The sequence below is a fragment of the Oxyura jamaicensis genome, chromosome 11 (genome assembly GCF_011077185.1).
Source record: "Oxyura jamaicensis isolate SHBP4307 breed ruddy duck chromosome 11, BPBGC_Ojam_1.0, whole genome shotgun sequence".
NCBI lineage: Eukaryota > Metazoa > Chordata > Aves > Anseriformes > Anatidae > Oxyura > Oxyura jamaicensis.
This window is the reverse complement of record NC_048903.1, coordinates 2,954,157-3,060,919: the sequence shown is the minus strand read 5'-3', so window position 1 is coordinate 3,060,919 and position 106,763 is coordinate 2,954,157. Positions and strand designations below refer to the sequence as shown.

At 39.8% G+C, this 106,763-nt stretch overlaps 5 protein-coding genes and 1 long non-coding RNA gene across 13 annotated transcripts in view; 3 read left to right on the top strand and 3 right to left on the bottom strand.

Moving 5' to 3' along the window:
* Window positions 1-2,103: 2,103 nt before the first annotated feature.
* LOC118172554 (dipeptidase 2-like) lies at window positions 2,104-19,151 on the bottom strand. 3 transcript variants are annotated; one of them, XR_004753753.1, is made up of 12 exons: window positions 18,920-19,149; window positions 11,257-11,401; window positions 10,376-10,502; window positions 9,765-9,894; window positions 9,305-9,446; window positions 8,369-8,438; window positions 7,884-8,060; window positions 7,362-7,449; window positions 6,638-6,713; window positions 5,564-5,699; window positions 3,834-4,433; window positions 2,104-2,534 (listed from the first exon to the last, which is right to left on the bottom strand). XR_004753753.1 is itself a non-coding variant. In XM_035336539.1 (11 exons), exons 2-11 carry the CDS (start codon window positions 11,388-11,390, stop codon window positions 4,245-4,247), a joined length of 1,269 nt encoding a protein of 422 aa, XP_035192430.1. In that variant the 5' UTR covers window positions 11,391-11,401; window positions 18,958-19,151; the 3' UTR covers window positions 3,973-4,244. The 3 variants fall into 3 exon arrangements, 2 of the variants coding, with proteins under 2 accessions (XP_035192430.1, XP_035192431.1); XM_035336539.1 differs by lacking the exon at window positions 2,104-2,534 and having other exon boundaries at window positions 3,973-4,433; window positions 18,958-19,151; XM_035336540.1 differs by lacking the exons at window positions 2,104-2,534; window positions 18,920-19,149 and adding an exon at window positions 12,946-13,263 and having other exon boundaries at window positions 3,973-4,433.
* Window positions 19,152-32,858: 13,707 nt separating this feature from the next.
* LOC118172903 (galanin receptor type 1-like) lies at window positions 32,859-52,100 on the top strand. 3 transcript variants are annotated; one of them, XM_035337108.1, is made up of 4 exons: window positions 32,859-33,249; window positions 34,317-35,306; window positions 36,925-36,990; window positions 51,475-52,100. In XM_035337108.1, exons 2-4 carry the CDS (start codon window positions 34,383-34,385, stop codon window positions 51,790-51,792), a joined length of 1,308 nt encoding a protein of 435 aa, XP_035192999.1. In that variant the 5' UTR covers window positions 32,859-33,249; window positions 34,317-34,382; the 3' UTR covers window positions 51,793-52,100. The 3 variants fall into 3 exon arrangements, with proteins under 3 accessions (XP_035192999.1, XP_035192998.1, XP_035193001.1); XM_035337107.1 differs by having other exon boundaries at window positions 32,859-35,306; XM_035337110.1 differs by lacking the exon at window positions 51,475-52,100 and adding an exon at window positions 41,861-42,128 and having other exon boundaries at window positions 32,859-35,306.
* Window positions 52,101-55,106: 3,006 nt separating this feature from the next.
* DDX28 (DEAD-box helicase 28) lies at window positions 55,107-57,014 on the bottom strand. The gene has a single exon (XM_035337104.1). The coding sequence runs from the start codon at window positions 56,938-56,940 to the stop codon at window positions 55,357-55,359; it is 1,584 nt and encodes a 527-aa protein (XP_035192995.1). The 5' UTR covers window positions 56,941-57,014; the 3' UTR covers window positions 55,107-55,356.
* DUS2 (dihydrouridine synthase 2) lies at window positions 56,307-85,698 on the top strand. 2 transcript variants are annotated; one of them, XM_035337106.1, is made up of 16 exons: window positions 56,307-56,436; window positions 57,321-57,460; window positions 59,443-59,488; window positions 61,685-61,776; window positions 62,686-62,729; window positions 63,497-63,557; window positions 65,097-65,144; window positions 67,140-67,205; window positions 69,290-69,360; window positions 69,846-69,932; window positions 70,918-71,086; window positions 72,050-72,171; window positions 74,587-74,730; window positions 75,693-75,780; window positions 76,424-76,497; window positions 77,722-85,698. In XM_035337106.1, the coding sequence occupies exons 2-16, from the start codon at window positions 57,338-57,340 to the stop codon at window positions 77,957-77,959; spliced, it is 1,473 nt and encodes a 490-aa protein (XP_035192997.1). In that variant the 5' UTR covers window positions 56,307-56,436; window positions 57,321-57,337; the 3' UTR covers window positions 77,960-85,698. The 2 variants fall into 2 exon arrangements, with proteins under 2 accessions (XP_035192997.1, XP_035192996.1); XM_035337105.1 differs by lacking the exon at window positions 56,307-56,436 and adding an exon at window positions 57,003-57,066.
* An 18,263-nt stretch (window positions 85,699-103,961) lies between these two features.
* LOC118172904 lies at window positions 103,962-104,927 on the bottom strand. Its single transcript, XR_004753892.1, has 3 exons — window positions 104,748-104,927; window positions 104,409-104,605; window positions 103,962-104,309 (listed from the first exon to the last, which is right to left on the bottom strand). It is a non-coding gene; the product is annotated as an uncharacterized LOC118172904 (long non-coding RNA).
* Window positions 104,928-106,480: 1,553 nt separating this feature from the next.
* NFATC3 (nuclear factor of activated T cells 3) overlaps window positions 106,481-106,763 on the top strand; it is a 65,936-nt gene continuing 65,653 nt past the window's right edge. For 2 of the 3 annotated variants that reach the window (XM_035337102.1, XM_035337103.1), the window contains exon 1: window positions 106,481-106,725. In XM_035337102.1, the coding sequence (XP_035192993.1) occupies window positions 106,626-106,725 (100 nt within the window). In that variant the 5' untranslated portion in view covers window positions 106,481-106,625. The remainder of the gene's footprint in view (window positions 106,726-106,763) is intronic. The other variant, XM_035337101.1, reaches the window with a different exon arrangement.

Here is a 106,763-nt window from a genome sequence, read left to right as displayed (position 1 = left end):
AAAAAAAAAAAAAAAAAAAAAAAAAAAAAAAAAAAAAAAAGCCTCAGTCGCTGCAGTTTTGCTCTGCTTTTCTGCTTCTCCTCTCCTCTAACACTGAACATGGGTAACCTTGAGAGAGCTGATCAGCAGAAAACCTATCACTTGAGGGAGGAAAAGAGTTTTCAGCTAGATCAGCCCCCTAAAACAGATTACAATGTAGTTACACAAGCACCAGTGTTGTCACAAGGGACAGGGGAGACAACATGCAGACCAGAGGCAGTGTAGCACTGAACCAAAGTTGACACTGGCATGAACTGTTATAGCATTGTGGCACTGCACCTTACTCCAGAAGATGATCAAGATGCAATGATACCCAGCTCTTCAAAGTTGACTCTGTGGTGCAGATGCCCATTCAATCTGAAAGTCAAACAGAAGCTAATGGACTTAATATAGGTGGCTAGAGTAAATGTATGAAGTTTACTGACCTTGAAAAATGCTGACATATTGTTTGAGCAGCTCAGTGATATGCAAGAAGAAATGCACATGTTGAGCACATGAATGTAAAACTTGTGAAAGTCCTTTCATGGCCCATAAAAGTCACCCACTGAGTGAGAGTTAGATGCATGAACTGGACAACTCAGATCTTACACAACAGGTCAGCTCTGTGTGTAAGAACAGCAACAGATTTTTTAGGCCTGGTTTCTAGCATCACCACATACCCAGATGAGACAAATGAGAATTGCAGTTATTTATTTCTGTGGATGCTACAGCCCATTAGTCCAAAAAGGAATATGGGAAAGGGTGCTGGCACAAACCCTTTAGAATCAAATCAATAGCCTGCATTATTTTGTCTGGAGTTTATGGCTGTGCATATATCACATGTGAAAGCACGAGCCTTAGGTTTTTAAAGAAGTCTTGAAGTTTGGCTCTTATTTACAACACCAGCCTAAGGTTCCTTGTAGTACTTAAAGTTTGATACCTACAGAAACAGTAATAATTGTTTTCAGAATTCTCATTAGCACAAGTCATTATTTAGAAAAGGTAAACAATGAATTCTTCCATTTGGCAACCAACAAAATCTATTACAAAGTTGCTATCTTAATTATAACTGATATTTCACTGATACCACCAGCTGTAACGGAATCCGTCAGTTTAGCTACCATCCATTGCAAATTACCTTTGAAAACTGCTCTTATTAATCGGTGCAGGGCAAAGGCATTCAGTTTCTGGATGAATCATCCTATCCATTGGGAGACAAAAATCAGAGTGCAATCATTTTGTGCTTGAGCTGTTGGAAATGCAGTGTTGTGACTACTTCTACAAGCTGCTGTCAATGGGACCAGAGACACTAGCACTCAGACTAAAGGGACACTACAGTTTTTCTAACAGCAATCACAGTTGTCATGTCACAGTTGACATAATTTCACCTTTAAAATGCACTTGTAATGAGGTGCCTTTCTAACGTGTTTCAGTCCACATCTGTGTGATTTTAATTGTTTAAGAAAAAATAATTGATCACTTCTATTAGATAAGCTAAATAGCACATGCATATCTTTGCAAGATGCTTAAGATTCCATTTCTTGTTTGATGATTTTGCAGTTTGATGTTGGTCTCACACAAGCAGCTTATTTGAAATTTTGTCAATTAACTTTGTAACAAGTAATGGAAAGGGGGACTTCAGATCATTATGCATCTTTGAGAAATGTTGTGAAGTAGTTAGCCTACCTTGGTGCAGACAGTCTGTCTAGTTCCCCATAAGCCTTGTTGTCTACGACTTCACTTGTTTGACCAAGTGATTTGCTACAGGAAACACTGTCATCATGGACTTGCTGCAATGATTTGGAGTCATCCTCGTTCTCTTTTCCTAAGTACCTGCTCAGACTTCTCTCCAGGTTAGGCTGCATTTGAACAAAGATGAAGCTGACTGCCTACATCTGGGATGCTTCAGGGCTGAACCTACCTGTCTTTCTCCTGCCTACCATGGGAGAGCTATCTTCCAATGTGGAGCACACCTCAGAGGCCTCACAATACCGTGGCCTTCCTTTTGCAGCAAAGTCGCATGGTTATTTCAGGGATTCCTGCAGTTATGAACATTACATTATTTTGTGAGGTTACACCAGTATCTAGACATTTTAAAACAATATTTTATTTAAATTTCATGGATATGTTTTGCTACAAGGTTACAAATTATACATTACACAAAGCAATCCAGAAAAAGTGCAATACACTACAAATAAAACAAGGAAGTAAACTACAAATTTGTAGTAAACTACAAATAGCATAGTAAAAATAGTGATGTAAAAATATTATCCATGTCTTAAAGGAGATGAATGTATATTAAATCCATGCTACAATATCAAAGAAAAGTACAAATTAAGCAGGAATGTGGAAACTGAGTAAAAAATAAAAGGCTGAAAGGAAAAAGAAGCATCTTACATTTTAAATATGCATTAAACTTAATATAACAGTACTAATTTTGTGAAAAGAGACCATGGATGGCAGTTTTCTAACAGCTTATGAAGCTATTAGCAGAAGAACTGATGAGAAGTAAATATCTGCAAATATCTATTTCATTCATCATTATACCAGTATCATGCGCTTTAAAAACAAGTTCTGATGCCAGTTAGGCAGTATCAGGAAGGCAAGACTAGTGCTGTAATTCTCCACTGTATCTCTATAACTGGGCTCAATATTTGTTGAGAAACTGCTTCTAAAAACTTGGCTTGTATGCTCTAGAGTATTCAACATGGCTTATAAAGAATTCTTTATATGACTTTAGCATATTAAGAATATACTTATGAAGGTTTACCACCTTCTCAGAAGAACTAATGAAGCTTCACTTTGAAGCAATAAAGGGAACTGCCTTCCTCCAGAAACACAACTTTTAGATGAAAAGCAGGAATGGATGGCAGGAGCAATCTCAGGTGTCTCTGGAGAACAACTGACTTGTTTTCATACTGTTTCTGCTTGGCATTATCATTCAGTTGCTAAATAACTTGTGTGTTAAAATAAAGGGCTTTTCTTTAGTTTATATTAAGGTTATATTATACAGATGTTCCATCGGTAAATAAAAACATGTATCACGAGATAAAAGTAACAAGAACAAGTATGATGAGATGGTATTTACCAGCAAGAGCTGGGAAATAACCCTACAGAGATTTAGTGCTGCCATTTTACAATTTCATGATGAATCTCAGGCTATTTGATTAAAATGCCAGCTTTGAGCCATGAGAACCTGCCAAGAATAGGCCTTTGGCAATATATTCTCTTCTGTAAAATAGTAGCTTCTAACCTCACATACCTTGTGGACTTGAAAACAAGTTCCAAAGATTTCTTTCGAATCTCATGGTTTTTAATCTTTTGATGATGGTCTGATTTTAGCATGGATAAAATTTTATTTAAATACTTCTTTGCTCTTCATACTGCAATAACAATAACAGAACAATATCTTACAGAATTCCTGCTTTGGCCTGGCTTACTCATGTTCTAACTCCATGAACATGCAGCAAACAGCAGTTCCCAAATATACGAGAATATCTACAGCACTATCTGGACATCTGTTCCTTTATTTTGCTGACACCTGAATACAAGACACCTACCTTCTCCCTTCAGAAACTCTCCAGTTGCCCATTGTCTTGGTCAACTCTTACTCAAAAATAAGAGTTTAGTATTGCAAAATGGATGCCTAGAGCTAGTGGCAGGCATGAGAAATTTATTCAAATAGTCTTATCATCCAGTTTGTTGTCTAAAACACACACACACACACAAATCACACACAACCACTACTCTACACTTACCAGAGTGGGGGTGTCTTCTCTGACCAAGCCACTGACTGCTGATGAAAGCTGCATCACATGAAAAGAAGTAATATCTGAAAACATCCCAGTACAGATGTCTTAATGTCTTAGTCACACTCTCTCGTTCCTGTGTAGATCTGCTGATTCTGGACCCTGGTATTTACATCAACTGCCACAACATGGTACCAAAACCATGTGTCATGTATTAGAGGGTTTATTCATTAAGTGTGAATACTTTTCATTTACAGTGCTGGTCGTGACTTGGCCAAGATGACAAAGAATTTACCACTTCAAATACTAAATGCTTTTGCCACAACACTTAAAATCTACATTTTCAAGTATGTAGGTGAAAGTATAGAACTTATATACAATATTTTAGCAGAGCTCTACATTAACAACCCCCAAAAAAGATACTAGTGGTATTGCAGGTTATTCCATCTCTCTCTCTCTCTCCAGACTCCACAGATTTTATGATTCATAATACAGTATTAAATATGGTACAAGTGTCAGACTAAAAGACTGTGCCACAGGAGAAAATCCAAAAGAACTGATCGTCTCAATCCGATAATTATGTAGGTCTAGGCGACAGGAATTTTGTACTTCTTTGTGCAGGATTTCACTCTCGCCTACATCCATTAGTCCACTAGAGTTCCGCACCTAGAAAAATGCAAAAGGTTTCACCTGAAAGCAAGACTGGCACAACAGCAAAAAGCTTTACATAGCTGGTAAATTCAATGCCATGTCAAGTGAACAGAGTCAAACTGTATTGCAAAAAAAAAAAACACAAATGAACTTGGGGAAAGCAACATGTTTGCATTCCAGGGAAGTTTTTCCCAGAATTAGTTACAGATAAATTATAGCACACGTCACAGGATGTTCTTTGTCTCGGCTCCTGCTACGTTTGAATGCATTAACTGGAAAACTTAAAAAAAAAAAAAACTCATGGGCATTCTTCCCTGAAGTCAGCTCACAATCTCAAGACAGAGCTCAAACCTCTTTAATTTAGAAGAAAGATAATTACTAAATCTCGCGGTTTGATTGATTAGGTGTGATGAATGTCAGCTTCTTTATAATGTCAGTCTCCCATGTGTGCAACTCAGCATTAGGCAGATATGTTGGCAGAATAACCGAAACAAAATTTCCCGATTTCTATTCCTCTAACATATCCTAAAAAGGCAACTGGAAATATATTTGTATATATGACATATATACATATGCTGCCTATAAGGTTCTGTTTAGGGTATCCTTACTGTCATACAGTCTCTCTTTGTCTCTTCTCTCCACCCTCATCCTTCTCCACTACTTTTTGTCATTCACACATAAAGTTTGCTGCGATCTAGATGTTATGTTTACAAATTCTTAGTGTTCTAGTCATGGCAAGAGCCCTTTGGATAGGAGTCTGATCCCATGACAAGAATTCAATTGATTTGCAGGCGTCAGCATTCCTTACTGCACCAGCGAACACAGCTGGGGCAAGGGCTGTGACGCTGGAACATCCGCAGTTTATCTAAACCGTGAAGTGATTCCATTGAGAAGTCAACGATGTGTATTTATCAGATTACTGTGGAGAGAAAAAAACCCACAGAGTTCTGTCCACTTTCTCTCACTTTCTTTTATTTTGCTAATACTCCCTTGACTTCTTTGTTTCTTTCCTGGCATTTGGAATTATTGCATTAAGTGCTTAAGCTCCCTCATAGCTCTCTCATTGAGCATAAAAAAGCAAGGTACCAGCAGTTTCTCTCTCCCCTTTAGTAAGAATCAAGATCCAGTTTAGTTTTTAATCTTACCTTTTCCACTTCCCTGAAGACACGCAGGAAGTTCTCCCTTAAGACTGCTTTTAGTTCAATTTCATTCCATCCTCTTCTAAGAAGTTCCTCAATCAAAGAAGGGTATTTAGAAACGTCTTCCAGTCCCTCAGGGAAACTGTTGGCAAGAACATTCAGCACAGGTCACTGAAAATATGTAGAAAAATATATTTTTTTTTAATCAGTCTTTTGCACACATTCACTTTTAGAATGATCTCATTTGGGACCCACTTCTTCCCCTGAGAAGTCAAAAAAATGATGAATCCAACTGACATAATCAGAAGGAATGGGACACGATGCAAGGCTTTTTCTGCACAGAGGATCTCATTAGCAAAACTAAACTATGTATTCGGGAATGAAGATGCACTTGCGTGCAGGAAGGACAACAGCATGGAGCAAACAAAACAAAAAAAAAAAATGGAAATGAAGATTCAAAATAAATAAAAAGCAAAAAAAGGTTAAGGGTTATACTAGTAAATGCCAGTCAGTAACACAATATGCATTTATTTTCTGTGCTGTAATGTAACATTTGCCCAGGATTGAATAGGAGAGTTTATGTTGTAGGCTGTTCACCATGATCTGCTTTCCTCAAACACTTGCCAAGGATAGCTGTCCAAGCCCAGAAAGCAGGAGTGGTTTCACAGCCCCAAAGCACTTCAAGGTTTCCCCACTAGGAAGTAACAGCAGAGGAAAGAGTTTTTCAGCAGTCCTGGGCTAACACATTTACCATCTGAAGACTGAAGCAGCTTTACTGTAATTCATCATTGGTTTCTGGAGGAAGGTACCCTCCCATCATCATTTCTGTATGCAGAAACCACTGCCTAGAGACACATTTGCAGAGTTCACAGAATGTTAGGACTAGTTTCCACATTTGGAGTACTCCATCACAGAGTTCTAAAAATGAATGATGCCAATCCTTCCCAAAGCCTTAGAGCACTCATCACAAAACAACTTCCTACAACTCTCTTAGTCTGCCTTCTTCTGCCCCAAAGAATGTCAAACCCCTTACACCTTAATCTAGGGGTCAAATGTCAATGTACATATGATGTTACCAACCGTTCCACTCCATCGTAGTCACCACCAATTCCTATCGATTCTGGACCTGCAATTTTCTTTATGTAGTCAAAATGATCTAAAGAAAATATCAAAGAAGACAACATCTAAGCATATGACAAGAAGGAATAATCCAGTTCAGACCATATTGGTTCCAGACTACTGTTCTCAACCATGGATTCATAATAAAATCAAATTTTAAAAAAATAAGTCAAAAGGCATCCTGGTAATACAAGTTAAATTTTAATAATGCAATTGATGTATTCAGGATAATTACAGGTGGTTATCTGGATATTTTCTGCCACTGAGTGCATCAGGTAGCAATCTTCAAAATAACATCTACACCAATGAGATGTAAACAAGGAAAAAGACGTGATCATTACAGCACATTAATTTCCAACAAATAACCCACATATGCCAACAGAATTTTCTTTACTATTAAATAGCAATGTTTTGCACTCTTAATTAGAAAATTTTAAGGTATTTTCTAGAAATGAACAATTACTTTGGGATTAATTGTTCTTTATTTAGGTGCATCAGTTTCTCAAGCTATGCACTTTGTCCTCTTGTTATTGTGTAATGAATATTAGCTCCAAAATGACTCAGAGCTGGGTTAATGTGGATAAGGAAATAAGCAAGCAGTATAATTTACAGTCTGAAAAATGATGCAGACAACAGCAAATTCTTAGAAGCCACCCACAAAAATCAGAATATATTAACTTCAAACCTGCGAGGGTAGAAATATTAACAACTTTTCTGCCACAGGCCAGTACATCTGCATTGAAAGTCACCATGATAATTCCCCTGTTCCTTTTCTGAAAGACAGGAAAAGACAAGTGATGAGTGTGCCCTGCAAACTTCATGGGTATCTCATATAGATCTTTCCCTGTCCATCCATCAGTGAGCACAACAGCACTATATGTCAAAGTTCAGATGGCAACACAAGGCTTTGCCTTTGTGCTTTACCCTGGATTCATTACATCCTCGTGTGGCCTGCATCAGCAGAAGCCCAATGGCTACATCAAGGAAATCCAACCAGAATTCCAAAGCGTTTGTAATCACTTTTTTTTTTTTTTTGAAGCCAAAGACAAAACACAACCAAAAGAAAATATCTCAGAAGTGATCGTGTAACTTGCTGCTCAGGGATCTGCTTATAAATCCAATTCAGAGATGAGAGGGTCAAAAGTAAACACTGTGATGTGCATACAGAAATTTGCTTCAGACTAGCAAGTTTTTAAACAACACTCACCAGTTGTTGGAGGATATCATCAGGAACATTTCTCGAATGATTACAAACAGAAAATGCAGCAGAATGGCTGAAAATTACTGGTGCTTTTGAGATATGTAGTGCAGCTTTTGCTGTGGAATATGAAGTATGCGATAAATCTATCAGCATACCCAGGCGATTCATTTCCTTTACCACTTCCTAAAACAGATTTACAGACAACAGTGTCAGTATTACATTTCCTTAAAGGAAACTGTTTAGCTGATGTATGTAAGCAGATAAATAAATTCTGCAGCTGTCAGCTAATTATAATCACGCTGTGTCTTTATGGATTTCTATTTACCTATTAAATTAATAGTGATTTATTCACTCATAATTAGCTAGCATACCATCACATGCTCAAACCTTTGACATCTTTGTTCTTAGAAAATCTTTGAAAAAAGATAAGGTCAGAAGTTGTTAGTTGCATAAAAGATTGCTTAAATTACAACTCAAAAAGAGATCCTTACTTGGCCAAAAGCAGTCAGACCAGTAACACTAGGATAAAAGTTGTGTATTCCTTTAGATGAAGATTCAGACCTTAAAAAGGGAAGTGAGAGAAGAAACATTGTATCATTCTGGAGACTACGATATCAGCACCTGAAACGTCTTATGCTATACACAATAAAAGTCATATCACTTAGCCAAATTTAGGGACAATGAACTACATAATAAGTATCTTGTTCACACAGTGCTCTGTATAATCATAACTATTTTCTGGATCATATGCCTTCAGGTTTAGGACTGCTGCATATTTGTGAAGCAATGCAAGACAAGCAAAGAGACACTTGTTAAAAATTTTCCAATTAAACACACCCTCATCAGAAAACAAAGATAAACTGAAATGTTCTTTACCTGTCAGACAGAGAGCCAGATTTTTAGTCCTCTCTGCATACAATTCTATTTTGCCTTAGTCAGTACAAAGGAAGTTTGTCAATCCAACAAAGAGTAGGTGCTGATACTCTGAGAGAGGAACCAATTTCTCCTCTCTGTAGCCACATGTGGGACCTGTACTTCTGAGCTAGCCAGAGAGGACAGTGTTAAAGGCTTCTGACTGCCCAGTTCTTAGATAGCATTTACCGTCTTTGAGCCACATCATAACATCTTCTGTTGTTTGTTGTTGCCTGTCTTGACCTATGCAGCCTCTCTAGCAAAGCAAAGTGGTAGCCAATTTTCCAATCTTTATGTTGCTAACAAAGTTTAAAAGTTCCCAAACTGTCAGTGTAACAAGCACTACATAACAGATCCTTCAGTCTCCCAAGTGATTTACCCCCAAAACCTGTCACTGTTGACTTGGTTTGGACTGAGTACAGCACAGGTGAACTGTCTGAATCCATACTTTCCCCATCCTGGGATTGCCACCGCTTTGTATGATATGGTCACACAAACACAGGCACATCAGTTACCACGGTGTATTGCAGGAATGTGTTAAGGTCATGTAACGAACGCCCAGGTCATAATACATCCTCAGTGTGGCCAAACTGCTGTCAATGGAGTGACCGCCTTCGATTCCAATCAAACACGCAATTTTCTTGCTGTCAGAGATACCTGGAAACATGAAAGTATGATAACTCCAAAACAATTTCATGACAGATAAGAAGCCAGCACCACTGAGCAACAACAGTTATTGCAAATTGCAAGCAGTAATACTGACATTTTTCTAAGATGAAAGGTGTGTTTATATGGCAAATTATCTCATGGCTGCAGCAGGCCATGACTGTGCACAGTCAGATATTGTAGTTCAGTAGAAAAACTGAAGTTACTTTTTAAACCAGGATACTGGTTGCTTGCTTCCAGTTTCCTCTCTTTCGCACATAATTCCAGAAACCCCAGTAAAAAATATTCTGTTACAAGAAAGAGTATCACCTTGGGAAGTCGTCACAAGTTCAAGCTCTTCATAGCTGTTACACATCCTCTTGACAACATCAATTTGCTCTAACGTCAGACGCACAGCATCCTTGTTCTGAGCGCTGCAAAGAACATACACTGACCAAAACTGAAAGAGACATTGACAAGTAAACTAGATAACTTCTGTTCCAACTTGGAAGCTGCAATTTGCTAATAGTGAAGTTTCTGAGTACTACCAAAGTTATTTCCTACAGTTTACAAGGGAGTTACCACTGCAGTTCCCCCCTCCCCAAAGGAAGAGTTATGCAATTGCCTTAAATCATCTCCTCCAGACACAATTAAGGCCTCTTGACACATTCAAGACTACTCCAAGGCAGAAGTACAGGCAGGAAAGAAGATGTATGTTTACTTTAATTCATTTATCACAAAACAACAACTGCTGCTTTGGTTAAGGGTACCTGGCTTATAAAACACAAATATTTGCAACACAAATGTCCTGGAAAAGTGTCTGTGACTTTTCCGTTTTATTTCAATAGCAAAAGCCAAAACCAAGGCCAGTAATACCTCTGTGATTGGAAAGGGCAAATGTAAAATTGTCTTCTCAGTCTCACTGCCATGACAGTACGTACCTGAGCTCCCACGTAACCAGCCTCAAGTTTTGCAAGGTTTGTATGGGTCTTGTTGATCTCTCTTAAGTTGACTTTGCTGAGTCTATTTTGGTAAAATATTCTCAGCCGTAGTACAAAGTCATTGTGGCTAGAAGAGAAAACAAGTAAGGCTTGTGATAGAAATATGCTGATACCTTCTAACACAAATGTCATTTCTTTAACTATTCTTAGTCTCTCAAACAATTGACTGCCAATAATCTTTGCTGTAACATATACTTAAATGTCTCCTTCTTCTCACAAAGTATCTTTCTTTCTTAAAGCTCTGTCTAATCAGGACAGCAAGAATCCCTTTTGCTTTTCCCACTCTTATAGCTGTTGTGATTCTGTATCTATTTTTCTCCCTATTATTTTTGAAGGAATGGAAGAACTAACCACCATGCTCCTTAGAAGCAAATACTCATGGTAGAATAATCAGTACTGCCTGTGTTTCTGTACTGTCAGTGTTTCTGCTCCCAGGTCAAAACACATTCAGCACAGACAGCATTCCTTCAGGTTGCAAGGGTAACCTTTCAAAGCATGGTGTCTGGCTTCTAGCTCTGAAACAAGTCATGGCTGCCAAAGATGCCATTAAATTACGGGAAAGAGAGAAGGACACCATGTAAAGGGAAACAATAATTAATTGGTGAAACCTGACCAGAAAATCACAAAGGCATTTAGAGTAACCTAGTCCTACAGTATGCACCCAGTGAACTGAAATTCCTTCTCACTGACAAATCTCTACAACGGTAACTAACTGCTGTGTGCTAGGAACAGTCTGCACCCCTACTCATCCAAACACACTGTGGCATCTCCTCACGTATCAAGATTCGCTGAGAGGGTTTAATCAAACATATTTTATATACCCATCGATTAAACGAGTATCTTGCATCAGCTTGATAGCTTGCTCTCTCATTGATTTCTCGTAGGTGAATGGCACAGTATCGGTGAGGAACATCAGCCATAGCAACAGCTTTGTTGGATTTCTCTTCATTTCCATTTTCAAGTTTGCTAAAGCAAAGAGATACAACAATTATTTGCTGAACACCATGAAACAGGTAAGTTTCCAGTCTGCAGACATTGTAGATTTAATAACATAAGCAGAAGCAAAACACCCTTTTTTCTGTTAAGGCTGGGGTGAGTTTTGTAGGAAGAAAGAAAGACCAATGAACAGAAGGGAAGGTAGCCGTTGGAAGTGTAAGACTGCTACCTTTCCTGAAAGATTTGAAGACCTCTGGCTAGTGTGGTTCTGCACCTATAACAACTCCATGAACACTGCTGCTGCCACCAACTGACTGCTGAAGGGAACCATCTTATTCAGAGCTGGCAGGATGAGGCTGACAGATCCTGGACTCACACCTCCCAAAATACTGCAACAAGATTGTTTTCTCCATTAGAACAGCTTCAACTGGTTTGTTCCCATTATTGGGGAAACCTCAGGCTGAAAAGAACACTGATACATTTTTTGAGAAATTCTAAAAATCTTTCTAAGTAAACTCTCTATTGTTAAAACACAGCACCCCTGAGCATTTGCCAGGGAAAGCTAGGGAAACCCCACACTTTTTTCGTATCTTAACAAATACAGAATGTGCCGAATTTCAAAGAGTCACTTTCTTTTCATGAGAACATAGGTATGACAACAACTTCAAGAGTAATCAAAGCACCCTCTGTTCTTTTTTAAATATAGCACTCAAGCACTTCAGCCTTCTATGTGTTGGACAAAAAGTATTTTACAAACAGGTTAGAATTACCAACTGTTCTATGTAAGGTAAATAGAAGATCTGCTAGGAGGTGAAAGTACCTTTGCAGGGAAGAGACTCGTTTTTTCCCACATTTGGAGTTACTGGCAATATTACCTATAAAGTTGAGAAGCAGTCACCTCCTTTGCTTATTCGAGTGACATCCTAATCTACAGGCACGTGTGCTATTAATTCTTTCAAATCAAAGGAGTTCAGCAAGTGTATATTGTTCAGCTCCTGTTGTACAGCCAGTACTCAAGTTTTTCCAAAGGACAACAGAAGAAGAAAAATAATGTTGACTTTTCATTGTCCACTGTAAGTCAGTGGAGTTCATGTTTATAAACCTTCTGGCAGCAGAAAAGTGTTTTTATTCTTATTGATATAATGGAGGTTGTTTTTGTGAATTTCTTGTTCCTAGAGGCAAAAACAATTAGCAAATATCCAAGATACGATAAAATGATAAGGCAAAAGAGATTTTGTAACCAGGGCACTAAGAAACAGCATAGTGAAAAAAACACGTTCTTGAGATTCTTACATTTCCAGACCATACATTACACTGCCTGCCTGTCACCTGCAATACACAAAGTGTAAATCAAAGAAAGGTTTAACTGGATTATTTGCCCTGCCTATGCCTGAGAGAATGTAAATATGTTTTTAAAGGAATTTTAATTTAATAAGCCAGTATAAGTTTAATTATGTTGCATAATTAAGAAGTTTTAAAATGACAAGTCATTCATTTTGCACGTATTTTCTCTCTAAATCAACATTATGTAAAAACTTCAAAAATAAAAGTAAGATTAAGAAATGATCTCTCACCTTGGGTTCAGCAAGGCATAAACTGCTATTCTAAAAAGTCCTTTAATTGAGGAAATTTCCTGAGGTTCCTCTTTGGAGAAACTGGCTAAGGCCTTTTCTGTTCCACAGGATTTGGGAACGTGCTAACTTGTGGGACTATCTGTCAGGAAGTGATACTTCAGAACAGCAGGAGCATAAAAACTTAGGCAAAAGGCAGCGTAGAAGGGGAAGCTGGTTTAAAATCAATGCCGAAGTTGTCTAGGAAAGAAGCACTAGCACAGCTGAATAAACACAGTAGTACGCAGGCAGAAGTGAAGATCCAGTATAAACATGACACAGGGTGAGCTGTGTTCCTAAGGATAAAAAAAAAAAAAAAAAAGTAGTACCACCCACCCCTTAGTGTTTCTTCTGAGAAAACCATTATGTAAGGAATGGCCCAGGGAGTACCTGTGATGTAAAGAGGTCTGTCTAACTCTGCACAGAGAAGAATGCTCTAGAAACTGATTCATCCCTTTGAGGATGCTTAGCAGTCTTCATTCATCAACAAACATAGCAGAAGCATGATTGACTCCATCAAGTGTCTTCTCATGTACAAAACTTAAGAGGTTTTGGCTAGGCCCTTAGGACAATGTAGAAATCAATTTACATCATAGTCTGTGCATCTGGATTTTCTCATGGTAATAGTTTCCTTCAGGCCCAGGTACTTCCCCTGACATCAGAATAAGGAGCAGACCTCTCAAGACTGGGACAATCCTTTTGGGCTTCCCCTTGACAGAGCACAGCTGACTCCCTTGCAACACTTTGGTTTGTCCAGGATTTGTACCATAGCTGATGGAAGAAGCTTTTTTTTCCTCTTATGTCTGCAGAATAACCAAGGGAAGTGTTCCTCCCACACTGAGTAGAAGGGAGCTTTTCTACATTTATTCATTGTCACAGGTTAATGCTTGTATACAGGGAAAAAATATTGGAAAAGTAATTTTCTCTCTTGTGTGTGTGTAACACAGCCTTTGCAAGACAAATATTTGAATTGCCATTGGTGTTACTAAGATGTGTCAGTTCTGAACAAGTTGATCTCTGTTTTTACTTTTACTAGAGGAAACTGAATATTTATGTATTTGGCCAAAAAATGAGGCAGTGCAAAGATACGTGGCCTTACACATTACATTTAGCACCAGTGAAATCCTTGTCCAGAATATGAGCCCTGCTGTGATACTAGGATCTGCTGTTTGGTTTCTTTCTCTCATTTATTTTCAATAAAATCCATTTATGGAAGAGGGCAGTTTCCAAAAATAAAAGATAAACATGACCATAATGGAGTCTTAGATGCCTTTAAAACTGCTGTGGTTCTCATAAGTTGACTTATTATAATTAAGCTGGTGCAGGAAGCTGGAAGGTGCCATGCAGTGCGGAGGTAAGGTAAAACAGGCCCTACAGTGTGCTGCTTTCCCTTACCAGGCTCCTCTCTCTGAACCCTGGGGCAGGTAAAGCAAGCACCATTAGTTCCCCTGGGACAAACCCAGAGGCAGCCTCCTGATGCTGCCCCAAGGACTGAAATAGGGCCGTACATCTCTCCAGTTACGAGTTTGGCCCCGCAGCTGAATCTCCCCCAGACCAGGGTCTGTCCCGGAGAAATACATGTACCTCTGCAAGGGACAACGAGCACAGAGGAAATTTTCTGCTGACTTCCAGCTCCACTACAGCTACTCAAAATAACACAGGCTTGCAACACAGACACGCTGGGGAACAGATAAGGAGGGTGGTGCAAAATGCAGCATTATCTGTTCCTCCACATTACACTTCAGAGCTAAAATGCCTCGATCCCCATCTGCCTTTGCACCTCCCATTAAAAGCATAACGGCTTTCCATCCCTGCTATTCTTGCATGCAGGGTAGGCACAGCAATTCTGGGGAATCAAGCTTAGAAAAGCCACCGGCACAAAGCCCAGAAGAAACTAAATGACAGTCCCAGAAGAGCTGGACTGGGCACAGAGTCTTTGCAGACACTTGCTACAGAAATGAAGCTTTGCTACTTTACTGCAGTTTGCTTTTACAACTGCTTTATATTCTCTGAGCTATTTACAATCATCTAGGAAGTTACTATCAATAAAGCACGAGTGCTGAGAAAGCAGACTTTACAGTGGAGTGTCCCACGTCAGGGAGGACATCCCGTAACAGCAGGATGGCCAGATCTGCCTTATAAGGCTGTGATGAGGGAGGGGGGTGTTGCTCTTTTAAAATAGATGCATTTCAATGAGAAGTTTCACTGTAAAAAAGGAAAGCTTTTCTGCATGCTTCTGTTATTTACCATCTTCGGAAGTTAAAGACAAGCACTGCCCGGACTCTCTTCTCCTTTTCAGCAGCAGGACAGACCTCAGTGCAGGACGTTCAGTAAACAGCTGCTATTTAAGTGCAGCAAATCTCAGTTAGGAATGGCATTCCTTTCACCCATTTGATGTTCTTATTTTCCATCTTAATCTTTATTAAAACATTTCATGACAGCCTTGACATTAATGCCAGAGTTCATTAAATTATTATGCCTGATCAAGTGTAAAAAGTGCAATAAAACAGGGCTCGCAGCTCAAGGTGAAGAAGGCTCATGCCTTGCACAGCCCAGTTATGCTGGGAGCTCATGTAGATAATACCAGGGTAGCTCTGAATTAACTACCTCAGATCACGGTAGCAACTTCTTTGCAGACAGCACAGACAACAAAAGATGATTGGGACCCTTGGTAAAAACTTCTTTGCTGATTTCCAGCAAAAGCTTGGATTTTCCCTATCCCTTAAATAATAATTAAGCATGATTAGCCATACGTAAACATTGAGCGTGCTTCTGGGAGAAGAACACATGCATCAGACTGTGTAGTATGTTTTTTAAAAAGGGTACGGATCCCTTTGAAATTCCTCTTGTCACCAAGTCAGTCTTTCAAATCTTTCCATATTTTTTCTTAAAAGTCCTTCTGCTGTCACCAGCTCAGAGCCATGTCAGGTTTACCTGTTCATCTGCTTAGAAACCTCCTCAGTGCTGTCCCAGTACAATGATTACAATTTATGATTTCCATGTGCTGTTCCTTCCCTCTGTGTGTGGAGGTACAATGAAACGCCCCCAAGCACTGAGAGAACAGGGTGTTGTTTCACTTACTGCTCAGAAAAAAGGGGGAATAAATATTGTAATGGTTTGAATGCATTTCAGGTTCCCTAGGGAAGAGGAAGCAACAAGCAGGATAGTACGTCCCAGACTTTCTGGGAAAGAGGAACCCCGTAGAGTAATTACTGTACTTGTATTTATCAAGTCATGCTTAGCTGTCAGCCTGGAACATGAATGCATCCTTGGATATTTCACGTGATACCCACTATGCAGGTAGACTGCAGGTTTTTCAGAAGCAACATAACCTCAGTGTGCAACACTTCTTTGCCCCTGAAGTCCAGGAGATTGATTGCTTTCTCCTTTAAAACAACTACTTAACTAGTTTTATTATGAAAGATAATGATGTTTTAACTAAAACAATTGCTTCTAACTTCCCTCAAGAAAAGGACAACTACTGAATGTCTTTCCTGTTAGGTTTCCAACCTTTACTTGTTGTTTGTTCCTTTCCACAGTTTTCCAAACTTTCAGTTTTCTGAAAAATTCCCATTCTGAATCATGTAATTCAGAAGCAAGCAAAGCTCTACAAATGCCACACATCTTACTACCCAGTGATTAGCAATGCAGACTATTTTCTCAGAAATCCAAGTTACTGAAATTCTTCTAACTGCAGGACAGATGTGCTTTATGATGTAACTTCCTAAATGCATAACTAGTCAGAACAGCCTCCCATCTCCTATAGCACTGTATCAACAGCGCACATTATCAGGCAGACCTTCCTTCCGTTTAAGAGTGCTGACTGACCTCAGAGGAAGGGTAAGCTGGGAGCGTTGCACCAAGGGAGTAGCCTCATGACAACTTCTCTGTTGACACACAGTCTCCCCTTGCTTGAATCCAGCAATGCTGCTTTCGTAGAATGCAAATCAGAACCCGCACATGTACTCGAGCAAACAGCTCCTCCAGGGTTTCCCTCTGCAGCCACATTCCCAACTGCTGGCACTATAACAGGCTCCAAAGCTACAGAGAGCAGACTGCAGCTGAAAGGGATGGTTTGCCTCACAGTCATCCCCTTTGGGCCCTCTGCCTCATGCTCCTGTCCCTTGGTTAACCAGCGTCTCTGGCCCTGTGCTTCTCCATGCCAGAAGCAGTGCAAGCCAAGTCCCCTCCAGACTTCACTGCTGACAGAATCACTCTTTTTGGCAGGGTTTTGTCAAGATCTAAAATATTCCTAATATTTCTTAAATGTTTGGATCCAGCATTCAAAAAATAATGTTACAAAGTAGTGAGAGACAAAAAGGCCATGAGGATGAGCATTAATGAGATTTAACAACTGAGTTTTACCCTAATGGATGTAAATACTGGGGAAATAGTGCTCTCATAGGAGGTAATGACCTTGCTTCAGTACAAGAACACCCATTTGAGTATTTGTGCTGCCGTGGAGTTTATCCTCACAACTGTGCTAAGCAGCGCACTCAATTATGAACCTGCAGCAGAGATGACAATGGACAGTTTTTCCAAGGAGAGTGTTCTCAAACACACGACAAGTTGGTTTGTTGGGTTTTTGTTTTGTTTTGTTTTTTGTTCTGCCCACATTTTTGAAGCCTAAGAGAGAACACACTTCTGTTATCTTCTGATGGTGACACACAGAGGAAAGATTCGGAAGAACAGCAATTACTGGAAACACAACTGTTGCTGAAATCCTTCTTAAATGGGTGTGCAGCCTTTGAGAAGCTTTTCTTCCTCACAATAGCAGAAATCTATACACACTGTAAGATCCAAAAAGCTCTGGTGAAACAGCACTTCTGCAGAACTGAAAAGGACAGAGAGCCGTTCGAAGTGGCTTCTTTTCTGCTTTGTGACAACCACAAACATTGTCCTCAAATGTAAAAAGCATAAATATAGACTTGGTTACCACAGAAAAAAAATATTTCTCTCTCTCATCTAGAAAATGCTATATTTGTTCTTAACAGCTAAGCGGGTAAGATGCTAAGCAATAAAATGTCAAAACATTGGCCAAGCATCAGAGAGTTCTGGCAAGCTGGCATCACAAAGGCCATTTAGGTTTTGAAGGCGACTTTCAGCTTCAGATTCCACAAATCAAAATAAAGCTCCTATCTGCAATCTCTTTCTCTAGAACTCCACGAGTTCCTGACAAAATGACTCATAAGGGAACACTACGGTTTTACAGTTTATTATGACTCTGTGGCATAGTCCAATAGAACTGCTATTCCAGAAATTCACGTAATTTGTTGCTTCAAAATGTTTAATGGAATGTAGCAAGCCTTTTTCACACAATAACGCTGTTCTGATGCTACATAAATCTGTTACATGCTAAATGTTGATCCAAATATTTACTCTTTTGTCCATCAATATACGTCCATAGTGATTTTCAGGAAGATTTTTAAGCAGAAAACGTAACTATATGTTCCTCAAGCTGTTCAACTACTAACAGCAATTATTTATACATAACCAAATCTCCATTCTGTGTATTTGTACAAAAATAAATATTCTTGGTAGCTATGAAAACCTCCTCCTTAAAATTAATCTGAAGTCACTGTGCCCCAAGAACATAGAATATAAGTACCTTCTAGGTTTCATCCTGTTACAACCGATGCAAAATATTCTTTACACTTTGACACTAAGACTTATTTGCCTTTGAAACAATTCCAGTAAATAAGACACTCGCTTGTATCATCATTCAGTAACCTGTTCTTGAAAACTGAAGGATTATAGCAAGCAGTAGATAGAATTAATAACATGGCATACTAGGCACTTCTATTTAAATGGCATTTAACATAAAATACAAAAACCATACAGCTTTTTCCACGCTGTATGAGCAGAGCTGAGAAGTGGAAGTAAACATGAGATTTATAGCTTTTTCTTGTTTATCTAAAGGCTCCTTGGAGCAGGTTACCTTCTTAGGGAAATGCAGCAGAGCCGAAATCCATATACCACTGCAACAGCTAAAGCTTGGCACCAGGTCCTCCTGGCATCAGGACAGCAGCCAAGAAACGTCCTCTATTGCTTTAGCTCACACATCTCAGGCTTCAAACTCAACAGGCATTCGGAGATTGCCCCTTGCACAGGAAAAAAGTCAGTGAGAGAACTTCCAGCTCAGCTACCGCCCACCCAGCAACCCGCAAGCCTTGTGCTGTGCAATGTTCAAAATCCAGCGTCTCCTCCCTCTTGTGGCAGACTTTTTGTGCAGTCCATCGTGCATCTGCTCACTAACAAATGATGAGTTTAACACCGCTCTGTTTATGTGGGTTTAGAAACAGGTGCCTCTCATCGCAGAATAATTTAGGTTGCAGGGGATTTCTGGAGGGATGTCACCTAATCCAGTCTCCTGATTCCAGCTAAGCTAAATTCAAAGTCAGATCAGGATGCTCAGGCCCTTGTCCCATCAAGGTTTTGATGTCTTCAAGGAAAAAAATTGTACAACCTTTCCAGGCCTCTGTTCCAGTGCTTGGTTATTCACATTGTGATTTTTTTTTCCCCTTAAATCCACTGGAATCTCCCTTTCTGCACTTTGTGATGGTTGCATCTCTGCCTCTTGCTGACCCACGCTGAGAAGAGTCTCCTAAGTGCTGAATTCTCAGGAGAACCAGCTACAGGTACGCACCGTACCGCTGACCGAATTTAGCCATACTGACTACATCTAGCCCTTGTTACCATACCTGCCAGGTTTTACCCAGGACTTACATCACCACTCTGTGATATTTGTAAAAGCCAAAAGGCTCACAAGTTACAGGCAACCTTTTCAAATATACTTATCTTTCTGAACCTACAGGGGCTTTCCATTCCCTTTCTGGGAGATGACAATTCGGATATAGACAAAGAAATATGTGCAAAAACATTATCCTGGAGTTTTGCAGGAAATAAACTTTGCCTTATCATCATTTTGATTTTACTTCATGCTTTGAAAAATGCAAATTTAATTTTACTTCGCTTTAAATTTAATTTTACTCCATGCTTTGAAAAAAGCAAAAGGCCTTCATGCTTTTGGTCACGATTCCACTTGCAGAGAAAAAAACAAGCCTCCCAATCCAAACACTCACAGGGCTGTTGCATAAGGCACATCTTAACTGGAATATGCATCTTTCCTCAACCCACTAGCTCTCAGTATAGGAAAATTTAAACAGAGACCCTTACATCACTTGAAATTCTGCTGCACATCAATAATTTGACGACCTTCACGTACAAACATTTACCATCAACTCAAGTGGACTAAAGCATACTACATGAAACAACTATTTTCTTTACGAAATAGCTGCTTCTTCATCTGAAGCCTAATCTAGGCCAGGTCCACTTTTATGCCTATGGCAGGAAACTATCTCCCAAATTTAGTTTAGACCAGTAACAGGCTCAGGTTCATTTCTCTACACACGCTCTAGTTCTAGCTCAAGTTTCCTTGTTAATTCTCAGCCTTTCAAATTCTCATCTCCTTCTTCCAAAGTGATTAATAACCATCACTGCTTGTATTTTGTCACCCTATTTTCTCAGTTTTCTCTCCTAGTAAAGCCAAGTTTTACCTCCAAACTGATTTCTATCTAAAAGTGTTTCCACATGCCTCCAAAAAATTAAGCTCACCAACTTCTTGTTGAAGAACAATTTTTGCCGAGTGACTCAGCTCCTACTCTGACTTTTAATAGTTCAGCCCTGTAGGTTCTGAATGCAAACTGATTTTTAAAGCTGCTACAGGCCAACTTCTTCCTTTGGCTCACAGTCAGCTATCTTCTATCATTTTACTTCAATAGCCCTGGATGAGCCTTAGCGGCTGTTTGTGTTTAATAATTCTTATAACATGGCACTTGGGATGTATGCCTTTCCTGCAGAGTCCATCTGGCAGGACTGTTCTCTTAATAAATATCCTGCGAGCTTTCTTTATTGTCCAGAATGGAGTTACACAGCTGTCCCTGATAATAGCTATTGCTATGTTTATATCATGTTATATTCATCTCAGACATATTTTGGAGCAAGCTGAGAAGCTATAAACTAACTGCAGCACTTACGCTTGTACCAGCTGCTGTCAGGACACAAAGGGGAACATTATGTGGGGGAACTATTATTCACAGTAGAAAGGCATGTTGCAGGCACAGAGCAGCTTCACTGATTTCAGTGCTCACCAAAGTGCTAGGATTTTCACTGCCAGCACAGATTAAATACAGACTACCACTGTGCCGAAAGTAAGGATGTGCAAATGCAGACACCTATTGTGGCAGCCATTTTTTAAGGGAGATGTGGTTTCTCTAAAATCCTTAGACTCCACCAGCTCATGGCACCATCTTCCCTGCATACCAGCTATCCCAACTAGCATTTGGCATGGATGTATTTCTGTGAATGAATCAGCTTTGAAACCTCACCACTGCAAAATGGCTAAGGGCAAGGCCAGACTGGATGGAGCTTTGAGCAACCTGATGGGACAGGGAGGTGTCTCTGCCCCTGGCAGGGGGTTGGAACTGGATGACCTTTGAGGTCCCTTCCAACCCAACCCGCTATATGATTTTATGATGACGAGCCACACTGACATAGTACTATAGGTGCTGCTTACCATGTATTTGAACTTGGTGTTTTGAACTTGGTGTCTGTCTTCCAAGTAAAGATTGCAATCTCAAAGACTGTCCCTTTGGCATCTCTTGGGCACAGCCATCAGTATTTTACTTAGAAACTGTTATAACGTGTTAGGAAGAGGAAGTCCTAGGTATGGAAAATTTTCTTTGCATAAAAATAGCAATATTGGCAGTCTTAACTGCTGCAATGAAATTCTGTTTCTTCTACCGATCTCAGGATTGTTTTCAGGTCCTAAAATGGAGTGAGTTCATACTTGGAGCGGGGGAGGTTCATTATCTGATTTAATCTATTTAATCAGCATAGTTGCAACATATTTCTCAGATAAAACCTAACAAGAAATATTAATCTAAGGTTGGGAATCAAATGGGTTGTGAACCATGTCAGTAAATAGTTTATTTTTCCCCCATTTTATTCTGTCTTGGTTTTGTGGTCAGTTGAAGCTGCTAGAGTTTCATGACCCTAATTTGATCATCATCAGTGAAAACATCAAATGATGGCATTTATTCTCAGGATCTGTAAATGCGGAACCCCTGTAGTTGCCACTAATACCAAATACAAAAGAAACAGGAAGGAGTACAAAGATGAACGTTTCTTACCACAGATACTGGTTTTATTTTCTCATGTTCTGAACAGAAAAAAAGGTTTTGAGAAGCACGCTAAGGTAGCACAAAAGTTTTGTAGTCACTGGAGAGGAACCTACAGCTGTATGTTTCCTTCAGTTGGATGTAAATAGTGCAATGAGACCAAGTATGTGATAGAATGGACACAGATGTGCAATTACACTGACACCCATCAAAGACTTCATCAACAACTTTTTATACAAATACCAAAGTTGTTGGAGGTTCTCCTGGATAAACACTGTACTTCAGCAGAATTTATAGTGTGTTGGAAAGAAAGATGGAGCAAGCAGCTGCAGGGGAAAAAAAAAAAAAAAAAACCATGAAAATCGTTTAATAAGTCATAGTCCAGCCATTTAAATTTTCCTTGTTTTAAAATACTACTCAGATTTATAAACTTAATGTCCAAATGCTGAAGCAAAACAACCAAAGCATCTGGTCTCCCTGCTTTCTGTTTGTTTAGCTATACGTTTGTGCTACAAAGTTAATAATTATCCATTTTTCTTCTTGGTTGAAGAAAAGTGAATGTTCTTACCACAAGGTGGCAGGAGCTTTCCAATTAAAGCCTAATCTAATCTGTGCTCTAGTGACAGATCGCTGGTTGTCAGGACTAAAGGCCATTTCTATGAAGGTCTCAGAAGGCTTGTGGACAACAGTTGTTGTTGTCTCCTTGTTCTGGGAACTAAAACTAGAGAGGCATCCTGAAACACTTTAAAACAAAACAAAACAAAAAAGTACTTGGAAAATTTGTTTTCAATTCTGGATTGATTCCGATATAAACACTCTTCCTGTTCAAAAGCAGAATCCTGAAAGCTCTATTATTGTCACTTCCCAGTCCAATTTTCCACTAGGAACAAAGCCATCCATATCTATTTAGAGTAGCAGCTGCCCCTCCTGACATCAGGCACCCACAGCCATGCGGGGCAGCAAGCTCTGCTGAGCACCACGCTTCCAGCTTGGCACAGATTTCTGAGTAAAGCCAATCCTCCTGGTATCTATAACCAACATAGGGTGAGTCTACTTAGATTCATTTCTGCCACCTAATAGAGGGTGTTTTTTTCTCTGAGTATCAAAGACTTGGTTTTACATTTTGGGGGGGTGCCTAGAAGTTGTCGTTGTTTTCTCTGATCTGCAAAAGAGGTCAAGGTCACCCTTGATCCAAGCCAAAGTCTTCCTTCCTTATTCCTTCCTCTCCTTCCTTGACTGGAAGCATATGCCCTGAAATAGAGCAGCTACACTGTTCTTGGAGGTCTTTTTCACCTGCAGTTCCCACTGACACCTGTGCTGCTGTAATTCATAGAAGAGTTTGGGGTGGAAGGGACCTTAAAGATCACCCAACGCCAACCCCTTGTCATAAGCAGGGATGCCACCCTCCAGATTAGGTTGGCCAAGGCTCCATCCAGCCTGGCCTTGAGCACCTCCAGCGATGGGGCATCCACAGCTTCTCTGGGCAGCCTGTTCTAGTGTCTCATCACCCTTACGGTAAAGAATTTCCTCCTCATGTCTAGTCTGAATCTATCCTCTTTTAGTTTGAGACCATTCCCCCTTGTCCTATCATTATCTACCCGAGTACTGAGTCCTTCTGTCTTTTTTATAAGGTCCCTTTAAGTATTGAAAGGCTGCAATGAGGTCTCCCTGGAGCCTTCTCTTTTCCAGGTTGAACAGCCCCAGCTCTCTCAGCCTTTCTTCATAGGAGAGGTCACAAGGGCAGAGCAGAGGGGCACAATCCCTTCCCATCCCTGCTTCCCACTCCTCTTGATGCAGCCCAGGATGCAGCTGGCCTTCTGGGCTGCAAGCACACACTGCTGGCTCATGTCGAGCTTTTCATCCAGCAGAACCCCCAAGTCCTTCTCTGCAGGGCTGCCCTCAGTGAGTTCTTCCCCCAGTCTGTGCTCATGTCTGGGATTGCCCCCACCCAGGTGCAGCACCTTGCACTTGGAATTATTGAACCTCATGAAGTATATAATAATTATATATATATGATTCTGAAATATAGACCTAGCCTAAAGCTTTCAGAGTTGCAAATTGGCCTATATTCATGAAAGCAGCACTGAAAATTATATTTCTTTGCCTTGGCCCATGCAATAGTTATATTTTACTGGTGCATATATATATTTACTTTTGCTTACTTTCAGGATAATTCTGGGGAAATGGAAGATTATGCAGCTCAGGAAGGGCACAAGTGTTTTGTCTGCTGGAGCAGCTCACATCGTGCCATCAGCAGCAAGGAAGTTCCTGGATGTGACCTTTGTGTCAAAGTGTTCGCTGCTGCTCATGACCGTCTCCACAGAGTACTTCAAATCTATTGTCACATAACCATGGATGGACTGCGGCAGCAGAGAGCGTGGCACACCCTGTTTTTGTTTGGTTTTCTTTTTTAAAAAAATTATGGTAGAATAGTAAGAGAAACATTTCAAGCATTCTGTTTTCCACTGACTAACATTTTTCCTTTCATATCACTGTTTTTAAGCTTGTATTGTTTGATACTTGTTCTGCTAAATTTTTATTATAAATTGTGCTCCCAAGCCAGAACAAAATCCAGAAGATATTTCTGCATAAAAATCACTAAAGTTGGACATAGTAAAAATTGTAGATTATTTTATTAACAAGAAAAAATATATTTTTCTTGTTAATATATATTTTATATATATTTAAAATTTTACATTTTAAGTTAGAACTAACATTTTAAGTTAGAACTGGGGCTATTGCCCTTCTCACTCCCCTTGTGTCCTTAACAGCTAGCCAGGTACCTTCAGCAAAACAATTCAGTTTTGGGAAACAGGCATTTCCACCAAAAAAAAAAAAAAAAAAATTGATCAAAAGCTCCTAGCAAGCTTTAACTGCAAGCTTGTCAGCGTATTTGAGGATATTGGAAGAGTCTAGGTAGTACTGATTTATTGATTTTAATTTTAGTGTTCTTTCCTCTGTTTAACACTTAACACTTTGTGTGTGTGTTTCATTAACTCAGTGCAAAAATCAATTCCATAGAGAAAGCCAAGCCAGTTATTCTGTAAAATGCTGGTGAGCATGACAGTAAGTCAAGAAACTTGGTTCCTTTTTTTTTTTTTTTTTTTTTTTTTTTTTTTTTCCCCTGGGTGAGGTGGTGCTGGTTTTGGTTTGGTTTGGTTTTCTTCTGTTTAAACCCAATGTATTGAGACAGTCAAGATTTTCTAAAAATCTTTCCAGTTTCAGTTCCCTGAAATTAGCATTCCCAGCAAAAAAATAGCTTTTGTATTTATACACACATATACACACACAGAGTAAAGACAAACTAATTATTTGGAGAAAAATTCTCACTAAGTGAATCCTCATCCACTCCTTCTGTCCACCCCACCCACACCAAACCACTTCAAGTCAGCCCCAGCTTGCTTTTTTGGAAGACAGCAAGAACACACCAGCTCAGACACCAGCCTTCCTGCCCTCCTCTTCCTCCCAGGAGGTCCCTCAAACCATCTCCCAATCTGCGGTCCCACGTGGGCATGGGACAAGCAAGAACTGCCCTCAAACAACTTGGGGGGCTCATCTACCAGAAAGAGCTCAAATACTTGAGAGCCATTACAGAGGTCTCACTTTCGTCTCTTTTCTCTATGCTTTCTGAAGTGCCCCCAATCCAAACTGAGACATTTGGATTCTGCCGTAACAACATATCTACCCTGACACTTGCCTAAGCCTAAAAGTTGCAGGACAAAGGAGAACAGTAAGCTAAATATAAGCAGGGCTACAGAAGGCCTAATACTGATTGCTGTACGTCACTGTACCACAGCATGGCTACAAACACCGCAAATGTCTGTTAGATGGTAGGTTTCTACTGTGTGTACACTGAAACAGTCATGTTCTGATACCAGGTCCCTAAATCAGCACATCCTTGTCAAGTCATTAGCAATTCCTAAAGGCTTGTGCAATGACTTTTATTTGCTGGGTGTCTGCAGCCACCTGTACTGGGTACACACACAAGTGGATGGTATTTTCCTATTTTAGGAGTATTAGGAAACTAAATGCAGCATAAAAATAAATTGACTAGTTGTGCCATTTTGTCAAGACTACAGCGAACAAACTGGAAACTAAATAAATTTCCTTATTCAGTCTCTGTCAAAGGTTTTCAGAGAAATCATGATTAAATCAAATCTAAAAAAAAAAATCTAAAATTGGCTGCAAGTATTTGAAGTCAGCTGCTTTAGAATCTGACATGAAGCATAAACGTGCTCTTAAACATTCGTGGCTATGTGCAAAAAAAAGAAATCCTATATACAATGTGTGTATATATATATTCAAAATAATTTTAAGAAACTTCAAAGCACAATTGTCTTAGGGTGCCTTTGTTAGGTCAGAAAACTTGCCAACTGAAGATCGACTGTTTTGGAAATACTTCGTCACCCATACAACATATTGTGATGCGTAAGAGCAAGTTTCTTTAATTAAGGAGTTTGTCAGCAGTATGAATAAGGCTGTAGATAGAAAACTGCCTTGGTTCTATTGGAAAGAAAGCTTTCTTGCAGCAATGAGATAAAATCACCATGGAAACGTTTTTGCTAAGATGACATTAAAACGCAGCATGGACACTTATATCTCTCCTTTTTAAGAAGCTGCATTTTGTGGTGCAGTCTGGAGTGACTGAGCAAAAGGGCTATTCGCACAGCAGGAGACCAGGACTTATTCAGGACAATTATTGCTGAATTTTGCCATGCTCCAGAGCAGCCAGTTGACAGTGTATCTTGTTACAGAAATGGGCGTACTGGGAGATTACCCAGAAGCAAGTTACCTTAACCAGCCAGCTAGGTAAGACAAGTTAATAGGCACACATGAAAAGCAGGTTTGTGAACTGGCCTTAGCCTAGACTATCAACTCAGGAAGCTACTTGAATGTATTCATTAAAGGATCTACTTTTTAAATCAGGATGGACCAAGCTCACAAACTCCACTGAAATCATCTTAGCTTCTCACCTTTTGTCATCAAAACACTGGTAAGTCCTCTATTTAACAAGGGGAGCATCACTGCTCCCTGAGGATGCTCTCCTTCTAGCTTCCAATGCACCAAAACAGCTCCTCAGACGCTGCACTGGGATTCAACTACACTTTGCATTGAGTCACAAATGCATTTACAGATAGTTCACATATGAGGACCCGTATCAAGACATCTTTTTCTTTTGTGAGAGGCCAGAATGTGAGACATCCCTCACGTCACTTTGACCACACTCAGTTGACTAAAGGGCTGTGTACAAAACCACAGGAACACACAGGAAGAAACATGTCTTGAATCTGATGACACAAATCAAGACACTTTCCTTATTCTCTACTGAATAAGCACAAAGTCTCAACATGCATCCTGTTTTGAAGTTTAATATGGTTTTGACATCTTCTGTTCTAGTTTAGCATACATTTGCCAACACTGTAGGCCCCATAATGTTCTTGTTTCATAGCTTTATTCCAATATGAGTTCTATTAGAGCCAAAATCATAATTTGATACTCAGTTGCTCAGTCAGAAACAAATAGCAAGCTTAGTTAAACAAATCTACCTGCCCCATCAAAATTAAACTGCAGAAGGAAGGCTGCAAACAAAGCATGGACAGCTTTTGACTGTTTAAATGCAGTTATCTTATTTTTATTGTAAACTCGAAGAGAGGCAAAAGTAACTTGTATTTGCAATCAGCAAAAGCTTTCATGCGTCCATCTGACCAGCAAGGAAGACGTGAAACAGTCAGGTGAAGGATTTACCAAGGAGCACCTACATTGCTGGGTGTTCAACCAGACCTGCCTTGTCATGCTCCTGATAGAGCCAGTTTAGGAGAGAGGGAACTCACTGGTTCTTACTCCAGATAACTGCTTCCAAAGGGGTTACCAAAGTGCCTAGAGCAAAATCAATGTCATCACGTTTCAATTTACACAGAGGGTTAAATATCTCTACATTGTTGCTTATAGTCATGCGTAGCCGTGATGCCTACTACAAGGAGAAAAGTCATTGTCTGAATTCTGATTTGTTGCAGTTTTCAAGTTGCCATTGCCTTGACAGAGGAGCTGATGGGACTTAGACTGTTCACTGAGTACCAGCTAAAGCTGAATAATGTTCACTGAAGCACTAATTTCATTTCTAATGTATGTCATCAGCATAGTAAATGTTTTTCACAGATATTTTGAGCATCAGCGTATTCCCAAGTAATTGAAAACTACTGTTACTGATTCTTTACCAAGAGGAAAGAATTACTAAAAGTTTCAGTCAATAAATCAAAGACAGCCAAACAGTTCAACTGCATCTCACTCGTCAGTTACTCAGCTTGGACATATTTCTGCCAACAGGGCTGAGTTAGATCTCACATTGAAAAGACTCTGCCCAAGATTCACAGAAAAATTAACCCAGAGTTCATGTCACAGGGGTATAGTCAATGTAGGTAATCTCTAATTTAAATGTAAAAATGAGATCTTGGATTACGGGGTCATACACAGTGGGAGTTGGAAGATTTCAAACAGGTAAAGGTAAAACTGAATTTTGAGAAATTGTCATATTAGCTAGATCTCCTGCAATGGAGAGAAAAGGATGCAGATTATGTTATTTCCCATCAGCTTTTAATTACAAGATTGTCTGTATGGAACAACATGGAGCTTAAACAAAAACATGCTCACACAAATCTAATTACACAAGACTGAATCAGCTTAGACGTATTACTATTATTACTCAACCTTCCCTGACATGAGCATATACTGCCCACTGAATTGAAAACCTATATAATAAATCAGTATAAGTTTTGCCTTTCTCCTGGTACTGAAGAACTTGAAGTAGGACACAGCATGAAACTATACGGCACAACTGTAAAAAGAAAACAAAAAAACAACACGATGTTTTGAACATTGAACATTCAAGTCACAAAAGACGGAACAAAAGGCATTCTATGTTGTTGTTTTTTTGTTTGTTTTCAAAAATTAAAGCGTCTGCCCAATGTACAATAGAGATTTAGAAAAAAAATAGCAGATAATGTATATTAACATAGCATATGCAGTGTGCAAGTGTTATTGGGACTCTTAAGCCTTTTACCACAACGTGTATTTAATTTTCCCTCTTTAGCAAACTGTAGGCTCTAGCATTTAGACAGAAAATTGTCTCAGTGTACAACATGAAAAAAACACCTCAAGAGATAAGAGAACTTGGCAAAGAGATTACTGTAAGTTGTTTTAATAACTATATGGCAGACTACTCAGAGGAAGATTGGACAAAATATTTCTGCTCCCTTTATCTGCATCAGGTTGAGTGTGAGCTGTTTATTACTATCATCATTTTCTACTAACTTTACAAGTCATTATAAAACAGCTCTTCAAGCATGAGAAAGGCAAAGCTCTGATTTGTTTTGAAGCTTTCTACAGACACAGTCTTAAAGAGAACTGTTTGAACACAGCCATGTATGTCTGCGGTTTAGGTGACTGAACTTTGTACACGCTGAAGTAGTAATTATTTAGAAGGTTTTAGTTTTAACCTGTTCCATAAGTTTTTGAACACCTACCTGTACTCAGCAACTGTGTCCAAGCAAGTCAGGCAGTAAGCACACAGATCACACATTCAGTCCTGTGAATCTCCTAAGAAAGCTCCTAAGAGCTTTTTACATATACCTCCTATCCTAAGGAGAAGAGTTATCACCAGAAAATATTTTTTTCAGCCTAATAACATGTTCATATCAAGTTAAAACTCTTCAAAAGGGACCAAGTGATTTATAATCAGTACCTGTAACTCTATTTGCCTGTGTGCAGCAGAGTACCCTTTTGGTCAGCTGTCTGACTGCATCCCTTCTGTATGCGAGGGTTCTCTTTCATGCACGTATGCAGGCTTGTGCCAACCAGGCAGCTATTTACCAAACTCCTGCCCAGCCCTCCACAACAGAAAAGTGAGAGAGAAAGGCTCTTTGTTACCTCTGAGGTTCCAGTTTAATTCACGCATTTAGACATAGGGCATTAACAGTTTCAAAGACCTCATAAAAGATGTTTTTTTCTTCTCCTGTAACACAATTTTCATCGTTTTCATTGTTAGAGAGACACACAGGTTCAATTCCAGTCTTCCACCTGCGAGACTTAAACCTTACCACTCAGAAAAGGTGAAAGGATTCAGTTATTAGTTATATTGACTTTTTAACCATAGAATTCATGAAGCAGAGAAGTCACATTCCAGAAACCCCTCTTCTTCCACTAAGTGCCCTAGCTAGGTCAGTTAAATTCTCTAGTTCTGTGATGTTTGTACTCACCGCAGTACTTCAGCATAGCTCCCACATGAGCCCAACTACCCCATACAGCTTGGCCGAGGGTCTGGTAAAAAAAAAAAAAAAAAAAAAAAAGTAACTTAGCATCTAGAGGATGTAGGCTTCAGTTCCTTTATGAAAGGGATCATGCAGGGTTGGAAAGGAATTGTATCTGGGCTCCCATCTCCTGAGCCAATACAGAGCAGGCAGCAGGACCTCCTGCCCCTCCTGGGGTCATACTTCAGGAGATAAGGGCACTGCACCTTCTCACCCCAGGGTACAACCAGGCTTGGAACCACAAGTGGAGAGTGGGCCGTTGCAATCTCCAAGTACAGACACTTCAGACCTACCATCGCTCGTTTCCTAGGAGCTGCATCTACATTGCTCATCAGCCTAAAGGGCCTTTTGGCCCCAGTTAGCCTTCTGAAGAGCACAGCACATAAAGACAGATGCCAAACTCAGGGCTATAGAGTGGACTTCTCGGGCTGGATGCCTGCTTGTTTTCCCTTAAACGGATCTGGGTCTGAGATGTAATCCACTTTCTCCAGAGAGAGAAAGAGAAGTGTGACAATAAGACTACTGCTCGCTGTGAGGCCTGAGTGACCTCCTTCTACTCAAAAGTTGAGAGCCATAGAGAGCTAATGCAGAGGTATCAAAAAGCTGAGCCATGATTATCAAAACAGTAAGTGATTTTTGCAACATGCCTGGTATTCAGTATAATTAGGAGCTGAAGCACCCATTAGCAATCAGAAAATGGACAAATTGGTTTGTACCTACACAGGCTAAAAAAGTTACCATTTAAACATTAGCATCTGATGTTTTGTTCCCCCCCACCCTTACCCTTGTTTCCAGAGCTGGCTTCTCCCTCTATTCTCCTTGCTGTGGCTGTGCCAATCTATCCACAGAGATCTACTGCTGTCCTCCATCTACAACACCTCTGATGCCTGATAACCTCTGATAACCAGGGACTCAGCACTTGAGGCCAATGCTTTCATTTACCCCAGCATCAACTCAGACAAATGGCAACAGCATCTGGCTTCCATTTGTCTTGATCTCAGTGATGTCTGCCAGACTTCTATTTTTTCCTTACTCCTACAGAGAATATTCATTTTCCACTTAGTTGTGTTTAAATGTTTGTGTCTTTGTTCAGGAAGCAACACACTGTTTTTAAAGAACTGCAGAAGCTGCAGTTCACATAGCTCAATCCACACTGAATTCTTTATTCTGGATTTCAGGCACACCACCTTGGATTTTATTATACCACACACCATGTGGATGCTGCAAGTCAGACATGACAGCTCCCATGCTACATGTGCTCCTGCACTCAGTAAAGTGACTTGATTTCCTCCACCTACCTGGACTAAAGGATCTGGCTTATGGCTAGTCCTTTGTCTGAGAAGGGTCAGTGCCCAACCCACAGCATTTGGGCTGTGAGTTCTCAAGGACAGAGGATTTCTCACTGTCAGAAACAGACTATTTAAAGCAGTTAGGAAACTGCAGAAAGAGGGAATTGGAAGAAAGAGCCTTTACCCTTTCAGGAACTTTTGAATGTCACAGTAAGCACAGGGTAAGTTTTTGACAAAGCCTGTAAATTACCACTGAAAATTGTTTCCTCCCAAGTAAGACGAGCCAGGAATACTCCCATAGCAGCCAGCTTCTGAAGTCACATTTGCAGCATCTCAGTTCCCAGCAGAAAGCAAGCTGAGTTTTTGCACCTAATTTACTGGATGTCTAATTCAGCATGTCAGTAACACTTTCCACCCAGAATATTCACCCTCCTTCCCAATCCCCTGGTCACAACACTCTTGTTGAAATATACAAATTCTAGCAGGCTAGGGTGGTTTTTTTGGTTTTAGTTTTTAATTTTAATTGTATTCCTAAGATAGAAAAGCTAGGAACGTTCATTCTGCAAGAATTCAAGAGATCTTTGACAAAAAGGCATTCAAATCTGAACAACCCTTAAATTCCTCCTGACTAGCAGAACTGTGCCTTCTTCTGCCTATTTTCTGTGTAGCATACCACACAAGCTTTCAGATCTGCAAAGATGTGTTTGTTCTGCAGGTGACACACATGCAGTTCTCAAATTCCTGCATGCATGGTCTCACATCCCCTGCAGAAGAAACCACTCCTGTTGTAGTCATTTACTATTCTGCTCAAATGCACTATAAGGAGAAAAAAAAAATGCATACTCGTTTACTGTGATTGCTGCGGGTTCGTCTTAAATAATACTTTCTGGCATGACTGTCCACTTAAAAACAAACAAACAAGAAACCACAGATCTAAAATACACAGATAACTACTGATACAACCTTCACTAGCTTTCTCTGAAAAGTTTTATGAAGTTACATGAATAGTATTACAGAAGGGACCCTACTAGCAACATATTAACAAAAGGAAAAGCAAACATATTTATGTATCCTGATTTAAGGATGTATGCATACTCAAGGATGAGGGGAAAATGCCAGCAGTTAAAACTAGTTACTGAATGATGGGACCGTATGTTCGAGAGGGAGGGAGGACAGAACCGACAGAGCTGTCTGCCAGCAGTGAAGGAGATGAAATACCAGTAGATGGCACTCAAGTCTTCATTATAACGCCAGGCTTCGCAGGGTCCCTGAAACCTGTGCACTGAAAGCAGCTGTCTGCGAGCGGAGGGCATAGATCCCAGCAGGCAGACAGAAGATTTGGGGAACTGGAAGGTTTAACGGTGTCTGAGATGCTGTGCCACAGTGCGCAAAGCAGCCGGGCTGTGGAAGACCAACAGAGGCGCAGGTGGCATCCAGAGCGGGCTGCAGAGAGGGGACCTTGTCCAGAGGTGATCTGCTCATTGGCACACAACAAAGGTAGATGCGTTTTCCTTTACAGCTCAGACATCCTTCACGCTGTCTGCTTTCCATCTCACCCCATACCCAGCCTCAGAAATATATTGTGTGTGTGTGTGTATGTGTGTGCACTCTTCCATGCAAGAAGCTGTCCTGCTGGAACAGATCACTCCGTGCAAGTACCGTTCATCTTTGCCTAAAAACTTTTTTCTTCCTTACTGCTTGCACAGTTCACAGAATCCCTTCAGATACACGAGGAAACAGACCAAAAAGAAGTCGCTTAGTGCCTTATAGAACATGCATGCTGTTTCTAGAAGTAAGCATCAAGAACATAACTAAGCCATTAATCCTTAATAAAATTTCTAAAATTAAAAAAAAAAAAAAAAAAAAAAAAAAAAGCCATTTCTCTTCCCTGGCATGGAATAGTACAGCTGCTCACAGCTACCAGGACTGAGGCTTTCCTTTTCCAGTGCAGATGCTCTTGGCACTGCTGGGCTGAACCCAGAACTTCTTTACAGCTAGATCAACAAGAACCACGAATATTCAGGCACTAGCAAATTTGGAAAGATACAAAAGAAGTGGCAGTAGCCAGCTGCTGAGACTAAAAAGTGTCTCCAGGCTTTTGTGCTGAAAACATCACTCTCCAGATTTTGTGCTCTAGTGTGAACACATTAGAGAATGAAACAAAACAACAAAATACTATTCTGTTGATTTAAAAAAAAAAAAAATAGATTTTCTCCTGTTTCTGTGGCCAGCCCCAATGATGCTCCTCATACCATTGCACAGGATATCATTCAACATTTGCTGCTCAATCCATCTCTTTGGGTTAAAACTCACTTTCACTTTGTTCTTCCCCTCCTTGTGAGCAGTAATGTATGGAGACAGGTAACATATGGAGACAGAGCCAACCAGGGTTACTCTCTGAAGGGCTCTGATCATGGACAGCACTTGTTCTTGCTGCCACAGCTCCGAGCAGAGCTGGAGAGCAGGTACAGCTGCAGCTCCGGGGACTGGTGTGGGAGGGAAACTGAAGAGGAGGGGCGTGAGGAAGCCAGGCTGCAGCTTCTTTGCCTCTGCTTCATCCTCAGCCCTTCTGGCACAGACTTTTCCTGTACCACAAGAGCTCCTCCAACAGCAGCTACCAAACCCCTCGGATGAGAGCAATTTCCCAGACCTCTTTTTGCCAGTTCCTGGAAGAGACAGACAAGACTTGGAAGAATCATCCGAAGAAAACTGCTCCCCAAAGCAAAGGCACAGAGCATTGGAAAACCCAAGCACCCAGCTTCTGGCCACCATTAACAAACACAAAGCTGCCCCACAGCAGTCAGGGCTGCAGCGACTACTCCCCGGTTTCCAACTGGCCTGGCTCCATGGAGGAGCAGGAAGACAACCTCGTGCTTTCCTTTGGAGCCAACACCAGCAAGTGCAGCCTTGAGACTAACCAGACAGGGGCCCCACCATGCTGGTCAGGAGCAACCAGAGGTGGCCCTGAGGTGGTGATTGTACCAGTGCTTTTTGGCTTGATTTTTCTCCTGGGAATGGTGGGGAATACCCTCGTGCTGGTTGTTCTGGGGCGTCTCCGGCCTGGGGGACGTCCATCGCGCAGCGCCACCAACATCTTCATCCTGAACTTGAGCATTGCAGACTTCTCCTTCTTGCTTTTCTGCGTCCCTTTCCAGGCCACCATCTACTCCCTGCCAGAATGGATCTTTGGTGCCTTCTTTTGCAAGTGGGTTCACTACTTGGCCATGACGACAATGCTGGTCAGCATCTTTACCCTGGTGGCCATGTCTGTGGACAGGTATATCGCAGTGGTCCATGCCAAGCGTTCATCCGGCATCCGCAGCAAACGCAACGCTGCCCTCGGTGTGGGTGTAATTTGGCTGCTGTCTCTACTCATTGCAATCCCCGTGGCCCAGCACCAGGCTCTTGTGAGTGGTCACCAGCAAGCACCCAACAGCTCCTTCTGCTGGGAGAACTGGGCGGACGGATCAACGGCCAAGCAGACGTACAAGGTTACCATCCTGCTGGTGGGATACCTCCTGCCCCTGGTGCTCATCACCTGCTGCTATGCCAAGGTGGGTAAGAGGGATGTGAGTAATATTCAGATAGAGGAAAGGATCAGTCCCAGCCTCTTGGTGGCTTAGATTCACACATGCAAGCTACCCAGCCAAGAAACAATGCATTCAGTGCTTCCTATATTCCTCCTTGGATAGGATGCTTCTCTGGGACGGGGGAGGGAAACAAGAATGAAATTACACCATCTCATAAAGAGGAATGAAAAACATTTCCATTTAGGGACAAAGCGAATACATGAAAGTTCAATCTCAGCCTGACGCCCTAATCTACTAAAGATTCACGCTGATTTTTGTAGTTTTCAGTTTGTCCTCTCTTGATAACAAATGTTTGCTCCATGCAAGAGAAAAACACCATGGAGGATGAAGCTGTGCAGAGAGTGTACAGAATTAGTATCACAGACATTGCTGCCTTTTTTTTTTTTTTTTTTTTTTTTTTGACACAAATCTCAGACTTCATGTCTTGCAAAGATTTCTAGAAAGATACCTTAGCATTTGAGTTTTCTTCAGCAGGGAGTCTCTTCCTTTCTTCTTGGGAATTGCCATTGTTCAAATTTTTTGTCTCCTCTTACTGATCTTCAGCATGTTTGAGACAGACAGTAAGTCTAGCAGTTGTGATGGACTTTCAGAACCAAGTTTCTGTGACTTTTGAATTAATCTCCTATTGTGTAGTGCCTGGTGACTGCTAGGGAGTAAACTTCCTTGTCACTAGTCAGTTGCATGTCAACTCTCCTGAACAAAAATATATTTTCCTGGAATTTAAGCCCATGTCTGTTTCACAGTCAAAGTTGTGATACCTTCAACACTGATTTATTTTAGTATTGTCAGTGCTAAGGACAGGACAAGGCACTTAGATTTAAGCTAAAAATCTTTACATCTCAGGCCTTGTTTGTCACAAGAGGAAAAACCCACTAGACTTCACAAATCCTGTCCCTTTGGCTCCTGTTGTTTTTCCTCTCACTGGCCTTGGTGAGCACAGCAACAAATGGAAGGGGAGCTGCATTTAATAGAGGCTTTATTTTGTTCATTAACTGCTTTAGAAAACTTAGCCTTCTACCTGCAAAGGCCAAAGTATAAATATTGCCAGGTTACAGCTGTGCTATAATCAGGTTCCTAAAGGTTAATCTAAATGTTGTTAACTGAGAATTTCCTGACAGGGCTCCAACATTTCTTATGATTCTCCCTGTGAAAGGGGAACCCACTCCGACTGCCCCAGCTGCTGGTGCTGCAGTCAGGAGTGGCAAAGCAGTCACACAGGGGTACAGCAGTGGCAGCCTGTTCTCTGTCCTTCTACGTAATCAGCCCAGAGAGTAAATGTGGATAATTTAAACACAATCTAAAAATCAAAAATCCATGGAAAGTCTCCTGTCGATTTCAGCATAGTGTCAGCTGAGCTCTTAAATAATGCTGAACTAAGTCTTCTTAAAGCTTGGCATTTTCTCCTTCAAGAAATAAGCTTTGAGAAGAAAACTGGGGAGGGCTTAGAACTAAAAATCTCAGTGTATCACACCTCTGAAGTCATGCTAGAGCAATTTTTTTAATGTCCGGTGCTCATTCAAGAGGTTCAGTACTAATATATACAATTCAGTTTCATATTCAATGTATTGCTCCTTTTTTCAAGGTTTTGTATCACCTCCATACGAAAGTAAAGAACATTTCTAAGAAGTCAGAAAGATCTAAGAAGAAGGTAAGCATCTTTTATTTGTACGCTGATATGTCAGGTTTATAAGATAACTAGTAGTCTTCTCAAGCTCCATTCACATATAAGTGTCATTTGTGTCTTTCAGCTCGAGTTCAAATTCATGTTGACAAGTCGTTATATCTTTATAGACACAGTACAAAGTGAGGCCATTATTGAATTGCTCTATTGATCTCTACACACATGCCTGCTGGACTGCCTTTTGACTTACTGTGCTATAACACAAGTCTCACAAGTACAATATTTTTACATTGACAGGCAGAAAGATATTCAGACTATTAGAAGACCTAGGCATTTGAGTACACTTCAGCAAGCTAAAAGGAAAACACGAAGAACCCTGAAACTGCAGTACCTCAGTTTTGCTGTAGTTTGTGTTTAAGATCTCAAAGGTTTGCATCTAGTATGTGGTTGATTTAGACCTTGGTTGGCACTTTGACCTCTCTGCAAGTCAAATATCAGCCTATCCCTGCTCAAGCCATATGAAATAAGCAGAATTGCAAGAATTAACTGAGGAAAATACTAAGGATAGATTTTTTTTTCCCCAGTGTAAGAATCTTTCAGTGAATAAGCCATAACTAGCAGACATTTTTAGGTAACAAAAGTCATCAAGAGCAGTGTTGCAACATGAAATTTACCTGTCATGAAAAGAAAAAACGCTATTTCAGTCAGAAGAGTTATAATTGTGTGTGCAGTGGTGACTGAAACTATAGGTTGTCTGGCTGGTCAAAGGCAGGAGGTAGCAGGGCCCTACCATTACCTGCTGACAGGACAGTCACAGTCCATGCCAGTGGCACAGCAACCATACAATCCAGATGAGCAGCATGCATGCCACCAAGCTGATGTGACAGCCAGTGAAGATGATGAGGTAGCGCTTTGATTTTCTCTCAGCCAATGCACTGGACAGTTTCAGCTGCCACCTGCCACTCTGGAGGGCCCTACAAGATTTTTCCATCACCCTGTGTATGACCAAAATAAGGGTTATTACAGAAAACACAGACATTTGATTGAAAAGGGTGCAAGACACAGAAATCAAAGCTTTCACATGACTCCAGGTGAGGGGTGGCTGGAGCACAGACGCCGGGACCATAGCTGCATGAAGCTACAGCAGTGTTAAAACCCATACCTGTTTCTGGGCATAACAAACTGCATCCAATGAGTTCTTCACTGGTGTTACCAGACCCCCCACACCCCTCCACACCTCACCCCCCCAGAACTAGATCACTCACAAGATGAGGAATTCAAGGTACCAGATTTGCCAGCATACTGCTGTCGTACAACAACATAACCCAATCCTGTACCTCTATTGATTTCTTTTTCCACCAAAGGGACTTATTATATTGGAAACCAAAAGGTCTCTCTCTAAACATAACAGAACCACCTGTTGCCTACCTCAGAGAAACTCATCTGAGTAAGATAATATTTGCATGCAGCCAAGGTGTCAAAAGAATGTACAGTGCTGATCAGCATATATACCTTCATGAACATCCTATTAGGAAAAAGCAGATGTACTTGAGGATGCAAACCGTGCAATCTGGGTGCTGTGGTAGCATCTCAAACAGAAGTCAAGGGTTTTCAAAAGAAAAATATACTTCAGCTGTATCCTACATAATATTAGGCTACAGTTTTTCTGGTCTGCTCTATGCTGTTTTTAGTTGATTTAGAGCTGTTACAGAGATTTTGCCAGTCTTTTATGACTATGAATCCTAAACAGATTTAACTACAGATTATATTTAGTTTCTATGACTTCATTACATACACTCAGTTTTGTTGGTACTACACATTTAAGTATCAATCCATAATCATCAGTCTTGCACCCACATTGCCTGTAAGGTTAGAACTCAGCTGATATTCCTGTGCTGTGGGACAATATTGCAAAGACCACAGAAGTTATAATACGCAACACACACAATATTTTACTGATATTTTCTGCCTTCCCTTAGGGTGTTTTTGATCCTGTTTTCTGTGTTCAGATGCTGAGTTCACATAGTAAACATACAAAGTCCTACAAATAGTTTGCTCATCTGCTTGTTTTGCTTGTTTCTGAGCCTTACTGGGATTAATTTTGTTAGTCCAGCTCATCTAATTTCAGGCAGGTTTTGACAAATATTCTTTCAATCACATTTTCTAAGGCAATAAATTATGCAATAATCATCTGCTGTGTATTGCCTGCTACAGAAAACCACCAAAACTGCATGAGGCAGGCTACACTGAAGAACACCATGCCTTATTTTGCCTACTGAATTTCTGTTGAATGCTGACACTGCTACAGATACACCATGAATTAAAACTTGAGGACCAGGAGTGTCATTTCTGGGCAGACTGACTGCTTTCTGCTTGTTATCTGCAGAGTCTTATGGGCTTAACAAAGATATGAACAAAGCCTACCCAGCACCTACCATGACAAAAGGCAACTAAGATCATGTTGATGGTTATGTTCACTTCAGCTATAGCAAATGAAGTGTTAAAAAGCACTGTTCTTTGCATAGAATAATCTCATAGCTCAGGAAAATTACCAACAAATCCCTAATCCCTAAATCTGGAGAAAAGATGGCTCCAGGGACACCTCTTTGCAGCCCTCCAGTACCTAAAGTGGCCTACAGGAAAGCTGGGGAGGGACTCTGTCAGGGAATGTGGTAAGAGGACAAGGGGGAATGGCTTTAAACTGAAAAATAGTAGATTTAGATTAGATACCAGAAAGAAATTCTTTACTCTGAAGGTGGTGAGGAACTGGAACAGGCTGCCCAGAGAAGCTGTGGATGCCCCATCCCTGGAGGTGTTCAGTGCCAGTCTGGATGGGGCTCGGAGCAACCTGGGCTGGTGGGAGGTGTCCCTGCCTATGGGAGGGGATTGGAACTACAAGGTCCCTTCCAATCCAAACCTTTCTATGATTCTATGAAACACTTTGGATGGTGTAAATTCCACTTCTGTCTTTTCCTTACCTACATAAAAATGGTCCAATACCTATTTCTCTCCTATATCTGAACAGAATGCTACCAACAGTAAAAACTGGTCTCATCTTCATGTGAAGCACTGAAGTTACAGATGTTTTTTTCATATTAATTTCTTCAAATATCTCTGCTTGCATCATCTCCAGATTTGAACTGTAGAGTTAGATGAAAAACAGATCTACAGTTTCTTCAACTTTCAGTTTCCTGACTAGATATAACTGAGAGGACTGATCATAAAAAATACCTGTGACTTTGCCTGTTCAGACAAGTTAATGGCAGAGGCATTTCTTCCTCCCTCCCCTTAAGTATTTCTATAGCCATAATTCTGGAACACCTGGTTGCAATTGTTGTTCCTCACGGCAGTTAGACCTAGTTATATAGGTGATCCCAAGATAAAGGGAAAAAAAGGAATCAAATACATCCCTCCACATACACACATCTTCCACAATTTGTCTCCTACCAGCGCCTTCTGTTGAGAAATTTCTCATTTATTTTTTTTTGCAGGCCAAACAGAATCTTTGACATCTCTACTGCAATTACTTTTTGTTTCACCTACTTCTCTTCTTTATAAGGAATCCTTCTTGTGCAGTCTGCAGACTCACTCTATTCCCAGATGTACTTTCACAGTATCCTTGAAACACATTGCCTGTCAATCATTTAAAGCAGATTTTCTTAAGGACACTTCACATTAGAGCCTAATAGAAAATTCATATGTGCATGGCAGTTCTGTTAAATTAGCTTCCTTCGTATGTACTTAATTGGTCTATTAGGGACAAGTAGTTTTGTTTGGTCTTAGTTCATAAACTTTAACAATAAAGCAAGCAGCTTTTGCTTATTTCACTCAGATGTTTGACAAGTGAATCTTGCTCCATGTTTCAAAAATTAATTTAGCAAATACAAAACATTCAACTTTATGAAACGTGCAATTTCAACGGCCAAACCCTTATCACCCTGGATCCATCAAAACAAAGTGTAACATGAAAACAAGATCTTTCAACACTAGGTGATAATAATCAGATGTGAATCAGGTAATTTTCAGTGTGCATCTTGACCACACTGATACAGTAAACAAAGTGTCATATGGGTACACAAAAGAAATCAGTCTGGAACTATGACCATTCAACACTTAACTCCTTTAATTTCAATAAAACAGGACAAAAAAAAACACCAGTTCTTATCCTCCTTCCACTCCTGAGGGAATGGCTTTGGAGCATGGTCTATTTTTCCTTTTCTAAAGAGATTAGCAGTAATTTTTGCAAACAGCTATTTGTACAGACCTCACTACCTTCATCTAGGCTATATACGTGAGTAAAAATGTTCAGAGAATCAAATTGCAGACTTCAAATCCACGTTGAACAAGAGTTGCCAGTGAAATGGATGCTGGCATTGCCATTGCAAACAAATTGCTTTGCCATGAGCTCCAGAAACTGTAATACCTTTTCTTTGGGCTACACAGACTCTTCAAGTAGAATACTTCCAAGATAAAACAGTTTAGAAACAATGTGAATGCCACAGAGTGAGTGCCAAATCACCTTGTGAATCTGGATAAGGCCAACATTTACAGAACAGGTGAGAGAGACCACTAGATGCAAACCTAGGCTAGCTGCTAAAAAGATGATGATCACAGGGGTTGGACAGTTCCAGCATTGTGACGGTATATACCTGACTTTCCTAGTTTGCTGCAGCAAAGAAGGCAACATAAAACTCAATTTAATTCTATCCAAGCATACAGAGTACATTAACAGAACACATACTTAGTACTGTAGTTCAATCTCTCCCTTTAAAGTTTTTTTTTTTCCTACATAAGGATACAGAAATCAAACAATGAACTGCATTACTAAAAATTTGCCGTTTTAAGAACTCTCTTGCTTATTTCCTCCACTGCTTTGTTCTGCATTTTTCAAGCACAGCATGGCTTTCCTATGCCTGCCGCTGCAGCAGCACTCTCAGCCTTCCCTACAGGCTTCTTTGGTACGTGGTGCCTGCACCCAGCAGAGGATCACCAGCTGCGCTGGGACAGAGCAGAGCTGCACATGCAGATGCACATGCCTACTGTCAGTTAGCTGAGGAAAGAAACAAAACCTCCTCAAAAGTTAAAATGAATGTTACAGTTTCTAGCTACCTGCCCAATTAAGAGAAGCTCTGACACATATACTTGAATTAGGGTGGCACTACCACTCCATTTGTCCTCATGGGAGCCGGCCAAGAAGTTCCCTGTGCACAATGGTTTATTAAGCCTCTTCTCTAAGTAAGTCATAAATGCCAAGCTTCTTTCCAGCAGTATTGCATCTCCCAGATAACATTGCTAGAAGACATACCTGGGGATCCAGAGTGGTTTTCATTCTGTTCCTGGCATTTGCAAAGTCATTTTCCTTTCCCTTCAAAGGCTCCTGATCATTGTCCCATTTGCCACTATATTGTACTAAAAGTTTACGATATTCAAAGATATCTAGCGGTTAGAAGGACAGATAGGAGGGCTCTGTTTTCTAAGCCAAGCTACTTGTGGGAAACATTTAGACACAACTTTAAGGAATTACAAGCACATTTTGTTTGAACAAGCCCAGTTTATGAACAACCCAGAGAGGTCAGTCAGCCTGCCCACCAGCCCTCACCCCTGCACCAAAAGTCAGTGTTCAAACACTTGCTGCAAATAACAAGTCTGCCTTTAACAGAAGCTAAGGATGATATACAAACCTCCAAGTATATATATCACAAAGTAAATAAAAACATTTGTGCTTGGGTTGCAGTTTGTAAGCTTTTGAGTTACAGCATGCTAATCGTTCAAACTACTACAGCTTCTCCAATTTATACATGCTTGCAACTGCAAAAAAACGCACTTGCACAAAGTTTGGTGCATCCTGACATCACAATCCATTTTCAAAAGAGTTTGACCTTTAATTCAGACTTCTACTTCACACTTTTTTTTTTTTATTTATTTTTTTTATTTTTATTAAATGCAGGTTTGTCATCTAAGTGTCAGTGTTGGGCATGCTCCATCTGATACGCTTTTCCATTTATATGTAATATTAGTACATTAGGTCATGGGAGAAATTTAACAATTTTTGCAAACTGGTGCTGAAATTCTGCATATTGAACTCAGCTAGATTGTGCATGCAAAAAAAGCATGTGCCAGTTTCCCCATTTAACTTCGTGCTAGCTGCACAAGCTTGCCAACATTACAATCGAGATAGTGTGATGCTGTAGGAGTCCCCTTTGTAATTTTGGATAACCTTTTGTTGAGACAGGACAGCAAGACCATGTGCTAGGAAATCCTGTGCACCTCTCAATGAGAAATAAAATATATTTCAGTCCTGTTACTTCCTTTATGCATAATGCAGAGCACAGTAAGTCTTTGGCTCCAAGGAAAGTTAACGATTTCCTATCTGACTGTTGAAAAAGTGTTTCATTAGAGCCCTACCCTAGGAACTCTGAATATACATTTGCAGTAAATAACATATTTTAATAATGGAAATGAATGCAAACCAAGGTCTATTCGGATCATGAAACGGCCCTGTGGTGTCTTACTGGCTTTTGCAGCACCTCAGGGTTCCTCAATGTTTACTTAGTTTTGTCCTATAACATCTTTAAAGAACAATCTGAAATGCTTTGTCAAGTTTTAAAATGATTCTGAGGCTGTGAATTTCACAGCTATTTTGCAAGCTCCCTTGAAAGGAAGGTAGGAGCTGTGGAATCTTTAGAGGCAAAAAAAGGCAAAAGCTCCAATTAACAGGCCCACTGAAACATCTAAACCTAACAAATTAGTACTATTTCATTTTTAGCTACAATAGAAAGGTGAACCAATCTTACCACACTCTTTTGTTCTCTGTTCTTCTCATAATAACTCCTATTTTTTTTGTTTGTTTGTTTCTCCCTCTTATAGTCACTACTTGACAACGGAGCTAATGTGTTCACAAAACACATAAACCCAAGATCTTTCTCAAAAACTGTAATAGTCAATTTGAAACACATCTCCCTCTATGAAGCTAAGATTATTTTCTTCCTCAGCTCATACATTCACAACCCTATATTTACCTACACACAAGTTTATTGTTTTTTGAAGGTCATACCATATTTTGAAGCACAACGTACAGAATTCTTTCAAGGCAGATGGGTACTCCTAAGCATTTTGGTCAAGAGAGGCAGACAAAAGTTGCACTGCAACTCTTTCCTATATGCTGAACTATTTGTTTGACTTCTATTCACACAGCTAGAGGGTTTTCATATAGACTTAATGAATGTGACGTTCAATGCTTAACCATGACCAACGCTAAGAACAGCAAAGTAGCATGGGAGATCTTGGGATCCATCTAATAAAAAAATATTAACCAAAAGTGAAATCCTGCAAGCTGTTCTGCTAACAAGAACCTAGGGCAGCAAGAATAGAGAGCTTCATTACCAATTAGTAGATAATAAGAATATCATAATGCTTATAAGCATTTCTGAATACAAAGTGAGTCAGCATTAGGAGCATCAACAGAGGGGATTAGCGGCATTATCACAGAATCAGAGATGTGCAGGGGAGTAGTCAGACCAGCGCAAACAAGCTAGTGGGAAAATGAAGAGTTCACCACTTAGCAAATAGCCAAAATGGGCTGATTACAACTGAAAGTTTATATGTTTCAATCCCTCCTCTTCTTCATGACAACCAACTGTGATTTCTGACCACAAGGAAAAAAAAATAAACGAACAATGGGGAGGAAAAAAAATGAACACTTTCAGTGCAGTTTTTAGACCAACTACGCTCAAGAGTAATGAAAGACCAGAGGGCAGTGAGAAGTGCTTCATAAGCAAGTAACAGATGAGTTTGCTCTGAAGCAGGGGAAGCTGCCCAAAATTTAAGCTGGTTAGGACTAGATATGGATTTTTCTGAAACACCCATTTGAAACCTTGTGTTTTTATCTAAAAGCTCTAAGCATATTTCCGGAGTCCAAATTGTGCTTTGGTACCTTTCTGGTGTTACAACTTGACAGGCAGAAAAGGATGCTTACAAATGCATCAGTGGGTGTCAGATTTGTGAACAGAGTACAGAAGAACCTGACACCAGGAGAGAAAAAACTGACAGCTTTCACTTCTTCACATTGGCTTAGAGAGACTGAGCAAAGAAATGTTCAATTATCTCTGTCTTCTGAAAACAGAGGATAACACCGTCTAGGGCTGCAAAAATTGTTCTCCTCAGGAGAAGCTGGTAAGTACCTCCAGCAGCACAGCAGGAGATTGTGCTGAGCCATGCATCCCTCCTGGGTACTGACACAGTGTGGTATCTAAAAGTAAAAGCTTAGAGCACCATGGGTCACTATGGCCAAGCCTTCCCTGGAGGTCTTTAAAAGACGTTTAGAGCTTAGTGATACGGTTTATGTTAGTGTTAGGTCAGAGGTTGGACTAGGTGATCTTGGAGGTCTCTTCCAACCTAGATGATTCTGTGAAGTATAATATATATACACATATATAAATAGCCATGGCTGACACCCAGTAGCTTACCCAAATCAAATGTTGGGCAATCAAAACATGTACCAACTGTCTCTCAAACATCAGGGGAAAAGAAGATGCAAGTTAGAGATAAGCATAATAAAAAAATTCAGAGAAAATACAATCAGACTTTTTAATACACGTCAGAAGTACTGACCCCCACATAAAGGCTGAGGAAGTATGGTATGGTGTGAAGAAGCAGCACTAGCTAGAGTAAGGCTGCCTTTGGCATCACAGCAGTATATTATTAATTGAAACTAGTTTGGAGGAGTGAAGGGAAGCAAGACCCAGAGTCCAGAACAAATTCATTTTACGCCCAGTCCTCCTGCAAAGCAGTAATAAAAGAAGAGTTATTATTTGTTAATGAGACAGCACAGAAAAAGAGGCATAGGTTTTATGCTTCTTCCTTCAAAATCGTGGAAAAGGAGGAAAAAACCTCCACCATATTCAGAAAACAGTAACTGTCCCACTAATGAAGCCCAGTTTTTCTGCAAGCTAGTGAGAACATACTGTTCAATAAAAGCCTCATTGAATGTTCTTTCCCTTTTCTGTTTGGCTGAGGTACAAATGGGTAGTCTGATCAGCTCTGAAAAAAATATCTGTGTCTAGACTTGATGAGGGAAGTGACAGGCTCTCTACCTTTAGACTGTTCTGTCCATTGTATATTTTATCTCAAGACTGTTTATTAACCTAATACATCAGGTAGTTCTGCAAAAAAAAATAAAACAATAGATAAGCTCATAGAATACTTGCCATGTAATGAACCATATGTTTCAATTTTAATTTTGCCTTTGACAAGTTGAGATAGCTTCATTAGAAGCTTATCAAGAATGACAACTCCAAAATCAAAATTAAATGCTAAAGACTTCATCATCCTGCAAAAATTAGGTACTTCCCTAAAAAAGGGTATTTAAACATGTTTTGACATTGCTTTCTGAAGGACAGGGAAAGACTAAAAACAAGATACAGCTCGTTCAGGGCTGAAGAAAATCAAAGGAAAAAGAAAACTGGGAAATCTATAAATGAGGGTCAGATCACATATGAATATAACAGAAGAGTGACTGAGTAAATTCTAGGCAATACTGCATGGCAGAAACATTAAGGGGGGAAACGAGAAGTTTATCTGTTTGACAAACAAACATTTATGATTTCCCCCGGTCTCTATTTCCCCACTCTGCCATTGATTCACTGTATAGCTTAAACAATCACTTTGTACAACAAATAATGCACTAAGCTGTTTTGTGGAGCTTCTCAAAAGACTTGTAGGAGTGAAGAATATTAATAAGAGTCAGTTCAATAATCCCGTCATGGCCATTGTACGTGCTTACTACGGACCCACTGAGACTTCAGAAACAAACTATATGGTTAGCATTAACTGGGCACAGCCAGACCAACAGTAACCCATTAATGTTGCAAATTATCACAGCTCACTGAATAAACTCAAACTGTACACAAGCAATTTGGATCTGTCATCTGCAGCTGTTCACAGTCTATGTTAGCACTAGTTTTAGAGTGTTACCATCTTAAAACTGTTTTTTTTTTTCAGTTTCCTCTCTTGGCCACATATCCCCTAATATGAGGGAAAAGAAATAGACAAAAGTTCCATTTCAAAAACAGGTTCTTTGAGTCCTAAATTATGTAGGTTATCGATATACTATTGTCTATATTATCATCTGTAAAATCCCATATAGCTGGATCTCAAAAACAGCTTTGTGCTAACACATAGCAACTGCAAATCTGTTTTTAATATCTATCCCTATGCTGAAAGCATGGTTGCCATTTCACAGTAAAAAGAAAAAAGAATCCAGGTCTATATCCCCTATTCAAAAGAATCTTTCAGTGCTTGTAGCCCCCTAATTTAAGCAGAAGGATGCTATGAAAGGTTGCCTTGGTAACATGCCTAAGCTGTTTAACGCTGTTAGAAGGTAAAAAAAGTAGCACCATTAATGCTGGTGAGAGTTAAGAATGGGACCTGTTATTCATCATTTCTTTAGCACCCATAGCACAAGACCACCACTTCTGTGTCTTTCAGTTCCAATCATACCAGCACCTTACCAAGGATAGCATCTGATTTCCAGTGGTCATTTTTAGGAGTTTTGGAGCAAAGGTTGTACACTCACGTGGGAACACACTTTGTCACCTAACATGTTAGACAGAGCATTTTGATATGCAAAACAAGGAAGCATCCAAAATACACCAGGTACTGGGTAAACCCACAAGCCTTTCAAAATTAATACAAACTTAGTTGATACATCTATTTGGCAGAAAACGCCCTGCTCCCCATATTTTTTAAAACTTGTTTCATAAGCAAATGTTTTATCTGCACAGAAATCTTGATCTGATACAATAACATCTTCTCAGAGTTTAACAGATTTTAACCGGCTTGTTAATGCAGTTAAGGCAAGCAAAGGTGACACTGTTGGCTCTCATCCAAACACATTTTTCTACTTCAATGATTGTCTGGTTTTATTGCAGGAGATCATTGCTGCAGGCCCTATGTAAACAGAGGAAAGATGTTGCCTATCCAATATAGGAAAAAACCCTCCTTATCATGCAGTTGACTTTTCTGCAGGGTTAAACAAATAGGAGGGAAAACAAACAAACAACAAAAAAAAACCACACCACAGTTCCCAAGAAAGCACCTTTAGCCTTCACCCACTTTATTACTGTCAGAGCAAGTAGAATATACTTGAAACATTTTAGTGCGATTCATTCAAGTATAAAACGTGATTAAATATATGTTATAAACAGCATTATAATTCTAGTGTCCTCTCATGTTCTGCAGGTTTTAATGCTACTATTTAGGAAGGTCAGAACAACATGAAAGTCCTGATCTAACTCCATTTGACTAGATGACATAAGACCTAGCCAGAGATTTAATAAAGGCCTATATCTGAAAACATGAACACATACACTTAACAGTTTCTTAGAGCTGCAAGAGGCTTTTGAAGTATTTTAATGTTAAAAAAAAAAAAAAAAAAAAAAAAAAAAAAAAAGGATTTTAAAGTTCCAAACAATCTTATGACATTTCAAGAGCATCATAGGGCTGTTACTAAAGTGAAACAAGAATCTGGAAGACAAGTTGATTTTCTGTAATTTTGCCCCATATCTCCAACCCCTTCCAACAAGCCAGTTTATTAACATTTAATGCTTGTTTATAAATATTTTAGCACTGCCTCCCATAGGTTCTTATGTATAGAACTGCAGTCAGTTGTTATAATCCCAGACTTTACACACCAAGATCTAATCACCTTACCTTCTTTCTTTGATGGAGTAACACCACTCCGCTCTTCACTGGAGCATGCTGTCATCAACTCCAGAAAAATGATCTTTGTAGTTAGTCTGCAACACACGAGTCTCCTGTTAGCCAATAAACATTCATGAACACTATACCTAACTCATTGATATAGGAAACTAAAAAAAAAAAAAACAAAAAAAAAAAAAAAAAAACTCTCTGAAGTAGACTCCAGAGGAGAGAAGTTTTATTATGTTTTTATTGAAGTGCCACTGACAAGGGAAATACTGCAAATACTCTGAGGAGAAATATTTAATTTGTACCACCAGTGTCTGTTAGGGCATCAGAGAAATCAACATAATCCTTTAAGAAATCCAGCTTCATTAGTTCTGTGAGTCTTTGAATAATTTCCTTGTTTTCCTCATATTATATTACTCTTCACACAGGGTCAAGCGTGTGCCTTAGATAGTTACTAAAACAAGCTGCACTTTCCCTCTCACCCAAAGTACACAGCCAGAGAGAATCAAGAGAGGAACAAGCAAGTAATGAAATGTTCTCCCATTTAAACAGAAGTCCAAAAAATCATCTTCCTCAGCCCAGCTCTATCCTGCCACCTTAGTCACCACTGAAATATTGCCAAGGAGAATGGACTTAATTTGGCAGGTCATGCCAACCATTGTAGTGCTACAGAAAAGTCAGAGAGAATATGGAGTTTTTGCAGCAGCTATTTTGTTTGCTGTATTGTGGGGGAGATTTCCCTTCTAGAAGAGTTTCCAGTTTAGGTGTTTTATATATGTTACCCTGACTCTTGATAGCTTCTATTTATAAATTTTAGCATAGTGATTAAATAAGTTTTTGTTCACTAGTAAATTATCTCTCTTGTAGAGAAGTAATTGCATCCAGTTCGCTTGAAATTATGGAAGGGAGTTACTGACTGAAGCGTCAGCTTAGACCTGTAAGACTGTAAACCCTAAATCGAAACGAAGCCTAACTTTTCAGTTTACTTCAACGCTTTTCTGTTACTTATACAACAACTCACATTCTCCTTAGGAGAAGGATAATATGTGCATATTCCCAAAATGTTGTATTTAAGTGACAAAATACAAATGATAAACACTAAAGTTGAAAATCACACCTTTTGCTGAGAATTAGGCAAGGGAAGAGTATGGAAGAATGGAAGTCACCTGCTATGCATCTGCTACAATGCTCCAAAAAGAAGGAATTAAATGGGTAAAAAAAAAATAAATAATAATAATAAAATAATAAAAAAATCAAACAAAAACAATATTAATGGCCCTCTGGGCCTTGCTCAGTGTTCCCTGCATGTGCTACAAGTAGAAAGTGAGAGAAAAGCAACCCGCAACCCCTTCATGATGCTTAAACTTGAGAAGTGGGGTACTGTTCACACAGGCCTCAGGGACCTGCAGGAAGGTGAGTTATAGTTTGATTCAATTCATTATAACTTACAGCCAGTGAGTCATACTTCTTCAACAATTTCTGAAAGGAAAAAAATAATAAAAAAGTAGGTACTTTTATTATCAGACAGACCCTTAACTATACCAGCTTGAGGAGGCTTTGTTCAAGAGGGGATATGCCTTTTCAGTAAAAGCTGAGTTACTTCTTAGCATACATCTGGCAGGTCCCCTCAACTTTAGCTTTACAACATGTATAGGGAAAGGGACTTTGCCTACATTGGTATGGATCTCCTCTTCTGGACGAGTAGACAGCCTTGGCCCCCTGCCCCAAAATACAGACACCCTAGTCTTTACCTTCAACCTTCTCACCATCTGGGCTCCTCACAGCCCAAGCCCTTCTCCCCAGACTACCATTTCCCATCAACAAGAACAAAACCCCAAGAAAGAGCCTGCTAAACTGCACACCAAAATAACTCAAGCAGCTCCCATTACTTACCTTTGCTCCTGTCTGCCTCCCCCTAGCCCTCCTACTCAGGTAGCCAAGCCCTCACCCTGCTCCGCCATTTTGTGCAGCCTTCCTGAGGCCTCAGCTCTCTTTCCTCTTCCTCAGCCACAGCTGTGAGGGGCCACCACAGCTGCAGTGAACAGTTCACCTCTCTTTAACCTCCCTTTTGGATTATGACTTTCAGGAATGTTTTTCCGGAAAATTTTACCTCAGTTTAAAGTTGATATGGTGCTGACAATGGCTTGTGAGAGTGATGGCCTAGCTGGAGAGCTGGCGCTGCAGGGTTACATCCCCAGCGCACAGCCCACGGGCAAGCTGGGATCCTAGAGGCATATTGTCTAGCTAGGAGTATATCCTAGGAATATTAATAACAAAAGAGAACTGTATATTTTTTAAAAAGCCTCTCTACTTTGGTTGGTGGTTTTTGTTCTGTTTGTTTCCCCCATAAGAGAGAAGCTGCTGGAGAAATTTTTCTCCTCAGAAATGCAGAGGTGTCCTTGTTGCCCCTCTTAGTGGCCTATTTCCATGCAGACAATTTTCCCCTGTGGTTATTTTCAATACTCTTAATGTTCCTTAGCCTTCAAACGTTAGAGAGTACTTTTTCAACTTTTCCATGTAACATGGTTAGCATTAGTTAAAACTTTTGGATTATTTGAGGTTTTATGGGTACTATCTCCACTGTCTCTAGTTGCCCAAGTGAAAACCTGAGAGCCAAAATTCTATTTTTGCAGGGAGAAAGGCTGCTTTTTTGCATCCTTTTTCATACTGTCATAGTTTGCCCACCTGGCAGTGGTCACTGTTGCATGTCATGCTGCCTTCACTACTGACAGGAAGACAAACTCACTCATACCACTGACTCACCTGAGCACGGCAACGATTTAATACCTGATATTGTCTCTTCAGACAGCGCAGACAGTGCTTCTCGTGGTTGCTGTGTTCCTGCTGTCCTGGCTGCCGCACCACATCATCACAATGTGGGCAGAGTTTGGGCATTTCCCCTTGAACAACATCTCCTTCACCTTCCGTATCATCTCCCATTGCTTGGCCTACGGGAACTCCTGCATCAACCCCATCATTTATGCTTTCCTCTCGGAAAACTTCCGCAAGGCCTGTCGGCAGGCCTTCAACTGCAAGTTCTTTCTGAGGCCGGTCCCTCCTGAGAAGCTGGTCAGAATACGCATGGAGAACTTCTCCACCACGCACTCGACCACTAATGTGTAAACATGGCTCATAAATATGTTTCAGGAAGGAGGGGAAAGTTGGTGTCTGGGGAGACCAGTTATACAGAGGCATTTTAGGTACTTGCTACTAGGCACTGGGCTATGCACATCAGAAGTGTCTGAATGTCCTTGCAGTACCTCTAAGATAAAACTCATATGCTGTTGTTGTTATGCCCATAAAGGCTAATATGTGAGTTTACACAGAAGGTGGAATAAGGATAGACATAAAAAGAGCAAATAAACAATTGTGTGTATAGACTGTCATTAGGATGTGAACAGTGAGTGATATGACATTTAGAGACAGTGCTAAGAAGCAGTTTGGTTAAAGTCTAGCTAAAACAGCATCAAATATATCTGTTTCTTAAAAGAGTTTTACCATATGTGAGCTACAAACATTTTTAGCTCACTAGCTATGATGGGATCTCTAAATCTCTCTGAAGGCTTCGCTATAGTATGTACTTACTCTGTAGTAAAACAGGACATCTCACCGATGCAGATGTCTATGTTTGGTGGCTCTGTATCAGTTTGCATATAGCAGGATTTGAATGTTTTTGTATTTCTGAATGTAATTGCTGCTGCTAATGACTGGCTGTAATAACCATCTCTTTGTGAACAACAGTAGGAAAGTGAGATTTCTCATACATGCTTAAAAGAACTGCAGTTTTGTTTGAAAGTAATGTTTACAAAAGGCTTTATTGGTAAATGTTGTGTTCTCTGAGCATATCTACCCAAAGCCTTTTATTGGCCACTTTAGTATACAAATGTCAAAATGTCTTTTTTTTTTTTGATAAACTGTTTTGATCAACAGTGCCCTAGCAACAATCAGTTCAGAGCATTTGCACTGAGTTTAAAATTACTGCTTGTAAATATATAAAGTGCATGTTACTTCAAATTTAAGAAGCATATGGCTAAAAGACCTTTATAATTTCACTGTGTTGTTTAATTTGATTTTCTATTGTGTGCTTCAATCCAGACTGACCTGGCATGGGACTCACTGTAATATTATTCCAGATTCACAGACTGTTGCAGAGTTTTTAAAAGTGAGTTATAGAAGTTACCCTAAAATTATACATCTAAAAACCATTACAAGAATATCCAAATGTAACCTTGTAGAATATCTTCAATGTCTTTTGCTATGGCCATCAGAGGATATAATTCATTTTTTTTTGTAACATATACATAGTACACCATTCATTCATTTTTTAACATGTATATATGATACCTCAGTGTCAAGTAAGCCTGCCATTAGCTTTTATAAGGTTATATTATGGTGAATTGTTTCGAAATGAACCTTCCTCCCATCTTCCTTTCCTGCATTTTAACTCAGGTAAAAATATACTCTCTTATCACCAGTGCCACTTAGTTACCGATAAAAAATAAGTGGATGCATTAATTATGAATGAGCATTGCCAGATAGTTTTGACTGTGGATCCTGAGTCAGAGGTAATGTTCATGTGACATCATTTAACTTCTTTGGAACTGTTTTTCTGCAGGAACCAAACATAAACTCCAAAAAGGCTGCGTGATTTAAAATCAGTCACACTATTTGCTCTGCTAACAGTTTCCAGCTAAAGAATTAGAGCACATATCTACAATAGGTACAAAAGTTTAGCCCTAATTGTTTGATTTAGCCTTGTATATTTATGAGAAGATGGATCCAGGGAGTCTAACACCAGAACTCCTAAGTAAAACCTTCACCCCAACTTAAAAGGGCAACTCCATATATTGAACAGAGCAACACAGTAGGCAACACCAACTGCCTGATAAGAGGAAGACGCTCAATGGAACAGATAGTAACCCAGTATTTATGCTATAACACTGAAGTACTACGGATTTGAAAACTGCCTTGTCTTACATCAGATTCAAATTATATGACACTTTAAACGGAGTCAGCCTGAAAGCAGGCAAGCAACTATTACTCTCTTCTTTTTTTCTTGGAGTTTACTACAGTTTACTTCATTTAAGATAACTGGTGTGTCCACAGTTGAAGGAAGCTATTTCTCAGCAGTTCAGAAAATCTCCTAAAGCATAAGATGCATCAAATGGAAATAGGATTTTCTGTAAATTATACTACAGACCAACCCCAAATTTCTGCTTAAGTATTTACCCTACTGCTCATGCTAAGTATACTAGTGCTTATGGATGCATGAAATGCATAATTTGCAATTGAATGAAATTCAGATGATAGGCAAGTAGTCTATGCAATGAATGGGTCAAAACTATGAATGTTTTTACACCTAATTTAGAAAGTTGAAAGCTTTCCACTGAATAAAGTATCTTTACTACAGGTTGTAACTTCCCCTAAGAGCCCTTTAACTGTGGAATTTACAGAACACATGCGCACAATTTCTAGGATAAGGTTATGCTTAAGTGGTTACCTGTGCAAGCTTTGTTTCTATGCTTTTTACCCTCATTCTCAGAATCCAAGTAGCTCCAGTGCCTTATTTGCTTTGAAACCAATGATTTAGAGATACTCTGCTGCAATCTTCTAACAGCTTTCTACTCCTGCATATTGAGTTTTAGCACAGGCTGAAAAAGTGGACAGTGTAAGGAAAGAACACCCACTAAAAGAAAAAGCTGTGATAAGTCACCGCAACATAAATCACAGCTAAAATACTCTTTTTATGTGATTATTTGCCATGGTTACCAGCTAGCAGCTAGATATGAAATATGAAATAACCTCAGCCTCATTTTAATCTTTTTGCTTTAAAGCAGAAGAGAACAATGACATTATACTCAAAAGAAACCTCATACACCTGTTCTGATAGAACTTGTGAGTCAAAACACTTTCTTTCCTTGTCACAGGAGACATTTACCTTTTTTTTTTTAAACTCAGTACACAGACATCACTAGAGCCTGCATGAAAAAACAAGCAGAAAACATGATGCATTTTTTAATATAATAAAGCACCACAGATGTCTGTTCCCACACAAAGACAACTGTAAGATGATAAATAAAAGCTTGAAGAAGCCTTGAGTTTTATCGTACTTTCTCACTCCCACCCATCTTTACAGATACTTGGTCTAGAATTCTCTGAATCAAATGCTACAAGAAAACTTAATGTAATTTGTCATTTAGTCTTTCCACACATAGCTAAAATTGGGTCAAAGTTACAACAAATTTAGGAAAACATTCTTTCTTTTTTTCTTCAACCAGTAGATGTTCTTAAGGTTGAATAATATTGTTTAACTGCCATTGGTGGGAAGCATTGAAATGCAACAGAGCTATACATGATACAAGCATATGTTCGCTCTGATTTGAATTTAAGTTAAAAGTCTCAACAAAATTAAGCAAAAGCAACAGATGACAGAATTCTTGGGTCTTCTCCAAAGGTATTTTATTATTCACTTATTAACCTCCTTTTGGGAAGCCGTGTGTTGTGATGCCTTTGGAAGCGATTATCGCAGCTTCCAGAACAGTGCACAAAATTAAGCCCATCACCTGGTTATGAACCTCCATTCTCTACTGTTTCAGTGTAGCTCACACACTTGAGCCCATATGCTCTGCCTTAATGGCTTCAAGCTTAGGCCCTGCCAGGCCATTTATTACTGCTTGGCAACTCAAATCAATCTGCTTTAGGCGGAGGCTCATTAATAGAGGAGTCCATGCCCGGGAGACCTGTCCTTTTCCGGGCTGCGGTCTCGATTTTCCGCACAAGGTCCACATCCCATCGATGGGTGACAAAGCTAACCACAGCTCCAGGCGCCTTGCTTCCGACGCGTCCAACCCGCCCCACGCGGTGCAGGTAGTCCTGCAGTGTGTCTGGGAAGTCGTAGTTGACCACTAACTGCACGCTGCTGGTGTCCAGCCCTCGGGAGGCCAGGTCAGTGCAGACAAGGACAGAGACGTCACCCTTCTGAAAGGAGGCAAAGATGCCGGCTCTGGCAACAGCTGACATCTGCCCCTGCAACCTCAAGTGCTTGATTTTGTGGTCATCCAGGATGTAGCCCAGCCAGTTGACGGTGCTGGCGCTGTTGCAGAAGATGATGACGGCCCCACTGGACGCCGGGTGGTCCTTGAGAAGCTGCAGAAGTTCCGGCAGCTTGTCCTGGCCCTTCAGCCGGACGAACTTCTGCTGGACATGGGGCGGCAGGTGGTGCAGGCCCTGGGTAGCCAGGCTGGTGAAGCGGCCCACATCGACGAACCTCCCCAGCACCTGGCTCAGCCCAGCGGGGAAGGTGGCTCCCACCACTACCACCTGCGTCCTCTCCTCCCGGGGCCCAGCCGGCCCGGGGGCCCCAGCAGCGAGTGGGGTGTGCGCCAGGATCTCCTCGATGGGTGCCGCGAAGGACTCGTCCATCAGCGTGTCCGCCTCGTCCAACACCATCCACCGCAGCCTCCCGAGGGTCAGAAACCTCCTCCGCAGCGCATCCCGCAGCGCCCCGGGGGTGCCCAGCAGCACGGCGACCCCCGGCGCCCTCAGCTGCCGCCTCAGCCCCCCCGCGGCACCGCCGCCCGTCAGCCCCCGCACCCGCAGCCCCGCCGGCCGGCACAGCGCCGCCGCCACCGCGCCCACCTGCGCCGCCAGCTCCCGCGACGGCACCACCACCAGCCCGCGGGGCGCTGCCGCCTTTTTCTCCTCCTCCTGCTCCTTATCCTCCTCCTTCCCGGGCCGGGCGAGCAGGCGGTCGAGCAGCGGCAGCAGGTAAGCCAGCGTCTTGCCGCTGCCCGTCTCGGCGGCGCACAGGGCGCTGCGGCCGCGGAGCAGGGCGGGGATGGCGAGGCGCTGCACCGCCGTGGGGCGGCCGACCTCCAGGCTCTGCAGGGCGGTCAGCAGCGCCGGCTGCAGCCCCATCTCGGCGAAGGACTGGCCCTGAGAAGCCGTCAGAGCCCTCAAAGCGGGGGCAGCCTCCTGAGAAGGCTCCAGCTGGAAGTAATCCCCGCACGCCTCCCTGTGCTTCCAGCCCGCCGACACCAGTCGCGGCCGCTCCCAGCGCCCCGCTATCTGCCAGCGGGGCTGGCTCAGCTCCGGCCGCCGGCTCCGCAGCAGCAGTTTACCGGAGGGCACCGCCGCCTCCCCGGGCCGCCTTTCCTTTCGCCGCCTCTCCAGGCGCTGCCGCAGGGCCCAGGGGATGCGCACCACATGCTCCGGGGGCTGCGAGCCCACCGCCGCCCGGGCGGCCGCTGCCCCGCCGCGCCTCAGCGCCATGGCAGCGGCGCTGGTCGATGACGCCGTGAGGCGACGGACGGCCCGCCCGCTTTCCTCCCCCCCGCCGGCCTTCCTCCTTCCCTGCCTCCATCCGTACTCCTCCTCAGCCGGCTCCGCTCGAGGAGGGTGAGGAACGGTTTGGGGGGAGCCCGACTGCCGCCTCGCGTCCTACTTTCACCGCCTGACAGGGTGGTGCCGCCATAAGGGGAGCCCCCTACTTTGGTGGGCTCAGGGCTCCTCTCGCCCTGTGAGGACGAAGCACCCAGCCTGTGAGCCGCCAAATGAGGCTCCACAGCCTCAGTCCCCCCTGAGGAAAAGTTCTGGGAGTTTCCTGGAAGGAAATATTTCATAATCCCCCCACTCCATATGTTCTGTTTCAGACAGCACCGCAACAGGAATGACGGTGAACACGCCGCTGTGTTTTAGAGGGAAGAACATCCTGGCGCCCATGGTGCGAGTAGGAACCTTACCGATGCGTCTTTTGGCCCTGGACTACGGTGCTGACATCGTATACTGTGAGGTATGGAGGAGGAGCAGATGAGGCAATCTGAGGACAGGGTTACTGAAAAATGGAAGCAAAGGAGTAGGCTTGTCTTACTGTGGGATTTTTTCCATATACTTTTCATTTAAAAAACTGGAAAAACAGCCTTGAGAAAGCCTTTTGAGCAGTCACTTTTATGGTAGACCTATACTTTAGGGCTGTTTAATTACTTCATTTAGACACCAGAAAAAATTCTTAACGTTCTACTGCTGTTGTTACAACTACCTTAACACCCACAGCAAACAGGGTGCTCAGCTTCAGGTAGCTTCAAAAGTGGCCAAGCAGCAAGGCTGGCAGTACTGTGTAAGTATGGATGCGCTGGGACAGCAGAGCAGAACTGGGTGAGAGGGTAGGTCACTCTAAGGCTACAACTCTACCCCTAGAAACTGTTACCTGTACAAACAGAACGGGCTGAAAGGAACTGTCTGATGAGGATCTTTGATCTCTTCTCAGAGAGACAATATGCTGGGTATAATATTTAATTAGTTGACTCTGCTCCATTTGAAATAATAGTTCTTGCTGGATGATGCAGAAGAAATCTCAAAATCCAGTAGTATAGTTACCACTGTGTCAAAATTGGGAATAATAGTGGGGTTTTCTTTTTTGACAGGCAGTAGTAGTTTCCTACCTGGCTGTTTTACATTTGGTTAAATGAGACTATACATTTCTTTTATATTTTTAAGCTTTCTAGGGTGCCAGCCATAGATTGTATATAGAGGAATCACAAATTTACAGAATCTAGTTACGATGCCTTTGATGTGTATTAGTATTTGCAGTTAGAGCTCAGTCTTAATAGATTCTTTCAGGAAAACAGCTATATGGATTTTTATACTTTAAGAATCTACTAGATAGTATAATAAAAGTTGTTTTAGGCAATTGTATGGCAGCTGTATAGCAAGAGAAGAGTATTGTGTAGCTTTGTTTTGATATGGTGAAATAGAGTTTTCCAGTTCTTCTTCCATCCTTTTCTGATTTTGTAACTCAAAGCTTCTTCAGATCTTAATGTGAGCAGTACCTGTTAAGAAGTATTAGGTAAAAATTTAAAAGTACTACTAAGACTTAGAATAAAATGCAAGTAAATTAAAAAGAACAACAAACAATAATTACCTGTTAATCAGTATGTCTTAAATCTTGTTTTATTTGACAAAGCAAAGAACTTGCAGTAAACATTTTTTTTTCAGATAACTTACACTACATCAGTTTTTTCTTAATTTATAGAACAGTTGGGTTAACAGCTGCATTTTATTTCAGCAGCTAACAAGTTATATCAGCTCAAGCTGTAGTCCTTTACTAATTAAAGGTAGTCAGTTTGCTTTAAAGCTCATTTATAATAAAATCAATGAGATACAGCTGAGAAAATGATGCAAATATTGGTCTTAATAAACCAAAATACATAAGTCTGCAGTTAAGCTTATATATGCAGGCTGGAGTTTTGGGTTTCCTCTAAAGGAAGATCACAAATTCTAGAAGAATTACGATTGTATATTAAGTTCTTCAGTAAGCTTCGACACGAAGTTTCATTTTATCTTTTAATAAATATATAAAATCTTTAAAGCTTTTGAATTAAGGTAACAAAGTCCTATAAACCTTATGTAGGTATTTTGTTTACATGTGTGTTTAGCCCAGTGGAAACCCACTTCACAGTTCTTGAGATGTCTTCCTGTAGTATTCAGTTGTTTTTCATTTGTTCTCTGGAGAATTCATTCTGCTTTTTTTTCTATCTTGATTGAGAGAAGCTTGAACAAAATGTATCTTCTGGAACTGTATCAACATCTCACCTTTTCTTTCATATTTTGCAACTTTGGTTGAGCACTTCATAACAAATACTAACAAGTATTTAGTTGTTTCCTTTTTTGTATTTGGTGTCTTTAGATATCTTTAATAAAATAGAACAAGTGTCTAGAGCTGGATGGCTTATATGCTTTTATTTATAATCATTTTATTCCCCCCTTTGTTCTCAGGAGCTGATTGACATAAAGATGCTGCAGTGTAAGAGGGTTATAAATGGTAAGCATAGCATTTGTTTTGTTAATATCTGTAAATGTTCTTTTTTGAGGTGAGAAAATAATTACTTTGCTGAAGTAATCTTGTAGGGTTTACAATGAGGTAGCAGTACAGATGTAAAATAAGTTTTTGAAGCTCTATTCTTATGCCTGGCTGCTGCTGTACAGTTTCAGACTTTGAACTACTGAAAATTCTTTAAGAAGGAAAACAGCTAATATCCATCTCTCAGGAAAACCACAAACCTTCTTTTGAGGATAGGGCTAACTTGTTCGTGGCTAGTAGTTTGCTGTTCTTTCTGGGACACCAAAAGTGAAGGATGTTAGAATTCTACCTCCTAGAATTATGTCTGTCTCTCTTTACTAAGAAAAATGGGATCATTGTTGGAAATCTTAGTAATGCTTCAGCATCATGCTTGCTAACAGCAGGTGAGAGAAGTAACTGGAGTAGGAAGGATGATAAAATTCCAGTGCGTTGGATGAAGTACCAAAGGTTTTATCTTTGTTTGTCAAAAAGGTAAATAATAAATTTTTAATAAGCAGATGACTTTCCTCATTTGTGTCTATATACTGGTTCTAGTATCTCATTTTCTGGTGGTTTCTTAGGCCATCATAATAAGAAATAAACAAGCCAAAAATGCTTGTGTGCTCTTTTTTTTTTTTTTCCCAAAAAACGTTCTACATTTGTATGTGCTGAAGTAAAATCTAACTTCTGGAGCAAAACTGCTCATTAGTTACAAAGCACTTTAATTTTTCCAGTGAAGTTTGTCAGCAGCTGTGGTGGTTTCACAGTGATGGCTAGCTAAATGCCACGATACTGCTCTCTCGCTCCCTCTCCACAAAGGAATGGAGGGAGAAAATACAATGAAGAAGGGCTCAAGGGTTGAGATAAGGACAGGGAAATCACTCACCAATTACTGTCATGGGGGAAACAGACTCAGTATAGGGAGTTTAATATGATTTGTTGCCTACTACTAGAAGATTAGAGCAGTGAAAAACTAAAACCAAACTAAAAAACACCTCCCCCCATACAGGCCCATACCATGTACAGCACAGGTCCCTCGTGTGGCAGCTACTAGCAGACCTTGTGTTCCACAGGGGTTCCTTTCCATGGGCTGCTGATCTGGCCCCGAGTCTGCTGCTGCTGGGGGGCCTCTCCATGGGTTGCAGCCTTGTTTGGGTCACTGTACTGGGTCACATCCACTTGCTCCACTATGGGCTGTGCCACATGGTTCATGTTCCATGGCTAACCACGGCTGCAGACTCTTCCACCATGGTCCTTTCCCCAGGCTGAAGGGGAACCTCTGCAAGCCAGTGAAGGATTGTTTCTGTACTGTTTTCTCACTTTCTCCCAGCTGCTGTTTGAAAGCAGTTTTTTCTTTCCCTTTCTTAAATCTGCTCACATGGGGTCACAAGTAACGTCACTTGTTGGCTCAGCTTTGGCTTGTGCCAGGTCCCTTTTGGAGCCAGCTGGCAGGAACTGGCTCTTACCTGATGTGGGGCAGCTGCTGCACTCCTCGCAGAGGCTCCCCTGCAGCCCTGTTTGCTGCCAAATCTTGCTGTGTAAGCACAATATTGTGGCCAAGAAACACTTTAATTTGGACTGCAGTAGAGGCTATTTCCAGTCATAAGTCTATAAATGTTAGCAGGGACATTGTAGTGTATCTTTTTAGTGTACTGCGGTAAGGAAACAACATACAGGATCTCAGTGTTTGCCATTCTACCCTTAAATTGAAGTCTGTGGACTAGTTTTGGCCTAACATGATTTTCACGGGCAAGTTCTTAAAAGGATATCTTTTGAGACCTCCATAAGTTTTACAACAGCTGGGTGGGATGAGAAGTAGTTGTGTCCCTGACAGGAAACAGAAGCCAACCATAAATCTACTTTCCATTCCAGCCCCTTCCCCAAAATGGTAGCGTTATGTTCATTCATCCTGGCTGATTCATCTTCAGATATGTTCTGGTGCTGTTGCTTCCCAACAAACAGGTTGCGGGAATGTTTAGGGAATACTATCGGAGGGAAACTGTAGTGTGCAAGAAATGTGCTCTAAGGACTTCTGGGAGATAGGGTGCCATTAGTTGGACTGTACATGGAAGTTTCATTTGATAGCATTTCATTTATATAGAAGTTGTATGGCTGTATGGCTTCCTTTATGATTACGTCTGTGTATTATATTTTGTCTGTGTTTCTCATTTCATATAGAAGTACTTGAAACAGTGGACTTTGTTGCACCAAATGAAAGAGTTGTTTTCAGAACTTGTGAAAGGGAGAGGCACTGCGTCGTCTTTCAAATGGTAAGAAACCACCAGCAGATACTCTTCTAATAACAGATAAATGAGGTAGTGCTAGCAACTGTGAGTCTAAAAGAGCAGTCTGTAATACAGGCTGTCTATACCATGATGCTTCAGCTGGAGATAGAATTTCACACGTAATATGTTGCAGATTTCTAATCTGTTGGTACACACGCAGTCAATGTGCTGCAGTCTAAGTTCTCTATACAGCTGTTTTCAGAAGACATGATTAAGATGAATTCTGTGCTCTGTGAAGGCATCTTGGTTTTGTGATCAGTATCTTTGTTATATTTCCAAACATATACATACCAAAAATAAGTTACACTGATGCTTAATCACATGCTTAAATCTTACACTGTGAAGAGTTTCACTGGAAAGACTAAAAGAAATGACATTGTTTAGTCTAGATAAGAGAGTATTAGTATTTGTATTAATGTTGCACAAACGGATTAAAGGCAGCTAGAGTGAAAAAATAATGTTTCTTTGAATGCACTGCACATAAGATTATAAGACATGGAGGAAGGAGGCTGCATTAGACAATAAATTACTTTTCTCAGTGGTAATGATAGCTCTGTAATAAGCTGCCTGTAAAGGCTATTAAACCCTTACTAGTGGAAATTTTTAAGAACAGGAAAAATAAATATCTAATTGGTGATCAGCTAAGAATGTTTGATACTGATTTAGGTCAAGAATGTGGACTGACCACTCAAGGTCTCTTTATGTGTCACTTCTTGTTCAGTGGTTGACATGCTTTAGCTAAATGTTTTTGCTATCTGTTGTGCTGTGAATGAGTCTATGTTACTTTGGACTAAATGCTTAGAGCAAATAATAGTTTTACACACCTGGAAGTGAACTTATTTTTTTATTAATTTGATGCTGTTTTATAATTATACACTCTTGCTTTACCAACAGGGTTCAGCAGATGCTGAAAGAGCCTTGGCGGTAGCTAAGCTTGTGTAAGTCATATTCTGTCAGCCCTTTCCCACTCTGGGTTTGCATTTTTTTTTGTTGATGGTGGTTGTGGTGTGTTTTGTTGTTGTTTTGTAGAGAGAAATTATTCTGGAAGACAAATGGTAATGATTGAGAGGATCAGGGTAGGTCTTGATAGGACCCTTAATATGTTTAAGAAAAGTTCTGAAAGACTGCAACTTCTATTTGAAATAATATGTACTCAAAATAGCAGCTGCATAATTTCTATACTGGGATTGAAGGCTTTTTTCTAGTGCAGTAGCTGTGTCCTTGATGTTTCCGGTGTGAAATTTGCTGGGTTTTACACACCCGCTAACAAAACGAATGTGCCTGTAAATGGCTCCTATTTTTTATGTTTTGAAGCACACAGTACTGTGCAGAAATGAAAAATACATCTCCAACCTATTTAAAAGGTGTTTTTAAGCCTGTGTTTGATATAGACGAAACTTTCATAAGACTTACTTTGTTGACACTGGTGAATTTGGTAGTTGATAATGGTGAGTATCAGTTAATTATATATAAATGTATTTGCAGCTTCTGCACAACCCTGGTCATTGAAACCTGTGAGCAGACTGTTGTTCAGACCACTGATTTACATAAATGAGAAGCTGAAAACTCAGAAGATCAAATAAAAACTTAACCTTAAATTCACATTTAAGCCTTATAATGATGAGAACAAGCTTCCCAGCAAGATATCTATTTCCTGATTCTTGTTCTCATACATTGAAATATATTTTTGGTTCTTCTCTTTTAGAGAGAGTGATGTAGCTGGCATTGATATCAACATGGGCTGCCCAAAAGAATATTCTACTAAGGCAAGTGGCTTTTGATTATTCTTAATTCATTTTCTTCCTTGTGTGGGGTGTGAAATACATGTCCTGGTTTTCTGAGTTGAACAAATTAAAGCAGTAAAATTTTCATGCAGATACTTACCTATCTTAAAGAGATAGAAGGAGATAGAAGGACAGATTACATCATGAAATTTTGTAACAGAAGAACCAAAGAGCCCTAATAATTGTAGGTAGAGTATATAAGAGATGGCTGAAGTTTTTTCCATCACAAAGATTGCTTTTCATTTGGAGCACATAATGAGTGTAAGAACAGTGTAAGACACCTTTCAGGTATCTTGTATCTTCACTTGAATAGTTCATAATGTTCCAGCCTGGATCTGACAGTGGTCGATGTTGAATGTACCAGGAAATGGTACAAGTAAGTCATAAGATGAATCAATTCACAGAGGGATTTTCTCTTTCATTACTTTCAGTTTTGTAGATTGGCTTGCACTCTGAAGAATTTCTTCTATGCTTCTAATATTTAATTTAACTTGTGAGTAACTTTACCCATGTAGATTTCTAGGGTTTTTCCATTTGAATCCCATTAACTTTTTTGTTTCAGTGATAATGTCTGAAAATGACATGGTGAGCTATGCTGAAAATAAATATTGTGTTCTTTTTAAACTGAAATTTGAATTTCCCCTTGTTCTGGAGCCTTTTTATTTATATATTTGGATTCTGTTGCTTCTGAACTTTCCATGTATTTTGCCAGATGGCTTTTGATAGACAATGGTATTACCAAAGCACTGTAGTCACGCTGAGGACATGTTAAATTCATAATGGTCTACTGGTATTTACAGTACTGTTTTATTTAGCCTTTTTTACTTTCTTTTATATTATAGCTAAATACATGAAAGATGATTTTATCTTTCCGCAGAGTCATAGTTAAGAACAAAACACCAAAACAACCGTCCCGTATTAGGGTGAAAGATCAAAAATTCTGCCAGAAGTATTGGGTCAAAAAAATTTCGTGCAATTTTTAACTTATTTGTTATGACTACCTATTGACCTCTAGATCTATGCATGCAGATGAGATGGTGCAGAAAGAACAGCCCAAATATTAAATTATTAAAGTGTTCATAATATATTTAATCCAGCCACTTTTTGTTATCCTGCTTTCTAAGTTCAGAATGTATAGGCAGAAAATATTGACACCAAGACCTCTCAAAGATGACGTGTAAAGCTAAAACAATGCCTCTGTTCTGCTGTGACTTAATGAGTAGAAAACAGATAATTACAGTTGCTAAAAATGTCTGTTTGAAATCCTGTCTGCTCCATAAAGTAATGGGAGCAAGTTGGCGTCCTGAATTACTGCTTAATTTTTCTGATAAATTTCTAGGAAGCACTTCACCACACTGTTCACTAATGCTCTTGCATTTTGTATTTTGCCATTTTCTACTTTCTTTGGTTAATAAGCAGTGGATTTTTGCTGTGGTCTGCTATTAAGTGAAACAATTGAGTTGAAAAACGTTTGCATTTTTCATGTTCCTAGTGTGTAACAGTTCCTGTGTGTTTTCCCAGGGTGGCATGGGGGCAGCATTGCTATCTGATCCTGACAAAATAGAGTCTGTAAGTATCACCTTGTGGGTTTTAAACTGCCTTGAAAAGTACTACATATAGTGCTCTACTGGAAGCAAGGATGAATGCATAGAAGACAAATTTGTAAAAGCTAGAGTAGAATAATCAGTTTTGAATATTAAAATTTTTAAAATTAGTAAAATAGATGTATGTATAGTCCTAAGGACTTCTGGGCTTCCTGATATTGAGCAGTCTGCACACTGCTCTGGGTTTCCATGGTCATTCTCAGCAAGTATGTTTTATTTTCCTTTCTCTTTAAAGACATGGTACTTCCTAGTTCAATGAGTAGACTGCTCACTTTGTCCTGCCTCCCTATAGCTTATACCTGCTCACTGTATCCACCTTCAGAGCTCCTGAGGGCAGTTGTAGTTTACAGTTCCCTATCTCTTTTTTCCAAAAGTGAAAGCAGCATTGGGTAAAGGTTATTATCTGTGGAAAGTCAGTTAACAGTACAGGCAACAGAACTGGAACCAGAACCTAAACTTTTGAGACCTATATGGAATTCCATGAGGTAGGTAACGTGGATGATACTACCTGGAATTAAATTGGATTTGATGATGTATGAGGTGATGAAGGCTGAAAGAAATTTTTAGGAGTGGGACCTGAGAGGAAAGTATGTGGCAAGCTGGAAGTAAATCTGGCAAAAATACTTTTCATAGGAGTGAGAGGCAGTTGGAAAAATGATTGCTAACAGCTTCCCTTCCACTCCTTAGCCATTATATTTGTTTTGATATTCTTCAGTAGAACAGTAAAATTGAACTTCAAAAAATTTGAATGCTTAATGAGGCTGACACCGAAAGCTTATAATATTTAAGATACGACTGTGAAAATAATATAGTGATAATGTTTGGAAAATGAGGTCATCTCAGTTTCATTTACATGTAAAAATAAAGAAAAATTAAAAATACTGAAGAGTTTTTTTTGAGAGTTTTCTTAGTTTTTTTTTTTTAATCAAGAGAATGCTACAGAGGAAAGTTGGGAAAACACGAATTACTTCACAGCTGTTTTAAGCATAAGAATTTGCATGTGTTAACTATAAAAGCTCAATTCTTTATTGAGAACCTAATAAGTACTGTAGCATTAAATAAAATTCAAGTTTCATTTGTTTGCACAACCCTGAAAGAAATCATTTACCTGAAGTTCCAGCCATATTATACAGGGGAATTGCACTCAGTAAAATCACATTTCTGATAATATCTCAAAAAACAGTTAAAAAGCACTGTATTTTTCTAGTAACAGTCAGGATCAGCTGCTTTCCACTCTCCTGTCTAGGGAGCTATTGGATTTCTAGTGCCATTTTCCCATAGAATATGCTTGCATAAATCAAAGTATTCCTTTATAGTCATATAGTGATTTTAGACGTGTATAGGCCATTACGTGGCCCTTTTGTTTAAATACGGTCTGTTGGAATTGAATTCAGCCTCTGAAAATAATATTCTTTCCATAGCTTATTTTTTAAACGGTTAAACTAACAACTATCCAACTGTTGGCTTACTCCAAGTTTGTTTTAATGAGTAAAATGTGTTTTGCGTTAAGCATGGAATTCAGTTTACAATTTTTGTTTTTATTAGAAGATTCAATGACATTGCTTAATTTTTTCCCCTCGTTTTTTTTTTTCCATCTTGAAGGCTTTCTTCTCTCAAAAAAACTCTTTTTGATGAATACTCACATGCAGTTTTCATAATCTTACAACTCAAATGTGAAAAGACTATGAAAACAGTTGCATGAAAATGAAATTTTGCACTTTATTTTGAAGCAATCGGTGTTTACAGTTCACCTCCTATTAAAAGCAGCATTCATATTTACCAGCTAAAATGTTATACTCAATTAGAGATTGTATGTGTTCTTTAAGCACTTAAGATTCTTTATAGAGGTACAATAACTAGTGTTATATTGTTCTAATTCAATTGCATATTCAGGAGAGAAGGAAGAGTTTTATTCATTTCACTTTTGTAATCACATTTTTCTTTTTTTCCCCCTCTCCAGATACTGACTACTCTTGTTAAAGGAATTTGTAAGCCAATAACCTGCAAAATACGCATTTTGCCCTCAGTAAGAGCATAAATCATCATGAAGTTTTGTATTTTTAATACTATTATTAAAAGTCAGTTATAATATATGGAAATTTAATATATTGAAATTTTATCCCCATTATTGTGAAATAGCATTTGGAATTATAATTTGTTTGGATGCCAAAGTTATTTTCTCCTCTAATTGAAAACCTCGGGACAACATCAGATGTCTACACAAAGTCTTATTCTATTGGATTCCAAGTGTGGGTACTTCTGTATAATGTATCTTAGTCCTGTGTATTGTAACCCACTGAGTTAATCCCAAGCTTTTGCTGATGGATAAGTACTAAAAGAAAAATAAAAAGGAAAAATGTACTGTTATTGTAGAAGATTGCCAAATATGGAATTGACTGAGAGTAATATCGTGTACATAAGCAGTGTAGCGACCTTTTAATTTCTTGACAATCTCCATGAGGTTTAAACTGAAGGGAAAGACAAAGCCCTACTACTTCTCCAACTTCCAAAATCCACGTTAACAAAGATTTCACTAATTAAATTGTTTGCAACAGTAACTGCTTGTGCTCTAGAAACTACTTGTATTTTATGCTGCAAGAAGACTTTTAATATCTTGATTCCTGATTTACTTCACATGCAAAGACAGCAATAAGTACTACAAATGATACCCAAATTAAAAACAATTTTTGCAGCCTTTTTAGAAGCTGTTTGATAGATTAAGCACTGAAATAGCTAGTTTATATGAAGAGATTTATAATCTTTCCTGTAGGCACCATCTCCATCACAATTTTAGAATGACATTTTCTAGATAGATCCTTGGGTACAGTCCTTCATTTCAATAAAATTGTGATGGGACTTACTTTGTTAAAGCTGTTGCATTTTGTATTGTCAGTGTTTTTCTAAAATTTAACAATTAAGAATAGAGCGAAAATACCTAGTTCTTTTTTTTAATAGCTGATGGAGTTCCCTTATTTTTTTGTTGAGTCCCTTTCAAAGTTTGTAAAGTTCCAGGAGATGATTTGCCTTCTCTTTAAATGACTGATTCTTTTTAAAATTTGATGACCTATTTATTTACTTTGATGGCATATGAACTGGAAAGATAGTTCTGTAGATGGATGAGCTGTAACTGAGCAAGCTACGGTTCAAAAGTAATTTGCATATGCACTTAATTATTTGAACAAATGAACCCTGTGTGAAAAGAGTCACTAATTCTGTGTAAGATCATTATTTTTGAAGTACTGCCTAACAGTATTAAACCAAAAAGTTGGCACCTCTCCTTTACATTTCTACAGCCATCATAGTCTTTGTTTCCAGCTGCCTTTACATAACGTGTCTCCAGTCAGAACAGCAGGTGGGCTTCTGTCTCTATGTCTGTACCACCTGGTAGGTGTTGTATTTTTCAAAGACTGCTATTTTGTGATGAGCCACAGATTGCTCTCCAGTTTTTGAAAAGAAAATTGGCCTCTTCCCCCCCCCGCCCATGTCTCCAGAGCTGCAGAGCTATACAAGACAGACTAATTCAGCAGTGTGCCAACTTTTTCTCTTTAAAGATGTACTGAGAGCTTCCCTGTCTCCCCTGCATCTTCTGGTTCAGTGGTTGTGTATGAATACCATTTGTACTTTTTAGATACTGGTTAACTTTAAGATATCGCTGAGAAGAATATATATAGATGCAAGATTGCATTTTAGGTTCATTTTAGAAGGCATTCTCCTAATCATCCATCTAAGGTGCATTTGACTTAAAATTTACAGAGTAGTCATTAAAGAGGACTTGCTAATCAAGTGCTTTGTATCACTTTCAAATGGCCGTCTAAAAGCCTGTTGGAAAAAGCTCCTCTAATAAAAAGTATTGAGTTATTTGTCTCAAGAAAGTTTGCAATTCATGGTTTCAAGGAAGTATTGAAAATATATTCTTATTTTTTCCATAATATCTAGTTCTTTCATTGAAGTATAGGTTAAATAAGTATGCATATTGGGAGATGCAGTTGAAGTACAGGAGTCATATCTTTCTTAATGAAAGAACAGAATTTCAACATTTGTGCAATGACATGATGGTTATCACGTTTCTTCTCTTTAAACTAAAATCATGTCATGCCTCTTATCCCTCAGGTTGAGGACACCTTGAATCTGGTGAAGAGAATAGAAAAAACTGGTATCGCTGCCATTGCAGTCCATGGAAGGTAAATCTATTGCAGGCAAGAGTGTTACATTTTTACTACAGTTGTCTGGCAAATGTAGCACAGTAAGGTATGACTCAAGTAAACTCTACATTTAATATGTAGTTCTGATTTTAACTGCTAGATAAATCAGTGTTTTAGAAAAACAGTACAGTAATTAGGGAATTGATGTATTTGGTGCTATTGAACTATTTGCAGCTATTTTCCTAAAATTTTAGACTTAGTCAAGACCAAATAAAAATAAAATTATCTTGCACATTAAGTCTAAAAGCTCTGCTTAACTGGATATGGAATAAGAGTAGGAATGTTTTAAAATGCATTTGATTTAAAATAATTATATATAATTATATAAACTTATAATAATTATATAAAGTAAATGAGTAAAAATAAGTACATCCAAGTAATCTTTGAGTTATTTCTGCTGTGATCTAAGTGTGTACAAATTCCATAGGAAATCTTTGGTCTTGTCTTTTTTCTTTGTTGGAAAGGAAGAAGGAGGAGAGGCCTCAGCACCCTGTCCACTGTGATGTGATCAAAGCCATATCTGAAGCAGTCTCCATTCCAGTAATAGCAAAGTAGGTTGCACTAATCAGCTGATTATTGCAAGGTGCCTGTACCTAACTTATGATGTGCTAGTGCAGGAAAAAGAAGATTCTTCATGTGGAGGCAAACAGAAATATTATCTCTAAATCTAAATGCAGTTATCAGTGGTGGAACTTGGCCTTGGGACTTACCACTGTATCTCAGGTTTAGTTTTAGAAGTCCTTGTATGCTTCAAAAAATTACTTCTTTTCTGGGTCACAGCCTATCCTATGCAAGTTGTTTCTAACTTCATCCAACAGCTGAATTTTCTGTCATTTTAAGCCATGTGCAGTGAATGGTTATAACCATACCACTGTGTATCTTGAACACTTGCACAGTAAAGCTCATCTGTCCCACTGCTCAAAAAGTCTTACATACTGTGGTGTCACTGTTTTCCCTAACACCTGCTTAGCCTGCAGGCCTGCAAAAATGATGGCACTGAATCCATCTGCTTTTATTGATAGATCCTTTGGTTACTTTGATGATAAAATAAGGAACTCATTCTTACAGAAGTTTAGCCACAAACAGGTAACTCCTGCTTCAAAAATTGCTCTTAAAGGTAATGAAAAGCAGCAGACTGCCCTGAATTGTCTGATTGACAATTGATACATTTCACCTGTTTGTTAGTGGCAGTAGAATCTCCTTGGCCAGAAAAGCTGTGTCTTTTAAATGAAGTTCATTTGATGTCAAGTTTGCCTGGAAAAGCTATGACTCTGCAAACCATACACTTGGATCAGGAATTTAAGAGTAGTTTCCTTGTTCACATTTCTGTGTAGAAAATAAATTGAAAGTCAAAGTTTTTGCTGTTGGAAAGTCTGTTTCTGCATTGGACAAATGAAATAATCCATTCTGATGGCTTGTGCTATTCCTCCTTTCAGTAGCTCAACCCCTTTTGAGTTTTCAGAATATATATTTTTTTAATATGGAATTCAAAAAGAATGTAATATCCCATATTATAACACTGATATTTGTTTGTAGTGGAGGATCTCATGACTTCATCAAAGAATATATGGACATTGAGACCTTCCGGAAAGCAACAGATGCCTCATCTGTAATGATAGCTCGTGCTGCCATGTGGAACCCATCCATTTTCAGAAAAGAAGGTCCTTTCCCCTTGAAGGAAGTCATGCAAGATTACATCAAATACGTATGGTGTTATTTTTCTTTTTAAAAAATATTTTACTTGTAATTAACATTGTTTAGAATTTATTCCAAATCTTACCATGGTATCTTAACTCCTCTTATTTTCAGAGGCATAGTCTCTGGTGATATCTTAACATACTGCATATGATGCAAGTCTTGCAAGTGAACTGCTTCTTTTGTTTTGTTTAGTTCAGTAAAAAACAACAACAACAACAAACAGAAAACAGAAATCACTCAGAAAACAATGTTTCCTAATGGTTATTTTCTTACATACCATGCCTTTTAACCTGTTTTGGGGGGGAACAGTTAGGAGGTTTACATCTAAAAATGTCTAGAAATTTGAAAAGCCAATGATAGGTAGGGCAACTCTCTCGATGCTGTTAGTACAATTAATATTGAACAGAAAAATGAAGGGGTATTAAATACTCCGTTGCTGTTAGATTCATTTTTAGAAGTTAATTGCCTATCACAAATACTGTCAGGAATGTTTAGCAACTGGGAAGCAAAGGTAATGATTTGCCAAACTAATGATGTATTGTAGTATTATAGCTCCATTAATTGAGTCATCTATCATGCAAAGTTGCTGGATCATTCAAAATAGAGTGCTTTTAGTAGCAAAGCAGGAAATAAATTGAAAATCTGTGGATTTGATCATGTCATCAATTCATTTTTTTCTGAAGATTTGGACTGTCATTAACCAGTTACTTATTAAAAATACTATTTCACTAGTCAAATCTGTTAACTCTTCACTTGTTTCTTCATAAGTGTATCAATAAGTTGAATTTCTTTTTGTGAGAACATGCCAAAAATAATCAAGTTATACTCATGTTAAGTTATCTTGAATTGAGAAAACTCGACACTGTGCTTTGCATTTCAGAAATAGTTTTGAAATTCATCAAGAGTAATGAGGATTACACAAGATAAATTTGTTTGGTGTGTTCTGATATATTTTGTCTTTCTCCTTCAGGCAGTGAGATACGATAATCATTATACCAACACGAAATACTGTTTGTGTCAGATGTTAAGAGAACAATTAGAAACTACTCAGGGCAAGAAGCTGCATGCTGCACAGTCCACACAGGAAATCTGGTAAGCGTGTACTTCTGAAATAGGAATGGTCTCTGTCAGACTTGCAAACCAGTTCAGTCTGTAGCACTGTCTGGCATTTAGACCCTCAGAAAAAGTTGGGAAAAAAACAAAAACAAAAAAGTTACTAAAATGTGGAGCAGTACAGTAGCCCTTTCCAAGTTTCCTCCATGCTCAGGTGTTAAAACTTTAATCATAAAACTGTCGATATGTTTGACATACTAATGTGAGAGGTAGATCACTGAGTGATAGGTATTTATCCAATGTCTGCATGAACTAATTCAGAAAAAAAAAAAAAAAAAAAAACTTTTCTGTTTTCCAGAGGTAGTTTGGAGGTTAACAGGTTGGAACTTCTGAGATTTTTATAAACTTTTCCTGTGCAAGTGGGGTTTTTAATATTGATGGGATTTTTATGGCAAGATGTATATTTTAAAGGACCACTTAGAGATGATCTCAAAGCGATATATGAAGGTAGCCTGTATGACACTTGCATATATTTTTCTCATACGTGAAATACCAGAACTGAATATGACAACCTTTTTGAGGAAGTATAGTAGCTTTATTGAAGTTCTTCAACTTAGACCCCTGAAATGATCTGAATGAAATTTCTGCAATGGGGAGGCAAAAAAGGAAGAAGGGAAAAATTGTGAGAAACAATAAAATAGATGTTAAATTCACACAGAATGGAGGGGAATTCAAATTTGGACCCACTCAAACTGAACGAAGCAGAGGTCTGAGCTTGCCTATGTCATATCCACGTTGCATGCCACAATTGTTCTGCTGACTGAAGGAGGGAAAGTCTTTTGGTTTTTATAAAATACAGTCTGAGACTGTTTATCTTCCACGTATGAAACTGGAAAGAAATGTTGAAAGCTTGAAATATTTTGCAAATTGAATTATTGTTGTCTATTGAGACCTAATCAACATTCTGTTTGCATTTAAAATGAATGTAAATGTTTGCAGTCCTTTTGTCTGTTTACTGTGATTTACCAACTCTATAAACACTGCTGCCCACAAATGTTACATATAAAAGGAGCTAGCCTCTGTTAATCATAAAGGAGCAGTGGAATGAGTAAACAACACTTAAATTTTGCAAGATATTTTTCACTTCTGCAATTAAGTAGTTGAACAATTTTTTAGCATAGTAACTTGCTGTCTTTTTGTGTATAGTTTTCTAATTCGGTTAGAAGAAATGTAATATAGATTGAAACTATCTTTGACAACTTCAAATACATCATAGTCAAAAGGGTGGTGGTGTTCTCTACTGCATTAACGGTAATGCATATTATGTAAAGAAAAGAAATTATAAAGTAAGAGTTGAGCCTTTAAACAGGTAATTAGAAGAGGTACAGTTTATGCACATAAATACTTGATGGAGGTCTGGGGTAAAGTTTTTGGTTTTATGTGCTATGCCTAGCGATGCTTTAGGGGTTTCCAAAGTTGAACACAAGCATTTTTGTACACGGGATGCATTACCATGTTCAAAATTGGCTTAAGTAGCGCTGACTGCATAAGAGAGGGGCAGAAGAGAGTGCCTCTTAGAAATCGGCTTTATCAGTTTTCATCTGCAGACTCAAAGCCTTCTAACCACTATTTTAAAAAGTCTGTTTAACCTCCAGATAGAAGAATAACTTTCAGTTATTTAAGATTAGCCTATAGGTTGCCAGACAAAAATGTTACTTAACAGTGCTGCCTCGTGGTAGGGATAGTATGTTACAGCCAATTGAGATTTTAATCTCAGTACTGAACTCGAGAGAAAGGCTGCTGCATTTCAGATCAGTGTTTGCGTAACAATACATAATGAGCTACCTTCTCTTATAAGCATCATTCAGCATTATTCAGCTTCAACACTTTTCCATTGAGAGCACTGGCGATGGTCTAGTGAACAGAATTCATTTTATTGTTGAACAGGCTCGTGCCAATGCGTACTCTCATAACTTTCAGCAATTAAGTTTGCCAGTGCTGTGGGTTATGTTGCTCTCTTTGGAAAACAAGGAGTATCAGTTTTTCAGAGTATATGGAGCCTGCCATGGACGTAAAATTGAAAATGATTTGAGGCACTTGCCATTGACTTATATCCTAGTTTCCTCCCTTGCATTGGGACTTGCAAATAATACTCAAATTGAGCTAATAACTTGAATGGACATTGCAGGACTTGTATTTCTTATGATTCTGCCTGAGCTTTCAGATTGCAAATATGTAATGCTGGAAATGACAGTGTTCTACTTGTAGCTCAAGTATGTCTTAGGAGACATGAAGAAGAAACAATATAATGTCACTGTACAGAATATAGCTGTACTTCCATGCAATTCTCTGTACACATATACTTTATTTAAATACCACTGGTTTGTATACTCTGTCATAATGGGGTACAAAAGGTAAGCTGATCTCCAGTATAAAATAATTTTGTTTCAATAGCGAAGCTTTTGAAATGGCTGATTTCTATGAAGAAACAACAGCTATTTTCGAAGCAAAGAAAACATCTCTAGAAACTAAGACACAAGATGAAGACGACCAGATAGAAGATCCAGATGTAATAAAAATGGCTGTTAGGTTTGACAAGTAAGTATGCAAATTTATTTTATTCAACTGTTTTGCATCTGTAAATAAAAACTATGAATTTAGCAATGTTTCGTAGTTTCTAGAAAATAACAATTTGCATAACAGCATGTACTGAGTGCATTTTTATGAAGCAATTAGTGTACATCGTTACATAATCACTAGCATCACCATTCTTCAGGTATTCCTTGAGAAATCAATTCATGGGGTTATGTACAACATTGTTTTAAGTAATTTTTGACTATAATCTGAAGTGTATAGAATTGCTGTTACTTTACATGTTATACCCACCTGGCTATTAAGTCTATCAAGCAGCTCAAGAAGAGTACTATATAAAGTGCTCCTCAAATCCAGTCATAATGCATTAATAGTTACAGGGTATATTACATGGCTCCCTTAGGACAGAATACAGTGTTTTACTGTATTTCTTCTGCCAAGTACAAGGAGCAAGTACTTTGATATCAGTAACTGAATCGATGCCTACGTTTGCTACAATTATTTATTTGATGACTGTACTGTCTCGTAACAGAAGCAGCCTCTGTTCTTTATTTTAATGTTTTGTTGTAATGTTTGTAATGTTTTAATATTTTGTTGTTGCTTATAATAAACAGTGTCAAACTGTATTTCTATTCTGTATTGTAGATTTAATTAGAATTTCCTTTCTGGTCACTGTTTTTTCTCCTGTATTTTTACAGGATGTGAATGTTTAAGAAGAATAGTTAATAGAAGAGTTTAGGGTTTATTTTAGGTGCTAGGTCAGACATATTACTTCAACTCTCTAATAAGGAAGTGGTATTTTTCTCATAATTTGAGCTGTAAAAGTAAACCACAAAGAATAACATGCTGAAGCAATATAATGACTAGCCCTTATTTTGTTGAATTATTGAGCTGTCTGTTTTAAAATAGATTTGTTTAGTAAGTAAACTCTAGGCACAGTTGTTGACCGTGAATTTTTTTCTGTCTAGGCGAGAATATCCACCACAGATTACTCCAAAAATGTATCTTCTGGAATGGTGTAGGAAAGAAAAGCATCCTCAGCCTGTTTATGAAACTGTGAGTCAATCAAAAGAACCTTTTCAGCCCTCTTCCTTGTCTATAAAGTTGTTATTTTAAGACTCGGGGTAGTAAGAAATTAGCTTTCCCGTGTGACATAACTCTTGAGTAAGCTGCTTCAGAAATGGTAATACATACATACACACACAAACATATATATATATATATATATATATATATATATATGTAAGTAGCTTATTTTATTATAAAAAAGTGAAAGCCAGACCTTCAGTCCAGTTTCAAATGAGTTGTGAAAGAAGTTTCTGTAATTACAGCTTGTTACACAGGAGTCCCTGTCCAAGTGTCTTTAACTTCTGTGAAGTAAAGAATTTGGTTTCAGAACGTTTTCTTCTGTTGTTGGATGCTGTTATAGGTAGGAACTAGACTGTATAGTTGCTTGGTTGGTTTGTTTGTTTTTTATTTGTTTGTTTTTCTTGTAAAGCAAAAGTGTTTGCAGTTTGGACAACTTTTTTTTTATATATATTCTAAACATACAAGATTAATTTTTTAGTTTGAATTACAGTAATTTTAAAGGCATTACTTAATGTGGTCTTAAGAGTAATAATGAACCTTGACAACCTTTGTTGTATAAATGACATGACTGTTTTTGACACATCCCTCCCTTTTAATTCTTTATCTCCAGGTTCAAAGACCACTGGATAGACTGTTCTGTTCAGTTGTGACAGTAGCTGACCAAAAATACAGATCAACTCTGTGGTAAGTCATCCTTAATGTTTTTTGTAGCTGTATTGTAACTGTTCTGAAACATTGCTTAAAATTTGCAATGAAAGTGTACTCTAGTTCACAGCTGTGACATTAGTAGAAGTCAGCTAAACAATGCCTCCTAAAGCTACCTGTAGGAAAAAAAATCTGAAAATTGAATGTGACGAGCGAGTAAGCTCAAATAAACCATTACTGATTTTAATTCACCTATTACGTTAGTCCACAATTCTAGTGGAAGAGGAGCACGTAGGTGACCCAATTTAATTGTGCCTATGAAGAGAGCAGTGACAAACCAAGGGTGGCAAAGGGGGCATTTGGAGGAGGCAATGTCTTCAGCCACTACAGCAGATCCATTTTCAGTAATAAGTCAGGATTAGGTGTCCATATACAGCGAAGTAGAAGAAAGTTCAGTGGCATCTCAGAGATCATGGTTGATCAACAGTAACATCCAGTGCTGATCTAAAGTTTCATGACAGTATTTTACGCTGTCGTCTATTAATACTGGAGTTGACTTCAGGCATTTACACCTAAGTTGAACTGGATTTAAATGCAAAGTTAGAGCTCTAACATTGGACATACTAAGGAGGATAAATGCACACAGCCATTACTGGTGTTTCCAGGATTCCTGTTCAGAGACTTTAGGAAGCTAAGCTCAGATAATGTGAAATGTTGAGAAGAAAACATTTTCAAATATTGAATTTGAATTTCACAAATGTGTAACCTGCAGACAGTCCCTCGTGGAATTGACAGAAGTTTTTTTTATTATGGAACAGTTCCTGCTTATGTCAGCGTCAGTGAGTGAACTTGTATGCCTACCAGAGATACTTGGGCTTGAGTGTCTTTTCAGAAAGTGATCCTTCAGTACTCAGTTTTGTTTAGTGATCATATTTGCAAAAGTCAACTTATCTGAGGATTACAACCACTTGGGCCAAACACGTGTTGACTTCATATATTTGAAATGAAGAGTATTCGAGACACAAGACCTGGTGTAGTATTCCTAGAAAACCTATTACTATCAGCAGTGAGAAATCAACATTGACACCTAGCAAGATTCAAATTCTTCTGCTGGAGCTGATCTATTTTTTCTTCTGCTGTGAGATGACTACAGATACTGTTTATTTCATGATGTTGCATCAGAGACAGGAAATTAATTGTGTTTTGGGAGTGTAGAGACTTCAGTTTCTACTTTTACCTGTGCTCTGTCTGCTTGCTCTTCAGGGACAAGTCAAAGAAACTAGCAGAACAGGCTGCAGCTATTGTCTGTCTGAGAACACTGGGTGTCCCAGAGGGAAAGCTGTGTGAGGGAGAAAACCACCTGATAAACAAACGCAAGAGGGAAGACCTGGAGCACTTGAATAACAGAGACCATGGAAAAGATCTTGCTGAGCCTTCCCATAAAAAAGCTAATTTTACTGAAGAAACTTCTGACATGAATGTGCCTCAGATGCCACGGTAGCATGGAGATCAGAGGTTTCAGGCAGCATCACAGAAGCTACAAATAAGCTCCTGATTGTGTATCTTGGTGTACACGTTTCGTCTGGATTCTCTGAGACGGATAAATTCCCCAGGTGTGAAAGATGCCAGTAAGATGTTTACTATTCACCACTCACTGTCCCTGTGGTGCCTTTCAGACTGGATAAATTAGCAGTTTGATTTTAGAGAACATTGAGAATATTATCCCAAACAATAAATTTTTTTAATATCAGATGCTTTCAAGGCTGTCTTGTAGTTGATTTTATTATTTGCTCATTTATTTTAAGAAGTCTGTGGTGTGCTGGTAGGAGATTTCTGAATGTATCGGCCATAAGAAGGTTGGTTCATTATGGAACTATGTATTTAAAAAGAAAAACTCATGTTGGAAAATACTAGTAGCTAAGTAGACATGGTTTTGACAAATGAGTTTCATGCATGACTTGAGGCTTTCCTGGTCTTAGGTATTACAATTGTCTTTTCAGTAAGAAATTGGAGCCTAGTAGCTGTGAATTATTTGATTGAAGGCACTTTGAGCTGTTTTGTTCTTTTGAACTTGGAAGTACTAGTAAGCATCTATTATTATTTGCAGTATGGGCATTCAAATATGGCCTTGTATGTTCTTGAAATGTGACCTACTTTGCCTCAGTATTTAGCTGTTGATGATACTGGTGGTCTTAATCAAAAGCACGTTTGTTTTTTTTTTTAATTTATTGTAATCTTCAGATTGTTAGTACTGGTCTGAAAGCAAAATTACAGGGATACCATGCCATGATCTCTGGAGTATTGTGCATAAGTAACTTATAAAGTATAATTTATTTGGATGTAGTTCGATAGTCTACCTATTTAAAACTTTGAATCTTTTTCTCAGATGATGGCATCAGCATTAAATCATTCTTCTATAATGGCAGAACAGTATCTCAGCAGATGATGTTCAGACTTTTAAAATATAAATGTATACCTACTTAATTTTAAATGACTACTGTTCAGATCATAAAGTAATTACTAGTAAATCTATACAGTCTAAGAAGAAAAGTTTTTCTTACTCATTTTGTATGCTGCAATAAATGCAGTGCAGTATACTTAAATTTGATACAGCTTTAGTGTTAGAAGTTTACTCTGAACCTGCAAAAGAATTTGCAGCGTTAAACAGAAATTTTACAAGTAGCCTTTTTCCTGGTGGAAGTGCTATCTTTTATCTTGCTCCTGTTCATGTTGTTAGGGGCCATCATAGAGGAAAGAGTCTTTTTTTTTTTTTTTTAGGTCCTGCTAGTGATGTGGCCTGCAAGTTCTCATAATATCATAGAACCACTGGATGTTTGAGCTTAGAATGGACGTTTGGAGATCATGTCCCATTCGACTCCATGTGGGCTTTAACTTTCCCAAGCTGTGCACATCACTGTGCTGAGACAGCATCTCTCTTTCTCCTGGGACACCCGATCTTGCTTTCACCTTTTGTTCTTCCCATGTATATTTAATTTTGACTTAAAATCCTAGTCAGAGCACATATTTATGGCAAGAGATCGGTTAACTCCAGTTGTGAATGTGTAAGGTTTGATTTTATGTTGAACAGCTACGCAGATTTCTGCAGTTCTGCTGTCAAAAAATCACATGTAACTATATCTGGAAGAACTATAGTTGGAGAAAGATGCCTAAATAGAGGTTGTATGAAAATACTGTACCTCAAAAAAGTTTTATTAATTATCTTATATTCCAGAACACATGCCTTGTTTTGGCTGATGGAGAGAATTGAATAATACTGAGTTTATATTCATTTATAAGCTGGAAAAAATGTTACATCAATTTAGGACTGCAAAGTGTATGTATTGTATTTTTGTTAAAACAAATCGAAGTTTCTGGAGGTTGTTTCTGTTTCTTAGTAAGAATATGTCTTCAAATCCTAATTTAAATTATTGCATGGTCTGAAATGCTTACATTTATTCCTCATCATTTGTTGTAATAGTTTTATATGTTGATGAGGTGGTCTGTTGTAGTTCTGGATGACCACAACTAGGCCAAACAGCATGTGAAAATGGGAGTGAGAGTCACTCTGTCGGAATGAGCGCTCTACGCTAAATATAGAAGCGCTGTAAATTCTGGCAATCGGCTCGAAAGCATAGCGTATGTTTGACATCCTTGACCCATGTCAAAAGGGAAACTTGCAATTGTGTGTACCTGCACACATGAGAGTGAAAACATTTTTGCTTAAGGTTTGTTTTCTGTTACATGCCTTCATTCTGAACTGTATTGCAACTAATGTGTGACTTTGTGCCATTGTTCATTTCAACCTCATTAGTTCCACAGTAAGTAGAATTTGTATTTAACATGTGTATTCCTTCCCAAGTATTGGTTTTAAAGTAATTCAGCACAATGCTTTCCTTCTAGAGACTGTTCCGTTCACATTAATTTTAAAGAGCAAACTGCTCTGATGACTTTATAGGACAGTTTCTCCTGTGCCTCTTTTCTGCTGTACCTCTCATAAACAGAAGGTGGCAGATTTTATTGCTCTTCTCCAGGAAAATCTGCTGACTTCTGCAAGATTTGCCGGTGCAGCCATTGCACTTCTGCATTCTTGCATAGGGTGGCAATTGAGACCACAGTTGGTTTGGAGGTTGTTTAGCTTCACTTGTCAGAAATACTTTTATTTTCCCACTTTTAATATGGCACGAATGTGATATGTGGTCAATACGAACTGAAGCTGTGCTTTAAGTATTTAGTGGAAAAAAAATCCTATTAATCCTATGGAATTCAGTGAAGCAACCTTTCATTTCTATCAAAAAAAAGCCTTTTTTACAAGGCTACAGCAAGTAGGCAGGAGAGTAGTTGTCTTTGGTTCTTGGTATTGATGCTGCAGGAACTGTTCCTAATACCTGCCAAAGGTGATCTGTGCGCATAGGGAGCACTGTGATGCCCCCCCGATAGCCTACATGTATTCTGCTTATTAAAGCATGAATGGGAATGCAAAGATACGTTTATTAGCCTTTTAGCATGGATGCGCTCAGTGTGGGCTACCTCTTGGGGCCTTGCTGGTTGGAATGCTTTTTGGAATGTCCCAGGCTCTGAGCCCAACCCCGCCCTGGAATGTGAGGTTAAATGCTGGCGGTACAAATCCAGAGTTTGAATATCAAAATCCTAGAGTTCCCCAGTGCTGCAATTTCAGAAAGCTGGCAAGTGAACCACATGTCAGCTCAGCTGCTCTCTGATTCAAAGAGTAGGCATGCCTTGGGTTGCTGGGGGAGGAGGGAGGATGTTTTTTGTTTTGTTTTGGTTTTTACTTACCCGTTATGACCTGCAGAAGGGCATGCTTTTCAAAGACATTAACTGGCAAGATCACAGGAGGTCCCAAACAGGTGCTAGCTTGAAAAAAAGCCTTCATTCACACGGGTGTTTTATCGCCACTTCTTTAACCAAACCTACAAGCTCAACATACGTGGGAGCTGTTGCCGTATTAACCAGGAGCCTGCTGATTCTTGGACTCAGAGTCAAGAAGCTGTCGATGCGATGGCCCACAAGGCTTAAGTTTCCATCTGTCCAGAGTGCAGGAGGCCGGCATTGCAGACTTTTACTCTGAGTCTGATGACAAAGCTGATGAAAAACATTAAAAGCAACGTGCAAGGCCTTTGGTGAGGAGGGAGTGCCTTGTGCATTGTTAAACAGCAGTTGTCTAGGTCAGTTGAGGAGAAGAACTGATGAGCTCCAGAGGGAGCCTAGTCCAGTATCCCCACTCGGAGTATTAACCTCAGTGTTTTTATGAGGGGAGGCTTGAAAGAATACATGTGTTTGTGGTGTTCGCTTAGCTCCCAAATGAAATTCTGTTGCAGGAGTTAATGGGAATCTGCCTGTTAAATAGCTATTAGATAAATAAATAAATACTTTTCCCTTGTCCCGGCATGGTGGGAGAGGCTCTGGTTTCCTTTTTTAGAAAGTTCTTGTCTGACAGATATCCTCTTGTGAGAGTTTACAAAGCGCTGCAGTGCAAAGCTGACATTTTACCCATTTTGATTTAATTTTTCCTCGGTGGTCTCCATATATTGAATACTTCAGTTTGTACATGTGTGTAATATGAAAAATGGGCTTCCTGCTTAAGTGCCTTTAAAAAATACTGCTTGCTTTGGTGATTGCAACTGAACTAGTTCTAACTGTGAAAAAGGATTTTTGGTTAGTGTTCTGTGGGGACAGAACTGCGATTTGAGAACTGATCTGCTATCTGTACTTTTTATACAATTTTAAAACAACGTAAAATTTTACCTCTCCTGTGAAGGTTCTTTGTTGATTGTGAAGTTACCTATGAGACTAGGAGACTGCACGTCACACGTGGCTGTATGCTTGCTGTGCACAGGTGTTAGCAGGGACTGTTAGAATGCTGCCGTAGGTCTGTATCTGAAACTTCTTAAACTGATAAAATGGTTTCCCCCACTGGCACCTGAGAAAAGCCAGGGTTACAAAGATATTAAACTAAAAGCTAATACCTTCTTACCTTTTTGTAGTGTTGGAAAATATTCTCCTTTTGACTTAGGGAAAAATAAGGCTCCCATCAAGCTTCCATGGCTCATGTGATCTGAATCAATGCGTGTTTATCTAGAAATTAACTACTGCAATTTTCTCTAAGTTTCTCAGGTAGCAAAGATGTGTATAACATTTAGTATTTTACTCTCGCTACCTGTCTGAATAATTATAGAAATGTAAAGTAAACTTCATAGCCATCTGTGTAACTGCTCTAGTTGCATACTCAGTACACATCCCAGGCAGCAAACAAAAGTTAAAATCATTGTTTTCTGCTCACTGTGCTGAAATAAAGCAAATCCTGGACACCAGACAGAATACAAGTAAACATGTCTGGGTACATGTACCTATACGAACCACAAAACCCATGAGATCTTGAGTATGTTAAAAACAATGTGGGACAGTTTCACTTCAGCAGTAGCATGCATTTATTTCCCCTATATGGCATACAGTGCTTTTTTTGCATTTTTCTTTTCAGAAGTTAACTGAACATTAAGCCTTCTGGTCATTAGGTGAGACGGAACGGCAGATCAAGTGTTCAATAGGTGCATCAGAATGACTGAACTTCAGAAGCTGGAATATTGAAATGTCAGGATTAAGCAGGTAAATCACTGTACAGTTAGACTGTGATGCTTGCCTGTCACATCTGTGACATGTAGTTCTTACTTACTGCCCTACTGCCCGGTGACATTTGCTTATTACAGCTAATAGCAGCTTTCTTGTTTTGCACTGCCTGAGCCTGGAAAGCAGTTGCAGGACTTACAGTGTTTTATAGTACTTAGGCTATAAAGATGCTGCATTATGAATACTAAATTAATAACAGATGTAATAAATTATCTTCTCTCCCATTAACTTTTATCAGTAGGCCAAATATTACAATGTAGACTCTAAAAATCAGGTGTAGTTTGCTGACTTGTACAGGTAACATACAAAGACTAGAGTGTGACCTTAGATGTGTGCACATCCTATAATGGCAGTGATGCACCAGGGGTGAAAGGATGAGTAGAGCAAAAAACCCAGCCCACCCCACCCAGCCCAGCAGCTCCCCTGAAACCAAACCAAACAACAAAAACTTTACTCACTGACATCTTACTGCACAGTAGTACTGCTTCAATATTTACCCATAGTTTCTGTCTTCAAAACCACTTTCCTTGTATTCATATTCAGTATTTAAGCTCTTTTGAGGGCACAGTGCAAAGATTCTCCACTCTCTGTTAGAAACATGCTGTGTAAAACATGATTTATTTCAAGTGATGCCCTATGTCACTGTTCTGTAGAAGCAAATGCAACTCGAAGTATGATGGAGGACAGTTTCCATTTCATGTCTTCTTGCAGAGAACCACAATGAAGACAAACAGATTTGTTCCACCCCCACTTGGTTATTTTTTTCATACATCTTAATTAAACAACAACAACAAAAAAAGTTAATTTAGATGAAAAGGAGATTTTCCAGAAAGGGTTGATGTATTTCCATGAAAGGAAGAGCTAACCTCATCCTGTTAAAAAACAACTTGTATTTTCACCTATCACAGCTAGATTGCCATTATGCTTACCATTTCCCTCTCAGCCTAGCCTGTGAATTCAGCGGATCACCTGGTCGGAGAGAACATTTCGCCCACACAGTTCACACTCTTCTCACTTCCCCTGTGCTTTAGAGCCCTACAGAACACTGTCATCATACTGACATCCTATATGGCCTGACAAGACAGAAAATAAATAATGATATTTGTGTGTGAATGCATGCACAAAAAGTGAACGCTCTCCTGTATACATTTTACAGTTTTTTGGGGAGCCACACCTTATCCTTAAGCCATGAAATCTTCCCCTCTGGCAAAATGACAGAGGTAACAAACACAGGATCTGTCCTGTTTTAGGACGTTCTAATCCTCTAATGATATCCTTACAAAATAGATACCTGGGGCCAGTGGAAAATAATTCTGTTCTAAGGCCAGAATCCACACCCAGGTCTGTAGTTTATTACTGCTGCTTGCAATGTGTTTTTTTTTTGTCAGGTGTATGTGGCCTTCTCTTATTCTCCTCTCTGTAATAAGTTGCCCTATGCAAGTCCTTGATAAAAGTGTCTGTGAGCAAATTGGAGGGATATATGCCTTAGTTTAGTATGCAAGAGTGTACCTGGTTTTGCACAGTTTTAGGACCCTTTTCCAAACAGACTCATAGAAAGCAGCTGGCTGTATTCCATCTCTCATTAGTAAGTTTGATTGGCTTTTCTGTAGCTGTGACTTAAACTCATTTTGACTAAATAAAGCTAGGCCTTTAGAGATTAAGTCTCCTGTACCTTTTTAACAGACTTTGGGATACTGACAAAAAGCTACTCTGGGTTCATTGAAATTACTGCTTACTCAGGTCAGTGTGGAGGTGGGAAGAGGGGGTCCTCCAATGTTAGCTCAGAACATTTGCTGGTGTCAGTTGTTTTTTCAGCCTCACTAAGGTGAAGTTAGCACCTGTAAATACATTTCTTTTTTCCACTTCATTGTTTCAAATCAGCATGTCAAGCTCAGCACTCCTTTTATCTGAACATAGTTACCTTGTTAATTCCCGTATTTCCATGACAAGCCTTTTTTGCATCATTGGGTGAAAATGGATTCTATATCCTACTGTTAAATTTGAGTTAACAGTACAGTACTGTACTGCTGTTGACTTCCATTCAAGAAGGTACTTAGCTGGGATGATGAACCCATACATCTGTTGTCTTCCTATCTTTGCTTGGCAATGATTGCTTCTGTAGAACAGATCACTAAGGAGTACAGATATCTCTTCCTTGACTTCTGCTGTGTACTGCCTGTAGCATTTGATTAGCGTCAGTGCTGATTGCCATGATGCTGCTTCCTCACACTGTGTCTGTGCGTAACCCTTCAGCAAGTGCAGATAGCAGATGGGCAGAGCAGGCAGCTGAGAGTGGTCACCACCTTTTTTGCTCCAACAAAATCTGCCACCAAATGTTACTCAACACCTGAAGTGCCTCTCTTGACAGGTAAAGACTGGCTAGGGCAGTGTCGTAGCGAGAATACTGAAGATGAATTATGAAAATGGAAGATGCAAACAGATAGGAAGCCTTTTGCTCTAACACCTGCACTTATAATACATAAGCAGACAGTAGGGATGTTTTAACTGAAGTGGAATGAGCTGCTGGTTACAGTCAAGTTCTTAGCATGAAACGTTCTGTTGACAACGTTAGCACAAAGATCAGTGGCAGAAGACAAACAGAGCAATTAAAATATTGTTGTAGTCCCTTCAAGTACTGTATCTGCAGATCAGGATTCAGAGTAAGTGATATTGGGGTTCTGTGGACTTTGTCCTGGTACTGTCTAAGATGCAACTGATCTCCTAAAAAAATTTAATCATTTTCATTTTTTGACAGTTCTTTGCAACTTAGCACAGACGTTAGTGAGATGAGAAGGTACAGACCAACTGGATGTGCAGTTGCTTCATAAGCTTCCTTGCGATTCTAGAAATGGAATTGGGAAATGTCTAGTGTATTTCTATCCACTACACTTCTACAGACTGCATACTGTTTTGTAGTCAAGTTCATAACCCCTGCACAGCTGGTAAAGGCTATCAAATGTATTCTGCTAATTATTTGTATAGGTTAGTCCATTAAAGAGCAATATGTAGTATTGAGCTCTGTCAGCAACTAGTCTGTGTATTACAAACACACCCACAGTATTTCATGAACTGCTGTAGTTTTACATAAAACTAGCACCAAGAGGATCTTCCTTGATAAGTGAGGAAGTTGCATGATCTGTCATTAGTTTCCTCCTAACGAGAAACAACTATCTTCAACCACATCTTTAAACTCCCACGCCACTGTGGATATTGAGATACTAAGCTCGGTTTATTTTAAAGGTCATCATGTGAGATCTAACACACAATTTCTAAACTATAAACAAAACATCACTCCACAAAAGGAAAATGCAGATTATCAAAAGTGAGTGAAACTTAGCAATGTCTAAAAATAGATTCCAACCTCCCTTTTCTGGCTTAAAAACATAAGCAATTATGCACAAAGTTTGGGGTTTTGTTGTAAGATGAAGTTTAGGTCTATTCGAAATACACATATTTTCTATATTATAGCAACATCCAAAATAGGCCATGTGTTATAAGTATATGGAACATCCGCTATGAAGAATTTACTAAGAGAACAAACATGAAAGATAGGGCAGACAGGATATACCATAAACAAAGGGTAGAAGGTGGGGAGGAGCACAAAGCTGACTGACCCATTTTTCACAAGAGTAGAGGAGAAGATGAAATGTATCATTTTGTGATTTTTGTGCTCCCTGTGATACTAGAGGATGGATGTTGTAAAGGAGGAAGAAGCTGAGGGACTCAAGAGTGGATTGCATTTCATAATCATGACATGGAAGAAAGAAAAACTTCTGTATAAAGCAGCTTAAAGAATTTATTGTTGGACAAACCAGTGAGAAGAAAGTTAAAGCAGGGGCCTGGAAATGGGGTTACGCAAAACTCTATCAATGTAATGGAGTAAGATGATTTACTGTCTCCATGAGTGCCTGTATTGGTGATTTAAGTTTGGTTCTGAGCTGCTGGTAACATCCTGAATTCAGATTTACACACTATAGATAGGGGAACAGGGACATACTTCCTTGTATATGATTCCTGACAGCAGATTCTTTAAAATGGAGATCTTTAATGAATGGCTTCTTTTAAAATGGAGATTGTTCCAGGTTTTTGCTAGCTGACTGTAAAGCTTTAGACTGAATTACTTAGAAAGCGTGAAGTGCTGGGTAAGTTAGCTGGATTAAAGTAACATATTTTGGATCTAAGTTCTCACAAACTTAAGAGCTATTTAGGCTTGGAATTTTGCTTCAGGCCCTTTTCTGTTTGAAGTTTTAAAATTGTGTGCTTAAAAGGAAGGAACTGGTATCCAGTACTTCAGGGGGACTGCATGAGATTGCTCCTGAAATGTATTAGACTTTACGGAGATTGGAGATGAACTGTGGGATGCCAAAAATGGGTGTTGAAGGAACATCAGTTAGGGGAGTTGGCATCTGTCCTTGAATCTCACAGGTGTACTGGCATGGCACTGTGGCTGAACTATGCTGCCAGTGTTTTCCTGGGACTAATTATTTCAGAAACAACACACACGTCTCAGAGACACTCAAAGCTACTAAATAAGCTGCTGTAGCATTTAATTCAAACATGTAAACACTATTTTTTCTTTAAAAGTTATAACTAATGCAAGGGACTGTGAAAGCTGACTTGACACCCGTTCCGGGCTCTTTCACTGAGCTATTCGGACTCACTGGTGCTTTCATTCTCTTACATTTGCTACGGTACCATAGGCATAGTATGCTTTCAAGGCTCACATAATAGGCTGTGGTTCATGTCAAATTACCTTACCAAATCCTTGCCTCCTGCTTGCTTCTTGGTGCAACATCCATTGATCTTTGCCACCTCCACCATGCCAGCAGAGATGCTTGCTTATGGTTGCTTTTATTACTCAGGTGAAGCAGTTCCCTGGTCTGATTCACTCTGGGACCCCACAAGTAACTGTAGTGGCACAATAGCAAGGATGGCACTTAGTCAAGCAAGGGTGCCCAAGAAAGGAAAGTCCCTAAGAAGGAGAAATGGGGACTGCTGAAATCAATATTTGTCACCCAGGAAAGGTCAGTACAGCCTCGTTAGTTCCAGGCCCAGAGAATATCTCTTGGCAGGCTAACCTTTGCATTTATAGATCTTATTTATGTGCAGTGTTCTGATTAATCAGAGTTGTATTTTTTTGCATCAAATTGTTGTTACAGGTGGTGTAACTCATGGTGACGAAGTCTTCCTGAGTAAGAGCACTGCCCATTGGGAAACAGTTTGCTCTGCAAGTTCAGTGATTCCTGAGAACAGCTCTGATGAATGTTATTTCCATGTAATTGAAGTCATAGCGTTAAAATACCAGTTAAGATGACTGGCTACTGGCAGAACAGCTAGGCCAAAACAGATTTCAGAGCCGGACTAACTTCTCAAGTATTTATTCAGTTTTGTAGGACATCTTGCATCCCTGCAATGAAATATGCACTGCAAGGGTTTTGCCAGCTACAGCTAATGCGGCTGCTTTATAGTGAGGCTGCCTCTGCCTGTGTGAGCTGGAGCTCTGAAAATGCCTACAGCGTGCGTACACGCTCAGTCGCAGTGGGAGGACTTGGTGGCTCAGTATCTGCTTTCCGTTATGGTGAAATAGCTGTAGTTCTGGTGGGGTACACGTCCACTGTGATGCACACGGCAGCAGCCTGAGTGATGGCAATCTCCGTTTCTGAGGATAGATTGTGATTTTAGGGAAGAGATTTCAGGCAAGACCATTTAAACCCTAGCTGTTTTATTGCTTCTTGCTAGCCCACTGTAGGGGTCATGGCAGCTGATAACCAATTCAGTCAAGTGTAGAATCTAAAATTGAACACCATGGTTTTTTTCTTTGTTTCCTACCCCTATGATTTCCTGAGAAGGAATATATTGAAATAGCTACTGAATTCACAGCACATCTGTAAATGTTTGTTTAGGGAATTAGCGCTTTGGGAAAGGTTTGGATTAGTGCCTCTGTAGGCTGAAGTTCCCTGCCTGTGGTTCAGTGCAGTGCACTCATGTCAGCTTTACCCAGGGCTGGTGGAGTCAATTCTAGAGAGGTAACCCCGGACACCTCTTCCTGCCCCCACATCGCCCTCTCTGTTCTGCAAGTGCAACTTGCACAGCTGTTTGGCTAACTAGACTGGGGAACTGCTGTGGGTTAGAAACAAGCCAGCCAAATAGTGCACTTACTGGGTTATTTCTGATAACCAAGGGCCACAGCCACCAGAAGCGCTCTCATTCTCATCCAGGATGACTTTGAACCGGGCTGAACAGTTCCCGGGCTCTCCAGGGCCCCACAGTTCACATTACCAGATGCTTTGGCCAGTGTCTCACTCCTAAATGAAAAGATGAAAATAGATACTTTTTCAACACAGAAGTGGCAGCTGTAAGTATTTAAAGGGTAGATATTGGCAACTACAAATGAGCTGTAATGGGAGCTAAGTGGATACTTGCATGGCTAACAGACAAATAGCATTCTTGTACAAAGTGAGTTGTCTTTCCTGGCAGTAAGGCAGTCGGAGTTGTTTCTTGACTGTGTAACAGATGCTGTGCCTATTCCGTACACACGTAAGATATCAGCATTTAATATTTTGGGGGGTCAGTCTGCAATAAACAAAAGCTGTGGCAATTCACGATGTGGACAAGCAATCATGGTTTTCTTCCTGCAGCAGTTTCTGAGTTGACTGGTTTTAATTGTAAAAGATTATTTTTTTAAATAGAACTGCCAGAGGCTGAACTTTACAGATCATTAAAATGTAAAGACTTTTTTCCAAATGGTCATCAGTTTCTCACTTTAAAGAAACTGCTCTACAGTCGTCTATCCCTATGATATTTCTAGGGTTTCCTAAGTGAGATTTTGCTCCTTTCTTCTTTAGCTAAATCATGGCATTCATTCACTTTGTTTCAGTGTATTAATAGCCATGGTAACCAACTATCACTGAGAACCTTGTCCAGTCCCCAGAGTAACAGGAGCCAACAAAAAGGAACACTTTTCGTTCATTCCTTTCCAATGGCTCTCTGATCGTTTGCCATGAAAAGCAGATTATTCTGACAGAACCAGGTTAGGGAGTGGCTCCATGTGTAGTCAGTCTGAGAGGACTGGCAACTACAGGCGGTGTGAGGGAGTTCACCTCTTAATACAGATCAGCTGCACAAGTCTGACTGCGTCCACAAGTTCAGCAATGCTCCTTCTCTGTTCCCTCTCAGATCCAGGCAGGGAAGACAGATGCTCTGTTCCCGAGATGACTTGCAAGACCAGTTCTTTCAAAAAAAGAGGCCAATTAAATACTCAGTTTATGGTCCATATGATTTCTGAATGATAAACTTGAAGTTCTGATTGCTCTAGACAGGCAAACGAGTTTGATCCTTTGCTTTACTTGGCTGTGAGCAAAGCCAAGGTTTGCAGAGATATCCTCCACACTGGACTGGTCCCAAAGAGCATGAGAGATGGAAAAATGTAAGGAGAGGCAAAGGTTCAGCGGAAAGAATTGAAAGAAAACTTGTTCCAGGATCCACGCTGTTTTTCAATTATCTTTGGTGCTCCTCCTGAGGACCTATTATTTTTAAAACTCAAAAGGTGATGACACCTTTCACGCAAGACATCTTCATGTCTTCCTGATGAATCCAGGTACTTCTCGGGGCTTCTGGGATAGGTGACAGACAAGCTAGATGTTGTTATCTGTGGATCATTTAACATCTATCTGGGAAAGCAAATCAACTTTATGACATTATTCACTCATAAGCTCTAGGGCAGATTGGCAAAAAAAGTACAGTTGGTTCCAGTCTCCATATTCCTACCACATCAAAATAAGCCTAGATAAGATAGAAGTTCCTTTAAAAGGATTTATATATTTTAGTTTTCATCTGACTGCTGTCTCCATATTTTTGTCTATAGAATAAAAAAAAATAACAAGCTTGCAGAGTTGCCAAGAGTCATTTCCAAAGGGAATGATTTGAGAGGGGTGGAGCAAAACAAAAATGCCCTTGTTTCGTAAAACAAAAGCATATTCTTTGGAATCTCTTTGACAGCATATAGGTTGGTCAGTATGTGAAAGGTACTCAGTCTAGTCCCCCTGCCCTTCAGAAAATTTGCCAGGCTCTGTCAGTATCACTGGGGAGACAAATATGATCCGTAAACAGACTAAGACTTAGGGATTACCTCCTGCCTTACGCCAAAACAAGTACTGTATTATATGGAGTAATAACTCAGCCCAGTATTCATAAAAGTGGGGAATGAGCAGCTGCTTAACAGTTCTTTTCTGAGTGTTTTAGAGCCTTTAAAAATCTGTCTGTGAATTTTCCCCTACAAATGCCTGTATTGTGTAATCTGGTTTGGGAATAGGCAAACACACTGGATCTTGGAAGTCTGTAAATTTATGTGTGGTTATAAAATAGTCTGCATATTTCAATTTCTAATTTTCCAATAAACTGCAAGAGTCAGTAACAACAAGCTTGTTCATAAAAATGTTGTATGCAACTGCAACAGCGTCTGGGGTGGGAGGGAGAAGGAGAGACCCCCTTGAAGACTAAGCAGAGTGAGCTTATTACAGTGTGATTTCAGCTCTGTGTAATCCTTTTTGAGAGGGTATCTCCTTAGTCCTCATAAAAAGAGCCTGAATTATAGAATTTTGTTTGTTTTTGTTTTTTGAAGAAAAGGACAACATCATGTAGTTAGTGCACAGACAAAACTGCATCAGATTTCCCTAGGAATTCTGAATATGCAGCATGGAGAGATCTGACCCTTTACAATTTTTGAAACTTCAATAAGAACTCTACTACACAAGCTGTGTGTAAACAAGCCCAGTTTTGTACTTTTAGTAAATGGCCTATACTGTGAATTTGTAAATGGGAAGCCAAAGTATACAGCTGATAGGAATAGGGGTGATGGTTTTGAACTAGGAGGGTAGATTTAGATTAGATAAAAGAAAGAAATTCTTTACTCTGAGGATGGTGAGGCCCTGGCCCAGGCTGCACAGAGAAGCTATGGATGCCCCATCCCTGGAGGTGTTCAGGGCCAGGCTGGATGGGGCTTTGGGCAGCCTGGGCTGGTAGGAGGTGTCCCTGTCCATGGCAGGGGGTTGGAACTGGATGGGCTTTGAGGTTCCTTCCAATCCAAACCATTCTGTGATTCTGCATATTTGCAAGCAAGGCACTGAGTTCTACTCAGGCTGTTTAAATGGAATCCCCAGTTTCATTTTGAAATTGTTTTATTATACAAAGGACAAGTTTTGTTGCCATCTTTCACTAATTCCTTTTTACTTCCCAATAATTCTCCTTTAATTGGCTGCCTAGATAGGAAACACAGACATTTTATGCTCCGTCAGCTTGGCTGCTGTAGTTTGACGAACACCTTTTCTGGTGTCAGTATCCCTCAATCCCCAGCTATTCATTCCCCAGATCTGTATCACTGTCATAGTTGCAGCAGTACAATCTTTCATGAGATTTTGGGGTAAAACAGGTTAGGGATTTGATGCAGGTTAAAAACATGCTCCCCTCCATGCCCCCTTCCAGCAACCTTCTGAACAGTTATTCTGGGGGAACAAGGAACCCATAACAAGGGTGGTTTAAGTCAGCACTGCTGACAAGAAGTATTTGTCAGACTGTGTCCTATAGATATTTACTACCTGGTTGATTTGGATGTCCTTGACATTAGACTTCCCAGGACAGCAAGCCCAAGGAAGCATTAACCATACCCATATGTTCCAACAACAACGAAAAGTGAGCGGTCAAAGGGGAGAGCTGCCATTATGGAAGTGATGCGGTGTTTCTCTAGCTGCCCCTGGTGAGTCAGGGCAGCCTGTTGGATACAACATGAAGATTTGTGCACACGTGTACAGCGTAGCCTGTCCAGATTAATATGTATACTCATCGCATAAAGTTGTTGGTTTAAAAAGCACAAAAAATCAACAAGTCTAAATAATTTAGAAGTTCAAGTTCCATTTTCAGATCTGTTACTGGAGACTACATCCCACTGACTTGTAATGAAAGACTGATACACTCCTAAGGCATTTTGAAAATGAAATTTAGTTTTTGGAAGAAATTTATATACCATAGACAATTTTACTCTGGCAACGGCTAAGACCCTACTCCTACAATGAACTGCAAATGGTCAAGCTTCATTTCAAGGCAAAGCTGAATGAACTTGGTGGTTGTCAGAGTTATTTTATAGATTAATTAGGAGAAGCATTTTGGATTAGTGCGTTGTACCTAAAAATCAGAAGTTGTTTTTCATGTTGAATATAAAATGGATACAGTGATTTCTTCTTGAGCTGCTGCCTGCCAATTTTGCCATCTCTGAAGTGGAAACATTATAGAATTAGTGACTCAGCTGCAATTTAAGCCATATTGTTTTCAATTTCCTTTTGCTGTTTTAACTAAGGTCAGCTCCTGGTAAAGGTTCTGAACCACGTGCAACTTCTCTGTTTTCACCAAAATTTTACTTTACCAACTTTGTCTTTTTCAGTAACAAGAAACAAAGTTAGTTTACATAGGATAAGAGTCTCACCGTAATCTTTTTTAGAACTGAACCTTTTCCCCACAACTTCTGAAGACAAAACACTATGTGAGAAGTTGACTACTTTCATCATATTCCAGCTGAGAACAGAAATAAAAGTGCCAGCAACATCACAAATAAGCCTTTTTCTCATAAGACTTGCAGCACTTTTTTTTTCTGACAGAAAGTGTTCAGATGAATATCCAAACGTTTAGATGTTTATGTGAACTATACCCAAATTTTTAACCTTTTGTAGCTCTTGCTTATATCTGAGACAAAAAATACATCTATCAGAGCCATGGCTTTGAACAACAATCATCCCTGGAGGACAGATTGTTTTCAGAGTTACTGGTATGAATTGTGGGGAGAGGGAGAAATCGATGAGTTGTTGTCCAAGTGCTTTAAAGATTCTCTCAAAGGGAATATGAACTTAAAGCAGGTTTCAGTCTGTTTTTCCTGATGATTTACTATTGCTTATCACTTATTTCTAACAACGGTCCTTTGAAGTGATTCTATTTCTCTTTATGGAATACAAGTCGTATCTCTGAAACTAAGTAAGGTTAACAAGAGAAAATCCAATAGCAAATAGTTCAATTGCCCTAGTTTTATCGCTTGCAATAGACCTCAGTAGTTACTTTGCAGACTTACTTTCTCCTATTTTCCATCCCTGTTGATCTGCCTCATCACAGGTTTTCTTCTAAAGTCACTCTACAGGAATGCATTCGCAGCGTTTACCCTTGAGATAGCATCTGTTCACTTAAAAACTTGTTCTGGGTTCCTTTTACAGGCATTTGTGATGAATGGTTGCTTTAGCAGTGGATGGGGGCCTTTCCTTCGAGCTATTGCCCTGTGCAGGCAGGCACAGTTACTAGTACCGCTCGTGCACTTGTATTTCATGACACAGTTTGGCATCAGCACTGACTGAAGATGTCCTTGGTCTCCATTGCTTATTGCAGCCACTACACCACCCCTGAACGGTTGTGCTGACACAGTTTTTCGTGGGGCCACGCTTTGGATTGGATCAGGGAACTTATCTGACTGTACCAATCTCTCTCCCCTCAGATAAAGAATAAAGCTGGGTTGGTTCCTTGATCTGTCTCACAGGCTGGTCTGACAAGTGGTTGTGCCAAAACAGGTGAGCAGATGGCGTGCTCCTAAGGTGCAGTGAGAAGGAAGAAACCCTTTAGCTGGTATTGCCTAACACCATATCACCATATTCTTATTAGTCTCAAAGTACAAACAGATGTTAATATTAAATTTATTTCCTAGAACTTGTAACTGCAACTGACCTTAATGGCTAGGTTGCTGATTTTAAGTATAAAATAATAAAAGAAGAAGGTTTTGAGACATAGGTGCTGTAATTTATCTTGTAGCCTACATTCATTTATTCATTCCAATTGATTAAAACGTCATTACAGAAAGATCTATACTTAATATATCCAGTTGGCATTAATGGCAGCCTGACTAACTGGTGCAGATCAAAGCGTTGCCTCTTCTGCTAATTATTCTTTAATTACTAAGTTAATATCATCTTGGGTTTGTTTTCTGGTACAGTAAAGAAACATGTTTAAAACGGCAACAAAGGTCCTGCAAATGGGGTCAGGTCTGGCTCTGTTCCCTAGATTAGAGTATGCTCTGGCATGCAGTCAAATTGAACTGATTCCAGTGATTTCTGCACTCTGACTTGTGCTGGCTTTTCCTGTAAGTCTTGTAGGTCAGAAACCTGTGATTGTTCATTTGCTGCCCCCCATTCATTCTCCACAGTTTGTTCTTTGATCCAACCTGCAGATACCCCAACATTTTCAAAGCTTTTTGCTTTTCTCTCTCTATGCTGAGGAGCAAGGCAAGCAATTGAAAATGTACATTAAAGCAGCAGGTTCATCCTCATCAGTACCTTACTGACTTTTTTTGGAAGTAGGCATGTTCATTTGGTACAAATTACTCTTTTTATGGAGAGGGTGTGCAGAAGGCACAACAGTGGAGGAACAGAAAACAGCTATGTGCAGAGCCTTTCACATGTGGGTTGCTGGTGAGGAAAACAGAGGTGACAAAGGCATGACCAAGTTACAGAATCCATGTGAATTTTCATTTTTTTTTCCAGTTTTCAGGTCTGCATTCAGAGGGAGCTAAGGAAGAGCTGCTCTTTAAGCTGTTGGGGCTAACGTGGCTGATTTTCACTGCAGCTGCAGAAGGAGTGTTCACTCCTTTGCTTCTGTAAGCTGTGTAGGTGGCTGTGAGAGGCAGCCACTTCACCAACCCAGCAGCAATCAGACCAGGACATGTATCCAGAGCCCCGCAGGCAAAGGCGGTAGGCTGAGCTGAGCTGAGCAAAACCTGCTACTTCCACAAGAAAGTGATGCTGTTCCCACCTTGTACTGCCTCAGGCAGAAAATTAACACAGCAAAAGTAAGTTAGGTGTTTTCATCTGGTTTAGCAAGTCCATTCTCTGATGGCCATACGAAGGAGAGCAAGCAGTAAACCCTCCTTCCCATAGCAGGGAGGTGTTAGACCGGTGCAGGCAGCTAACTCACTGCACCTTTGGTTCTAACTAACAACATAAAACAAGTCATGCTGGGTGATTTGTGACTTACCAGCTGAAAGATGTTACCGTTCCCTTGTCAGAGGTATCAGATTTAGTGAAGTTTTATCCGTTTAATTTACTAGCTGCCATATTCGTGGACCCTAAAGCTAATTATAGTTTAAGTCACTATTTTGTGAGCTACGATGCTCGTACACAGATGGTTAGCCACTCAGTGTTGGACAGCTGATGGTCCCAGGGGCTCTGTAGCCCTTTATATCAAACTTGCGTGAAACTGAGTGAGGTGAGGTCCCTCCCCTGTGCCAGCCGTGCTACCAAATAATGAGCTATTCAGGGAACTGAGACAAAAAGTTGCTTTCTTTGGAGAGCTGTTTTTAACTGGCTCAGATCCCTGAGCTGACTTACTGCGCAGTGCTCACATCAGCACAAATCTCTGAGCAGCTAAGGGCTGCTAGAGAGGCAGGCTGTGGCAGCTGTGCATTAGGTTGGCTTAAGGCGGTGTAGAAATATGCCCCATATTGAGGCAGAAAAAATATAAAAACTTCTCATCAAAAATAATGTTTTTCTTGAGTGTTTGAGACACTATAGAGAAGTGCAGAGAGATTAGGTACAAAGAAATTTAAATCCTACACAATTTTAATATAACTTTTGAGTTATATTTGGACCAGTTATACTGAAATAGATTTCCCAAAAAGAAATTCTTCCCACTCTTTCGTTTAAAGGCCTGTCATTCTGGTGATTTCACGGGTTAATTAGTTCATTTTCTCAAATGTATTTCTGGGATATTTTCCCTTTAACTACTTTGACCCATAACCCCATGTTCTGAGAGTTACTTAACCTTTGGTCTTGTACAGTTTACTGGCAACCATTCCTTTCCTTTTAGGATCTTTCTTATTTGTGACTCTCTTAGCAGTATAAACCACATGTAGCTACTGTTTCCTACCATGAAGCCTCAAACAGTGAACTGATGTTACATTTAATTACCAGAAGAATTTTAGGTATCTCACAAAGTTACTGATGCCAGGAACACTGTGCATTAATACTAAATGGCTGACGTGATTTATTGTAATAGATTTTGTAATCCCAGATTAAATTCATTTTCAAGGATTCATCAAATCTATTTTCCAACCAAAGGACTGCTATAGGAAAGAGTTAACATTCCCTGCATATACTGTATGAGGTTCTATGCCTTAACAAGCTTGGATTTCTTTCAAGTTTTACTCCAACAGTAACATTTCTTGGCTTGCAATTGTTTTATACTCTAAATAATTTTAAAGCTTAATTTTAAACTTTTACAATCAATTTTATAACAATCGTGGTATCATTTATTAGGGCATTCCCAATGACAAAAAAAAAAAAAAAATCCAGTAAGACTCTGAATGTATATGAATATCAACTTTGAGACTATTTTTAGTGTGATCTTTTGTCTGATTCACTGGTACATACCAGTTGTTTTGTACCAAGCACAGTCAGAGCCTGGTAGCCAGTTGAACTGGGTTTACAACTTTGGAAGCTGCTAGACGAATAACTTTCATGTGCTGTCTTGACTGGAAAAAGATTCATTTCGAGTTTATGGTCATACTGTGGCAGACACACCCCTCCCTTTGTGATAATAAATGTGAGACAGTATTCTGTGATACGGATCTTTAATATATTGACTGGTTTTGGAAGGTGCCACTGTAGAAATTTCAAAAGCACAGAACACACAGTTTCCTAATACAGGTAAAACTCGGTGCAAGCAGTTTCCCACTTGGTGCCTCTGGTGTTTTAGAAGGCTTTTCCTTTTAATGGTTCTCAAGCAACTGTATAAACCCAGAGGATTAGAGGCTGCCTGCAGGAGAGCACCAAGAAGGGCAGCTGTTGCTCTCTTCAGCATTTTTCTGCTGAGCAAAAGCATCTCAAAAGCCATCAGGACAGCTTAATGCTACTACATGCTAAAAAAGTCATGCATTACAGTGATTGTGGGTACATACAGTCCTGCTGACTACTTCCTGCTGAATCCCTGCCCAGCAGAAACCACTTCATGGTTGATTGATTGCTTCTTGTTTTTTAATTGAGCAAAACTGGAGAAGATGTGTATGTTTTAATTCAAATGGAAAACTAACTAGTGGATTCCAGAGGCTTTGCCTTTTCTTGTCTGTGAGTACATTTAGCTCAGCAAAAGGGTTTAGTAAGTTAATGAAGAGATTTGCAGGAGGGACTAGCACCTCCCTGTATTTTATACTTTTATATGTTAGTTTATAAATACTGAAGTATGTTTTCCAAAAATAACTCGGTCCCATCCTTTTGTTTGGAAACCTGTCATTTTGGGTGGTTTTATGGGTTAATTAGTTTCTATTTTTATCTGGATTTATGGGATATTTTCTTTAACTGCTTCAACCCATAGCCTCCTACTCTAAGAGGAACTTAACCAAAAGCATGCTGTTACTCTGCACACTGCTGCTAAAGCACACATTATTCCTCAGGATCCTCCCCTTGATTAAAATCTTTTTCTCTGCATGTTTCAGAAACCATTTTGGACTGTTCAGAACAAGGCTTGAGAATGGACATGAGTTGTTTTATTTCAACAGGAAATAGGCTGACACTTTCCCAGTATCTATTATGGCCAGCTGATGTGCCAAAAACATCTATTTACAGGGACAGGCTTGCAGTAATACTACTGTAATCTTTTGAAAGCATGTCCTGTGTCGTCCAACCTTAGATTTTAGGCTGATTTTCAGATTTTACCTCGGTTCCTGCTGTCTCAATGGCTGTATAAAAGTCTGTATAAATGACACCTATTTTGATTCATTTATTTGCTGTGGTTCTGTGGTAGGCACTCGGTGGTACCCACACACGTGTATTTACTCATCTCTTTACATTACTCTCCTCTTCCAACATCTTCCTTTTCCAGAATCTTTATCCATAGCTTTCTAACATTGCCTTAAAACCCTTGTATCTAATGCCTGCCTGTTTTCTTTTTTTACAATAGGATAAAAGGTAGATTGCATATTAACAGTAGATATTTGGGATGGAAAAATTATCCATCTTTTTGATGTTTTGCTTGGCTTTTATTCTATAAAAATATAAAGAGTAAAAGGAGAGACAAAAGTGGCAAAACAATGATTTTCAAGCTTTTTTGCCTTTTTTTTTTTCCCCCTTGTAATTAGATGAATCCTCTGTTGGAGTATCTTGTTTTCTTGACATTTTTCCTCAAATGGTAATCTTAATTGTTCTTTTCCTGATTTTTTCCCCCCATTCTCTTAAGTTTAGCAAAAGCTAAATTATGTCCTTATCAAAGACCACTCTGCTCTGCCATGCAGAGCTTTTTCTGAGCTTTGTTCTGAGCTTTTTTTGATCTTCACAGGTTTTGCATTCTTTTTCCTCTAGATGTATGTTTCATAGCAGGCATTGCTTCAACTCTGGTTTGTGTTAATCTTTCATCTGTAGAAAAGCCTTTGAAGATGGTTTGCAGAAGTACATGGCATCTTTTCATCTCCAAGTTATTGGCTGAAGCTGTATCAAATCCACTCGGACCAGAATCTGTTTCCAACCACTAGTTTAGCAGTGATAGTCAGCACGTATCAATATAACAGAGACATCTCCATATCTGGTACCACTACTGCAAATGCTGGTCTTCCTGCTATGGAGCAAACATCACTGGAGGTCCCAACGTAGGGCCCAGCTTCATTTATAATTTGCTGCCTGAACAGTGGGCTTTGTGCTTTTCTTTAGCGTTGTCAGCCCAGCATTCTTCACAAACTCCACCTCCCTCTTGGTTTTAGGGAACATTATTTGGGAAGGCCAGAACATTTTGCTGTACTGTTGCTCCCTCATGGATGTAACATAAATAGTATGTAGAGGTTTTCTAGTATTCTTGACTTCCATCTACTTTCTCCTGAGGTAGTTTTTAATTTTGACATAATGCCTTTCATTTATGGATCCTAAACTACTTATTACCTATTACTTGTGTTTTGTTCTGTTTTTTTTTTTTTTTTTTTTTTTTTTTTTTTTTTTTTTTTTTCATGGAGATGACTTTTCCGTTGGGTTACCTTCTTTGTTTCCCAGTTGTTACTACCATTCTAGATGCAACTACTATGACGTTTCTAGCTAGAAACAGCGGGAACTAGAGGTAACCTAGAAGAATAGAGAGTAGCCTGCATGCTCAGCATGCAAATGACTACTTTCTGATCAATCTACAGATTATAACCCTTGTTATCAGCAAATGCTTTATAGAGAAAAATTGAACAAGAACCAAAATTAATTCAATTTTGCACCAAATTTCATATTTAATGGGCAGATAATCAATTCAAGTTTGGTAAGGACGTCATAGAATTATTTACTCATTCTATTACTGTCATAACGCTGAATTTAACAAGTTACCATGTTCTCTTACCAGTTTTCCTAATGTGAAAATATTTGTTCTGTAGCTTATTACTAGTTACCTCCTTGTGGCGTATTGGTATTATTCCTTCTTAATGAATAGGAGCACCAGGCCTGGGCCAACGAAGGAGTATGCAGTAGGTCAAACATTTTGCATTTGCTGACAGACGATTTGTGACATGCACAGTGAACTCAGACTGCATATTCACACGTTTATGGCCTTTTTGATAAAAGCAAAAATACTGATTATATAATTTGTTTTTGCTTGCTGACTAGATGACAAATCCTTGGGATAAGATTTCTAGTTTGAATACGTGTTAAAAATCCATTTTATTTGAGCATTCATTGAAACTCAGTTGTTTTGTTCAATATAAATTAACAGCTAATGCATTGCTTATGTATATCTGAGAAACAAATACATAGGACCTGCAAATACAGAAAAAAAAAATCAATATTAGAAGTGTGAACATCTGTTAAGTAATATTCTTCCAGAGCTGACTGCACTCACATTGTTAATTGAACAGCTCATTCTCCAGCTTGGAAGAATATTAAGTTAGTATTTAATCAGTTCTGAGTTTTCACTTTTCTGCTTCCCATACATTTTTAATAGACAGCAGTACCTTTATCTCACAGTCCAATCTTGCATAAAAGGAGACAGAGGACCCAGCAAAGCCTATTCCTGGGAAGGGGTTAGGGTAGAAAGATAAGGACCAGGGCCAGCAGCACGGTGTCAGATAACTGGCTGTAGTGAGGATTGATTCTGTGACCAAATCAAATAGTTAAACCTCCCAGCCCTTGCTCGGTCAAAGAAGCATCAACCCTCTTCTATGCAATCTGGACAGCAAGCCAGGCAGAAACTCAATCAACTCAAAACTGAGGGGCAGGAGCTGTTAATGAAAATTCTTGATGACCATGCCAGTGCTACTTTTATTCTAATGCAAAGCAAAAACTAAATGTAAAGCACCTGGCTGGCCTGCTCTTCATATTGGAAGGGATCGCACTACAAAAGACACAAAAGCACCTGCCACAGCTGGGATGTGGCATTTGTGTTCAACACCTGTTGCCTCTCAGCTGAAAGCTGTTGTATCCAAATTAAGACACTGGGTCAGAAAGCTTGTTAGGCACAGTCCAAGCAAGTGGTGTGAGCATATGTGATCTGACGACTACAAAATGGATCCAGTTCCACAAAGAGAAAAGGTACAAGTCCAAAATCCAAACTACCAGGAGCCTTTCAAGCGTTCCGCAGCATTGGAGCCTATTGTTTTATGTTGGCTTAGGCTGACCTGAGTCAAGGGCAAAAGTGATTTGCACAAGGCTGACAGTCTCTCACTGAAGAATGAGCCCATCAGGATTCATACAGGCAGTACACTTGATCAAAAACAGAGACATATCATAGGATTATCATATTCTGTAGAGATCCTAGAGAACTAGCAAGAGGCTCAGAGACTGGGGTTCTATTTTCCTGTGATTGTTGTGTGATGCTTTTCCTTTTCCAGCACAAAGAGAAAAATCAACCCAAATCAGCCAGCTAGGCTGCTTGGTTGTTCAAGCAACGTTTAAGAAATATTCCAAACTTTGGAGTCCTTATGAAGAGGCATGTGCTATCTAAGTAAAAAACGAGACAACAAAATCCATATTATCATCACCTTAGAGGGAAGTAACGGCAGTGTTTTAGAAGACTACATAACAAGCAAATTAATTATGCCCTTTGGGAAAGTGTGAAAGTTAGCCTCTAAGAAACTGGAAGCTTGGAACAGAACACTTGTTTTCTATGTCCCAGTCCTTACCTTAGCACAAGGATCTTCTTCTGGCTAGCAAATCTTCAAAAATGAAAGTTAAAATATGCAAAAGTAACTAAAATCCCCCCTTAGATTTTGTATCAAGCCTAAGAGCTTTTATGAAACCTCATTTGAGTTTCCATAAATATTTATCTTATGCAAACATCACTGTGCATTAAAGGAGTTTGTTCTTGTTCCGGTAGCAATCTCAGTTGTCATCTGATTTCACCAACAAACCACTGCAGGCTTTGTAATAAGACTCTAAGGTATCTGTAAAAGCAATCTCTTTGGAAGCAAATACCTGTGCCTGCAGTGTCCTTATATATTGATACCAGTAAGTAATAACCCAGCTGATAATTTTAGTTGGCTTTCACTTGATGATCTGAGAGCAAAATGCTACGAATAGAAGTTCTGTGGAGAGAGCTGTGCAACTAGGTGCCAGGTTTGCAGAGCCTTGGCTCTGTGTAATGCGTGATGGTAACCCCCAAATGGGGGGATTCCCCCCTGCTGTGTAAAACTATGAAAATGTAAAGCAGCAACAAATTTTATGAAGTAATGTCTGCTTTACATGGCAGAGTGTTAAACAAACAATAAAGCAAAGCATTGATTGTTTAATGTAAAATATATATTGAAGAAAAATCTGCTGAAATGTACTAATAAGGCTGCAGGAGGTTTAGGGGAGCGATGAAACTTCCCAGGGAAACCTGTAAAATGGTTAAAGGAGACTCTATGACCTCATTAAATTTTTATGTAGGTGTGTTTTTGTCAACACACACCTTGTAGGCAACCTTTTTTTTTTTTTTTTGCTTTGTGATCTTGTTATTACAAATGCCCCATTGATCAAATGCTGAGCATGAGATCTAGATAGCAGTGTTGCAACTCAACAGTTGTGGTGTAGTGAGTCTGAAAAGGATGGCTGCAAATTTTCCCTGAAATCTTAAAATGTATCCAAGTTCAGTCAAACTACTCCCTTTTACTCCATTTTCTCTCACCATGTATTCTGATGCCTGAATTAGGACAACTCCTAATTTTCCTACAAAACTTTCCAATGCTCTGCAATCTCCTTTTGTTTTTGTTTTCCTTTTAATTCCCCAATGGCAGAAGTTTCACATTTCACCCAGGCACTGGTAATTAGCCAAGGAAATTATTTAAATGCCAGATGTCACATATTAAATATAAATAACCTATGACCTTGTGTGCAGAATGCAAGCCCCTTTTCTATATGACTGCTGAATTTAACTTCCCCGAACACTGCCTCTATGCTGAAATAGTATCCTTCTCCTACGTAACGCCATTCTGCATGCTTAAAAAATTGATTTGACTTGTTAGCTGTGAGAGAAATAAAAGCTGTGATATTTTGTTTTTATGCCATTTGCAAATGAGTGCAAGTGTCTAAGGATATATTTGCAACAGTAAAAAAAAATAAATAAAAAAATCTTTCTGTACTCGTGCTTTTTTTTCAATAGTAGCTGTAAAAAGCATAACTATCGACGCAGCCAAAGAACACTATCTGCTGATTCCAGAAGTCTTTCTCTGCGCTTTGCTTTCTCATCTGCCCTTTCCATGCCACGCTGGTGTGTGTGGCTTCTAAACAGGTCCAGATTCAACCACGAAAGGGAACGAGATCAAGCATCTGAAATACAACCTCGTGCATTATATTCTTAATTCGAGTCTGTTTGGTTTATTGAATCATGCAGAACGAATGCCTGACCATGCTTCTTCCAAAGCCTATTCTGGCTACAATTGCACAGCTGGGTTTGATTTGCTGCCCATAGGAAGGGGGGGAGGAATCCCTATTTCTCCAAGACAAATACAGATCTTGGGATGTGGCTGCGGCTCCAGAATTCGTTGCTATCCAGCATAGGATGATGTGTGGAAAATAAAACACGGCACAACGCAGCCCTCAGGTTTTTGGAGCCGAGAGTCACAACACGCCTAGAAAATAGCCCCAGTTTGGAAAGGATTCAAATACCACAGGAAGCGTGTTCTTTCCTTCTCGAGGCACACGCAGTAACTCCAGCTTCTGACCAGATCAAGGTGTATCCCCATCTGGATGCAATAACGCAGCCTAAAAGCAGCAAGGAGAGAAACCACCTACAGATATTAGATGAATAAACAAAAGCACCCCCTCACAAAGACACAAGTGAAATAAAGCTGCCCTCGTTACCACCGCTGTTTCAGCATTCAGCGGTAGCGAGCAAATGCCAAATCAGCCATCCACACTGTGGACCTCAAGCGCAGAGGTTGACCTAAGTCCCTGGAAATTGATGTAAACCGACGTCACTCTTTTGAGTGCTTCTGCCAACTCGCTCTCTGTCACGCCCCAATTACTCCTCAGCTTCATAGAAGGGGTTGAAGGTTTTTCTTCTTACAAATTCAGTGCAGAAAGGACGCGCATTTTGGTGCAGCGGGACAGAGAAAGTAAAGTGAAAAAATATGAAGAAAAGAGAAAGGAAGGATATCACTGCAAGAAACAGAACTTCTGAATTCAGAGAGTTGGATATACCTGATTTTGAAGGAAAAAGCCTTATAAAGGTTACTACCTTACTTTCTACAAATTCTGTAAATCCTTTCTCTTAGTTAGATGACCATGAGATAACTGATTGATCTATTTTATTTCAGGATACGTGGGCTTTTATCCTTTTTACCAACAGCTGTAAGTAGGACTGAAACCACTCCCCAGTGACCGCAGGTATCATAGCTTTCTGAGTGAGTATCTGTCTCAAACAGGGGAGAAAATATTTGTTCTACAGTCAGAGGAAAGGAACAATAGTGTACATTTTTAGTTTAGCCTGCTGATTAGAATTATACTCTGAGCATCTTATCAAAGAACCAGGATCAAATGCTTGTTGTGCTCACGTACCCCCTTATGCAAGAACAAATTTGGTTGTATTTTACTCCAGGGACATGCATAACGAATAACACGCTGGTGTAGCAGAACAGGAAAGTATTACAGTTACTCCATCTGCCATAAACTGACACAACCATTATTTAACAGTAAGATGAATTCTAATTTATCTGCTTTGAAAATCAGAAAGATTGCCCCAAAGTTTTAAGTCCAAAATTATGTTATCCTGAAACATTTCTCAAAGACCTGTTTCCATTCACGAATGAAGGCATGAGGGCTTTTTTTAAGCCTTGGTTAATCCAATTACACGATCTTTTCCAGCTTGTCTTGCTCCATGACCTTGGATTTAGAGGTAAAAAAGAGGCAACAGACCAAGGGCTCATAAAGAAGGTCTGGGCTTCCTTCAGGAGAGGGAGCAGGTTACCCTAGCAGGGGCATCAGCCTTCAGTTTAAGCACCACAGGAGCAATAGCTTCTGTTGCTCATGGGTTTTACATAAAGAAACAGCTTGTGGTGCATGGGAAGCAACAGCAGAAGGGATGGAGAATTAGAAGATTAAGGGAAAGACAAACCCAGAGCTAGTTTGTAATCTGTGCACTACACACAGCATCCCATCCTGTTAGACAGACTCCACCCATACCAAGGCTTGCATAGTTTTTTCAGTTCTTTTATTTTTATGTACAATGCTTTCTGTTCCACTAAATCTGGAAGATCAGAAAGTAGCTTTCTGTTTAGGCAGGGTTTCTTCAGCACAGATTACCGAGCTTCCTTATGAGTGTGCAGGCAGACGGCATTAACTGGGCTCTTACAATTCGCCTGCACCCAGAACCCTACACAGGCACCAAGCTCTGTTCACATCCCCTTTGCTGCCTTGCAAGAACACCAGGCTGCAGACACAAGCAGGGCTGCCACGTTTGCACATCTGCATCCACACGAACAGCAACAAGCTTAACCCTGTGCACAGAGACAAGCTCAATTATGGATGCAGGGAGCAATACGACCCACAAGGCACTACCACCCAGACCTGTAGCTGACCCTAGGAGCTACCCCCAGTCCAGGCTCCCCTCGCCACCTCCCTCGCGGCGCGCCCCAGCCACGTGCCCGCCCGGCGCGCTCCCGCGCCGCCACGTGGCGCGCCGTGCCCCGCCCCTTTACGCGCTTTCATGGGGCGGTGCCTCCCGGCGAACTACAACTCCCAGCAGCCGCCGCGGCCGGGCGGGGCCGCGTGGCGTCACGGGCCCAAACCCCGCGCGAGAGAGAACCCGAGCGTTGAAGGGGGGGGGGGCGAGTCCTAACAGAGGGGCGTGTCCTAGCCGGGGGAAGGCGGGGCTTTCCCAGGCGCGGCCAATAGCAGGCGCTTCCCGTGCTGACTGACAGCCGGAGCCCCCGCCGCCCCCCTCGCCCGCCGCCGTCCCTCAGCCCGCGGCGCCGCCCGCTGCTATGAGGCGGCCCTGAGCGGCGGCGGCGGCCCAGCGCAGCCCGGCCCGGGGTTGCCGGGGGGGGGGTCTCGCTTCGCTTCGCCCCGCCGGCCAACCCCATGACTACGGCAAACTGCGGCGCCAGCGACGAGTTCGACTTCAGGCTCATCTTCGGCGAGGACGGGCAGCCCGGCCCCGGGCCGCCGCTGGGGCCTGCAGGTGCGCTCCGCAGGGCCGTGAGGGGATCGTGAGGGGAC

Bases quoted from the DNA above. Each gene is read 5' to 3' on its own strand.
- LOC118172554 (XM_035336539.1), bottom strand. From the start codon at position 11,390: ATGGAAATGAAGAGAAATCCAACAAAGCTGTTGCTATGGCTGATGTTC. The intron at 9,895-10,375 runs GTACGTACTGTC...TGTCTCTTTCAG, and splicing joins CTGGTTACGTGGGAGCTCAG to TTTTGGTCAGTGTATGTTCT. The intron at 5,700-6,637 runs GTTGGTAACATC...TCTTGCCAACAG, and splicing joins GACTACGATGGAGTGGAACG to TTTCCCTGAGGGACTGGAAG.
- LOC118172903 (XM_035337108.1), top strand. From the start codon at position 34,383: ATGAGAGCAATTTCCCAGACCTCTTTTTGCCAGTTCCTGGAAGAGACA. The intron at 35,307-36,924 runs GTGGGTAAGAGG...CCTTTTTTCAAG, and splicing joins TCACCTGCTGCTATGCCAAG to GTTTTGTATCACCTCCATAC. The intron at 36,991-51,474 runs GTAAGCATCTTT...TTGTCTCTTCAG, and splicing joins CAGAAAGATCTAAGAAGAAG to ACAGCGCAGACAGTGCTTCT.
- DDX28 (XM_035337104.1), bottom strand. From the start codon at position 56,940: ATGGCGCTGAGGCGCGGCGGGGCAGCGGCCGCCCGGGCGGCGGTGGGC.
- DUS2 (XM_035337106.1), top strand. From the start codon at position 57,338: ATGACGGTGAACACGCCGCTGTGTTTTAGAGGGAAGAACATCCTGGCG. The intron at 63,558-65,096 runs GCAAGTGGCTTT...GTGTTTTCCCAG, and splicing joins CAAAAGAATATTCTACTAAG to GGTGGCATGGGGGCAGCATT. The intron at 67,206-69,289 runs GTAAGAGCATAA...CTTATCCCTCAG, and splicing joins AAATACGCATTTTGCCCTCA to GTTGAGGACACCTTGAATCT.